The sequence below is a fragment of the Eumetopias jubatus genome, unplaced genomic scaffold (assembly GCF_037043125.1).
Source record: "Eumetopias jubatus isolate StellerSeaLion01/CBP00866 unplaced genomic scaffold, mEumJub1_p1.0 scaffold_4, whole genome shotgun sequence".
Taxonomy (NCBI): Eukaryota; Metazoa; Chordata; class Mammalia; order Carnivora; family Otariidae; genus Eumetopias; species Eumetopias jubatus.
The window spans coordinates 179,423,079-179,567,257 of NW_028274810.1; the positions used below are offsets into that span (position 1 = coordinate 179,423,079).

A 144,179-nucleotide genomic window follows, 5' to 3' on the forward strand; every position below is an offset into this window, starting at 1 on the left:
GGGAGCTAATAACTAAAGGATATAGTGTGCCTATCTGTGACCATACCAAAAACCACTGAATGGTACATTCTAATGGGTGACTTGCTTGGCATGTGAGTTCTAACTCAATAAAAGCTGTTAGAAAAAGAGAAAAAAGTCATGCGACCGAGTATTTCAGCTACCAAGAGATCGAGAGTCCCAAACATTGTCATTTCGAGTCCCCGTGGCCAGCAGAGCGGGGTAGTTCACGGGCAAGCATCCATTCCCTTGCGTGCAACATTAAAAACGCAGCGGTGCAGCGGGCGGCGAAGCGGGGAACGTTCGGCGTGTAGAGACAGACCGCAGGTTGGCCCCGGTCCTTCCCGGGTCCCCGGGGGCCGGAATGTCGGGCGCCTCGGGTCAGCGCGCGCCCCTCCTCCGGCCTGAGTCACGGCGCCGCCGGAGTCCCCACGCGATCATGCTCCGCTGAGCGCGGTCCGGACGCCGGGGGCCCTGGGGCGCAGCGTCGGGCGGTCGGGCTGTGGGGCTCCCAGCGCCGCCACTGCTCGCGAAGCCAGGCCCCGGGCGTGCTCCTCGCAGGCCGGCTCGCCGGGCCCGCCTCCCAGCCGCGTCCCTGACCCCTCGCGGACGACACAGCGGCGCCCGAGCCGTGCGTCCCCGCGCGCCCGCGCCCTGCCCTCCCTCCATGGCGTTTATCCGGAAGAAGCGGCGGGAGCAGCAGCTGCAGCTCTACTCCAAGGAGAGGTGAGCGCCTGCCCCGGCCCCGCGGGCGGCGGCGGGGAGGGCGGGAGCGGGGGGGTCGGAGGCCGGGGACCTGCTCGGGGGGCGGGAGCGGGGTTGCCGGCGGGGTTCCGAGAGCCAGGTCCCGGTGTGGGGGGCCCCGGCACAAAGGCCGAGGCCCGGGGCGTGCTGGGCGCTCGGCCGGGGGTCGCGGCCAGAGTCCGGGAACCGGGTCGGGGTCGGGGCCGGGTCCTGGTCCCGGTCCCACGGCGAGCCGAGCGCAGCGCAGGCGGAGCTACGCTGGTCCCGGCGGCTGCGGCCCGGCTCACCCGGAAGAGGCCGCGCGGGTCCCGGCGGGGTCTCCCTCGCGGGCGTCCGACCCCGAGCGCTAGCCCCGGCGTTCTCTGGAGGGGTGCGGCTGGGGGGGTGCGCGGGCCGGCGGCCTCCCTTGGTCCCCCGGTCGCCGGCGCGGGGTCCGGGCACTGCGTGGGGAGCCGCAGGGTTGTTCCGCCCAGGCAGCACCGTACGGGCGCCGACCACCCCGCCTGCACCGGGGCAGACGCGGATGCCTCGCTTCACTGCGCCCTTTGCTACCGACGTCTTCAGACGGAAGGCTCAGGCCTGCCCAGCGCCCTGCCCGGCTGGGCCGCGAGGTGGGCCGCAAGAATGGCCTTACTCTGAGAAAAGCCACGCGCCACCCCACAAACGTGTTCTACAAGCAATGGGCTTCATTCTATAGAAGTGTATTTGAAGGCTTTGCATTCGACCGCTCGGTGAGGCACAGCAGTCATTATCCCCAGATCCCAGGAAAGATTTGGGGGTCCCACGACAAGCAGAAGCTCAAATGATCTCAGAGCAGCCCCGTTTTAGTTTCTGATTCTCAGCCTCCAAAGGAAGTCGTTTGTTAAAAAAAAAACAAAAACAAAAAATAACTCACTTCTGCTCTAAGTGTATTTTGGTGAACGAAATAACTTGCTGATTTTCGGGTCTGTGGTCCCAGGTGCCAAAAGGAACTGGGAATGAGTCATTTTACAGTTATTTTGATTGTGAGAACAAGTTAGCCAGGAGTGCTGTTAGTCTGTCACTCTGTTGTGTGATTGATGGTGTAGGGAAGGAAAAAAATCTTCTTTACCCTTGAAGGTCTTCCAACTGGACTAAATGAAAGTTACATAAAATGGATTAACAGGAGAAAAAAAAATAGATTAACAGGAGGAGAAAACCAAAGTTTTATTACCTGTAAGCAGAGGTCTGATATTAAAATAGAGACCTAAAGAAATGACCAAGGCAGGTAGTTTTTATACATTTTAGACAAAGAGACCATACCTTTGTGAGGAATTGACAGAATAAAGAAAACAGGTGTTTGGGAGCTTTAATTAGAAGGGGATTCTAAGCAGAATTTAGTTTGAGGTAGTAGAATAGAAAAAAACAAGGTTTGTTTCTACAGCTCTCTTGGCTTCTAAGTCCCTATCTCTGGTGATAAAGATGTCTTTTTACTTCTTAGTACAGGGAGGATATTTCTCTTATGGGAGATCTGTTTCCTGCTTTCAGGAGGACAGAGGAGGGTCTGAGTGACCTTGGACTGGCTATTTCTTAAGTAACTTTTATTTAAAATAGTATGCCAAAGGGGCACATTTTGGGACAGCCTGCCCTTGGCCCCTACAGTAGACACCAACAAAGCAGATTATACATGGAAAAAAAGGTGTGAACTTTAAGGTTTGTGTGCTCTTGCAGCATCCACATTTATTTTATAGGTATTAACTTGACTCATTTCGTCCATACATTCATATCCTTTTCTAATCTCTAATGTTGGCCTGGCCAGGATATCCATAGTTTAAAATTTCATTCTCCGCTGTCGAGAAGAAGATAAGATGTATCAAAAAAGTGTATCTTAGATATGGCTTCTGAGAACGTTTTGGTTTTGTGATTAGGTTTTATCCAGAGAAAGACTTACCTTTTAATAATAAATAGTAACTGGACCCTGATAAAGTAACTCACACTTGTAGAGGCTCTTCTGACTTCATTTATAATGTTTGTTTCATGTGGAAGGAACTTGAGTAGAGTTTCTTTGTTCTGTACCAACAACATTAAGAATTGGGGGTATTCTGTATTAAGTAGATGGATGTGCAAATTTGCATTGTAAGAACTTAGAAACGCTTGAATTGCCATCATGTTGGGTGATCAAAGAGTCATTTGTAACAATTCTGTGGCGTCTCAGATAGAGAGGAAAACCTGTTTTCTCCTTAGATCTGCTGTTAATTCCATAGCTGTAATTTTTGTTTAATTTGGTTAGTTTATACAGCTCTGCAATGTCATGCAAATCTTAAAGTCTGCACTTGGGTTTCAGTGTATAATTTGCTTTGTTGGTATCTATTGATCAGACAATGTGACAGGCTAGCAGCACCGAGATAACTATAGCTCTCACAACCAAAACATTTATTCATCCATCAGGAGGCAGCCGCTAATCCTGAGCATCAGTAATCTGAAGACGTTGATGCCACCTATCTTCGATATATTTGAATCCTCCTTGCTGACTGCTCCAATTTTTTAATGCTTGGCTCCCTGGCTTTACAACCTTGGGCTGATAAGCAGACTTCGACCCAGAAGGTGTCAATAGAGTACTAGTTGGATGAAAGGAATCTGTCTCACAATTAGGTGTGGGCTAGAACCAAGCAGTCCCTATAAATCTTAGAATGCACTCTGAAAGACAAGAATGTTTTAAACCAACTTTATTTCTGCACAGATTTTTCCTGGCTCATCCCTTTGTGGCAATAAACACCAATTAGCACAATGACTGATATAGGTCATTGGCTCAGGTGTACCCAAGAAAACTGTTACTTTCCTTGGGACTGCTTCAGAGGTGACCCAACGAAAGGCCTCACTTCTTCAGAGTTGTGAGTTCATTGGCCCGCTGTCGTGCTGCTTTCGACATTTTAGATTTCTACGACGACCAAATAATGATCCCAGGAAAGGAGAAGCCTGAAGTTAGCTTTTATTTCTTTTAGTGTTAAACTGATGGTACTGCATTTAGAGTAAGTGATATTTCTACACAGGTAGAAGCAGAGAGACGGGTTGGGAATTTCTTGGATTGGTGGCTTAGACCAAAATGGGGGCAGAAGAAATGAAGAAAATTGGATGGGTGTTTGATGTTTTTAGTAGAATGGACAGGTCTTGGTATGATGGATTTCATATAGAAGGTAACAGAGGAAGAATCCCAGCTAGACTTGTCAGGTAAAATACAGGATGCCCAGTTAAATTTGAATTTCAGATGACTAGTGAAACATCTTTTAGTCTAAGTTAAAGTCCCATGCAACATTTGGTACATACTTATATTAAAATTTTTTGTAACTTACCTGAAATTCATATTTAACTAGGCATCCTGTATTTTTATTTGCTCAACATGGCAGTCCTCTCGGGTTTCTGGCTTGAACACCTGTATGGTGGTGCCACTTACTAATAATGTTTATAAAGAAATGCTTTGGTCATTTTCAGTATTAGAAAACAAAGAGATACTTGGTCATTAAAGTTAAGTACACTAGTATCCTGGTTAAGATATAGATGCCAGAAACGATATTGATTTTACTGGTTCTTAAAAATTATGTACTGTGTTGGGGCGCCTGGGTGGCTCAGTTGGTTAAACCGCTGCCTTCAGCTCAGGTCATGATCCCAGGGTCCTGGGATCGAGCCCCACATCGGGCTCCCTGCTCAGCGGGAAGCCTGCTTCTCCCTCTGCCTGCTGCTCCCCCTGCTTGGGTTCTCTCCCTGTCTCTCTCTCTCTCTCTCTCTCTCTCTCTCTCTCTCCCTCCCCCTCTCCCTCTCTCCCTCTCCCTCTCCCTCTCTCCCTCCCTCTTGCTATCTCTCTCTCTCTGTGTCAAATAAATAAATAAAATCTTTAAAAAAAAATAAAAAATAAAAAAATAAAAATTATGTACTGTGTAGGTGTTAATGAAGATAAATGGAAAAAATTTTAAAAGACGATTCACATATCTTTCTTTGGAGTTGTTGGAAATAACAAATGTGTACAGTGGGTTAGCAGATAAGGATATTTTACAGAGGCTGCTATTTAAGATATTTATATTTTAAGATTTAGGAGTAGGCTAATTGTTAAATATTTTTTATCTTCACATCTAGCAGTGGTGTCATGGAAGAATAGCTATTTTTTTCTTGGGTGATGAGAAATTTAGATAGTTGAGGCATGCTCCTACTTGGGGAAGAATCAAATTTATCTCTCTGTAATGTTGTACAACAAATTACTTCGGTGTAGCTTGTAAGCTGTCATCCCAGGGTAAAATATTAGTAATCATGAATTCTGTATTGAGCACACATATTTCCTTAACAGTTTTATAGGCACTTCTTAGAATTCAACTTTGCTTTCAAACATTCCATGTGTATGTGATTCTCTTGGTTATGCTGGTATTAAATTTCTTGGCTGATACTAAATATCTTTTGCTTAATAAGTTATTTTATCAATTGATTATTTATTATACTAAAAGTACTGGTTGATGGGGAAAAGTACTTTGCTGTACTCCTGTTTATTCTTTTATTTCTGAGACTGACCATCCTATTCTTGTAGTATCTCATTGGGATATGCCAGGTGTTGAAAATGGAAATAAACTGCAGAACCACAGTTAGTCAGGAATGCTGAAGGGTTGAAGGAAATCTACCTAACTGTGACTCAGAAATAGGGTTTATTTTTCTCACATAAAAAGAAAAACAAAACAAAAAATAGTAGGAAGAGAAATAAATGTTGCAGATATTTTGATTAACTTAGAATTTACATTGTTTTACCCGAACTGCATTACTGGTCCTTCACCTTATGCCCGTATTGCTGTCTGAAATTACCTTCTTCCAAAATGGCTGCCATTTAAGAAGACACAAGAAAATAACCATAAATTCTGAGTGGGTTTGCTCTGTGATTTTTATTAAAAAATTGTTTTTAATGTGATATAAAGTGGGTATGGCCATTTAATGAATTCATTGCTTGTTTTTTTTTCTAAATACCATTGCAATTTCATCTTTTACTTATCAGACATGTGCACTTGTGACTTAACATTTAAAATTCAAAGATTTTGAAAATTATCTCTTTGTTTTTTTATTTTATTAAGTAGGCTCCGCAGGCTCCACACCCAGCATGGGGCTTGAACCCGATTGGGACCCTGAGATCAAGATCGAGCTGAGATCAAGAGTCAGATGCTTAACCAACTGAGCCACTCAGGCGCCCCTGTTTTTTAATTTTTAATTTGTGTTTAGTGAATAAGTTCTGTATACTACTAATTCTTTGAAATTATTATGACTTAGATTGTAGTCATTTTTCACAAATTGATGTGAGGTTGAAAATAGATGTATATTAATGTTGGTATAATATCTATATATCTGTTACATTAAGCTTGTTAGTTGGGTTTAGATCTTTCATTTTTCTTAATGAATTTTTTTCTGATTTACTTATCAATTACTGGGAGATGCTTCATGATGCAAACTTTGACTTATATTTCTATCAAGTTTTGCTATACATATTTCAGGGGATGTTGGTAAGTCTTTGTAAGTTTAAAATTGCTATCTTCTTAGAAAATTGAATCTTTTATCAATATATAATGACCTCTTCTAAGAATGATTTTTTTTCTGTTTTGTCTGATATTAATATATCAGTTTTCTTTGGGGTATTTGCATTATATGGAATTTTTCATTTTTTTACTTCTCAACTTTTCTGTGTCCTTGGGTTTTAGGCATATTTCTTATTAATAGATTAATAGTTGGATATTTTAATAATTCATTTTCCAATAAGTTTTGTCTTGACAGGTTAATTTAGCCCATTTACATTTATTATATTATAGGTATATTTGGGTTTATTTTGATTTTTTTATTTTGTTCTTTAATTTTGTCTTATTTTTTCCTTCTTTTGTATTAATTAAGACCCCCTTACACTCTTTCATTTTTCCTGAAGAGTATGGTACTTGTTATATTTTCTGTTTCTGTTTTTCTAGAGCTTGCCTTGAAATTTTGACATTTATGTTTAGCTTAAGATCTGAAACTAATCATCCTCTTAACCCTTCTCCCTAACAATATAGGGACTTTGGAGTACTTCTGCTGTCCCATCTTAAATTATAGTCTCTATTGTCTAGTATTTTCAATCTAGATTTTAAAACCTACAAATTAGACATTACAATTGTCTGGTTAATGTTTATGTTTATATAGTTTTACATGCATATTTACCATTGTCTTGGTTCAGCATTCCTTCTTGCCTATCATATCTTCTCTATGGAATTGTTTTCTCTTTCCTGAAGAATATCATTTAGAAGTTCCCCTCATGGTAATAAACTGTTTTTGTCTGAACATGTGCTTATGTTCTTGTTTTGGAGATCAGCTTTGCTAGATGTATACTTTTGGCCCTTGAACAACACGGGGGTTAGTGGCACCAACCCCCTGCACAGTCAAAAATCTGTGTATAACTTTTAACTCCCCCAAAACTTAACTACTAGTAACCTGCTGTTTACTGGAAGCCTTCCAATAACAGTCAATTAACGTATGTTTTGTTGCTATATGTATTATATACTGTATTCTTAAAGTAAGCTAGAGAAAAGAAAATGTTATTAAGAAAATCATAAGGAAGACAAAATACATTTGTAGTACTGTAGTGTATTTATTGAAAAAAGAATCCACATATAAGTGGATCAGCACAGTTCAAACCCATGTTGTTCAAGGGTCAACTGTAATTTTCCCAGCATTTTGAAGATCGTGCAAATGAAGGCAGATAGCCGGGGAATATGCACCCAACTTGCTGGAGCAGTTTTTGGTGGGAGGCAATCCAACTCCAAACTCAGAGAAAAGGTCAATAACAGGTGTACTATGCCCCCATGATGCAGCTCTTAGCTACCTGACAGGGTCAGGCTTCAGACTCCAGGAAAAACGTGGATCCCATGGAGTGACCAGGAGCCAGGATGCAGTAGAGCTATGCTGTGATGGAACCTTGGCTAACCATGTGCAGCTCAGCATTTGTGGCTGTGTGTTGGCCTTGCCCCTTCTCTGGCCTGATTGGGGCTGTTAAGCCTTGCACTTGAGTCTGTATGATGTGGTTGGATAGGGGCAGAACTTGTTTTATCTGTGTTTGTGGTTAGGGAACCACCAGCACTTTCTCTGGCATAATTAAGACACTGGGGTCCAAGCCTTGCATTTGACTGGGACTGTTTGCCTTTGACCCAGGAGCATAGCAAGTTTCTGTGGAGCTTTGCAGGAGGCCACTTTCTATCCTGGGGGAGACCAGCCTGCAACAAACCCCTATCATTTAAGTCTAAGTGTTCTTCGTAAGGATTGTCTTTTCTCTGGCTCCTTTTAAGATCTCCTCTTTGTAGTGCTTTGCTTTTTGTCTATGTAGAAATTTCTTTTTATTCACCTGTCCTGATTGGTATTCCTAAAGCTGAAACAGTTTTAGAAAATTTGGAGCCAAGCCTTCAGCTCTTAGAATATTACTTTCATGTCTCATGAAGACTCTTTAACATTTATCTGTATTTTTCTGTGCTGCATTCTGCGTTATTTAAATCCATCTTAAAATTTACACATTTTTTTCTCTAGTTTCCGAATTTGCTGTCTATATCATTTGTGTGCTTTAATTTCAATTATATTTAAATTTCTAGTTCTATTCGGGTCATTTATAACTTCCTGATCAGTTTTGATAAAAGTCTCTTTCTTTGTTATACTTTTGATGTCCTTCTATTTCTTTAAATTCTATTGGAGTGATCAGATACAGAAAATAAATTATCTGTAGCTTTTACAGGTCCGATTGAGAAGTTTGTTGCTTATACTGACCCTCATCCGGTAATTTTGTTCCTCATTTGTTTTAGGATTTTGTATTGTGGCTTCTTGTTCTTTGGAAGCTTATCCTTGGGAATTATTGCAGGCCTGGGCTTCAGGTGGATTTTTCCAGAAAGTGTTTGCATTCATTTCTGCCTGGGGTGCTAGGAGAGACCACCCTGGTTAGTCTTGAGTTTTATTGGGCTAAATAAGTAGTGTGAGTTCTAGCCCCAAATGTGTGTCAAGGCAGGCTGGTGGTTTCATATTCTCAAGGGAGACTGACTTTGCCCCCAGCCCTGAGCCCAGGTCCTACCATCTCCCTCTAGGGAAGCGGGGTAGGTGGTTTTATTTCCATCCTCCAAGGGTGTTAACTTTAGGGATTCTAGCTTTTTCTGCCCCTACCCCCCCACCCACCCCCATTCTCTCAGGGCTCATGGCCCTATGAATGCAGGCTCTCTAGTACTCAGAGTTGGACAAAGCCTCCAGGGGAAAAGACTGCCCCAGTACCTGCTAACTTCTCTCTTCTGTGGCTTTCCCTCACTTTCCCATCACCTCAGCCAAGCATTTGAAAAAAAGACTGTAGTAATTTAGCCATTTTAGAGGCTCTGTGTATGTAGTGAGATTGTTGTTCTGGACATGTAATCTGCCAATAATGTCTGAAATGGGATTCCTGCAGATTTGTGTAAGCCTGGGTTTATTTAGTAAATCTATAAACCCACTGGTTAAGAGACTTTCGAGGTAATCTAATTTGTCTCCCTCCCCTCGATTTTATAGTTGAGGCCTAAATAGATAAACTGATAGGACTAAAAATCTAACAGCCAAGTCACAGCTGAGCTAAGGCTAGAACAAATGTTATCTGATCCAAGGCCATCCCTTGTGCCACCATAACGTGCTGCTTCTGTTTTAAATATGAGGCCAATGCTTATTTTTATGGTATCTCAGAAATTTAGAATGATTGAGGAATGATGGAAGAAGCCTGGTTTACGTGAATATGAGTTAGCACCTTATTATTCTCAGTGTAATCCATGGGCCGGCAGCCTCAGCGTTGCCTTGGAGCTTGTTAGAAAATGCACAATCTAGGGACACCTGGGTGGCTCAGTCTGTTAAGTGGCTGCCTTCGGCTCAGGTCATGATCCTGGGGTCCTGGGATTGAGTCCCGCATCGGGCTCCTTGCTCAGAGGGAACCTGCTTCTCCTTCTGCCTTCCGCGCCCCCAGCTTGTGCTCTGTCTCTCTGACAAAAAAAAAAAAAACAACACAATCTCAGGCTGCACCCCAGATGTGCTGCATCAGAATCTGCATTTTAGTGCAATCCCCACATGATCATACACACACACATTCATGTTTGAGAAGCACTTTCTAGATAACATTAATTAAGCATTCCTCTTTTTTTGTTTTTTTGTTTTTTTTGGTTCCTTTGAACTATGCTTCTCTGTTTATCTTCTCCATAGTTTAGAGAAGGCTCATGGAGCATCCTCCCTCGGGCTATGACCCTTGATGAGGAAATTGAAAGATTTTGAAAGCATACATGATATTTTTGCCATTTGTTCTCAGATATAATTGAGACTTGAAAGTAGAGATGACTGGCCTTATGGATGGTGTCAATGAAAGGCATTCTGGTATCTGAACCATTTTGTTCAGGAAGTAACTGCATCTCAGATAATCAGAGGAGAATGTAATTTCCTAGAGTCTGGCCAAATGGTAGAGTTTTAAACTTAGCCCCAAAGGAGAGGATCACAAGGCCAGATGAAATGGTGATGTTGATTACACTGGAGGACAGCAGGTAGGTGATGAAATGCTACTCCAGGGGAAGAGGAGGGCAGTAATTTACCTGAGAAAACCATCAGTTCCGGACCTAGAAATAACATTTAGTCACTCAGATGTCTATGCAAATGTGTAGAACATGAATAATATGAGTTAAATTTTATTACAGAAGATGAGTGTCTTAGGTGTTCCTGAAGCTTGTTAGGATGGGGACTCAAGATTGGAATCTAGTGGCGCCTGGGTGGCTCATTTGGTTAAGCTTTTGGCTCAGGTCATGATCCCGGGATCCTGGGATCGAGCCCCACATCAGGCTCCCTGCTCAGTGCGGAGTCTGCTTCTGTCTCTGCCTTTCCCCCCGTGCTCATGCACACACTCACTCGCTCTCTTTCTCCCTCAAAGATAAATAAATAAAATCTTTAAAAAAAAAGATTGGAATCTAGTGCTGGAAAGCTACAGACATGCTCAAAAGGAATGGCTTGAAAGGAGGTGAGGCAGTGGGCCCTAAATGTCAAGGAGTACAGCTGCGGGGAAATCGCAAATGGAGGGGGAGAAACCAAGGGAACTTATTGGAAAGAGGAACGGAGATAATTGCGTTCCTTTGTTACAGGCCACCTAACTGGGTAGAAAAAATGGCGAATATGTAACTGATGTAGATTGAAAACAGGAAATAGCCACACCGAAAATGACAGGAGAACTTAGTCAATGCTTAGTGAGATAGAATTACGGTTTCTTGAGTTCCCTTGTTGAAATTTTGATCTATTTTAAGGCAGAGAACTTGAGAACTTTACAAAATTCTGAATATTAAAGAAAAACTAAGTAGCAGTGCTGGAAACCTTCAGAAAAAGTAGTCCATATCAAGTTGTTTATCACTGAAGCCCAGGAGGGATCAAGAAGGATTCTGTCATAACATAGAAGTAGATTTTTTAGAAGGCAGATATTGAAAGTTTCAAGGAAAAAAAAAGATAGCTGTTATTACTGGACAGTTCTGGGATGGATATTGATCCAGAAAGTTTTGAAACTGTTGAAATTCAGAACATCCAAGCGAAATGGTCATCCAGAAAATCAGACAAGCAATTAAACATAGGATGGTTGTACAGGTAGTGTTCCTCTGGGCTTATAATTTTTTTAAAAGTGTAAATTAGGAAGGACAACAACCAGGGACAGATTAAGAGGATGCCACAGGCCTGCACAATTAGCATCAAGAAAGTTAAAGCCCCAACTGAGTGGTGGCTTTAAAAAATGCTACGGATTAAAAAAAAATCTTTTTTAAGTTTCCTAAAGTTGAATTTAAAAACAGGCTGCTGCCTAGGGCCCAGGCTGGTAGTGGAAGTTGATGTATAACAGAGGAAGTGTCTTGTGTACTCTGTTAATGATACTGACCTTCAGACTGGAAATGACAGGATCAGCGTTCCTAAGACGGATGAAGATGTGTGCTCCCTCCAGGCTGCCCGGAGAATTTGAGTTTGGCTCCACAGAATTGTTCAGTGATCTAAGAACTTGGAAAGGTGCAGAAAGAACATATGTGCGTAAGTCAGTTTAGTGCTCATTCTAGATCAGATTATTTATAAACCACTAGAAGAGGAAGTTGTTGCCACCAAGCTCCAGCATGAATCCACTGTAAAGTCACATCATGCTAATCTCTTTTGACGGAGTTCTGGCTGGTAGGTCAGGAAAAGGCATCGGAACTTTGTCAGAGAATAAGGGTAGTTTTTTTTTTTTTTTATGTCTTAATAGCGGAATTGAGAAAGGAAATAAATGTTAGTAGATAGGCGGGGTACTGTGTGTCTGAACAACTGTATTCAGAGGTTCCTGTCAAATGTATTACGGGGGGAACATTTTCATGGTGAGTCACAGGACTGTGTTCTTGCCCTTGTCTTCAGCATTTTTCTTAATGTCCCCATTTCAGAGCCATTTTAAGAAGCTCACAAAAAATGCCCAATTTAGTTATACCAACTCTCTAAGTGGTAGGGGCCATAGAGTCTAGTCTGACCTGAGGATAATGGTAGGGGATCCAGAGTAGAGATGGCAAATGCAAGGGCTCTTGGGCCTTTCCTGTGCCCGTCCATGTACACATCGCTACAGCATCGGGTACTTTCTCCGACTGAGCACATAACAGTTCTCCTCAACACAGTGAAACCTCTCCAATCTAGAAAAATGTTGGACCAGCCAAATCTTCTGGATCCATTATAAATACTGTTCATCAGTAGAGCGTTGAGGGGTGGTTGAGTGGGCATGGGTGCAAGGTTACTCTGAGGGCTGCCTTGTGTGAACTTATTTTATGTTTTGGTGGAGTGTTGAGTAGGATGTTTTAAAATTTAGGTGACATGAGGATGGGGCCGCATCTTTTTAGGAAAGTTAAGTTGCTGAATGAGTAAATTTATCAAAGAGAATCCAAAGAGCCCACCACAGCACTGTAAAGATGGATTAAGCTAAGGAATCCCCAGGGGCAAGGCCAAGAGTGTCCTAAAGAAAACATTTAAAATTATAAAAGTGATTTCACAGAACGTTTTCCTCCTGAGGATGTGGTTTGAAAATCGTTCAAAATACCATGAAACTTTATTGTAATGATTTGTACATACAAAAATTTTAAAGCAGGTGTAACTGAACACTTCAGTAGAAAGAAAATGCACACTCAGAAAAATTCCTTTCCTTAATCCTTTAACTTTAAATAATATGATTTGGTTCTGTCTGTTTACATTTCTTACAAAATATGCATCTTGGTAAATTAAGGAGGATGTAAGTTAACTTGCCAAAATAATGACTTCAGTTCTACAATAGTTGCTATTAGTTTTTTTAACTACGGTCAAAAACACATAACATAGGCTTACCATCTTAGCCACTTTTAGATGTATAATACAGTAGTGTTAAGGACTGTGGGTTGTGTGGTAGTTGTATTTTTAATTTTTGAAAGAACCTCTATACAGTTTTCCATGGCAGTTACACCATTTTACAGTCCTACCACCAGTGGGCAAGGGTCCCAATTTCTCCACATCCTCACCAACATTTGTTATTTTCAGGTTTGTTTTGTTTTGTTTTGTTTAATAGGGTGTGAGGTGATTGTTCATTTGTAGTTTTGGTTTGTGTTTTCCTGATGATTAGGGATATTGAGTATCTTTTCATATACTTTTTGGCCATTTGTATATCTTCTTTGGAGAAGTATCTATTCAAGTCTTTTTCCCATTTTTTAATTGGGTTATATTTTGTTTTTCTTGAACTGTAGAGTTCTTTATATATTCTGGGTAGTAACTCCTTATCAGATATGTGGTTTACAAATATTCTTTCCAGTTATTTAGGTTGCCTTCTCATTCTGTTGATTGTTTTCTTTGCCACACAGAAGTCTTTATGTTTGATGTGGTCACATTTGTTTATTTTTGCTTTTGTTGCCTAAGTTTTTGGTGTCCTATCCAAGAAATCATTGCCAAATACAATGTCATGGGGCTTTCTACCAAGTCTTCTTCTAGGAGTTTCATACTTTCAAGTCTTGCATTTAAGTCTTGAATCCATTTTGAGTTAATTTTTGTATGTGATGTTAATAAGGTCCCAATTTCATTCTTTTGCATGTGGAAATCCAGTTTTCCCAGCACCATTTGTTGAAGAGATTGTCCTTTTCTTCTTGTGTGGCCTTGGAACCCACATTTGAGCACATATGTGAGGGTTTATTTCTGAACTCTATTCTGTTCCATTGATTTATATGTCTGTCTGCTGATTTTGAATTTGTTTCAATTACTGTAGCTTTGTAATATGTTTTGAAATCAGGAACCGTGAGGCTGCCAGCTTTGTTTTTCTTTCTTGATCGTTTTGTCTATTCAATTCCATATGAATTTTAGGATTTTTTTTCTATTTCTTTAATAAATGCCATTGAGATTTTATTCCATTGAATCTGCAGATCACTTTGGGTAGTATGGACATTTAATAATAATATATTGTAATATTATATATCTGATATTTAATAGGAATATATTATTTTTCTTTTAAAATATATAATTAATATATAAATGAAATTATTAATATAGTTATATAATAGGGTTATATATTTTTTATTTTTCTTTTTTTTTGAAATGTACTTATTTTTAATTCAAGTATCATTAACATACAGCATTAGTTTCAGTGTTTAATGTAATAATTCAACAATCCTGTACATTACTCAGTGCTCATCACAAGTATACTCTTAAACCCCTTCACCTATTTCAGCCATCTCCCCACCCACTTCCCCTCTGGCAACCCACTAGTTTTCTATATATGAATCTGGTTTTTGGGGGGTTTTTTGTCTCTTTTTTCTTTACTCATTTGTTTCTTAAATTCCACATATGAGTGAAATCGTATGGTATTTTGTCTTTCTCTGATTTATTTCACTTAGCTTAATGCCCTGTAGATCCATTCATGCTATTGCAAGGAATAGGACTACCTTTTAATAGTTATATGGAAGAGCTGGTTGTCTATGAGGGCTACTTGTGTTTCATAGCAATAAAATTACGCCATTGTCTTAATAAAGATACTTATTTTATTTTACCCTCTCTCTAAGAGGAGGAGTGGGGAGATGAAGAGTGGGAAGATAGGGTTATATAGCTCCAGCCCAAGCAAAGGGTTTCAGGTCATTAAGGCACAAGCTAAAAATAAGGGGCAAGGTAGCTAATAAGTATCTCTCTGATTTAACCTTCATGGAAATTATCTGATGCATCAAAGGACTATTCTAGCAATCCTAACTTTTGTGATTGTACTGTAATCCAGAATAGGTATTAATAGTGAGCATTTTACTTTGAGCTCTGGCATTTTAGCCTATGATTAATTCTTATTCATGGATTTAAAGACACAAATAGGCTAATAAAAAGTTACCTATTAGGATGGTAAAGCTGGTTCCTGCTGTCATTATTCTTAATTTATGAGTTATTTTTCTTTTGGTTCAAATTTTCTTTGTAATGAGCAAAGTCCTGTTCCATGAATATAATTTCTTCTTTGTAAGTGAATTTATTATAGGCTTTTGACCTCCTGTTCTCTGTATTGTGTCTAGAACTCCAAGTTGTGTTCTTCTGCTTGTTTTGGTCTAGTTCTTTCATATTAGAAGCTGGTGATCTTGGGTTAGCCATTCCTGTTTAAGTGTGAAGCACGTAATTCTGTGTCACTGTGGGCGAGCCTTTTCTGTTGGGCTTCAGTATAGAAGATATTGTAAAGACCTGGCTCTTTCAGATATTCCTATCCATGGGTCTTTTCTCTACAGCTGTTTTGTTTTTTCTAAAAATAATCTACCAAGCTGTTACTTGGAATGGTTATGTCTTCCTACTTTTTTACGCCATAGCCCTGCTCTCCACTGTGCTTGATGTCTAGTTTGGAGACTCTTGCTCAGTTTTTGTCTAGAAAAACCAGAGTACGGTAGGATAGGCATCGGGAGAGGAATCTGGGCTACTGACTCACTCAGACTTCCCGCTATCCCCCGTACGTCCTTCCGGTCTTCTTTGTACCTGATACCTGCGATTTCAGGACTTTTTGGAAGTCCTCTGACTTGAGTTGGTTTTCTCCTGACTGGTACCTTCTACTGGAGGGTATGTGCTGTTCTCGTTTCTGACCACTGCTGATTCCTCCCATCTGCTTTCCATTTCTCTCAGATTTGTTGCTCTCATCTTCACTTGTGACTCTTCAGTTTTCTTTGCTGTGGTTTTACCATTTAAAAAATATTTTCGTTCACTCAGATTTTAGTGGTGCTTCCTGAGGGAGCAGAAAGAGACATACACATTCGATCAGCTATGTTTATTGGTGATACCTTCCTCCAACACACCCGAACTCCAGTCCCACGCTCCCCTGAGAGTTTTTCCTATAACTCTAGATGCCACTGATTGTTTCCTGAACGAAAAACACTTGTTTCCAGTTATTTGCCATGTATTTGTTTCTGTAGCCATACAACTGAATTAATATCTTTTCTTATTACCTTATTGTGTTTTTAAAAGTTTAAAACACTTGGGCGCCTGGGTGGCTGAGTTGGTTAAGTGTCTGCCTTCGGCTCAGGTCACTATTCTGTGGTCCTGGGATCGAGCCCCACAGCAGGGAGCCCTGCTTCTCCCTCTCCCTCTGCCTGCCGTTCCCCTTCCCTCTGCCTGCCGCTCCCCCTGCTTGTGCTCTCTCTCTGTCAAATAAGTAAATAAAATCTTTAAAAAGAAAAAAAAGTTTAAAACACTTAAAACTTTAAAAAGAACTATATTTTAATCCTATTCTGTTCAATTTATTCAACACCAAAGCATTAGACTGGTTATTACAGGGAAATATCTAGAGTCTGCCTCTCAGAGGCATATGATCTTGTGGAAGTAGTAGGATATATGCAACCAGCCATGAGGCAGAACACTCGAGCCAGAGGGGTGTGCAGTCTGGAAGGGGAGGGAGGGAAGCCTGGTGGTCAGCCAGCCGAAACAAAGGATGAAAACTCCATAGGTAGGAAAGCCCCACGTTTGGTTCAGGCAAGAATAAGTTTTAGTTCATGAAATTTGTGGTTTCTCCTAAAGGAATTTAAAAAAAAAAAAAATCCACCTATAAGTAAGTTTTATTTATCTTTGGCTCGGCTGGGCAAGTCTGTCTGTTGCTTTCTCCCACTGAATAGAGAAGAGCATTTTGTGTATAATATACACCTAATAGGTATTTGTTGATTTAATGAATGGATAATCACTTTGGGAACAGATGCTTTAAATACTCTGCTTTCTTTTGCCTAAAAAATAATAAACATGAGGTTTCGTTTTGTTCTGGTTTTTCCAAATTTAGATTTTCCTTGCTCCTACTTAACTTGGAGGAATACTACTTTGAACAACACACAGCTAATCATATTCAGAACAAGGGCGATCAGAATGAAAGGTAAGGAAGATTTTTGGATCTCTACAGAGATGGTCTTGTAGATTTGTCCCCCTTTTATACTGGGAAAGTAACGGGAAAGGAGGATTTTGAAGTTGCTGTCATAACTTCAGATATTTTCTAAAGCTGAGAAGCACTGTGTACGAATTCCTCTAATGTGGGTGTCTTAACTCAGCTGGACAGGACTGGTTCATTCCAGCTGCTTTTTCCTGTATCACTTTTGTACTTGCACTCTCAATTATTTGGTATGGTGTTATAAAGTAGTAATCGTAAAACACCAGAGTGGCATAAAAATCAGTACTTTCAAAATGAATAATTTGATTTGAACTGGAAGCAAAGTCAGTTTTCTCTATATTGTAATCATTACTGCTTATTGCTATGAAAACAGATTCGGTTTCTTTGGCCGTAACTTTTGAAACCTGTGTACAAAAATGTGCAATGAAGTGTTTTGTTTAAAATGCCAACTTGGAATTAAGATCAGAATTGTTCCGGCAAAATTGTATCTACTAATGATTTCCTTTGGGGATGTCCCTTAACTATAGGCCACAACTTGAACATGCTTTGATATTAAATAAACTCTTTAATTTTTAGTGTTCTTCAGGTTTTATCTTGAAAGGACCATCAAAGCCATGTGGTATTTGTTTAAATACAACCTAAAGTGAAAATTACTTAGCTTTTTGGGAGCTTATGACATGTCATTTCCTTAGCATTCAGATTAGACAGTTATTGTTCCTTGAAAGCAGCACCTTGTTTTCTTACTTCTGGAATTTTGCTCATATTCTTCTCCCTAATTCCATACCTTTGTTTTTCCTCCCTATACTCCTCTGCCTCATACCATAAAATGTCTTGCTTAAAATTAAGTGCATTTGTTTATTAAAACACAAATATAAGCTAGCAAACTGAAACCTGTTTTTGTAATCTTTAAGTTATTATTAGAGTTCAGTGGTACGACCCATGGAAGTGAATTCAGTGATATCTAGCAACATTTCATGTGTGTTAACCTATTGATCTAGCAAGGCTACTTCTAGGGAACTATCTCAGAGGTACCCTGGGAAATAAAGAAATGGACATATGTACAAGGTTATTTATCATAACACTACTTGTAATTGCAAAATACTGGAAACAATCCAGTGGGGAACTGATTGAATAACAATGGCATGTCCTCATAATGGAGTACTATGCAGCTGTAACAAAGGAATGAAGCAGCTCTGTATAGAGCTGTGGAGTGATCTCCGGCATATATTTAGTGCAAAAAGTAAGGGGCAGAATACTGTGTATTGTATGCCATCTTTCACGTAATTATGAAAGGAAAGGAATACTTTTTGTTTCTGTTTTTAAAAACTAAAAACATTTTAAATTATATGTTTAAAAAAACATAAACTAAAAGCTAATGAAAGCGATTATCTACACAGAAGAAGGATCGATGGGGAAATAATATAAAATGACAACTAGACTTCTCTGAATGTCCCTTATTTTATAACTTTACTTTTGGAACTGCAGAAATATTTTACATATATTTTAATATAGAATTAAATTTCAGAAGAAATAGTAAATCTTAACAATCTAAAAGAAAATGAAACAAGTAAACTGAACTATATGTAAGTTGGAAGGTTAACCACAGAGAAGAATTATTTTAATCAGCTTCACAACATAGTAATTTGTGTCTCTGGTGAGATATGACCTGAGTAGAAAAGGAATTGCAAAAAAGGTTGTAAATGTTTCAGTAGTATTATCATTGTTAGTAATTTGGGTATTATTAATTTGAAACTGGTTTATTCACATGTGCACATAGATTTATATAGTTAAATGAAGCAAATGAGTAATATGTTGATGCCAAGACTTTCAGGATGAACTATAAATCTAATAGTAAAGGAGTTAAGTTAAAAGCCTAATCTTACATTTGAATTGGAAATGTTTATATGGATTCATATACTTTTCTTTTAAAAGAAAATGTTTTCTAGCTCTCCCCTCGGGAAAGGCCTAGAAACAACCCCATAGCAATGAGATTGTGCTCTCTGAATACTGCTTCCCACGAAAAGGAATGAGGGCTCTTTGAGAAGTGGTTGAGTCTAAGTCTGAGGCAGGCAGTACGGGAGATGAGCCTGGCACATCTTGTCCTACTGGCAAGTAAGGGAGGTATCAGAAACTACTGTACATTGAATTAAAAGGACACAAGGGCCAACTTGAAGAACTGGGCAACAAACGGGACAAACTGAACATCCAAAAAGAACGATGCCTGCAGTGGTGGAAATGTATCAGAATCATTAAAATCCACAAGTTCATGAGCTCTTTAGATTGCCTGGCAGGGATCCCAGGACACCAACTCATTATTCCAAAACTTGATAAATAGAGGTAAAGAATCAAGCATTTTTTTCCTGCTTTCTTTGTACAAATTGTACTTCAAATCATAGAGAAAAACTGTACTCCAAATCATAAATAAATACTGTAAAGTTGTTCTTTATGGATGAATTCTAGATAATAAGAACAGAAGGAGTGATAAAAATTTCAGTCCCTAATGAATAATGGGATCAGGTTGGCAAACCATCGGCCTGGGGTCAATGTAATTAAAATTAGTTACATTGTTGTTCTTTCAGTTAATGCTTTAGTTATCTACTTTCTAGTTAAAATGTATTATGATTCTTTTGTGACTTTTGGTTTGTTCACTAATAATAATCCTTTATACTTTGATCCCTAGGAAAATCAGAGGCTCCTTAAAAATATGTTCAAAGTCAGTTATTTTTGAACCAGATGCAATATCCCAACCCATAATTAAGGTAAATGCATTTTAAATGTGAACAGAGACATTCCTACTTTTTGTGTATATTTTGTCCTTGCTTTTTTTTGTAATATTTCTCTCTCAATTTTATCCAGATTCCTTTGAGAGATTGTATAAAAATAGGCAAACATGGAGAAAATGGATCCAATAGACACTTTTCAAAGTATGTCATTGTCACTAACTGTTTAATTTTACTTCTACCTAAAAAAATTATATATATTTAATGACTTTTATCTGCATTGTAGGGCAAAATCTGGGGAGATTTCACTCATTTTCAGTCAGGTAAGAAGCACATAGTAAATATTTTCCTAACTTTAGTGAACACACACACACACACACACACACACACACACTTTTTTTTTTTTAGCATAGTGACATTATTTATAGAAATCTCAGATGAAGACTGTTGGAAAAGATGTTTACATGCTTTAAGGTTGAACCATTGAGGGGCGCCTGGGTGGTGCAGTTGGTTAGACGTCTACCTTTGGCTCAGGTCCTGATCCCAGGGTCCTGGGATTGAGTCCCACATCAGGCTCCCTGCTCAGTGGGGAGCCTGCTTCTCCCTTTGTGTGTGCCCTCTCATCTTTCTCTCACTCTCTCTCTCAAATAAATAAAATCTTAAAAAAAAAAGATTGAACCATTGAGAACTGTATTTTTTTAAAAGCTGTGATTCTCTCATAAGATCCTTAATTTTTTTTTTAAGATTTTATTTATTTATTAGAGAGAGAGAGAGAGCGCACACGAGCAGGGGGGAGGAGCAGAGGGAGAAACAGGCTCCCCACTGAGCAGGGAGCTGGATGCGGGGCGTGGTCCCAGGACCCTGGGACCATGACCTGAGCCGAAGGCAGATGCTTAACCGACTGAGCCACCCAGGTGCCCTGAGATTCTTCATGTTTATAAAGTTGTATGATGCCTGCAGGCTTGTGGTTTCATCCTCAGGAGTCCTGACAGCGTGTGGGGGTTGAGCTGGAAGCACTGTGGTCCCTCCTGTGGTCTCCGAGCCATTTAGAAGGTGGGAGGCCGGCAGCACAGCACCGAGGGGGATCTCAGGGTGACTCGTGGTGAAAACTAAGGCACCAACTCAGGATGTGCCGTCTCGTACAAATTACGAGGCTTGGGTCCTGACCTTTTTTTCATCCCAAATTTATTTGGCATACATATATGTTCCCAGTATCGTGCTCAATACCGGCAACACAGAAAAATTAAAACACGGTTTTTCTCCTATCATACACTTATATCATCTATAGACTTTTTTTTTTTTTCTTATAAAGGAGATGGGAGTAGAGGGCCTCTCCCACTTGCTTTTTGCTCTGGATTTTACCTTCTTCATCTCTAAAATGAGAGGGTTAGAGATCATGTTGCCCAAACTATGTGCAGGGCCCTGGTTCTGTGAAGTGTTCAAAGGCAATTCCCTCCGCAGTCAAGTAAGTGTAGGAGAAGCTGTGGGAAGCAAAGACACAGCTTTCTTTACTTCAAGACTTGGCTCAAAACCTCAGCAAACAGAGAGAGAGTCCAGAGGAAGTGTCATGAGGGTCTCAAGGAGGCAGATGGTTGGGAGTAGAGGGTGCTCCCAGCGGTTTTTGGACCTCTTACCACTTCTGTTCATGGAACACTTTTTAATGTATATTGAAAAGTATTTTATGAAAGCCGGGAGATATCAGATTAGGTGATTTTCTAGGTCTGCCTTGCATGAGTCACTGAATCTTAAGGAAGAAAACATTTCGCAGCCTATCTTTGACTTGATGTTGTTTTAACCAGCATGTTGGCAAGCAGCCGTAGCCATCTATTACTCCGGGTGGTGGTTGGGGGGCGACAGAACGCCATTATTAATAATTGTGACCTGCACCTGTGCTCTCATTATTTCTGAAGTATTCTTCTGCATCATGGCCTAATGCTAATAAATCCATATCTTGAAAGGAAGAGGTACTTTTTCAGTCAGAAGTGTGGTTTCCGTTATAAAAATTATCCATTTTAGTGTATTTACAAACTTATTAGAAGAGGTCTCGTGTCAGGCAAACTCAAAACCAGCTTCACATTAAGGGGTAATCAGTCAGAAGTTACTCTTTCTAGAATTACTTCAAGCTTCCTAGATTGAGTATACAGTAAAAACAAAACAGAACAAAAAAACCAACTTTTGTGGGTTTTGATTACCATAAATGGTCACACTGTTTCAGAAATATGTTATGGTCCTTTAGGCTTTAGAGAGTTTTGCTTCCAAATTTTCTTTTATAGAATAAAGAGGGGTGTATGTGTGTAAATAATAGTTTTTATTCAGGCATTTATATATTCAGTAAATATATTCAAGGTTATGAAGCTATAGGAAAGAACAAAATATCCAAAGCCCCTCTCCTCACGGCCTTGACGTTGAGATGGGGGCAAGCGACAGGAAGCAGGCACCTTCTGTAATGATGACAGTGCCGAAAGGATAGAGGGGGAGGAGCACGGGTGCCGCCGGAGAGAGAACGGCCAGGGGCACCAGCCAAGGACCTGCGGGTGAAGGCACAGCCCTCCGGAGGCCTGAGGGAATGAGCCAGCCAGTGTCTGGGGCGGTGGACGCCCTGGGAGGCGAATGTCCTGGCGGGTGGCAGGTGCAGTGAGGATGAGTGTGCCTGGTGGGGCAAGGCTCAGAGGGCAGCTGGGGAGAAGGGTTGGAGCAGTGGCCGGGGCTATGTCATGGAGAGCCTACGGGCCACAGTAAGGAGTCCGAATAAAGCACAAAAGCGAAAATCCTCTTCTCACGGAGAGCTGAGAAGAGGAGCGCCGTCTGCTTTGTATGTATTTGTACATGTCTTGGAGCCCCGGTAGAGAATATGCTGTGGGGGACACATGCCTTTAGGGGTGCTGAGAACCCAGAGGTTTTGGACCAGAATGGTAGCAACGGCAGGGTGGGAGATGGTCAGTGCCTGGATATATTCTGAAGGAAAATCCCACAGTTGTGCTGATGGGTTAGTTGCAAGGTACAAAGGAGAACAGTCAGGAATGACTCTAGCAGGGTGGATAGCCGTACCCTTTACTGCTGTAAAGAAGCCTGAAGAGCAGGCTTTGTTTAGAACGTGGCCTCTGAGAGGAACAGGCTGCTGGGCGTTTGGCAGTGGTGTGGGTCTCAGGGAGGAGGTGGAGATGAGAAGGAGAACCTGGGTAACGCCCTGGGGCTGGATGAGGCTTCCCAGGGGCTGAGTGTGCACAGAGCAGTCTGGTCTGAGGACGACGGCTCAGCAGCTCCGCCAGGGGGAGGTTGGGAAGACAGCGGGTCTGAAGGAAGACAGAGGAGCAGCAGATGAGGTCGGGGAGGGCCAGGAGCGGGGGCTCCCTGAACTGCTTCAGGAAGAGCCATCAGCTCTGTCGTGTGCTCTGAGAGACAGACTCGAGGAAGTCCTTAGAACAGACTCTTGGGTTTGGTGACATGGAATTCCTCTTCACCTTTTAGGACCTTCTCAGGACTGGATTCTGTAACGTGGTGCGGCTGAAAACCTGTCCTGAGCCCAAGAGAAAGTACAGTCAGCTCTTGCAAAGAGTTTTGCCACAAAAAGGAACGGAAATGGCAAAAGGAGGATATAAGACAAGGGAGGGTTTTTATCTATGGTTTGTTTCTAATGGGAGAGAGTGCAGCGAGCGTACTACCACAGAAGCAAACGTTTTGAACAGCTGACAGGTGGAGGGAGGTCTACATTCTGTGGCCTCGTCAAGTGAGTGGTTTTGAGGGGCCCAGGCACACCCTTCACCAAAACAGGAGGGAAGGCAGGGCTCAGGGTACAGGCTCCGTGTTGACGGCTCTGGGGGTGATGTTGCTTGTTGGACATGGTTACTGACATACAGTGTAGTATCAAACACCGTGTGCCCAGATCACCTCTAGAGAAGAGAAATTTCTTTATGTTAAGAAATGTATCTCATACCACAGTGACTCTGTTTTACCCATTTCGTAGAAAATTGGTACTTCGATTAGCTTCCTTCACCTGTCTACTTGGTTACTTGGTACAAGTACGGACATTCATAAACATCTTAAATATTTTATTTATCCAGTAATGGTTGCCGCCTTGTTGCCTTGATGAATCTCTTTTTAATTTCATATTTATTATTCCAACATCAGAACGTTAAAGCCATACTAAGATTAATGCACATGCTTTCAGAAATTGATATTATGTAACAATGATTTAAATTCAATTCATAATATCCTAATTTGTGGTAACTCATTACTCTGAAAATTTTTAGTTATTTTACAAGTATTGATTTGTCTTTCTCAGGTATATTTCATTAAAGAACACAACATTGTTGCCCCATATAAAATTGAAAGGGTAAGTAAAGCTTTTCATTTATTCTGAGCAATTTGTTATAGTGATTTTAAGCAATAAGATTTTGTGACTTTATTAACATCTTTAATCTAATATAATAATAATAATGAGTATTTAAAAGCTTGTTACCAGCAGTTATAACAAAATTACCCAAGGGAGCCACAGACTTTAGTCCAAGAGATTTCAACTAACTTTTTGACTTAAATGTGTCTAACAGGGGAGGAAAAAAGCTTAAATTACTAGATTAGAAACTGAAATCAGAATATGTATCATTTATAAGGTTATTTGCTGGATATTACTGAGAATGTATTTTTTTAAATGCTTGAGATTATTGATAGGTTATAAAATACTCTTATTTGGGAGCTCAGTCATAATTTATAAATTTTCTTAATTGGGAGAAACTATGAGTAGGCTTGAATACAATGTCTGGTTTTCCAGGACTTGTCAAGTAAGCGAAGATTTTACATTTAGCCATTCTGTGCTTTATTTAATTCTTTTGCTACAGCTTAATATATAGTAAAGGGATAGCTTTTACCAAAAGAGAGTCTTTATAGGACCTACATCAGGCTAGTGTTCTGTATAGGGCCACCTCTGTGAATGAGGAAAAGCCACCCTCTCTGAGCAGACAGCCCCGCAGGGTGAGTCTCTGTCTCTGCAGTTTCTCAGCCAGCACTTGTGGGACTCATGGACCACACGCCGTGGCCCTGGGGCTTTATGCATAAGAAACACGTGCATGTGCCAGTTAAGTCAGAAACTGTAAATACGAGATTTAATTACTCTCGGATGGGGTTGCTGGCATTTAGGGAAGGATAGTTCTTAATTGTGTGGGGCATCCCTTGCACTGCAGCCCGCTCCCAGGCTAAACTAAGCACACCTACTACACTGTCACCCCTGCTGTTGGGTAGTACCTCCATACATTGACCAAAGCCTCATGGGGGTGGTAGGATATATCCCCCCCCCCCCCCCCCCCCCCCCCCCCCCCGCCAAGCTGAGAACCACCGCCTGGGGGGCTCTCCCTCCTAAGGCTCTCCTGATACCCACTTGAAGTGCAAAGCAGTTCTGGGCCCTTTGAAAAGTTATGTAAAGGGAGATGAGGGAGGTTGTCTGAAGCAAAGAAAAGCTCTTTTGTTCCAGTGCAAATTAGAACACCTGAGGATTTCCAGATTTAAGAGGGGCATAGTGATACTGATGGTGACCCTGAGAGATGACAGAATAGGAAGTCCTTGTTCCTCTCATGGCGACCTGATTCAATCAATACACGGACCGATGCCTTTTGTGACAAACCTGGAAACCAATTAAGAGGCCCTTCACCCCAGGTTAGCATGAAATCAGCCTCACTGAGGCTGATGGGGATGTTTGTAACATCCTTTCAATGTAGGCCCTCCCCGGACCCAATACCATGTGATGGGAGGGATCTCTCAGCTCCCAACTTCTCCTGGGGAGGGAAAGACAAGACTGGACCATGTGTCCAGGTTTCTGACTGTTGGGGTGGCTGCCTGAGGGACTGGCTTCTGTCTTGCCTGTCTTGGAGCCGTGACAGGACATGGCATATGCCCTAGATGCCTGGGGCCGCTGAAAACAAGGAGGACCTGGACATCAGACTGCTGCTTCAAGGGACCTGTGGTCCAGCACACAGAGGACAGTGTAGCCCAGCGGACTCAGAGAAGAAGAGAGCATGTGACACATCACATTAATCTTCACAATATCTCGTCCCTCATTCTCCAAGCACCTAAGTATTTAAAGCAGACATTGACAGAACTGAAGGGAGAAATTGACAGCAGCCCAATAATAATAGGAGACCTCAGCGCCCCGCTTTCAGTAATGGGTAGAACATCCAGACAGAAGGTCATTTAGGAAACAGCAGATCTGAGCAACACTGTAGACCAGATGGACCTAAGGGACACATAGGGAACACTCTACCCAACAGCAGCAGAATTCACATTCTTCTTTAATGCACACGGAACGTTCTCTAGCATGCATCACATGTTAGGTCACAAAACGAATCAAAATAAATTCAAGATTGAAATCCTATCGAGTACCCCTTCTGCCCACCATGGAATAAAACTAGAAATACATAGCAGAAGGAACATTCACAAGTATGTGGAAGTTGAACAACACTCATGAACCACCGGTGGGTCAAAGAAGAAGTAAAAACGGAAGTTAAAAAATATCTTGAGACAAAATCAGAACCAGAACATGCCTAAATTTACAGGATGCAGCTAAAGCAGTACTAAGGGGGAAGTTCGTAGTGATACGTGCCAACATTAAGGAAAAGAAACATCAGCAGGGGGGTTGCAGATGTTCTTAAAGGAATATGGTTTGACATGCTTCTTCTCTTCCTTTGATTTGATTTGTTTCCCTTTTTTGTTAGGGCAAAATGGAGTATGTCTTTGAATTGGATGTTTCAGGGAAAGTGGAAGATGTTGTGGAGACCTTGCTTCAGGTAAGCCAGCGCCTCACTTGGGCATTCACCAGGCAGAGAATTCAAAGCAAATTTAGGCAGAAACTTAAAAAAAAAAAAAATCATATTCATACATCTCAGTAAAACCACAATTTCTTTTATAAATATAAAGCAGATTTACTTGAATATGTTGAATTTGAAAACTGTATATTAGAAAGAAGTCCTAGATATATCAGAAGTGATTTTAACCATTACTAAGCAACAGAATGATTGCTGTTTTTCATTGCTTTTAAGGAAATACCTTCATATTGTTTTAGAGAAAAAAATAAAATCCTGTATATTTGTAATATTGTAGCTTCACAGAGCGTCCCGCCTTGACAAACTAGGGGACCAAACTGCTATGGTAAGAATTTCTACAGTAAATTGTCTTTATTATGAATTAAATTATATTGAGATTTTACTCATACTTATTTTTAAATGGTTCTTTTTTCATAGATAACAGCTATTTTGCAGTCACGTTTGGCTAGGACGTCATTTGACAAAAACAGGTAAGTTAATGATTTCATTCCCTGATTCTTCCTTTTTTTTTTTTTTAATTTATTTGCGAGAGAGAGTGAGCGTTTGTGTGCGTGTGAGTAGGGGGAGGGGCAGAGAGAATCTTAAGTAGACTCCCTGCTGATCGTGGAGCCCGATCAGGACCTCGAGATCACGACCTGAGCCAAAATCAAGAGTTGGATGCTTAACCACCTCAGCCTGCCAGGCGCCCCTCATTCCCTGATTCTAAAAGGAGTGCACGTCTTCAACCTGTATGCCTCCTTCAGCTTGTCCCAAACTGCCCCTGTTACCATCTGCGGCCCCCAGACCTGCGCATGGTCGGGAATGGCCCTGGCCTCGGCTTCTCCATCCTGACTTTGGTCAGACAGCCAGGCCCGTTGACGGATGCTCCCTAAGATCTTCCTAGTCTGTCACCATCTTTTCCCATTGTTGTTGCTGAGCTCAGGCCACCGTCACCCTCACTTAGGACACTCTAACGGCTGTTAGCTTGTCCACCGGCCCCCAGTCCGCCCTTCTCCTGTCCTGGCTCCCCTACTGTCCCGAGTGTACTTTGAAAATGTGGTTTTTCTAAAGAACTTAATTATGTCACTTGTCTGTTTAAAACTCTTCAAGATTTCCCATTGCCCTCAGGGTGAAGTCTCAACCTTCCACGGCTTCTGATCTAGCCCTTGCGCACTACTCTGGTCGCTGGTGGCTTGTCTCGAATTCTGTGTGCTGGCTCTTTGCCTTTATGCAGATCCCGAGCCTTCCCCACACTCTCTTCCCTCTGAGCCTTTGGACGTATTGCCTGTGCTTAGAGTGCTCAGCCTCCTTCCTCTTTTGCACCTGGCTGACTCTTACTTACTCATCTGATTTCAGCTTAGATGTTGGTTGTTCTGGAAAGTCTTTCCTGACCCTTCGGGCTGTGATCAGTATCTTACTAAAGAGTCCTGCAGGGACCAGGAGACTGCATTCCTACTGGTCCAGTGTTTTTTTTTTCATTGATTTTCTTGGCTTTTCTAAGTATGAAGATATTTCCTGCAAATAATTATGCTTTTATATGAACCTGCTCTCATTTATTTCTTGCCTCATACTAAGTAGATTTGCGTCTCATCTGCAATACCGCTGTATCGGTCGCGTAACTTTACAATAACTCCTGGCATCTGCAGGTTCAGGGCCTCACACCTTGTTTTCCTTTTTAATTTATGTCTTCACTATTCTTGGCCTTATGCTGCACTTCCATATAAATTTAGAAACAGCTTGTCAAGTTCCATAAAAGAAAACTCCCTGAGATTTTGATTGTGCTTGCATTGAATCACTCATTTATTTAGCCTTCTTTAATGTCTTCCTTATGGTTTTTTCCATAAAGGTCGTTCCTCTCTTGTGCTAGATTTATTCCAAGTACGTCATATTTTTGATGGTGTTGTAAATAGTGTCCTAAAAAACTCATTTTCCATTTATTGTTGATATATAGAGTGCAGTGGATTTTTGTGTATTCATTTTGTTTTCAGCAACCCTGCTAAACTTTGCGATTAGCTCTGTTAACTTTATATGTAAACTCTTTAATGTGTACAAAATCTTATGTATAAATTATTGCAGGCCATCTTCACTAAGTATTTTTATTTTAGATTCTTATTTTAGAGTTCTGCTAAATCTGTGGATCACTACAGCTTAGGACAACAGAGAATGTACTGGTTGAATAAATTCATTTATGGATTATGATGTGTTAGGCTTTTGCTAGATGCTTATGTTTATAAATGAGAATAGTTTTTAATATTCTGTTCTATTGCTATATTTGTGAGATTTGTGACCCTCACACTACAACGTTAAAGTGTTGAAGAACTTGCCAGTGAAGTCATCTGGCCAATAATGTTTCTGTGTTTATATTTGTTTGCTTCTTTTTCTGTTTTACCTACATAGCATTAATTTCCTTCTATTTTAATACTTGCAGGATATATTATAGGTAAGTGGATTGCTGGGGGAAGAATAGCTTCCATTTTAGGAAGGGAAAGGAATAAGAGGAATTAGCTTCTTTTGACCTACTTAGAATGCATAATTCTTCTGAGTAGTGATTTTTTCAATCCTGGGCTTCAATGTGACATTAATTTAAAAAATGGCTCACTCTGGAAGTTTTAATTTAATCCAGTCTCTAAAACATTAGGCTGAAGAATTTGGGGAAGAAACTTTTGCAGAATAAAATAAGATACTCCAGTGTTATATACTTCCTCTCAAAGAAAAAAGTAAACTTTTGCCAAAATAAGCTTTCATCATGGTTATGAGGAAATACTTTCTTATTGAAGAAATGAAGGGTAACTATATTTATTTTTCTCTACTGTTCATTCTGAAAATTTCAAATCCTCACAAGTTGAAGGAGTAACATAATGAACACAGATACTCTACAGGTCACCGGGGTTAGTTTGTTAACATTTTGTCAGATTTGCTTTAGTTCGCGCATGCTCCATGAGTGCGTGTGTGTGCAGGTATATATGTTATGTGTGTATATACGTATAGGTAATGTGTACATGCCTGTATATATATTGTGTATAAAATACATGCCTTTTTCAGAATCACTTGAAATTACATTATAAGATGTCATGACACTTCACCCATAATTACTTCAACACGTGTCTCTTCAAAGGGTATTCTCTGGCCCTCCTCCATACTATTACAATACTCAAGTATCGATGATTCTCTAACTCCATGTAATTTATAGTTTCATCTTCAAGTTTCCCCCTTTTGCACCCCAAAACATACCCTTTAAAGTACTTTATGTGAGGCTAATGTTAGATCTAAAGAAAAGGTGTAAAGATAATAAAGATAACCCGCAGAGGTCTTTCACGCCTCACCCGCTTTTTCCCCCACTGTTTCATATGTTCAGTCTGTCAGTGTGGTCATATGTGGTTGGAAGAATTCCTAGGTTGAGGATTTTTGTGATGCTATTTAAATTTGATTTTTCCAGTTATTTGTTACTGGTATGTAGAAATACAGTGGGTTTTTTTTTTTCATTCACCTTGTATTCTGTGACATTTCCAGATTTACTCATTAGTCCTAATGGGTTTTTTATAGATTGCATAGAGTCTTCTCTATATATAATTGTTTAATCTATGAATAAGGACCGTTTCACAGGAATCCTTGTGGCTTTTATTTATGTGTCTTGCCTCATTGTACTGTTTAATTAATAAATGCGGTGGGAGCACATCCTTGCCCTGTTCTTGATCTTACGGGAAAAGGGTTTGTTTTACAACTAAAGAATGAGGCTAGCTGTAGGTTTTTCATGGATGCCCTTTAACAGAATGAAGAAGCTCCCTTTTATTCCTGGTTTGCCAAGAGTATTTTCAATAATAGGTTTAGAGTTTTGTCAAATATTTTTTTCTGCACTTACTGAAATGATCACTTTTTTTCTACTTTATTCTGTTAATGTTGTGAGTTACATTGATTTTTTTCAGTGTCAAGCCAGCCTTCTTCATGGGATAAATCCCGCTTGATCATGATGTATTCTTTTTATCATAAATGAATTAGGGGCAGCTGGGGGACTCAACTGGTTAAGCATCCGACTCCTGGTTTCAGCTCAGGTCATGATCTCAGGGTTGTGAGATCGAGTCCCACATTGGGCTCTGCACTGAGCGTGGAGTCTGCTTGAGATTCTCTCTCTCCCTCTCTCTCTGTCCTCCCCGCCTCCCCCCCGCCGCTGTGCTTGCTCTCACTCTAAAAAACTGAATGAATGAATTAAACATCCCCATTAAAAAGTAGAGGTTGTCAGACTGTATAAAAAGCAAGACTCAACTATATAAAGTATGTGTGTTTTCAGAAACAGAATGAGGACACAGGTTAAAAATAGAGGGATAGAAAAAGATATACCATGCAGTCATACCACATGAAAATCCTGGTATGACCAGATTAAAAGAAGACAAAGCAGACTTCAAGACAAATGGATAAGGAGGGATCCTTCATAATGATGAAGGGTTCAACACATCTGTTGTGTGTTGATGTATAATACACATCTAAATGTATATGAACCTAACTGTTAGCTTCACAATACACAAGGCATGAATTTGACAGAAATGGGAGGAATAATTCCACAATTACTGGCAATTTCAACACCCTTCTCTTAGTAATTGATAGAACAAAATTGACAAAACATCAACAAAGTATAGACGATCTGAACAACCCTCAACCAGGTGGACCTAAATGACATAGGTAATTATTGATGTAGTTGATTTTAAACCCACTGTCTTAGTGTTTGTTAGCATTCCATTTGTCCTTTGTTTTTCTGAACCTCCTTTCTTAGCCTGACTGGACTTCTCTGCTGTGTCTAGTCTGTTGTTCAGCTTGCTTAAGTAACTCTTCATTTCTCTAATCTGGACGTAGAGACCCAACTAAATGCCGTTTAACCTCCAGAAGTGGTCGTGCGCCCACCCCTTCTGTGTCCCCCTTCTTGTCCCCCGGGGGCTCTGACAGCGCGATCCATGACTGATCAGGGTGAAGGCTTCGTGGCAGCCATAGCTACGTTCCCCATCTCTGCTGCCTACGATTCTTTTTGGGGAGCAATCGAGACTTCCTTCCAGTGGGGCTCGGGACCTGAGCGCCTGAAGGACCGTGGAGATATCTTCGCACCTTTCGGCCGAGCCACCAGCCTTCTGAACGCTAGGAGATTTCCCCCTGCTCCCCACCCAGTGGCAGCATGTTGGCGCCTCTGCTCTTCAGTCCCGACTCTGCTTTTGGCTTCTTTCTAGACCTCTCTCCATCCCGCAGCCCTTCCCCTTCTATCTGTCACCACCCAAGGCCACCCAACCGTTGCTCTCTTCACTCAGGTTTCTTTGCATCTTAAGCTTCCTGACTGCTTTATAAAAAGGCTTGTGTAGCTCTTCTGGCCGGTGTGTGTGGTTAGGGTGACAGCTCCAAGGTCCCCTTCACTTCATACGGAAGTAGAAGTCTGTCCTGTGGGCTTTCGTCCCATTGTTACTTATAACAATGGGGAGATTTATTTCTAACCCAGTTATGTCACTAAGGAATTGCCTTCAGCTGTTGATGACTTGGTTGTTTCCCCTCTAATTTTTTTTTTTACTCATTAGTAAAGCACAAAGAAAATGGACTTTTTCGACTAGTTAAATAATTTAGGAGGGGTAGTGGAAAAATCACATTTGACTGGTTTTACTACAGCCACAAAGAACTTACCTTGGAACTGACGTTTAAGTAATTCTAACTATGGACTCATGGCCTTATAAAGTGCTGTGTGAAGTAAATGGCACCTGTGACTCTAAAAATAGGTCTTAGAGACACAACAATAGAAAAATATGTTAATATAGGAATATTTTCAAGGCCAGTTTATTTTGGGAGGAAAAACAGTTCAGCTATAAAGGGTTCTTTGCTATTACTTATTTGTCTTCTCTTCTGTGATAAACTCATCTGTTGTTGTTGTTCGGGTTCTCACTAGACCATCTGAAAGAATGTCAAGTTTTTTGTTTTGTTTTTTTTAAAGAATGTCAGTTTTATTTAAACCACCAATTTTTATAGTACCATTTTTCTTGTATTAAGTGTAGTGTTTAGACAGATGTCATACATAGTCACACTGTAGCTCCCTTTGAGAAAGTTAAACTTAGGAAGTAGATTGATTTGTGATTTTTCTTACTTCTGCTGAAAACTGTATTGTCAGATTCCAGAGTGTTTCTGAAAAGCTGCACATGGAATGCAAAGCAGAAATGGTGACTCCGCTGGTGACGAATCCTGGACATGTGTGCATCACCGACACAAACCTGTATTTTCAGCCTCTCAATGGGTACCCGGTAAGCAGAGACATAGGGTCAGATGGGGAGCTGCTTTAGCACTGGAATATTCATCTTTTCCGGGAACTTGACCTCACAGTTCCGGTGTTGTCATAGTTTGGCGAGGATCGAAATTCCGCCCCCTTCCCCTCCAGCAGCTGTGTGTTCAGCAGGCCTCCCTATGTCATCTTGATGCCCGCTCATCCAGATTCGAGCTCTTCCGATCTCTTTTCAGTAATTCTGGGGTCCCTTGCCCTCGCTGTGACAAGAAACCCTGCCTCCCCCCGCCTCCAATTTTAGTAAAGGGTTGTTAGAGGTTTATACCTTTCTCCTTGGAAGCACTTCTGGAAGAGACCAATGAAATATACTAAAGAGAAATGGGTATTTTCTGTATATCTGCTTATGTGCGCATATATGTGGGTATTACTTGTTTTTCTTTAATGAGGAGCAGAATCAGTAGATCTGAGTCTATCACAAGCAGTGTGGCGCGGTCCCCTGCCAGCCAGCACAGAGGGGCCGGTGGAGATTCTGTCTTCGAACAGCTGTGGTGCTTCTACCATGATGGTGGAAACAGTCTTCTCTTTCTCAGTGACTTTATAGTAAAGATAAACTCGGATTTCCACACTAAAATTTGTAAAAATATGTCGCTTTATCTAGATGTGAACACTTTTTGGAGTGGTTCATTAGAAGAACAGAAGTGCTAATACACTCTGATAGTGCGTTGGACCCTTTGGCAGGGCAGCTTGAAGAACGTGTTTTCTGTCATAGGAGGCTACGTCCTGGAAATTCTCCAGGCTGGTGGGTCAGTCATTCGGTCACTAAAACGTCTAATGCTTTTGTGCGAGAAATGGTGCTATGACAGGTCTGTCCACCAGGCGGCGGGGCACCCTCGCCAAGCCCTCCCACAGACGCTACACATCGCTGAAGGGCATGCTCTGCTGGTGTTAATAGTTGGCTTGACCGCTCCTATTACTATGACTTGAGTCAAAAACTTTTTGGGATTATATCTGAGTATGTGCTAGAGCTTCAGGATCCATAGTGTGAGCATGTATTCCCTCCCAAATCTCTGGGCTGTGATCCTTGACCAGTCTTGAGGAAGCTTCCACAGTTCCACATGTGGGCTTTTCCTCCCTCTCACTTGGGGAAAGGTGGATGTGTCACCATTTAGCCAAACTCAGTGGCTTTTCTAACCTCATTCTCCTCTTACTAGTGTTTTAAGCCTCTTGAGAAGCAAGAAAATTTTCCTCCTCATAAAGAAAGAAAAATTTAGAGGCCCTGCTTAATACTGTAGTTGTTTATGAGCCTTAATACAATGTAGTTTTTACAGAGATAAAATTTTAGATACATTCTAAAAGAAGATGTACTGTGTCAGTTCCAAGAAAACCATTGATCTATAAAAAGATAGCAAAATTCCTGAGAGGTTATCTGTGCCAGCACTTTAATATCCCTTATCATTCAGCAACCTTGCAGGACCCTGAAGGATAGATCAGTGCCTTATCATTTTGGGGGTCCTGAGCGAGGGTAGGGAGACTTGTCCAAGGTCATAAAGTTAGTGGAAAAGGGCAGACCAGGACGTAAAACCAGAAATGCCTTGTTCTAAGAGCTGCCTTTCTGATTGTTCACATGTAACACGTCAGGAAGTCAAGATTTGGCCACTTTTTCACCTTTCTGATACCAAAGGGCAGCTTCTAATTGTGTCCGAACGTTGATGTTTGAGATTGTCTTTCTACTTTTAAAGAAACCTGTGGTCCAGATAACACTCCAAGATGTCCGCCGCATTTACAAAAGGAGGCACGGCCTCATGCCTTTGGTGAGTTCCTGCGGAATGTCACTTCTCGGTGGATGATTGTCAGATCTTCAGTTTAGCCAATGGTTTATTGACTTGTAAACAATCATGGCATGTCTGAAAAGTGCAAGTATGTCGTATTGTAAGCACGTTGTCTCCAAGTCTTTCTTTTGGATGAACTGTGTGCATGCACGCATACACATACCATGCACATATTCATACAAACACACGCATATATGTGCATCGCTGAATCAAATCTATATGTGGAGAATGTAAATAGATAATATCTGCAGATAAAAAATACAGATCTTTATCTGAAAAGCTTTTGTACTTACGTAGCTTGTTTTGAGATGGCAAGGTAAACAGTGCTATTTATTTTACTGTTTTCTTTCTGAATTTATAGGGCTTGGAAGTGTTTTGCACAGAAGACGACCTCTGTTCTGACATCTACCTAAAGTTCTATGAACCTCAAGATAGAGATGACCTCTATTTTTATATTGCCACATATCTAGGTATGGTGCTCACCCTTCATTGTATCTATTCACCTGAGGGTGGTTCAACTCCTAAGTACCTGGGTTAGGAAATAGGAGAAGAGAAATGCTGTATCTAGAATCACCTCTCTGGGTCTCCTTATTCCTTCTCATCAGGAACTAGGGTTGGCAGAATGGCATTCTACAAACTAAATCATAATTTCATATAAATGAAATTGGGCGATAGTTCGCTCCAATTGTGTGTTTGAAAAACTCTTGATCAGTATATTTAAATGTTTTTTACATTTTAACAACCCCCAAGTTGAATGGATTATAAAGAATCCACCTAATTATTTTTCTCCTCAGTCTTGTCTATATTCGTTTTCAGAAACCAGGACTTGGTTTTTTAATTTGAAGCAGTGAGCTGTCCAGTCATGTGTTTGTAATCGTTAACTATGGTCTTAATCACAAAGCTGGAAAACGGCACAAAAGGAACACATGAGCCTTCTGTACTCCGTATCGTACCATGGGACTTGATTTGCTTTTAATTAATAATTCCTCAGTCTTCCATAAAAATGTGAAGTTTCCCACCTTTAATAGAAAGAACACCTGATTTTTCTTTTTAGGCATAAACATATGAAATTGTATGCTTGAATTATTCTTGTGTACAGAGTTGTTAGATGACTAGAATGGGTTGATTTTCAAAAATAGATGTTGGAATTTTATTACTGCCATCTTAACTTTGTTTGCTAGTCGTACTCCCTTAGAAATGGAATTTTCCCTCAGAAGAATAGTTTATTTGCAATAAGGAATATATTTTATTTTATAGTAGGCTTAGAATTCAAGTATTTTTCTTCTCACATTAAGCTGTTACATTTAATTTAATGCGTAAGTATAGCTCTGGTACAAGTTGACTGTTATTTCCTGCCTCCTGATTTTTTTTTCATTTTATTCCTCTAACTATGTAACAAGATTACAACAAAAAACTCAACTTTCATGGTGAGTCCTAAAAATCTCAAGTCATAACTCTTGCCATGACCTAAAAACCTGTCTCCTTAAAGCTTCCTTATTCCCTCTGATCTTATTCCTCAAGTTGGTCAGACTTTCTCTGAGGTGTGTGAGTATGGGAAATGAGAATAAGCATTTTGAGTTTTTAAGCTCTTTCCTTATAGCTGGTTAGAGAAGAAACTTGGTAAAAGTAAATAAGGATAAATATTGAATCAACAGATAAGTTAGATAAGTTGCTTGGTACAACCAACAAAACGTTGAAAGCAGAATTTTCCGAACGAATTAAAACAGTTGAGTCACTTTATGCTCTCCAAGAGGAAAGTTCTCCTTGGTGCCACATACTCTGTGATTCCATGTTTCCTGAGGGGGTGTGGGGGACTTTCTGGTTCTTCTCCTTTGAGAAATCATGTTTTCCCACCAGAGACCTTTTTCTCCTTCAGCGGGTTCTTTTCTTTGCCTCGCTCTTCACATGCCTTCATAATACGTAGGCATTGGCAAATCTGTGGTAGTAGACCTCTTCCTGATCTAAAAGAGAACTCAGATTGTTTTTGTTTTGATTTCATAAAATGGAGGAAATAAGCTTTTACAAATGGTCATGGCTTCTTAAAGGCATTAAAACTCAAGTACTTTGTATATATTGCAGGCCATATATGATATAGTAAATATTATGCATTACCATGTAATACCTCCATATTTGCTCCATACCTTCATATTTGTTTTATATCATATATTTAATATAGACCATATGTTTTAGATATGTAATAATATTCCCTCCTGGTGAATATCCTTGCAGATGTTCATATTTAATGCAACAGGTATTTGGTGAAAACCAACTACAGCCTACTTTTCATTTTCTTAAAACGTATTTTTCAAAAATGCATTAGAGGTTCTACATTTAAAACATCTAATTTTGGGGGCGCCTGGGCGGCTCAGTCGGTTAAGCATCCGCCTTCAGCTTGGGTCATGATCCCAGGGTCCTGGGATCGAGCCCCGTGTCAGGCTCCCTGCTCAGCCGGAAGCCTGCTTCTCCCTCTCCCTCTGCCTCTGCTCCTCCCCCTGTTTATGTGCGCTGTCTCTCTTTCTCTCTCTGTCAAGTAAATAAATAAAATATTAAAAAAAAAAAAACACCAACCATCTAGTTTTTACACGCTCAGTACAACTTAGCCGGCGTTCGCCAAGTTCAGTGGCGACCCGGTGGGCCCTGTCCCCCCTCAGAGCACCATGCGGCGGAGCGCACAGCGGAGAGCTACATGCTGCAGTGGCAGCGCGGGCACCTGTCCAACTACCAGTACCTCCTGCACCTCAACAACCTGGCGGACCGCAGCTGCAACGACCTCTCTCAGTACCCCGTGTTCCCGTGGGTCATCGGCGACTACTGCAGTGCCGAACTGGGTAAATGCTGGGTAAATGCCACAAAGCCGAGGGCTTAGAGGAAAGCCGGAGGTCCGACTGTGATCTGTGTAGGCAGATTTGAACCCATCTGGATTTCTGTACTAACGATTGCTGGTTTCCCTTCCGAGGTACCGGGTCGGTGGTCTCTAAGTTATATGGGCTTTACGTGTGTTTTCTCCACTATCGCTTAAATTCTTTTAATCCTAAAGAAAGGACTCACAGACTTCTTGAAAGACATGCCCAGAAAGTATGCGTATGTTTTTAAGCCATATCATTATTACATGTCATGACCACATTTGAAATGCTTGTTTTGCACTTTGAAAAATTGTTTCTCAGGTTGTCCTTTTGTTTTAGAATTCACACTCAAAAATGTGATTGCCAAAAGCCATAATTATTCATTTTAGAACATTTAGAAAGTGCTGAAATATTGAAAGAAGGAAATAAACCCATCATCAATAATTACATTAATGAGAGAGAACCATTTTAACCCTGTGGTATGTGTATTTCTCTCAACAAAAATGGGACTATATTATAATTTGATTTTGTAATATTCTAAATTATATATTATGAACAATAAATTCCTTTTAGACAGTTCACTAATCGAACCCTCACACTTGAAAGAAATAACAGACTTTCTGGGACTATGAGAATTTATTTCTGTGATAATATTCAGTCCGCAATTCTCAAATTATGTTATTATCACACAATAATAATATTCACTGTAATTCAAACTTCAGCAAATCTTGGTAGAAGAATGCTGACTTTTAAAATGTGCTTGTTTTTTGTTGTTGTTTTCCTTGGAATATATTTTTTTAAAACCAGTAGTTCTTTAAAAAAAAAAAAAATCGGGGCACCAGGGTGGCTCAGATGGTTAAGCATCTGCCTTCGGCTCAAGTCATTGATCTCCCCACATCGGGCTTCTGGCTCAGCAGGGAGTCTGCTTCTCCCTCTCCCTCTGCCTCTCCCCCTGCTTGTGCTCTGTCTGTCTCTCTCAAATGAATAAATAAAATCTTTAAAAACAAATGAATAATTGGGGCATTTTCAAATTAGAGATGCTACTCTTGAGTGACTTGCTGACTTAAAACTCAAGCCCTAACCTTTACAGTTATGTAAGTGACTATCAGAAATACTCTAATTCTAATGGGTTTGTCTCAATTTTTTTAAAAATTATTTGTGGAAATAAATCTGTGCATGTGTATCCATGGCGGGGGGTAAGGTTATTAAGTGTAAGTTTGCTAGCTTTATTTTAATTAATACATTTTTTAAATCTACAGATTTGTCAAATCCAGGAATATTCCGGGATCTTAGCAGGCCAGTAGGGGCTCTAAACAAGGAACGGCTGGAGAGACTCCTGGTACGTGGATTTGGGGATGCCCGGCTTCTAAGCAGCTCCCTGAGCCATGGCCTCTGTTTTTATAGTAAGGGAAACTCATTTCTCCAGGACTTAGGGGAGGCCTATTCCGAGTGACTAGAAGATCTAGATCATACTTTTTCTTACTCCCTCTCTGCCCTCTGCCTTCCCCCGTGAGTTTAGCTGCTCGCCCACACCCATTTGCATCTTCTGCCTGCAGTTCAGGAAGTAGGAGGCAGGCCGCCTCACAAGTTTACGGATTTAGTTGCGCAAAGGCGCTCTCTGGTGAACTGCACAAGAGCCGTGTAACGTCCGTTCTGTTCAGACCGGCCCAGCATTGTTCCCACTGAGCTAAGAAAAGCTAAATACTTGTCACGGGAATACTGTGTGTGTTCACAGTTGTTTTCCCCTCCTCTTCTCCCTTTCCTACTTAAGAGAGAAACTAAGGGATGTAATGTAGCCAGGCCACGATCTGAGGTTTGACTACTTGCGGCAGTCACTGTTTTCCTGGCCGACGCCTAGCAGGATCTTTCTCGGTCTGTTGCAGACCCGCTACCAGGAAATGCCAGAGCCAAAGTTCATGTACGGCAGTCACTACTCTTCCCCTGGCTACGTGCTCTTTTATCTTGTGAGGATCGGTAAGATTCCGTGTCAGTGCCCCCGATTCAGTGCTGTTTCTCATGTGTTCTTGGGGGTTCTGTTACCTCACTTAACTCTGATTTCCCCTCTAGCGCCCGAGTACATGCTGTGTCTGCAGAATGGAAGATTTGATAACGCAGATAGAATGTTCAACAGGTTTGACCCAATGCTTCACCTACCCGTTCGTAAACTCTCTAATTGTAAACGTACAATGTGTTTGCTTCAAAAAACCGGATACACAAATGTCAAGAAATGCCAAGAATCGCTGATTGGTACATCTGTCTGTTCCTTTGAGGCTTTTTCTAGTCCTGTGTGTGTGTGTGTGTGTGTGTGTGTGTGTGTGTGTGTGTGTGTAACTGTAAGAACATCTTTCAATTACAGCTTTTGTCCTGCCTGTTTGTAGCCTCGTCGTATTCAATATTGAAGTGTTACCCCTATATCAGATGTTCACAGTGACTTTGAAATTATTTTATCACATCCTAATGTATGCCATAATTTAAGTATTTTAACTATTCCTCTATTGTTGGACATTTAGACCGTTTCCAACATCTCCTTATTCTAAATAATTCTGCTGTGACTTGAATATAATCTCCTGTGAGTGTTTAAATATTTCCTTGCCAAAAAAAAAAAAAAAAAGCCAGAAAATATGGAGAAAACTAAGTTCGCCCAGCCTCCCACCACGCTGAGATAACATTCATTGTTAATCTTTTGGTCTGTGTCTCTCCAGTCTTTCCAAGCTGTGTCGAGTTTAATCCCTTTCTGAAATGAGCTATTAAAACAGCCATGCTAGGTGTTCCGTGTTTAAGCAGCAGCCTGTGTTGGCCCTTCGATGAGGCAGTGTGTGGTTGGAGGCTTACGGCGTGGGCTTGGAGATGCCCTGTCTGGGTCTGTGTCTTCACCCTGTGTCACTCCCTGCATGAACTCAGAGAAGGCGTCTCTTCTGTCAAAGGGGGATCCTCATACACATGTCAAGAATTATGAGTTAATGGGAGAAATGAATTAATACAGGTGAAGTGTAGGACAACACCTAGGTGCATAGACAGCCCTGTGGTTGCTATTTCCAGACCCAAGACTTAAGATCAGTTGATTTTTTTTTTTTTTTTTTTGTGTCTAGTATCGCAGAAACTTGGAAAAACTGTTTGGATGGCGCAACTGATTTTAAAGAGGTAAGCAGTTAACAAAGCTAATAATTCACTGGGCTTGTGGTTTCTAATGGCTTTAAAAAATGTTTGTTGCTGTTCTTTCCACCCCCTTACCCCCCCCCCCATTTCAGTTGATTCCAGAATTCTATGGTGATGATGTCAGCTTTTTAGTCAATAGTCTGAAGTTGGATCTGGGAAAGAGACAAGGTGGACAGATGGTTGATGATGTGGAACTCCCACCCTGGGCACGGAGTGAGTACCACCCTGGAAGTACCCAATTTCAGCAGTTCTTCAGCCAGGGGGGCCACTTCAGTATTGTGATTTAGTTGCCTGGGTTTTTTAAAAAATACCAGCATACTTCTCTATGTAAATGAGGCGCTATCTCAGTCCTCTTCCAAATCAGAACTAGTCTTGTGAGCCTGTGATGTAAAAACATCGATACGTGTTTGAAAGACCTAAATGTTGTGAAAGTGATCTTCGCCACTCCCCTCCCCCTCACCAGAATTGATATTTTATATGATGGGGGCAAAAAAAAACCTCATTAATAAATATGTACCTCGGGACCCCTGGGTGGCTCAGTGGGTTAAGGGTTTGCTTTCAGCTCAGGTCATGATCCCTGCAGTCCTAAGATTGAGCCCGCATCCCCTGCTCAGCGGGGAGCCTGCTCCTCCCTCTGCCTGCCCCTCCCCCTGTTTATGCTCGCGTGCTCTCTCTCTCTCTCTGACAAATAAATAAAATCTTTAAAAAACAAACAAATATGTACCTCTTGCCTCTCCTAGAAGCTTTATTTGCATATGGATAGACAAAAGAAATGGGAGAGAATAAATGAAGACAGTGATGTTTTGATCGAGTCTAATCTAATAGGTCCCGAGGACTTTCTCCAGAAGAGCAAAGACGCATTGGAAAGCAATTATGTGTCAGAGCACCTTCATGAGTGGATCGATCTCATATTCGGCTACAAGCAAAAAGGGAGTGATGCCGTTGGGGCCCATAACGGTACGTGAGTCTCAGAATTGTCACATAGCATTTGATGAAAACAAAAGCACAAAGGAAGAGGAGAAAACGCGGCCAGAGCAGTCAAGCTCATGTTGGGCAGCAGCATCTTCTGTCAGCAGACAGTGGCTCCCGGCTCCATGGCCCTGGGTCAGATACGGAGTAACAGAGGAGGAAGGACTTTGGCCTAAAGAACCCCAGCTTCACCCCGATCCCCAGAGGTGTTTTTCTAAAGTCTTCCAATTTTAGCATTACTCTCCATCCCACTCACTAATTAAAACTCAATCAGAATATGATAGAAGAGCACCCCCACCCCCCTGTTCCTCTGAAGGGCCCCCGGGCTTCTTATTAATGGAGGAAAAAGAAAACTGTGGCAGCCCCCCTCCCCAACCCCCGGGCTCCTTCTTACCTGCCTCCAGGCTGCCCGGTGGTGTCAGCTGGTGAAGAGAAGCTGGCAGGTCAGGCTGGACCTCACGCACGGCAGTGCAGGGTGATTGGCGCTTCCCCTGGGGGCAGATACCTGGAGATAAGAGGCTGTCTCACCTGCCAGTTGGATTTCTGCTCGGCGAAAGATAACTTGGGTTGATATTTATTGCCGTTGGTTTTTATTAGTCTTTTTTTGCAAAATGACCATCAGTTTCTTTGAATAGAAGTTTAAAGTTGTTGAGTGTTTAAGATTCTGTGCAGAGCATCAATCATAACCAAACAGTACCTCTTTCAAGAGGGTTTTTCATCTCTTTTTTTTTTTTTTTCAGTATTTCATCCCCTGACCTATGAAGGAGGCGTAGACTTGAACAGGTACCTATACGTCTAGAAGGAGCTTCTACTTAAGTTACGAAATACCTCTTTGTCTAAATGATGAATGCAGCTCTTTGATCATATGAAGGTGTGGAAATTTTACAGTGAATTATATCTTGCTTTCCCCATTAGGTAAGTCACCTAGCCTCAGAAAATTCTCTAAGCTCTGTGGTGAGGCTCGGACAGCCCTGGCACATAGTCGCTGTTACTATTTGAGGGTCAAACCTCTCTCCTGTTGAGCTGCATTATTTGACATTTGTGCTCTTGGGGAACTCGAACCTCGAGGGTCACTGCGTTATTTGTGTTCTGTCCTAAAGCATCGAGGACCCTGACGAGAAAGTAGCCATGCTGACCCAAATCTTGGAGTTTGGCCAGACGCCAAAACAGCTCTTTGTGACACCACATCCTCGACGGATCACCCCGAAGTTTAAGAATTTCTCCCAAACCTGCAGTCATAATGCTCCCATGGCAGATTCTCCAGGTAAGTTTTGTAAAGAGAGTAAATGTGAGCACGCTTCGTTTCTCTTTTCTGATTCGGATGTTCCTGAGGATTCTGCAGAGTAGGTGAGTCATGAACTGTCATGTGGCCTAGAGGTGGTTGTGTTTGGGCATCCGACTGCACTTCTCCTGAAAAACAACAACTCGACAAGCCTGTTTTTGTTGTTTCCTTTGTGTTTTAACTGCTGATTTTAAAGAAAATCAAGTTACTTTTATTTCCCGGTCGTGTTATTCCTTTTACATGAGACTTGGCAGTATTTTGTTGTTGTTCTGCCTCTCCTTTTCTGTGGTTTTCCAAGCCAGTGTTTGGTGCTTAGCCGGTCACCTTCACATTGGCCCGTCCTGGCTGCACCGCTCCCATGGTCACCCTTGGCCCCACTCTCCCCTGTTCTCTCCCAGACACAACTTCCTCCATCCCTCATTCTCCTCCTTCCCCACATACAGATCCTGAATTCAACGTGCTTTGTTTTCTTTATTTGATTCATTCTCTTCGTCAGTCATTCGACAAACATTTACAGAGTCTCTGTTGTTTCCCGGCCCCGTGCTCGGTGCTAAAATGAACTTGACCCTGTTGTCACACCTCGTATTTGGAGAAGGAGGAAAAAATACTCCCTGTCACCCAGTTATCCGTGTTTCACATTTCACATAGGACAGCCTGAAGCCCTCGGGCTCCCAGGAGGAGTCTGACACTATGTGGAACTTTGGGAGCAAAGTCCCATGATTCCTTATCATCCTTACTTCTATCTGTTCCAGGCACCCAGGGACGTCGTAGGTGCCCAGAGCAGAGTATCTCTCACGCCGGGAGGAATAGCTCTCAGGGGCCCGGGATCCAGGGCTAGCCAGGAGTTCTTCTCTCTAAGAGAGAATGCCTCACGGGGTTCAGTCATAAAGACCATAAGATGATCTTGTGATGTCTCTTTAAACCCATGCCCCGCTTAGTCACCAGGCTCATACCACTGTCTTGTGATTATACTAAGGAGCACTTGCCCCCCAGCCCTTCAGAAGACAGGAGGGACAGCTTCCCTCATCCTGGCCAGGGTGCTTATAGCTCGGAACACATCTGCTTTCTCCCCCTCAAAACCAAAATGAAACCTCAGCATTTGTAGGGAATGGTCAGGCTTTTGCAACCATTACTGACAAGGAAATGTTACTCAGTCTTGTGTTTCCTGAAGCTCCTAAGGCAGGGGCTGAGTGAAAACTTTGGGGACACTGATAAGAGTATAAAAAGACTTCAGTATTCAAAGATACTTTTTAATTTTTCTCCCAATATGTTATTTAGATTATACATTTTATCATTTTCCTTGACGAACATGGAGCTCCCAAGTACATTTCAGAGTAGTCATATTTCAGTGGGGCATTTTGTTTCCTTGGTCATTTGATTTTAATAGAAAATATTGTGACCCTGATGCTTGTTGTCTGTGGTGCTTGTTAATAATTCCGTTGACTCACTTGGCAACAATTCAATGTAGTCTCTCCAGGTGAAGAGTCTTTTGAAGACCTGACTGAAGAAAGCAAAAGCCTGGCTTGGAATAACATCACCAAACTGCAGTTACATGAGCAATATAAAATCCACAAAGAGTAAGAACACCTCTGTGCCGTCCTTGCAAAACTTGGGGTCTTGGCCTGGAGCGAAGCCACACTGTTTTAAGTGGAGTCAAGGGGGTGGAAATTCTCTTTCAATGTTGTCTTGATTGGTTTTTCTCCCCCCAAAATGTCTGTAGTGATGAGCCATGTGGGGTCAATGTGGCAAGGGAAAGTTCGGCACAAAATGGATTTCTGTCAGCCTTCCATGCTGTCATTTCTACCCCTGGTCTTTCTAGAGCCCACAACGGGGTCTGCGGCCAGCAGGTAGTTTTATGCCTCTCCAACTGGGGTACACAGCCCCTCGAGTCTTTGATGGGAGAAACATGGTGTATCTTCCCCAAGTGTTGGATTCACAGATATTGTAGGGGAAAATGTGTCCTTTTAAAAAATTATAACAAATATGTGTAGAGAGAGAGAGAGATCAAAAGGCTAAGTTCACAGGAGTTTTAAAAGTAATACCTGTACTTTCAAAAAAAGGGCTTGCTGTCAGACCCAGAGGGGTTATGAGTGTTCAGACTTCTGCCATTAAGGATGGTCACACCTTTTGGTAGGAAGGCTTGAGAAGCACTGACCTCCCCTGAGCCATCCTATTACGGATGGGAAAACCCAGGCTCAGAGACGAGCCCGTTGGCCTGCTCCATGGCCATAGACATCCTGTCTGACATGTTGATATCACAGACACCATGGGTCACGGGTGGGTCTGAATGTCCCAGTCTACTTCAGATCTATAGCTCCGGATCAGAGCAGAGCCACCTGCAAAGAAATATATAGTTCACCTTACTCATTATAACAGTGGCTTTTCGGGCGCCTGGGTGGCTCAGTTGGTTAAGCAACTGCCTTCGGCTCAGGTCATGATCCAGGAGTCCCCGGATTGAGTCCCACATCAGGCTCCCTGCTCGGCAGAGAGTCGGCTTCTCCCTCCGACCCTCCCCCGTCTCATGTGCTCTGTCTCTCTCATTCTCTCTCTCTCAAATAAATAAATAAAATCTTAAAAAAAAAATAACAGTGGCTTTTCTTTTCTCAACTTCTCTAAGTGATACATAGAAAGAGGCCTTATCATCCCGGGCAGTGTAGACATGAATGAACCTGTGAAAGGAAATGGTAGAACCAGACAATGGTATCATCACTGAACAGATGCTCGGTAAATTTGATTCAGCAGCGAAGCAAGTGAAGTAAAGAAGAGTTTCAGTAATTTGGGTGATAGTCAGAGAAGGTGAAACTGAAGGAGAAGCAGATTTCCAGTTGTCAGGGAAGGTGTTCGACTTTGAATATGGCAGCCAGGGAAGACGAGAGTGGGAATGGTTTCTGGCCACAGGTCTCACCAAAACAAAATTCGAAGCTCCCAAATGATTTGGTCGTGGCAGGTGTAATATGTGTGGGACAGATCCAGCAGACAGGCTGTGACGAAAAAAAAAATACAGAAACTTGGTAAAATGAAACCAAGGACTTGAAAGAGACAAGTGTCTCAGCACATGGTTGTTGGTAACGTATAAAACTCTGTCTTTAAACAGGGCAGTTACTGGAATAGCCGTCTCTTGCAACGGGTCTTCCGTCTTTACAACCTCACAAGGTATGTTTCCCGGCCTGAACAGTGGTTTACCTGAAACCACAAAGTATCCACGTTTCTTAACTCTCCGTCAAGGATTCCACTTGAGTGTGCCACCTCCACGTAAGGTGGACTTTGAGCAGTTTGTGGCATTTGACAGAAAATGTCATTGTAGTTTGCCAGAAACAATCACGAGAATGCCTTTCTGTTGCTGATGAGGCTTCCAGAAACTTCAGGGACAGGGCAGAAAGAGCTTATTCCCCGGCCCCGTGCTTGGCGGGAGGCGCGCACGCTCCTGCGGGTCCGCCCGAACCCAGAACGTGCCGGCGGCTGTGGGGTGCAGCTGGGGCGCCCCAGGGCACAGTGCGCTGGGGCATGAGCCAGTGCACGTTTGCTGTTAGGTGTTTCATTTGTGTCATGCGGTATATATGCCAGGGTGTTTGTTGTTGAATTTCGCTGGAAATCCAATGCATGCATTGTTAACGTTCTTCTACATTATCAGGTTGTATCTTAGTCATCCTGCTTATGTTTTAAGACAACTGGCTCTGACAGAGTGAGTAGCCAGCTGTTTTTGAGGGGACTTGTCTTTTAGCCTTCATCATAGGAAATCACATGTTTCATTGAGTCTGGAAATGGTGCCATCCAACTAAGCCCTTCCAGAGAAATCAGAGTTACTACTCTTGGGTTCTATGATGGTGGTTTGTTATCTGTAGCATGTCCTTCCTTGCTCTTTCAAGGACAACCTCAGGATGCATAAAGCAGAATTTTCCACAAAGCATAGATAATGGTTCTACGGTAGGCCAAAGGAAGTGGACGTGCAGGACGCACACTGGGCCCCGTTGGGGTCAGCAAGACGATGCTGACAGAGGGAAGCAGTCTGCGTTCTCCCAGGATCCTGCCCGCCGAATGTGCCAGCATCGTAACACCAGACCGAATGCTTTATCGTGAAAGCAGTTTATCTCTAAAGCTTTATCGTTAAGCAGAGCCTGTGTTCTTAGCTGGATTTTTCTGCCAGGGTTTAAGTCCCTCAGTCTCTTGTAATTGGATGACCTTGTAAACCATGAGTTTGGGGAGCCTCGAGGCTTTAAACCCCTGACGCTCATTAAGCATGGCATCCCTTCCTTGTAAATTTACCAAGTGAAGAGGAAAAAGGGTTCCTTTTTCTTTTTTTTTTTAAGGCAAAAGCCTTTGGTTTTTTTCTTTTTGTTTTTTCTGTCAATAACTTGTAGTACTGACTTATGCCTGTGCTGATCGTCACCCCAGGGTGGCCTGCCTTCCTCACATCCGCGGTCTTTGTTGGGCTGTGTGGGCACGTGGTGGGGGGCTCATCAGCTGCAAGCCTGGCTCGGGCGAGCTTTGGTCAGGCTCACCTCTAGCATGGGCACGGAATCTTCGGTTTTGAGAACAGCATCCTTATACCCTGGGCTGGTTTACAGCCTTCTGTAAGATGCCCCAAATTAATAAGCTGCAGTAAACTTCATGGTGACGACTCAGAAATGCCTGATCGGAATCAGAAATGCTGACTTCTTCGGAGTCAGCAGCATGGTGGCGAAGAGGCTCAGAGTTGAGAATGCCCCACAGGGTAAAGTTCTGGTCATATTGTGTTACTCTTCGGACTTTGTTTCCAAGCTGATGCTGGAGAGTGTTTCAGCTTGATAAAGTCTCAGGACTTGCCTGTGTTGGTGTTGCAAAAATGAGGTCGAAATGTTAAATCTTACTCTACAGAAGAAATTATTTCAAGCTCATTCTGACCTTTTCTTTATCATGTTGTGTGTTTACAAATTAGGAAATGTGTTATTTGTTTCAAATATGGGATGTTTGGAGCCCATTGTTATTTTAGCAATCCCAAGAGATTGTTTTGCTACACTTTTTTAAGCTTCTGTTAGGCGAGGAAATTTTAATCCCTACTTTATTATTCTTTAGGAAGTCAGCGGTTGCTTCATAAATGCTAATTCAAGACAGGTGTATCACACCATAATTGGGCTATTTGTTAAAAAAAAAAATATATTGCCATGATTTTTGTTGTCTTTTATTTAAAATTGCTATTTTATTCCTCTTTAACTTTTTTTTTTTAAAGATTTTCTTTATTTGAGAGAGCATGAGCGGGGGGGGGCGGGGGGGGGGACAGAGGCAGGGGGAGAAGCAGACTCCCCGCGGAGCAGGGAGCCTGATGCGGGGCTCAGTCCCAGGACCCTGGGATCATGACCTGAGCTGAAGGCAGATGCCTAACAACTGAGCCCCCCAGGCGCCCCTCCTCTTTAACTTTGAGCAGTGACTAGGCCTGCGCCGGGTTCAGTCATGCTGAGATGTGAGCAGTGTGCTGGGCCGGGACTGGGTACGCGTCGGTTTCCTTGTCGTGGGGTGACAGGTGACCAGATGGGGCCCCAGATCCTCTGGCCCCACCTACCGCCCGCTCCAGCTTCCTGCTCTCTCTAGGAAATCTTTCTCATGTTTTTGCCTTCTCATCATTAAATCAGATTCCACCTTGAAAATGTTCTCCAAGGAATCCAAAATGCTACAAAGAAGTATATCGTTTTCAAATATGGTGAGTTCATTTTAAACTAGTGGTATAATGGAAATTCATGTAGCAGTTTGTTTTATACACACACACGATGGCATTTCGTTTCTTCCCAAGCAACTGGGTTTATTCCTGTGAGGTGTCTACAGAATGCCTTGGTGACATTACTTCTAAATTCAGTTTAAAAATTTTTCAGGGTGCCTCTTTCTCAAAATACAGTGATTTTGTTTGGAGCCTAGAAAACTAGAAGTGCCACCCAGTAGAATTCCCCTTAATAAATCTTTCCTTTTCTGGAACTGTCAAAGTAAACGTTGTCTGTGTTTTTTAAATAATGTGTGCATTTCTGAGTGGATAGGACCCCAAATACTAGAAAACCAATTCTTCCGAAAAAACACATTATTCATGTAAACCATCTGAAAGGTTTTGGAAGTTCTCCCCACTCGTGGAAGCCCGTAATCCAGAGAGGCTCAGCCCAGCTTCCCCTCACGATTTACCCGTGTGAGGAGTTCCTCCAGCCCAGGGTCGTGAGGACCATCCAGAAACCCTCAGGCTAGATCCATGTGCCCTGGACATGCTTTGACTTTCTTTCTTACATATGGGAAGAAACTAAGCATCTGGAATTAGCCAGTTGAAAAAAAAAAAAAAAAACTTCCCAAATACCAGGAAGGCCAAAATAAATGGAATTTGAGCATTAATTTTGGGGGGAGCTTTACAAGATAGTTTTACCGTGTCAGGGATTTACTAATTATTGTAAATAATTAATGTCAAACCATTTGTATTTCAGGCTTTGTCATCTTGTTTACTTTTGCCAGGCGATGCCACTGTCATAAGTTCTTCATGGGATAATAATGTGTATGTATCTGAGCGTGCTCCTGGTGGAATTCCCCACGCGGCATAGCTGTCTTTGTGGGCAGAAGGCAGGAAAGGACAGGTCTTCTGTTGGCGGGACGCTGCGTTGTTTTCAGAGAGGAACGGATCTTAGATAAGGGTAGTCCTGGTGGCTTTGACTGTGATTATTTGAATCTAATAATTTCTCCCACCAGACTCTGTTTCTTCTCTCTCTAACCTGGGGTGAAAACACAAATGAGCCAGACCTAGAGATTTCTAGTTTCAAATTCAGATATTGAGTATTTTGGTTTAATAACATGAGAATAAGTACTCTGTAATTCTAGTGAGTCTTAGTACAGAATTAAACAACATAATACTCCTTGAATATGTGTTTAAGAGTCTCACAATTAGGCTGGGATGCTTTTTAATAGTTCTCATCCTCTTTTCTGTTAGCTATTTTTACTCCATAGCATTTGCAAGGCGCCAGGACACATTAATGGGCCACGACGACGCCGTCAGTAAGATCTGTTGGCGTGACAACCGACTGTATTCCGCGTCGTGGGACTCCACGGTGAAGGTCGGTAGAGAATTTCTAACCTCAAGTGTTTGGATACCGCAAGTATTGTAAACCATTCGACGCCTGTTGGTAATGTGCTCGGTCATTTCGCTCTTTTTCACAAAGTGTGTCGGTGATCTGTAAAGATACTGAGCGCTATCGCCTGTGGTTTTTCAACATGCGTACTTCTCAATAGGAAGTTTTCCCAGTTTTTGTACTGTGTGCTCACCTGAGGGTTGGAATGATGCGGAATTCATGAGACAGAGTTACGGAGAAATACAGGTGACCCTTGAACAACACAGGTCTGCACTGCGCAGGTCCACTTAGAGACATGGAGTTGTGTCAATAAATACAGTACTGTAAATTTATGATTTTCTTAACATTTTCTTTAGCTTACTTTATTAAGACTACAGTATAGGGCGCCTGGGTGGCTCAGTTGGTTAAGCGACTGCCTTCGGCTCAGGTCATGATCCCGGACTCCCGGGATCGAGTCCCGCATCGGGCTCCCTGCTCAGCAGGGAGTCTGCTTCTCCCTCTGACCCTCCCCCCTCTCATGCTCTCTCTCTCTCATTCTCTCTCTCAAATAAATAAATAAGTAAAATCTTAAAAAAAAAAAAAAAAGACTACAGTATATAGTACATGCAACACAAAATACATTAGTCAGCTGTTTATGTTACTTGTAAGACTTCCAGTCAACAGTAGGCTATTAGCACTGAAGTTTTGGGGAAGTCAAAGTTATACGTAGATTTTCAACTGCATGGAGTGGGGGGTCGGGGCCCTTCCTCCCCTCCCCCCGCATCGTTCAATAGCCAACTGTATACAGTAGCAGCCCCTCTTTATCTCACACAGTTGGAACTAGCAGAAAATGTCAAGTTAAAGTGGGGAATCATGAAAAGAGAATGCATTTTGTTTCAAGTTAGAATATGTAAATGCACTTTCATTCACCATTCTATTGATGTGGGGCCATCCTTGGCGTCTTCTTTGGGACCCTACACAACTGTCTTGCAAAGACCACACCAGTATTCATCCTCAGTTTCCAATTTGTATTTATGTAAAAAGAAAGCAAGAACCTAAAATTGTTAGAATTCCTTCAAGAGTTTTTCAGGATTTCCCCCCATTCTTAAAAATTTTCTTGCCTACACCAAAGTTTAGTAATTTTTTTGGTGACTTGCCTTTTTAGGTCTTCTCAAAACATTAATAGACACTACACTTTCGCACTCATGTTGCCTTAGTTCGCACAAACACCAAAGAATGCAACAGCAAGTGCTAAGGATAGAAACAGACACACAGGTGCCCCTGACACTCGGTGAGCGCCCGTGGCGGGAACAAAAGCACGGGTGCCAGAAGCATTCACAGCTTTCTTTTGTTGGCAAGTACGTTAACTGGCAGTGGTTGGTCCAGAGCATTTTTCTTGAATGTGTTAGAAATGCTTTCGTTCTAAATGTTTGCAAATACCTTCCGCAATATATTGCACCTTAGGTGTGGTCCGGTGTTGCTGCAGAAATGACATGCACCAGAAGACAGCGGTTTGACATGCTCGCTGAGCTGGAACACGATGTCAGTGTGAGTACTGGCGACAGCACTGCTCCAAAGCTGAGCCTGAGTCCAGGGGAGGGTGGGAGCGGTTGGTTTTAACCGTGTGGTTATTTTTTGTTTCATTTTATTTTGCTTACCGGAGGAGAGCATGTGCTCTCCATTCTTTTCTTTGACTCGACTCTTGGGGTTTGCAAGTCTGCCTTGTTTTTTTCCCCTCCAACTTGCCATTTCCCTGAGAATTACCTACCATCCATCAGACTTCCAAAATACCAGTTTCTGAGCATGACACTGAATATTTGGACACAAACTGTTCGGGGCATTGTCTTTCGTGTTTTCTGACACAGACAGTAGAAGGGACCGTCTGTCCAGCGTGCCGCCCTCCCGACAGTCTGGGTGGCCCGCGCAGGCACACCCGAGCGGGGCCGAGCCACAGCTGGCACCTCGTTTTCGTCCGTGCCGGCCCCACTGGGTCCCCTGCCACATCCCCCACTAGAGCTGACAGGACTGCCTGCTGGTGCCTGATTCGCCTGGTCGACAAGACGAGCTGAGGTTGAGAAATACTTATGCTAACTCCCAGGGCGCATGCAAACACAACCTTGAGAGCTCCCCGCCTTTTCCCAGCGCCCTCCAGTAATCATGGCTCAGCAGTGCTTCAGACCGTTTAGCACCGTGGTATGATTTAGAACTCATAGAGGAATCATTCGGAATCGTGCCAATTTCAGGCTGTTTTAAAACAGCAAATGGGGCACCTGGGTGGCTCAGTCAGTTAAGCCTCCACCTCCTGGCTCAGGTCGTGATCTCATGGGTTGTGGGATCAAGCCCCAAGCCCAGCTCCACGCTCAGCGGGGAGTCTGCTTGAAAATTCTCTCCCTCTGCCCCTCCCCCCACTCACTCTCGCACACGCTCTCTAAACATTAATCTTAAAAAAAAATCCAGCATTACATTTACTCTACCAGTACTTCATTTTATTCACTAGCATATGAAGAATTTCATTTTTATATAATTCAGTAGACAATGTTGAAACACATCTGCATTAGCCACATCAGTACACCGTGCTGCCGAGTTTAACCTTTATCGGGTCCCGGTCCCAACAGTGGAGTCAGCCTAGGGAAACCGCTAATGACCGAAATTCTAAGTGGAATACTTTGTGTTTTCTTCCTTAGGTAGATACAATTAGTTTAAATGCTGCAAGTACACTGTTGGTTTCAGGCACCAAAGAAGGCACAGTGACTATTTGGGACCTCACTACAGCCACTGTATTGCACCAGATCCCATGCCATTCAGGGACCGTATGTGATACTGCTTTTAGCCCAGGTAGTGTGATCCTTTTTAATACAGATGATAACTGGGGGAATCGGAATTATTACTTTAAAATAAACGAGAATGTAAAAAGGAAAACAGTCTGCCAATAAAAGAGTTGCCTATATCTGAGGCTGCCTCATGGCACAGTATGGTATCCTCGTGCCATTTGCACCCACAGAAAAGCTGTAGTGGACACTGTTCTTCATTTGTCCGCTCACCAGAGAAATTAAGTTGTAAGATGCAAATGAACTCACACCAAAGGGTCACCGGCCCAGTGTCTTAGAAGCATTGCAAGGAGAGGAGAATCCTCGGTTCAATACAAGTAGCTCGAGGAGCATGAAAGTGAACGTTATGCCAGAGATAAAATGTCAGAATAACCTACAACCAACTTCTGAAGCAGTTTCACCTCGTTACAGACAGTCGTCACGTCCTCAGCGCGGGGGAAGATGGCTGTCTAAACGTCATAGATGTGCAGACAGGAATGCTCATCTCTTCTATGACTTCAGACGAGCCCCAGAGGTATATTTTTTGAGTTACTAGTGGGGAAAGACATGTACCAGCAAGTTCAGGATCCTGTCGTTTGGGCTTCCTTTGGCCAGGGTAACACAGCCCCTCCTTCATGAGGACCGATCAGATGATTATTTCTAAATCATGCTTGCAGATGCTTTATCTGGGATGGAAATTCTGTTTTATCTGGAAGTCAGTCTGGTGAGCTGCTCGTTTGGGACCTGCTCGGAGGAAAAATCAGTGAGAGAATACAGGGCCATACAGGTAAGCAGTTAATGCAGTTGACTTCACCTTTCTTCCTAAAATGCTGAACTCAAACCTCCTTTTCCCATCAGGAAACATACTCTTCCCAGACAGAAAACGCACCATTTCCCTCCACACTGTCAATGTTCCCCTCCAGCATCTTGGTGGGCCAGGTGATCTGCATCTCTTGGGTCCTTCGGGACTGAGGTTGATGTTAACAGACATTTGGCTCCAAAAAGGAAGTTTGCACATTAATACTTTCATGTGGAGAATTAAAAACCATAGTGAAAGCCAGAATCATTGTTTTAAAAATACATGCACATAGTTTTAAAGAAACCCCCAAACAACACAAAAATAATGAATTACAATGAAAACGATCCTCCCACCACTGACCCCACCCCACCCCCGCTGTTCTCCTCCCTGGACTCTTTCCTCTGTGTCCTGGAGGTGTGCCCTCTTGTGATTGGGAGGGTAGGTTGTAGGCATATTAACTATTCTGCCCTTTTTTTTTTTCCACTTAGTATCTCGTGAACATTCACTGTATTTGCTTACATTTGCATGGTTGCCTCCTGATCATCTGGAAGATTTATGGTTTTTAATTCTTCTAGTATCTATGGTTATAATTACCTATTTTACACTGTGACCAGTAACTGCCCCCTTCATTCCCTTCCCTCTGTCGCTCAGTTATATGGTTATTTCTTAACATTATAAAGTGATCTGTTTAGGTCATCCTCAACTTACTGGCTTTAAGTAACATTTGACTCCTTCCAGTAGAAATGGAATTAGCCAACTTCCACCAGTTCCCTACCTTCTCCTCTCATCCGTGTCCTGACCACTAGCTGTAGGAATAGCTGTTTGCATCCCGTTATTCTAGCTTTACATTTAAGTGGTTTTATTCCTCACAAGTTCCTTGTACTAAGCAGTTGAATCTTTAATTTATACCGCAATTACAGGATGAGAGAAGACAACATGGTACTTGAGAGTACCTTTTGGGGGACCCCCTGGTCAACTTACTACCTAACCACCAGGTCTCTTTCTCCTAGGTGCTGTAACATGTATATGGATGAATGAACAGTGTAGCAGTATCATCACGGGAGGGGAAGACAGACAAATTATGTTCTGGAAATTGCAGTATTAAGTGCCTTTTCCTCTCTTGAATGTTAAATTGAACTCAGTGTATTTTTAAACCAGACTTTTAAATGAACTGGTGAATGTGCAATGATAGTAATGAGAAGTTTTACCACGAGACATTTGTGGTTTTAAACTTCCTAAATCATGGCGACTTCATTGAAAGCCATTAGTTGCCGTCCTCTAAGGCATACAAAGATATGGCAGCGTTAGGGAAAAAACATTGCATTTGTGAGGCAGATGGTCATCCCAGTATGCTGATGGTCAGAAGGCAGGTTCGGGTGGCAAAGTAGGTAAGAGATACTGAGATGGGAAAACTTTCAGAAAACACTGAACAATTTTGAATTTTCCAAGAAAACGTGCAGTATTCTCTACTACTTCTGAGTCACTCTATTTTGTCTTCCTAACCTACAGAAATGCTGCCCATTGGGTTTGGGGGTATGTGTTTTCTTGGAGTGGTTACTTTGTATAACCTACTGTCCTCAGATTCTAAGAACCTGGGGAAGATTAGCAATTCTTGTAACAGTAAGTTTACTGTGTATAGGAACAGTTTATTTCATTATAGCTATCAAATGCTCATCTTTTCTACATTAAAAATATTTTTCTGTAATGAAAGCAGTTTTCATTTTATTTAAATGATTACCAAGACTAGTACCTTTTAAGAACTTCAACTATTGATCCTTTTAGAAAACCACACTTAGTGATGTGAATCTCATTCATTCTTACATTTTTGGAACCATCCTTAGACCCAAATGTAGGTAACAAGGTAGGTAAAACCGGGAAACGTTGTTCGGTTTGCTTTTCCAAATTTCAACAAGGTAAGCTGTAAAGCCACACTACTGACTTCCTTTTATATTATGACAATGTTTTTAAAGACTGGGGGGGGGCGGTTATCTTGTAGGCTGTATGACATGGGGTAAAAACAACCCAGGGTAACAGTTTTCAAAGTCAGTTTTAAGCAACTTGTTCTCAGGTGTTGCAGGGAGCATCCGTGGCCTCCGTTTGAGTTCCTGTTGCTCATCCTGAAGTGTGCAGGGCAGATGGGCCATCTGTGGTTCACAGGTGGAAGCACTCTTCCTGACACGCCTACTCTCTCGGCACAGAGGGCTTTTCTCAGGGCCTCTGGGTGCCCGCTTACTTACTCCTCTGGGAGACAACTGCCGCAGGCCCAAGGTGTGAACTTCACCTGCCTGCTCTAAGTCATGAGCAAGTTTGGTGAAAGGCACGGACAGTTTCCAAATGATGCAACAGACTAAAAGTCCACTTTATTTATACATATTTAATTAAGATGGAATAGGCATAAACCAAAAAGAAAAAAAAATCAGGATAAAGTGTCACTGCCATTTTGTTTGCAGGGAGGGGTCAGGAAATGGAATTACCTGGGAAACATCCTAAGACCATCCCAAAGTAGCTAGATTACAGAATGTAAATGACAAAATTAGGTATTATTCCACTTAATCTACAAATGAATAAAGGGAGTCAAAAGTTTATCCTATTTAGTATAAGAATTTTTACCTTTAACATATACTGATTCATTTCTCAGAAAGTAATTCCGGTAACTTTTAGAAGAAATTTCCATTACACAATTGACTAGAAAATCTCAAATGCAACTAAGCAGCTATGCTATAGTTCAGTATGTACCATTAAATTGTTCTGGGCCAGTGTACATTTCAGTTTAACATAGAACTGCATTTTGGGTTTTAGAAAGGCAGCAATAGTTATATTTTGGCTTTTATTCTAGATGCTTAACAGTTAAGGCGACAGTTGAAGCATATTAAGTAAAGGCAGTTAAAATTAAACGATGATCAACACAATCTCTTGCAACCTACATACACTGTATAATGCTTACGTGGAATGAAACCAGTGTACGTGATTCGTGTTTTATAGGCGCGCACGCGCACACACACACAAACCATCAAAAGCAGTCATTCTACATGTACTATGGTAACACATTAAAAACCCAATTATACCACAGAACTAAAGTAATATGAACAGCAGTACTTGATGTAAGATAAAGGTGACTGGTTCTAACACAGAGCTAAGCCTGTATCAGTCATTCTAATCATAATGGCTTGTAAAAGCATCAGGTTTCTAGTAGAGAAACTACCCTATGAAAATCAGTAAATCTCTCCAGAGTTTCACATCTGTAAAACCAGGATAAGGCTACAATGATCTTGAAGTGTGAACAAGATATCCAATCAAAACAGTAAGATTCCCAGCCATAATGTAAGATAGAAAGGTCTTCATGCAGCATATGCTCTCTGGCTCCTAGAAAGCTTCATGTGCATAATATAAAGTTAAGTTGCCCAAGAAGTAAACTGGAGAAGTTTGGTGAAGTTTCCATTGTGCCATGACTTTCAAACCTCAGGAATGGTGTGATCCATCAGGCTTTTCATAATGCTTGGTGCCATCCTACAAGAGAGTCACTTTATTAAATAGTGCGGTTTGGGTTTCTTTTTTCAAAAAGGGCTATGCTAATCCAAGAAAACGCCCATTCAAACTTAGCACTTGTTAGCATCAAGTGGGCCTGGGGGGGAGAGGGAAGGTCTTTTTTTTTTTTTTTTTTTAAATGAGTTCAGGAGTCTCGGGAATCTAGTTATTTGCAAATATACCCAGTGTGAAATGCCATCTGTACCTTGGCTAGAGATACAAGTTAAGTCCTTGTGTATTAAAGCTGATGACTAAAAACAAGGAAAATGGCAACACTGTTGTGAACTGGGAGGAAAATGGAAAGGGGGAACCTATCACCGGTTTACGAGAACTCGAGAACAAGTAGTCTTGACTATAACAGTTCCCTTTTTTTTTTACCCATAAACTGAAAAATTTTATTAAGGTATTATGTTTTTAATCTCTTAAATCTTATTTCCACAGGCAAGATAGATTCTGAAAGAAGGATCTAAGTTGGCTTGGCAAAAACAGCTATGATAGAAGCCAGGATTTTAAAAGTTCTAGGGAAGGTAAAAACACTTGCTCCCCCTACTCAGCTGTCCAATCCTCATTTCCTGAGGCCCATCCTAGCACCACACCCCACACCCCTACACACCTCTACCTGCCTCCTCAGATGCTCTTAGAACAAAAACCATTACTCCTAACATCCCATAGGCAAGAATTCTCCATCATGAACCATCAGAATAGATTTCTTAGAAGCAGAGGAGCTTGTAGGCAGAGTGCAACTGCAGTCAATTTTACTGAAAGCTGAAATGAAAGCCTGCCCACTTCTGCTCATATACCTCTTTTCAACTAGAAAATGTCAACATTTCGGAAGTGTATGGTGAATTTGATTCAGTACTTGGGAAGTTGTGAGGGATTGTCCTTACCTACCAATTCCTCTAAATAAGTAACTTCAGATTCCTAGATAAATACGTCATCCCTTAGGTAAAAGAACCAAAGATTTGGGACTTAATATAAGCACTGTACTTTAACTCAGAGGGCCGTAAGCATCAAGTTGAAGTACTGTCTACTTACCGTTTAATAATATGTTCAAAGATAAAAGCAGGCATGATTGTAATAGTAACTGCAGTCTCAGATGTTGACAGTATGTCTGCAATTTGAGAATCCTGTTGAAAACAGGTAATGAAAATTAATACTAAGGCTTTATTTCATAAATATGAAACTATGTTATTCTTGGTAAATATGTATGTCCTCTTACGTTTCACTAAGACCTCTAAAAATCTGACCCTTGATATTTGTAATTTTTTCCAGTTTCTCTTACCAAGTTTAATTCTATAGAATCACAATTTTATAGATGGAAGCAAAATTGCTGAGTAAATATTTTAGCCAAAAAATCAACCTGTCATTATTTAAGATGAAATAATTTTCCTCATATACAGTACTACCCTCAGTTAACGGTACATTCTTAACCAAGTTTATGAAATGAACAGGTCTTAATGAAACCCTTTATACCTTAAAATAGCCATATTTAGGAATCTGCAGAGGAAAAAACCAAGGTACTAAGAGAAACTACTACTCATTTCCTACCATTCCTAAGTTGAAAAAGCTGAGCAATCATTCATTCAGAATGTCATCAAAATCTTCAATGCCCATGTCTCCACAGAATTCTAGTTCAAGGGACTGCTGAGATCAAAGACTCAAGCCCTTTGCTATAGGAATGTTAATTCCAAATAGCCCAAGTAATTCCTTTGGCCTGAGAGCAGAGCCCAGATCCCACATCACCCATCTCCCCACTGAGTTTCTATTTATTTTGGAGGTCAATGTGAAAATACAACCAAAACAAGACAAATGGAAAAGACATTTGCTAAAATAAAACTGCAGCACAAGACATGAGTTCTATTCCTTACCTTCAGCCCAATGACATTCTGCCCGTTGACTTCACAGATGTTATGTTCTGTGAGAAGACCATTTCTGGCTGCAGAACTATCTTTCACTATGGATGTTATCTTTCCATTTTTAAAGATAAAGCCAACATGTCCAGTACTATCCTTATGCATGGTAACTGTCCGTTCAAAGGGCCTGTAAACATAATGGATTAAATTTTTTATTCTTCCTATTGGTCCTAGTTACTCTTTGAAAGTTTCCTTAGATATAAAGTAAATTTGGTGTTCATCTATGAAATGTTTACTAAAAATACCTACCATGTGTGAGAAACTGGAAACAAGGTTAGATAAAACTAAGTTTAACTGAGAAGAGTAAAAATCCAAAAGCTAACTGTAACAATGTGATACAGGTTCATCCACCCATAACACTTATTAAGGGGCAAGAAAAAACAGAGGCCCTTATTTCATGTGCCTAAATGTTTAGGTTATAAACTGACAGCTAAATAAAATATTCTGTCTTCCCACCTGACAACTATAGAGTCATAACCACCCAAAAAGGCCACATTTGGTTTTTAGAACTCCTGCTCCACTTGGACCCTGGCACTGTGTCCATCCTATGCTGGATGTCTAAGCAGCAAACTGGGAAGTAAGGCCAGAGATGCCATACGGCTTACTTTTCCAACATTCATTTTTTTATAATCTAGAGAGACAGGAAAGTAACATCTTAGAGGATAAATTTCATAAGCTTTGAAATAAGATGCATACAAAACCAGAATGCTATTAAAAAGAAAACTAAGAAGAATCTGCAACACACAAAATTGCCAGAGTATAAGGCTGATCAATAACGTGATAATCTTCTGCAACACAGTATTTTATCCACAGACTCTTAAAAGCCCAAGAAAATGGAAAACTAGTCTTAAATTTCCATCTGAACTGGACAGTCAACTTACCTGTCACGAACAGTCATAGTAATCTTCTCTCCAAAAGCCTGTTTGAGCACCTTGTGTGCTTTATCAGAGCTCCAGCCTGCACAGTTTTCCCCATTGATCTGGAGTACCTGGTCCCCAAATCTCAGACCAACCAATGAGGCTGGAGAATTTGCCTGGACCAGCTGAACAAATATACCCTAGAGAATAATAAAATAACTTTGGTCATTCACCACTGTTATGATTTAAAAATGCTGGAAAAGTAGGAACCAACTGTTCAGGTTAGGAATCTACCCTAGTAAAAAAAAAAGAGCGAGGGAGACAGAGAAACTACATGAATATATATGTCATTACTCCCAAAAAGGAAACTGAAAATTTTATCAAGGCAATGAGATCTCACTAGTAATTTCTACCTCAAATCATGACCCACCACCCACCTGACCAACCTCAATCATCCCCTCCGTCTTGGAATAAAAAGTCTAAGGAAAATAAAGTAGGGTTTCCATAATAAATGTAAGCTCCTATGAGTCTGGTAGAATACAAAATAGGTACTGGCACATGGTTTTTGTTAACAGGGAAAGCGAGTCGACTGTTAGAAATTTCATGATTTTAGTTTTAAAAATGATAGTTTAGTGTAAGGTCCTTACACTAAACCTTCTCCTTACAGCTGAAGGACTCCTTAACCCATCTGCTAAATTATAGATAAGTAAGATTAGGGTTTATTTAACATCCTAAAAAGGTGGGTACATTTAATACCACTCCAGTTCTTAGAAGGAGTCCACTATGAAATTCAGAAAACTCAAGTTCAGTTGATAAAGAACTAAACCCACATGGATATTTTTATTTCTATAAACTCCCAATCTCAGATGTTGGAGAAAATGTGAACAAGTATAAAAGAAGAGTAAAGTTGATAAAATATGAAAGCATCAAAAAAATATATGAAAGCATCTACAAAGTTGGACCCCTTCTATCCTCTTAGGCTGGGTCAGACATAACTTCTGTCCTGTGTCTTACAGTTTTACTTTAGGGCAATACTGGAAACTAGATGGCACCCTGTAAAATGGTCAGAGCAATGAGTTTTGGCCAAATGGAGAAATCCACTGCAGGGATAACTGCATTGGAGATAGGGGCCTATGAAGAGTGTCTTCTCTTTTGAGAGAGGAAGGAGCAGAGAAGAAATCCTGGCAGATGGGTAGCGTGTACTATTCAAAAGGAAGGGAGAGCAGAGAAGTCAGGGCTTCCGGAAGAAGCATGCTGATATGTCCCGAATAAGTTTATGTGTGTACAGTCACTGATGCCCTCAGCCCTCTGGGTAGGCAGCCAGGGTTGGGGCTTCCTGCCAAGATCAGACCTAGCCATTTACCACAGTGTGGGACACTCATTATCATTTTCTTTGTGAACAAGTTGGACACACTGAACTAACAAGACTTAAGACTTATAATAAGGAATCCAAGAAGTAATGCCTAAAACCACATATCGGGATAAAGACTCAGCATGTCTTTAACAATCCTAAATACCTCCTCAGAGAGTAACACTGTTTAATTTCCAGTAATTATAAAGGTAAAGGAATGGCTGCCCTAATTAGAAAATCACTTTTACTCAAAAAATGACCTATTAAATTCAAAATGAAGGGTGGAAATAATAAACCTGCAAACCCACTTCACAAGTTAAATGATCATTATTTAATTTAAAAATACACACCACAAAGGCCACCAATTCTCACTGGTCAGTCTCTTAACATCACATATGATGCCCTATTTGAATGCCATAATTTTATTTGTATAAACTATGTTATAATATATGAAGACCAGTGAACTTTATTCCAGAAAGAAGACTCAAAAAAAAATTCACTTAAGGTAATGAAGTACCAACTCTGCCTCTTCAGAATAAGGCATCTCCAAGTGGAAAAACTTAAGTTAGCAGATTTAAAATGATTTTGATTATAAATGCAATCTTATAATTAATTAAAACACTGTAAATTATTCTAATAGTGATCACTTAATATCTCAAGCTATTTGGACAAACTGAAATAGAATTAAAAATACTTACATTATCTATTGATTTAAGCCTGAGCCCAATTTTTCCATCTTGATCCTTACACAAAATGACTTCACGAATCCCTTGCTTAATTTCTGCTCTACGAATTCCAACATCATTACCAGTTACAGGTGCCACCATATAGTTCATACTGGAAGGTCTTGTTACCAACTGCTAATAAAAACACACACGATGTGTCAATACTTAGAAACATTCTCCATGAAAAAAAAATTATAATAATTAACTTGAATATACTCAGTTGTGGTTTCCCAAAAAGTAATTTGCATACTGTTTCCTTAGATAAAGTTTGATTTATGCAAAAGGACCCTAGTTTTTATTTACCAATTATTAAGGAAATTTATCATCTCCAATAGAGTTAATGACTTACCTTCTGAATTCACTGGTATTTGTTTCATGTATACTTTGGCTTGTCTCCACTCAAATGTATTATCCTCAAGCTTAAAGGTCATATCATACTTCTGAAACTCACACATTTTCCAGAGGGTTCTTTTATATGTGATCTGATCTTTATTAGCCATCTGCTGACCCTTTCAGCGTTTCTATAAGAGGGGGCACCTTCTTACCTCACAGTGCCACTGTGAGAATTAAAACTGCATGTTTACATGAGAGCTGGCACACACACAAGACAGGATAATATATTTCTTGTTCTCTATAATGAACATTTATGCATTAACCAACTGTATATGCACAAACCAGACTGACCAAGAACAGCTATACAAGGGAAGCTTGGCAGGTACCGTGTTCCTAGTTTTTCTATTTTCTCAAGTTTTCTTCACCAAAACTGGTTTCTTATTTTAAGTGAACCCTTTTCTCAACCAAAGACAGTGAGGTTACTCAAAGGCTGCTTCTTTGCAATCTGTCAAAAAAACCCTCTGACCTACCTAACAACTGTGATGCTGCTAAGAACTCAGAGCAGCAACAATAGGGAAAGAGGAATCTCAACTACAAAATCACCACAGATGGCCAATTTTTTGTTCAGAATTCATGGTAATTATGATAGCATATTCTAAAGCTGATAGTCTAACAAGAGTAATGTACACACACAATTACACTAGAAATCAGAATGCAGTGCCAGAAAATATTACTTGTGAGATTACAAAGGTTCAAAAGAGAAATGACTACAGCTATAAGAGACACAGGAAAATCAGGTAATGGGATAAAACAAAAAACTTAAGCAAATAAATTACTTAGTTTAGCTGGAATACAGAACAAAGGGTTGAGGGCGCTTTGGAGTGAGTTTTACTTTTGGAAAATATTTTTTCCAGCAATATTTTTAAGTACTTGACTTACTAGGTGTTCTTACTTATTATGACCAACACCACATTGACCACTGTCCCCTTCCCCCATTGTAAGTAAGCAACCATTTCTGGCAAGGGCTACTATAATAACCTTCTAGATCACCTTCCTGATTCTCTACAGAGCAAGCACAGAAATCTTTAAAAAAAAAAAAAAAGGGAAAAGAAATCCTATTAGACCACTCCCACAACTCTGATCCCAAGCCCTTACACCATGGTTTACAAGGCCACAGAGCACCTGGTCCCTACCACCCCTCCATCCAAAGCCATCTGCTGCCCTGTCCTGCCTTGCTTCCTCTGCTCATCACACAAGTCTTGTCTCTCAAGTCCACTAAGTTCATTTCTGCCTGAAAACCTTCAAGTTCTGTCTATACTGTACGGACTGTTCTCCCACTGGGTATTCACATGCCTTACCCTCATTTCACTTAGTTCTCTACTCATATGTCAACCCCTCAGAATATATATGCCCACTCTATCAAAATACAGCCCTAGCACTTTATTCACTTACTCTTCTTCCATTTGGCTCATGTCATAAGCACTGGTTTATTTGTCTACAATGTGAGCTTCACTAGTCTGTGTCATGGGGAAGGGGGCATTGCTGTGGTTCACTATTGTATCTACTGCACCTGGCACAGTGCCTGGAATGTGTGGGTTCTTAAGCTACTGATTCTCATCTCTACTCATTTAAGATGCCAGTGAGAGACAACACACTGAAAGGTGTTCTACCTTAAAGGATACAATATATGCTTTGAATGAGCAACGAAATACATGATGCGGTTTCTTCCAAGGCCCAAATAAAAGGTCTGGAAACCAAGGTGTGGCCATGGGAATGGTTCCTCTCACTGTTATATCTAAACACACACAGAACTTTTGTATCCTGTTCCCACATCTTGAGCTCAACGGTGTGAAGGTCTTATTTAGGAGGGAGGAATGCCTCCACTGGGGAACACAACAATGTTCCCCTGAATCAGATCACCACCTGACTGCAGTTTCGGACTTCATATGCCGCTGAAACAAAAGCAAGAAGAGATTACAGAAGTGGCTAGTGTGATTAATCCTAGTTACCGAGAAGAAATTGGGTTGCTGCTAGATAATGGCGTCTAGACTATGTTTGGAATCCAAGAGGTCCTCTGAGGTGCCTTTTAGGTCCTCCATGTCCAATAGTAAAATTAATAAAAAAACAAACAAACAAAAAGACTTCTGCTTGTAGTCAAATGGAGCCAGGCTTACCCTCCTGCCATAAATAACTAAAAATTAGGAAAAATAGGAGGCAACAATTTTTGAACACTGGGCATTAGGCAATGTAGGGCGGCAATCCCTGACAGAAAGGAAACAATGTGAGGTGAGCTCCTTCGTCACCTGGCTTTCTACCCAGACTACTATCTACTACGCAGAAGTACAAATCCCAAGCAAAGCACTGTGCTCTTGTAAGTTAAGGAGACAAAAATCAGGAAGGCTGAAGCAGCTAGTAAAACAGCAAGAATTTTCAGGGCTGAGTCACAAAGAGGACGGAGCTACACAGAGAAAAAGCTCCAGAAATCTATATACAGGTCTCCTTGAACCGTTTGCTAAATACTAATCTCAGTATCTGTGAGGTAAAGCTCCAGAGGCCAGGCAAAGTACATGAAGGAAGCTGTAAGCTGAGCCTTCCTGCAGATCACACAGGGTTGGGAGACATCCCAGGTCCTACCAGCAAAAGTGGTGTGCTCACCCAGGGCCTTCAGCAGAGAACCCGAGGGGACATACATCATGAGTAATGGGGCTACGATAACCCTACAATAAAGGCTGCTTCAGACCTACCCTAACAACGTGTAAAATCAAGCCTCGGAAGGACCAAGCTGATGCATATGTAACTTAATTGCCTGCCAGAACAAGGGCTGACACTTTTTAAAGAAGACAGACATAATCCAGCACCTAAAAATGTAAAATTCACAATGTCTTGTTCTGATTTAAAAAAAAAAAAAATAGGTGGGATGTGAACAAGCAGGAAAACGTAATCTATAATCAGGAGAAAAATCAGTTAATAGATATTCAGAAATAATAGATCAGAATATTAGCAAACTGGGATTTTAAAATAGCTACTATAAATTTGCTCAGTATGCTCAAGGACTTAAAGCCAGATGGAACATCTAACGAAGAAAAATACGGTATGCAAAATGAAAATTCACTAGATGGAAATAGTTAATAAAAATCTCCAGCAACAAAATAAAAATGAAAGAAAAAGCAAGATTCTTAAGGAGATTCTGACACTTCAAAATGGTTTAGGTCACTCCAGTAGATATTAAGAAAAGACCAACTCAAGGGCAAACGGGGTATAGAATGTGTAGTAGACAAAGGGAGTCATAATACTAACTACAGCTTCATGATCAGTCACCAAAATAAGAATCGCAGTAGCCATGACTACCTTCTTTGATTTACCTGTAAATTTTCCGTAAATATAACAATCCTTTTGTTCCTCCATACCTTAAATACGTGATTTTTTTTTTTTAAAGATTTTATTTATCTGACAGAGACACAACGAGAGAGGGAACACAAACAGGAGGAGTGGGGGAGGGAGAAGCAGGCTTCCCACAGAGCAGCAAGCCCGATGAGGAGCTCCATCCCAGGACCCTGGGATTTTGACCAGAGCCAAAGGCAGACCCTTAACGACTGAGCCACCCAGGCGCCCCAACATGAATTTTTTATAGCAATGAACTTTATACTTTTGTCTTTACATCAAAAATATTCAGCTGAGGGCGCCTGGGTGGCTCAGTTGGTTAAGTGACTGCCTTTGGCTCAGGTCATGATCCTGGAGTCCCGGGATCGACTCCCACATCGGGCTCCCTGCTCAGCAGGGAGTCTGCTTCTCCCTCTGACCCTCTTCCCTCTCGTGCTCTCTCTCATTCTTTCTCTCTCTCAAATAAATAAAATCTTTAAAAAAAATTCAGCTGAGAATGTGAATACTAAGGGGTAATTAATATTGCACAGTAACTGATACCACAGGCCGCTACCCAGAGATGGCTATGATAACTGGCACTGCCCCATCTTGGGGTAAGGGTAGGAGTACCTCATTATATCAGAGGTAATTTGCTTGGTTTTGTACACCCCTGGATTAAAAATTACTTTTGTATTTCTAAAAGGTTAGCAAACCAAAAAAAACAAGAATAATACGCAACAGAAACCATGTGTGGCCAGCAAATCTTAAAAGTGCTTACCATAGAGTCCCCCTTAACAGAAAGTGGGCTGAACCTCAATTTTACCAAGAACTGCATCTTTTAAAGGGAAACTATGCACTTATTGCTGTCATTCGAAGTTAAAAACTGTGTGGATATACAAGAGTTTTCAAAGGAGTAGGCATTAATGGGTATTAAGCTACTGTTTGTCAGCTCCAAACCCACCTAGACTATACGTGGCGATGATGGAGCTTGAACTGTGCAAATTACATATTCCTCTGTCAGCAGATTTCTGGTTAGCATCCACCACAGGAGGCTGGAAGGCCGGAGGAGGACAAACGCCTTATTCCTTCCTCTTTGTTTCCAGCTATCAGCTCTGCCTGGGCCTCGCCCTTAACCCTGGTGGAAGCAGTTGATTCCATTCTCCAGCTTTTACTGCCACCCTCCCAGAATCAGCCTTGCTTGCAACCTCTCAGACGTGTTAGTACTGACAGCAGTGTCTGCTCCTCCAAGGTGTGTTGAGGCCCAGTTCCAAGGGGCCCTTCCCCCAAGCTTCTAGGTTCTGAAAACTCCAACTCTTCCTGTGTCACTCCAGTCCTAGAAGGAGCAGCAACCTTCTGCAATTACATCTGTTCCATGCCTGCGTTTTTCAATTCTTCAACCTTTCTGCCTAATTCCTTCTTTCTGTTGACATAGCAGTCTAACCAAATGGGCCCTGTTTTCAATAAATATTTGATAAATAAATGCCAGGTACTGTATTAAGCACTGGGGTTATGGCAACAAGATAGCTATCGACCCTGTCCTTCATAATTTAACCGTAATTATAAGTACTATAAAGTGCTATGGCCTTGCAGCAAGGACCTTAATAAGAGGCTACGAGACACATTATATTTGAAAGCCTAGAATTTGGGGTCTTTTATAGGAAGCTTTAGACTTCCGAATGTTAAAAGATTATGACCAAAAGAAATGAGAGACCTGTACTTCAGAAAGATTAACCTAGCAGCAGCTTAGTACTGTTTGATACAAGAAGTTACTAGAGAAAATTTAAGAGATGACTGTGATAATCTAGGCTGGAAGTACAGAAACCCTGAAAAGGGTTATAGTAGGACTGGAATGGATAAAGTGAATACAAGAAACATGGGGAGGACAGAATCACTGGGTCTTAGTAATGACTAAATACAGAAGACTAAGGAGAATGAACTAGTCAAAGGCATCTGGATCTTTAACTCCTAATAAATTAGACAAGCAGTAAAAGGCTAGATCATTTAAGAAGTGATATCCAGAAGTCAGTCTAAAATTAGAGAAGAGAGGTCAACGCTAAAGTTATAAATCTGTGAGTTGGCCATGAAGAGGAGAGCTTTTGTCTATGTCTAAAATATGATTTTATTCAATTCAAAATTAAGTACAGTATACGTACCCCCTGAACTGATGCTCCAGGGACCAAGGCCATATTTGCACGGATTTCTTCTTCATTTAAACTCAGGCCCATGTACTGGGAGAGCTCCGGATACAATTTAGGATAGAGATCTAACATGAATGAATGAATAAAAAAAATTAGAATATTTAAAATGAAAACTGCTGTTATTATGGGCTTCTACTTGTGTTAAAAAAATTAGGTGTATTTTATAAAATCTAGAATGAATCTAAATTAGCAATTTGGAAAATCATCTCCTTATCTCTATAATGATAATTAGAAATGGGAAATATAGAAAAAGTTTAAACAGTCTAGAAATAATTTTTCCAAATAAACTATCTTGCCTTTCTTTTTTCTTAAAATAAACCTATTTGATTAGGAATTTCATAAGCATACCATTGATTCTCCACCTCAGAACTGACTAAAATGTTTATTGTCAAACCAGCTACTTTACAACTCATTTAATAAACACTGCTATGAAATGATTCTTCTGAACTACAATAAAAAAAAAATCGAAGCTTATAAAAGTGTATTTAGTATCTTACCATTTAAAAAAAAAGTTAAACCACCTTCCAATGAAATCTTAGAAACAATATATTTAAATATTAACAGTACTTAACTTAGTAGCAGAGTTAGGTACTATTTCCAAATGTTCTTTTTTATATGATTTGTGACTTCAAATGAATTTTCTAAAAGAATGTTACCAATAGTTATGTCTGGCTACAAAAACCTACTTAATACTCTTTTTATCTTAAGTTATATTATTTAGGGGCACTGTCCTAAAGCCCTATAAACTTAGAAGGAAAAGGAACCAAAGAGAAGTATATGGAGACCTAAAAAAGATTTCAGAATTTGGGAAGTTCCCCCAAAAGGAGGTGGTTGGAAATTTTAAACCCCACCCTCACCCCACAAAGATGGAGGATAGTTCAGAAGTTCAAGAGCAGTAGCATGCGGCACAGTTCACATACACATTTTCTTCATAAATCAATCAGTCATAAGTTAGGGATTTATGAGGGCTGAGATTTAACTTAATTCACTTAATTTTGACTAAGTTATAAAACCTATCTTCATATTCATAGTTCACTTTCTTGATTAAAGGGTTTTTTTTGAAGTAAACATTTTTTCTTACTATGACTAGAACTTTAACAACATATTTTACACTGCAGATTAAAAAAATCTTGGATTCCCTATTTCAGTAAAAGAAGACTTAAACATATTTCAGTTCAAGAAGAATGAACCCGAAGTATAAACCTACTTCCATCTTGAGAGATGGGGGCAGAAGCTTCAGACAAAATTGCTGGGTTGGCAGGGTTTGCAGAAAAGGCAGTTTGAGCCTGAAAAAGAAAAGAAGAAAATTCTAACAATGCTATATATACCCTTACTTAAAATTCTTATATAATTTACAAGTTAAATTTAGTACTTCCAAAAAGGAACTAAAACACTGAAATCTTATTCAATAAAGTTTAATTTTGGGGTGCCTGGGTGGCTCAGTTGGTTGAGCATCTGACTCCTGATTTCAGCTCAGGTCATATCTCAGGGTCTGAGATCAAGCCCTGCATCTGCTCCAGGCTCAGGGCAGAGTCTGCTTGAGGTTCTCTTTCTCCCTCTTCCTCTGCTTCTTCCCCCATTGCTTGCACTCGTTCTTTCTCTAAAAGAAATAAAATCTTTTTAAAAAAATTTAAATAGTTTAATTTTAAACACTTCAACATGTTTTTCAAAGAAAATCTCCAAATCTAAAACACATTTCATATTCTAAATATTTTAACACTATGGATATAAAATTTGACTACCATATGGCCAATATTTCACAGTGCTGTTGCAAATTAATAAATCAGTATTTTCAAAATGCATTATAAAATGCATGGCTACACATTTTACATTTTCATTCTTTCTTTTTTTTTACTAACTAGCCTAATGATATTTTATTTGCATAAGGAAAAAGCTCACCATATTCATACAAGTCACATATCAAAAAAACCCTAAAAATTTAAATACTAAGTTGCTAATATTTTGCCATTCTGGCATATCCTACTGAAATAATCTTCATTTTAGCAACTATAAGAAGGTGATAACACTATATTAATTACAAAAAAAAACTACAAAATATCACTGCCATAAAAGATGATTAAAATAATGTATTAGTAACTTTTAAACAAACTTGTCAAAATCGTTTTGCAATGTATCTCTTTATCAAAATGCTACTCATGTTCAAGTGTGCCAGGAACTCTTCTCAGGCTGCCTTCATAGCCCATGACACATTAAGTATTCCAAGACGAAATCCTTTTTCTTATACAGATAGATCTGACTTTCTAAAACAGCCATGTATCATTTAGAGACAAGATTGGTTGTATGGCCAATCTCTAATATCACTTTTTATTTAACTGGAAATATGTGGATTACATAATAAAGTTTATACCTATACCTTAACCTGGCCCTGAAATGAATGACAAGAGTAGTCCCAAAGATGCTTGGAGTGATGGATGCTTAATTTAAATAAGTATAGCCTCTAAAAGCACTGGAGCCTACTTCACTCATTTGGATTGTAAATGTTCTGATATGCTTGTACTTTAGTATTTATTGTTTTACAATTTGTCACATTCTAAACTGAAATAAAATGCAATGAAAATCTCTATAATTTTAAATAACAGTCCACAAACTCAAAGTATATTGAATTTTCAAAGTTCTTTCACCAGCTATCAGCTAAAAGGAGCTAGGAGCCAGTGGATTACTTCTTGGATAATCTCTAAGGAAAAAAAAAAACAACAACACTGTTCACTCAAAGGAAATGAACTTCCAAGCCACGAAAAGACATGGAGGAAACTTCAATGCGTATTTTTATTAAGTGAAACAAACCAATCTGAAAAGCCTGGATACAGTAGGATTCCAACTGTCTGACATTTTGGAAAAGGCAAACTACAGAGACAGTAAAAAGATCAGCAGTTGCCAGAGATGAGTGGGGAAGGAGGGAAGAATAGACAAGAATTTTTAGGGCAGTGTTCTGTAATACAGACTTCTATATGATTATAGATTCTATACAATACTACAATGGTGCCTATATGTCATTACACATTTGTCAAAACAACACCAAGTGTGAACCCTAATGTAAACTATGGACTTTGAGTGGTAATAACAAGTCACAGTATGTTCATCAGTTGTAACAAATGTACCACTTAGGTGAGAATATTAATACTGGGGGAGGATGTGCTACGTGTATGTGTTGGGGGAGGGGCAATTAAGATGGAATTTGTACCTTCCATTCAATTTTGCTGTGAATCTAAAACTGCTTTAAAAATAGAATGTACTGGGACACCTGGGTGACGCAGTCGGTTAAGTGCCTGACTTGGTTTCATCTCAGGCTGTGCATGACCTCAGGGTCATGAGATGGAGCCCCAAGTCGGGCTCTGCGCTCAGTGTGTAGTCTGCTTAAGATTCTCTCTCCCTCTCCCCTGGTCACTCTCCTCTCTAAAATAAAAAATAATAATAAAATAAAATTGTTCCTTTTTACATTGGTTATTATTTTCTGTTCTTTTACTCATTGCTTTTATTCTTATCCAAGGAATACATTATATAGAGAGATCTAATAGTTATGTATTTATTATGTAATCTGTAGTAAAAATAAAACAGAAGAAAGATGGTACATCAAGGGCTTAAAGACTGTATGTCATTAAATGAGGCAAATTATTTCAGACTTATGTGAAATCTCAAACTATTAAAAAAAGGGGGGGGAATGAGGTCCCCCAAGGAGCACCACAGTTACCGCTAGAGCATGAGTGTGGAGCCATGTTCACTGTCTTAGGAGTGGTAAGCATTGGGTCTCTGTTACATCACTATTTCTTAAAAGCTTACTTTATATAGGTGTAACAACAGACTCCTGTTAAGGATTCATAATGGACAGAGATTCAGGGATTTTATGATGCTAAAAGCAACAGTCTAATGGGTTTTGTAAAATAGTTTACAAAATATCAACTGCCAGTTCACTGCTGCAATTTAGTTTTACTGTGGTGTAACAAGGTCAGATGATTAGAAAATAAATGCTACCTATGCAGGGACATCTCAAGAACAAAAATAAACCTAAGTACCTCTATCAGAGAAAAGGAAACAACAACAAGAATAACCAGCCCAAGACTATAGTGGCTAAGGCAGGAATATTTTCAAATACAGAAAGAATAAAAACTCATGTTTCCTCCTCCTTACTCATGGTTACATGTCTAGGCAGCTAACTTCCTGCTCAGAACATAAAAGGTCTTCTAATGGAAATACCCATATAATTTGCTTCTCCTTAAAGAGGTCAGTGTGATGTGGTTGTAGACCCATTTTCCAATCAAACATCTGTCAATATCAACTTTCCTTTTTCTGTTTCAAAACCAAAAACCTCTGCTCAAAGTCAACCACGGTTAGAGTTCAATGCTTTTTTTTTAAAGATTTTATTTACTTGAGAGAGAGGGAGAGAGCGCACGCGCGAGCGAGCACGAGTGGGGGGAGGGGCAGAGGGAGAGTGAGAAGCAGACTCCTTGCTCAACAGGGAGCCTGATATGGGGCTCAATCCCAGGACCCTGAGATCATGACCTGAGCCGAAGGCAGATGCTTAACAGTTCAATTCTATAAAAACTAACAAAAAAGAATGAAAAGAGATTAGTCATTCTTTCACATCCATCTGCAAAATCCTTATCATTTACTGCTCTGATGTCATATTAATGGCCTGTTTTATTGAAGGCTACATATTACAGATAAACGCTTTTTAAAAACAAAGTATGCTTGCTCAGATGAACTTTGCAGAAATAAAAACCCCATGAGATAAATACTGACAAAATACCGAACAAAGAAATAGAGCATTTAAGGTAACTAAACAAACCTCTTAACACTGAATCATCATCAAAGCCTCTATTTAGCAGCTGAACAGATTTCAGAAATTTTACAAACCACATTTTAATATCCTCAGTGGATTTATGATGGAAAATATGTGTTCATGATCTCCCACCATATTTACCCAATCACTGCTACAGGTAACAATTCCAGCCATAAAAATGCCACTATTACTGTTAGGGGTTTTCACCCTAGAAAGGCCAACATTTTGCCTAAAAGACACTTTTATACTAGATGTTGCTTAAGACTTATCACAAGTTTGTAATAAATTTTTCTGCCCATTAAATAATTATTAAGAAGTAAATATTAGAGTAAACTGGGGTCAAGACCCCAAGTAAAAGGATTCTCAGGGTAAGAAGCTTTGAAGTACTACAAATTATCCCCAGCCAAACAGAATAAAAACTTACAAAACAGCAAGATTTAACCCCTATCCCCAAACTTTCTTAAGCAGAGGCATCTATCTTCAAAGCTAATACTTACTTGAAGGACTACAAAAAGTTTTTGACTTCATAAAATTAGAAATACTATAATATCTAACATTTAGACATTTAGAGGATCAGTACATGAAATCTCTGCCACTTATATCTAAAAGGAAATAAATGACTTCTCTTTCATTGTGCTCTTACACTACTTTAAATAGCATTCACCATTTCTGTAATTTTTAACTTTAAAGTAAAGACAAAGAACTATTTCTAAAGATCAGTCTATCTGAAGATCCAAAGAACGTACTGATTTTAAACAAAACTATCACCATCTAGAGAGTCGAAGTGCATCTTACCAACTTAAGTATATGGTATTTAATTTAAATTTTAGTCTTAAAATCATCAAGCTATCTTGAAAGAGTTTAAGTACAGTTTTAAAGAAATAATATCCTATGTCCATTATCTCACAGTGAAATGAAAAAGAATTGGTAGCTTTTCTGTAACTTTTTAGTCTGCAATCAATAAACTGAAAAATGTTTAAGTGTAAAAATGAGTACATCTGCTATTTAAGTTGTTTCACTTCACCTACAAGTAGAATCTATGACACTGTATATATTAAAGAAAAGTACATAAACAACTTGAACATACCTGAATAACTTTGTCTACCTTCAGGTCTTCAAGAGATGGGTACAGAGACATTTTTGCAGGATTTTTCTAAAGAAAAAACAAAAAAAATTCTGTAATTCAAATTTCATTGAAATTTATTATTTTTTTAAGATTTTATTTATTTGTCAGAGAGAGAGAGAGGGCACACAAGCAGGGAGAGCTGCAGGCAGAGGGAGAAGCAGGCTCCCTGCTGAGCAAGGAGCCGGATGCAGGACTCGATCCCAGAACCCTGGGATCATGACTTGAGCCGAAGGCAGATGCTTAACCGAATGAGCCACCCAGGCATCCCTGAAATTTAAATAGTATGTATAAACCAGCAATACATATAAACATTTGTAAATTTTTAACACAATAAGAAACATTTAAATTGCAAAACACATGGAAAAATACGAACATCTAGCCTATACTAAAAACTGATTACTGGTTACCAAACTGGTTCTCCCTCCCTTACTACTATTATCAAACCATATCCACTGCAGATCTTAAATTTCCCTTCAAGGAAAAGTCCTTTCATTTCAAAAGTTTAAAAACTCAAATAGAATGGTTATGTGACTTACCCAGCTTACACAAGTGCTTGGCAAATAAGTAAGGATTATATCCGAACAAAAACCTAAAAGAGTATTTATGAAATCTCTATCGCTAAGAGAAAAACATACATACGTATATATACGCCGCCCACATATATTCTTATATACGTACTTAGGAAAAAAATATATACACCAATTGTTAACGATAATCTTTTCTTTAGGAGACATAAATGATACAGATATTAAAGGACTGAGGAATAAGATGGAAATTATTACATTTTAAACATTTCTATGCTGTTCAATGTTTTTTAATGACCATTGCTTTTTTTATGTTAATCACTATACATTACATCATTAGTTTTTGATGTAGTGTTCCATAATTCATTGTTTGCGTGTAACACCCAGTGCTCCATTCAATATGTGCCCTCTTTAATACTCATCACCAGGCTAACCCATCCCCCCAACTCCTCCCCTCCAGAACCCTGTTTGTTTCTCAGAGTCCATAGTCTCTCATGATTCCCCCCCTTCATTTTTCCCTTCCTACTATCTTCTTTCTTTTTTTTAAACATATAATGTATTATTTGTTTCAGAGATACAGGTCTGTGATTCATCAGTCTTACACAATTCACAGCACTCACCAAAGCACATACCCTCCCCAATGTCCATCACCCAGCCAACCCATCCCTCCCATGCCCCACCACTCCAGCAACCCTCAATTTGTTTCCTGAGATTAAGAATTCCTCATATCAGTGAGATCATATGATACATGAATGACCATTGCTTTTTGTAATAATGTAATAATTTAAAACAAAGTTCTCTAAAAGTATCACAAGGATAGGTACTTGAAAATTTTATTTTTGAGATGAATATCTGGTACTCTCTTTAAACCCAGCAAAACAGAATATATCCCAAATTGGCATAGGGTGGGTATGTCAGAGGTTCTTGAGCTGGTTATCAATTACCTCCCATCTCCAAATCTACGCATTAGGGGGCTCTGCAAATGGAGCTGGGCCCTTTAAATACTGGTCTGTGGCCACCTAGCGTGAGGTTGAGCTTTGTCAGTGCAGGGAACTGGAGATACACTAGAGGAGAAAAGGTTTTTCATTCCAGGTTCCAGTATACCACTCCAGCCAGGCTCCTGCAGTACCTGCTTCTCTAGCATCTTGCTCCTGGCAGGGAGCAGCTTAAGCACCCAACTCCTTCAGTGCACAAAACCAACACTGACCCCAGCACTCTTGTTCAGCAGCTTCCCAGCATGGTGCCACCTGCAAGGCATCTCCCCATGAGTAGCTTTCCCTAATTCCCCTCAGGTGCAGCAAGTTCCAAGTTACAGCACCTTCCTGTAGCTGGCCTCCACCAGCACTCCACAGGGAGAATTTCCAGTAAGTCTGGTTTTGAGAAACCAACTTCACTATGCACTGAGCAACAACTGCAGTCTCCAACAAGGCCTGGGCTGTCAGGCACAGGAAGAGGGCAGCCTCTTCTTGGGGAACTCTAACTCAGCCCTGGGGTTGGAAATGTGCTCTTCCTGTATTCATTAAAGTTCTCTTTACTCTTTACTACTTTACTTTTTACAATTCTTTTCCTTTAATCATGTTATAATTAATAATTCCGTACATTAAATTTTCACTGTTCAAATTACTATATGGTTTCTGTCTCTGGGCTGGATGCCGAATAACTGTACTTTTAAAAAAATGTATGTACTCTGGGGCACCTGAGTGGTACAGTCAGTTAAACTTCCATGGTTTTGGCTCAGGTCATGATCTCAGGGTCCTGAGATGGAGCCCTGCATCAGGCTCTCCGCTCAGTGCAGTCTGCTTGAGATTCTCTCTCCCACTCCCTCTGCCCCTCCCACCTATGCGCTCCCTCTCTCTAAAATAAATAAAAGAAAAAAATTTATAGGGATGCCTGGGTGGCTCAGTCATTAAGCATCTGCCTTCGGCTCAGGTCATGGTCCCAGGGTCCTGGGATCGAGTTCCACATCAGGCTCCCTGCTTGGCGGGAAGCGTGCTTCTCTCTCTCCCACTCCCCCTGCTTGTGTTCCCTCTCTCGCTGTCTCTGTCAAATAAATAAAATCTGAAATAAGTAAATAAATAAAAATTTGAAAAAATGTATATACTTTGCACACCATAAAATTCACTTTTTTAAAGTATACAATTCTACAGTTTTAATATATCTACAGTTGTGCAGCCATCCCTACCACTTATATTAGAACATTTCCATCACCCCCCAAAAAACTCCATGCCTATCCATTCTCCCCTCCCTCCAGCTCCGGGCAACTAAAAATCTACTTTCTGCTTCTTGATTTCCCTATTCTGGACATTTAAACAAGAATCACAGAATATGTGGACTTTTGTGTTTGTTTCTCTTTCATTTAGTATAATGCCTTCAAAGTTCATCCATGCTATAGCACGTACCAGTACTTCATTCCTTTTAAAGACTCGAAAACATTCCACACTATGGACATGCTACATTTTGGGTTTTTACACTTTTTGACTATTAAGAATAATGCTATTAATGATGCTAATGAACATTTACATCCAAGTGTTTATGTAAATATATATATGTTTAATTCTCTTGGTATACAGCTAAGGGTAGAATTACTGGGTCTTGTGGTTAACTCTGTTTCACTTTTTGAGGAACTGCCAAACTGGTTTCCAAAGTAACTGTACCATTTTACATTACCACCAGCAACATGTAAGGGAGAGTTCCAATTTCTCCATATCTTTGCCAATTCTTGCTATTGTCTTTTTTATCACAGCCATCCTAGTAGATGTGCAGTAGCATCCCACTGTAGTTTTATATTTCTCTAATAACCAATGATGTTCAGCATCTTTTCATCTGCTTATTGGCCATTTATAGATCTCTGGAAAAATGTCAATTCAAATCCACTGAGTTACTACATTCTTTTCTTTTTTTTTGCCTAATTTTCCTGGGCTAGAACCTCTAATAAAATGCCAAATGAAAATGGCCCGACAGAGGGGTGCCTGGGTGGCTCAGTTGATTAATCATCTGCCTTCCACTCAGGTCGTGATCTCAGGGTCCTGGGATTGGCCCCATATCAGGCCTGAGTCTGCTTCTCCCTCACTCCCTCCCCTCCCTGCTCATGCTCTTCCCCTCTCTCTCAAATAACTAAAATCTTCAAAAAAAAAAAAAAAAAGGCCCGATACAGTTTTTAAGGGGAAAATAGAGCTTGTATCTGTAAATAAAATGCAAATTCATGAGAAAGCACAAGAAATGGTTTAATTCTATTAATCCAAGGAAATAAAATGGAGTGCCTTTTCTGTGTCTCAAAAAATCATTAAGGTTCCCTCTTAAACACATTTTATTTAAATTTCCAACCATTTTATGAACATCATAAAATCATTTCAAATTCACTGGAACAAATGTTGACTTTTAATCTAGTACTATTACTATTTTTGGTTTCTACTTCTAGTTCTGCCACTGGCCACCTAACAAGATCCCCTTTTTCTCATGAAAAATGAACTGGATGAGTGGTAAATTTCAAAAATCAGTGAGCAGTTTTCTCAAACATTTTCCTCATAGAAGCTTTTCCTTAAACAAATATTAACCTAAGTTGTATGAACTCTTAGGTCACTCATTCCCCAGAAGTTACTTCATACTCACAAATACTCAAACTCAATCCCAGAAAAGAAATGGGCTTTTCAGACCTTCTTTAAATAACAAATATCACCCCACCTTATGGTCTTTTAAAAATTTAGTTTCAGGTTTGCTCTAAGTATGTGAGTTAATCAACTCATCATTCTTCTAAAATATAAAGGATTCCTCAATGATTTTACTTCACAAACTATTTTCGTAGCTTCATTTCACATAATTTCTTTCTAAGCATTACAACATTCTAGCCGCAAACTACTTGATATTTCCCACCCTGGTTGAGTTCTTCTGTGCCCCGTATCTTTGCAAAAGCTGCTTCCTCTTCCGGGAATGTCCTTCCAGGACTTCTCTATCAAAATCCCAGTCAAGAGCCACTGCTGTGAGGATACTTTTGATGACCTCAGTGTAACATTGTTTCTCTCACTTCAGAAGTTTCACTCTGCCTTATGTTTTATATAGTTAATGTTTCTCTCTGCTCTTGAGGTCAAGGCCTTTAATTTCTTATTTATTAGGCATGATTCCTTATCCTAAAAAAAGAAGTCAAATGTTTATTCAACTTTGACCAATATTGTCAAAATAGCAGTAAACAAGATATTTTCAAACATTCATTGAAAAGTTCAAATTTTCTTATCTTTCAAGTCTACATCTTTGAACACAAACTGTTCAAAGCTTTCAGGGAGAATAATAAATTATTGTATTATTTTTCTGAAGGGCTCCATTAACTTGTATGCGTTACTCTTTGATCTAACGTCAGAAATAATTAGCACTTTTTGAAGAACTACCAAGCTACCTTTGAAAAATCCTTTCAAGTATGGCTGGAATTTCAGAATGACCAATAAAGAGATTTAAGGGGATTGTGAAAATAATTCTATTACGTCAGTATGTGAATTCTCATTTTACTTTCACTTAAAACTCCTCTCACATGCTATTGTTGTACTGACCACAGAATTTTGTTTCTAGCCTCTCCTTCAGCTGACTGAGAATCAATCACAAAGTATAGATCCCAGTGACCCTGAGATGAGTAGGCAAAACATCTTGCCATCTACTCTACAGAGTTTAAGCACAACATTCCTACCAGCTTTGTTTCACTGGTCTAATTCCTGGGAAGAACTGGTCTCTCCACTTACCCCTAGACCAGGTTTGGCCCACTCTAAACTCTTTGCAACCTCAAAGACTCTCAACTCTCTCCATGCATAATGAAAGGCCTCGGCACCCAGTGCATCCCTAGGCCTTAGAAAATAACCCCCAAGTTAGTTTCTACAAAGAGGTTTCTCAGAGCTTGGAATAGTTACAGGGTTTCTTTAGAACATCTAAAAATAAAAAATACCTGACTATTCTGCCTCAGTATCAACTTTCCCATTTGACTCTCCATCTCCTCAAGGTAATGTCAGGGTAGCTTTCTCAGAGTCTTTATGTATGTACAGACTAAAGATCTCCGTAACTCAAATACCGTATGTAATATCTTGTAACATCTAGTTAATTTGCTTTCTAGATGAAATACTCTGGTTCATGAGGTAGGAAACATACTAGTAAAGTTTTCCAGATAATATCACCTGGAATGGCAATACATATCATTTTCTGAGTTGTTGACCTCACTCCCTCAATCAAACCAACTGCTACAACTGATCTGCATTTTTAAAAATGAGTGATTAAATTAAAATGGTATTTGTTTATTTAATCTCAGCTGTTAAAAAAAAAAATCATACGATGATGAAAATTCTGGACTGTAGAATCGGTGATCTTAAACTGCAATTACCACACATCTGGTACTCTAGCTTTTATAGCTGCTACCCAGAAGATACTCCTTGATTGCCTGGCTCTGGTGGCCAGCAAGGCATAAATTCATCAATCCCATAAAACTGTAACAAACAGAAACAGTTGTTAACAGGCTATCTTCCCGAGGGCACAAAACAGTCAGCCGAGGGCACAAAACAGAGTCAGCCTAGGGCACAAGACAGAGTCAGCCGACTGAAATAACCCCCCCCCCCCAGTCTTTCTATGAAAGAAGTCAATTAGCTTATCTTCATAGCTGTGGCCTGAGGAATAGGCTTCTAATTAAACACACATCTAAGAGCTGACTACAATTCTCTCCAGAGACTGGGGAGGCCAGTGGGTGACATCTTTGCACTCTCCCTCTGCCCCATACCAGGTCTCTGGTGTCTCCAAAAAAAGAAGCTAGTGTACCGGACTGGCACACAGGCTGCTGCCCATAGGGCACACCCCTGGACAAACAGGCTACAGTAGCCAGAAAGCCTGTATTCACAGGTTCAACAGGATTATAACAACAACAACAACAAAAAAAGTGAACTGGCTATCACCCTAGGGCACAACACAGAATGAGCAGACATAAAACTTCCCCTGAAAGAGGTATTTTGCATACTTTAAAAGCTGCTGCCTGAAGGTCTAGCTTCCAATCAGCCTGAATCTAGGTGCCGACTGAAATCCTCCCTTTTGCAATACTGACAGATCCTGGCACACCCTCAACTACTGGGAGCAACTAAGAATAAAGCAGGCTGCTTGGACAATTAAAAAAAGTTATGAGAGACAACCTGAAAACTGAGTTAAATGATGAGGTCCATCTCTTAAGTAAGGTGTGTCACTCAAGACTAAGAGAGATGATTTTTTAATCTAATCATTGCAACAGAAAGTCAAAGAAAAGAGAGAAACAAAAGAATATTACAAGTAAGAGAACAAGATAAAACCTCAGTAAAAAACCTTAATGAAATGGAGATAAACGATTCACCTGACAGAGTTCAAAACAACAGTCATATGTGCTCACCTAGCTCAGGAGACCAACGGGTGAAAAAATTGAAAATTTCAAAAGGATATATATGAAAGTACCAAGTGGAAGTCACAAAGCTGAAAAATACAATAATGTAACTGAAAATACAACAGAGGGGTTCAACAACAGATTAAATGAAGTAGAACATAGAATCAGTGAACTCAAAAACTGAGTAGTAGAACTAATCCAATCAAAGCAACAAAAAAAGGGTGGTGGTGGGGAGTAAAGATAGCTTAACAGACTAACAGGACATCAAGCAAACCAGCATTCCCATTATAAGGGCCCCAGAAGATGACAGAAAGGGGCAGAAGAAAACTTACTTGAAAAAAATAATGGCTAAAAACTTCCCTAACCTGGGAAAGGAAACAGATATACAGATCCAGGGAGTCCAAAAAGTTCCAAATAACATGAACCCCAAGAGACCCACATCAAAACACATTATAATTAAATGTCAAAAATGTTTAAAAAGAAAGAATCTTAAAAGCAGTGGAGAAAAACAACAGCTTATGTACAAGGGAGCCTCCGTAAGACACTAAGGATACTTTTCAGCAGAAACTCTGCAGGCCAGAAGAGGTGCCATAATATAAAGAAAAAAACTACCACCAAACCACCAAACATATTCTACTCAGTAAAACTGTCCTTCAGAATTGAAGGAAAAATAACAAGTTTTACAGACAAGCAAAAGCTAATGGAATTCATCACCACTAGAAGTGTCTTACAAAAAACCAAAGGGAGCTAATCACAGGAAAATATAAGAAAGTATAAATCTCACTGGTAAAAATAAATATATTGTAAAATTCACGATAATCTAGTGTCAAAAAGATGCAATCACTTGCAAAGCTAGTATGAATGCTAAAAAACAAAAGTAAAAAAATAAGTACAATAATTTGCTCAGGAATATACAAGAGAAAAATAAGTAAATTATGACATCAAAAACATAAAAGGGGGAGAAATGTAGAGATGAGGATGCTCACTCTTGCCAATTTTACTCAATACAGTATTAGAAATCCTAGCCAGAGCAATTAGGTAAGAAAAAAAGGCATCAAAACTGGAAAGGAAGAAGTTGAAACTGTCTCTATGTGTGGGTGATATATTATGTAGAGAAAGTCTAAAGACTCCACCACAAACTGAACTAATAAACAAGTTCAGTAGAGTTGTAGGATAAAAAAAATCAATATACAAAAATCATCTGCTTCTATACAATAAGCTAAAAGAGAAATTAAGAAAACAATTCCATTTACAAATGCATAAAAAAAAAGACATTTAGAAATAAATTTAATCAAAAAGACTAAAGACCTGTAAACTGAAACCATAAGACAAGGATGAAAAAAACTGAAGACAATACAAATAAATGAAAAGATATTCTGTGCTCATGGACTGGAGTAATTAATATTGTTAAAATATATATATTTCCCAAAGCAATCTACAGATTTAATACAATCTCTATAAAAATTCCAATAGCATTTTCAAAGAACTAGAATAAAAAATCCTAAAATCTGTATGGAACCACAAAAGACTCCAAACAGCCAAAGCAATCTTGAAAGAAGAACAGGCTAAAGGCGGCACACTTCCAGATTTCAAATTACCTTATAAAGCTATAGTAATCAAAAGGGTATGCTATTGGCATAAAAACAGACACACACATCCACGGAAGGGAAAAGAGAGCCCAGAAATAAACCCACACGTGTGTGGTCAATTAACTTATGACAAAGAAGCCAGGAATATACAATGAAAAAAAGACAGTCCCTTTAATGAATGGTGCTAGGAAAACTGGACATAAACATGCAAAACAATGAAACTGACCCAGTATCTTATACCATACACAAAATCAACTCAAAATGGATTAAGGACTTGAACCTAAGGCCTAAAAACCTCTAGAAAAAAAGATACAGATGATAAGCTCCTTGACATTGGTCTTAGTGATGATTTTTTTTTTTTGGATTTAAGACCAAAAGAAAATGCAACAAAAGAAAAATAAACAAGTGGAGACTATGTCAAACTACCTCTGCAGAGCAAAGGTAACAATCAATAAACGAAAAGGCAACCTACAAAACAGGAGAAAATATTTCCAAGTCATATATTTGATAAGGAGTTAATATCCAAAATAAAGAACTCCTACAACTCAAGAGCAAAAAATTAAAAAATAAATCTGATCCAAAATTGGACAGAGGATCCAAATAGACATTTTCCCAAAGACATACAGATGGCAAACAAGTACACGAAAAGGTGCTCAATTCAACATCATTAATCATTAGGGAAATGCAAATCAAAACAAGAATGAGACAGCATCTCCACCTGTTAGAATGGCTATTATCAAAATGACAAGAAATAAGTGTTGGTGAAGATACGGAGAAAAAGGAACCCTTGTACACCACTGGTGGGAATGTAAATTGGTGCAACCACTGTGGAAAACAGCAGAGAGGTTCCTCCAAAAATTAAAAATAGAACCACCATATGAACCAGCAATTCCACCTTCAGGTATTTATATGAAGGAAAAAACACTAAATTAAAGATATCTGCATCTCCATGTTCCAGGCAGCACCATTTACAATAACCAAGACATGGAAGCAAGCTGTGTCCACAAATGGATGAATAGGTTAAAAAAAAAATGTGGTATATATACACAATGGGATATTTTTCAGCCTTGACAGAAGAGGAAATCTTGCCATTCATCTATGGATGAGACTACACAAACACACACAATGAAGTTTTAAGCCATAAAAAAAAATAGGGTATCTTGCTATTTGTGACAATATGAACAGACCTTAAGGACATAATGCTATGTGAAATAAGTCAAAGACAATAACCAAATGACCTCATTTATATGTAGATTCTAAACAACAAAAAAAAACCTCATTGATACGGAGAACAGATTGGTGGTTCCCAGAGATGGGAGGGAGGTAGGAAAGGAATGGGCAAAATGGGTGAAGGGGGTCAAAAGGCACAAACTTCCACTTATAAAATAAGTAAGTCCTGAAATTATAATGTACAGGATGATGACTAGAGTTAATAATGCTGTCCCGTATATTTGAAAGTTGCTAAAAGAGTAAATCCTAAAAGTTCTCACCACAAGAAAAAAAACTATGGTGACGGATGTTAACTAGACTTACTGTGATCATTTCATATTATACACAAATATACAATCATTATGTTATACACCTAAAACTAATATAATGTTATAGCTGTATTACACCTAAATTTTTAAAAATTTAAAAAATTAAAAAATATAGTGGGGAAAAAAAAAGCCAAGCCTTAGTCTCAGCTCTGCCACCAACTTAATGTATGATACAGTAAACCAACAAAGAATCTTTTCTGTAAGGCAAAAAACTTAGAACACATTTTTCTTTAAGTATCTGCCACTACATGCTATGTTCCTGGAACTCTTCAATAGCAAAGGGCTTGAACGTTCTAGTCCCATAAATTCTTCTCATAGGAAGGCAGCCTATCAAACTATTCCTTTATTTAAACATATAAGTAGCCTAATTAGCTTCAGTAATACAGTACAAAACTTTAACTAACACAAGAAACAACAAATGCACATCAGGAAAGTAACCTAAAGTACCCCCTTAATCCAAAAGGGACACATTCCAAGACCTTTAGTGGGTATCTGAAATTAGGTACAGTACTGAACCTATATATACTATGCTTTTTCCTATACATATACAACTGTGATAAAGTTTAAATTACAACTAGGCACAGTAAGAAATTAGTAACAATAAAACAACATACTGCAAGTTATATGAATGTGCTCTCTCTCTCTAAAGATCTTACTGTACTGTACCTGCCCTTCTTGTGATGTTAGATGATAAAATGATGAGATGAAGTGAGGCGAATGACAAAGGCATTGTGACCTAGTGTTAGGCTACTACTGACCTGATGATGATACATCAGAAGGAGAATCATCTGCTTCCAGACCACAGTTGACCATGCAGATAAGGAGGGACTACTAGACTACCATATGATAGCAAATTAAAAACCATCTTAAGGCCCTAAAACAGCATTTCTTCAAATTTAAAGTCCATAAAGATAAACCAAATATGTTAATAAAGATTCTAGAGTCCTAGCCCAGAAACTGAAACAGTTAAGTCTAGACTAGGGTTCAGAAATCTGCCCTCAACCCTTTCTATTCCATCAGGGTCCAATGGACTCAATCTTAATTTTTGAGTTCCTTTTCTCAGCAGTTCTATTTAGTGATTTTTATTCTTTGAGATCTTTCAAAGAAAAAAGACAAAGAAAAATCTTTAAATGTAGTAAAATCACTCTATCTTTTAAATATCATAAGGGTTCAACTGAACTTTTTTAGAAATCTAAGTCTATTATGGGAATTTAGTGAACTTGTTTCCCTCTATCTTGAAACACCTTTCTATTTCATCAATCCAGAAATTATTACATCAGAATTCATCAGATCACCTAGATTGATGGAGTACTGAAATGATCACATTTCTTTCATCCTTCAGTTTGTATTGCCCAAAGTACTGCATCCTCTTTCAAGAACACATAAACTCTGAAGACACTAAATCTGTAGCTTGCTTTCTAAAAAAGTGCTCCTTGAACACTAGGAATTTTTCATTTTTCACCCATGATGGCAGAGAAAAGAAACTGGAGGAAAACGGTTATTAGACAAATCAGAAGACATGCAGCTGTACCCTAGACTCTTATGATAATGAGGAAATTGATTAAATAAGCAAATCACAGACCATGAATTTTCAGACCACCATGATATCCTAATTGAAATTTTCAAATTTAAGAATAAGTAAATATACTTGTAATTAATAAAAGAAATTAAACTTTTCAGTCATTCAAAAGGAAGAACTTTATCATGCAATATTTTGAAACAAGTCCCTTGATCCTGTTTTACTAATATATTATCATCTTTTACTTTTATATTTGTAGACCAAAATTTACTGTATATGTATGGCTTTTAAATGGCCAAATGAAGGTTGGCCTTTAAACAAATATGACTGGAAAGAAACAGTAATATAGTGAAATTTTCTAAAACTCATCACATTGATTATTCTAATTGGTGTTTATAATATGAAGTATAAATGAAAATTCTCTGCAAATACAAAACAAAAAAGATGGTCATCCTCTCAATAAAATCATGAGCCATTAGGGGGCGCCTGGGTGGCTCAGTCTGTTAAGGGGCAGCCTTTGGCTCAGGTCATGATCCCAGGATCCTGGGATGGAGCCCCACGTCAGGCTCCCTGCTCAGTGGAGAGCCTGCTTCTCCCTCTCTGCCTGCCACTCTGCTTACATGTGCTCTCTATCTCTCTGTCAAACAAATAAATAAAATCTTAAAAATAAAAAAAAGTCATGAGGCATTTGCAAAAGTACTGCATTTTGACAATGCAAGTACAAAAATTACCAGATGGTAACAACAGAATTAGAGATATATTTGAGATCTAGAATCAGTATTGTATTTTGACAACCAAGTTCATGAAGAAGAACCATAAATAATGATAAGCTATAACAGAGACATTTGAAACCTGGAAACAATATAAGATGGACATGTGCTAATTTCATGCATGACAACTGATGAGCAATTAGTTGTACTCAAAAAGATGCTGCCCATTTCAGCTATATATACTTTCAAATCCAGGAAAATTTAGAATAAAAACATGGGTTTCTTGGCACACTGGGGTAGCTCAGTCTGTTAAACATCCAATTCTTGATTTCAGCTCAGTTCATGACCTCAGGGTCGTGGTATCGAGCCCCACATCAGGCTCTGTGCTCAGCGCAGAGTGTGGTTTGAGATGTTCTCTCCCGCTCCCTCCTCCTCTCCCTCTACCCCTCCCCCTGCTTGTGCTCTCTAAAATAAATTTAATAAAAAAAGAGAGAAAACTACAAAACACTGCTGAAAGAAATGAAAGCGAATATAAATAAAATGAAGCACAACCCACGTTCATGGATTGGTAGACTTAATACTGTTAAAATGTCGGTATCATCCAAAGTGATCTCAAGATTCAATGCAATCCTTATCAGAATCACAATGACTTTTTTCAGGAATAGAAAACTCATCCTAAAATCCATATAAAATCTCAAAGGAGTCAAACATACAAAACAATCTTGAAAAAGAACAAAAGTGGAAGACTCATACTTCCTCATTTCAAAATGTACTATAAAGCTACACTAATCAAAATAAGGTATTAGCACAATGGCATATAGATCAATGGAAAAGAACAGAAAGCCTAGAAATAAACCCTCACATATATGTTAAATGATTTTTGACAAGAGTGCCAAGACCACTCAATGAGTACAAGTCTTTTCAACAAATGGTGCTGAGAAAATTGGACATCCATGTGCAAAAGCATGAAGGTGGACCCTTATCTAACACTACTTACAAAAATTAACTCAAAATGGGTAAAGGACCTAAACTTAAGACCTAAAACAATAAAAACTCTTAGAAGAAAACATAGGACAAAAGATTCATGACTTTGGATTTACCAGTGATTTATTTGGACATGATACCAAAAGCACAGGTAACAAAAGAAAATCTAGACACACTGGACTTCATGAAAATTTTAAATTTTTGTACATGAAAAGATAGCATCAAGGCAAAAAAAAGCAACCACAGAAAGGGAGAAAATATTTGCAAATCATATATCCAACAAGGGATTAATACCTATAATATTTAGAGTACTAAAACTCAACAAGAAAAAAAAAACTAGCAAAGGACTTGAATAGACATTTGTCAAAAAAAGATACAAGAATGGCCATAAACACATGAAAATATGCTCAACATCATTAATCATTACAAAAATGCAAATCAAAACTAGGAGATACCAGCTCATACCCATTAGAATGGCTACTATTAAAAAAAACAAAAAACAGGTATTGAAGGAAAATTGGTCAGATACATGCAAAAGAATGAAACTGGACCACTTTCTCACACCATACACAAAAAATAAACTCAAAATGGATTAAAGACCTAAATGTGAAACCTGAAATCGTAAAAATCCTAGAAGAGAGCACAGGCAGTAACGGTTCTAACATGGGCTATAGCAACATTTTTCTAGGTTAAGTCTCCTAAGGCAAGAAAACCAAAAGCAAAAATAAACTATTGGGACTACCTCAAAATAAAAGGTTTCTGCACAGCAAAAAGAAACAATCAACAAAACTAAAAGGCAACCTACAGAATGGAAGAAGATATTTGCAAATGACACCTGATAATGAGTTAGTATCCAAAATATATAAAGAATTTATACAACTCAAAGCCCAAAGAACAAATAATCCAATTTAAAAATGGACAGAAGACATGAACAGACATTTCTCTAAAAAACACATCCAGATGGCCAAGACACATGAATAGATGTTCAACATCACTCATAATCAGGGAAATGCAAATCAAAACCACAATGAGATATCACTTCACACCTACCAGAATGGCTAAAATCAAAAACACAAGAAAAAAACAAGTGTTGGCCTCGATGTGAGAAAAAGGAACCCTCTTGCACTGTTGGTGGGAATGCAAACTGGTGCAGCCACTCTGGAAAACAGTATGGAACTTCCTCAAAAAATTAAAAATAGAACTACCCTACAATCCAGTAACTGCACTACTGGGTATTTACCCAAAAAATTCAAAAACACGAATTCAGGGGCACCTGGGTGGCTCAGTCGGTTAAGCGGCTGCCTTCGGCTCAGGTCATGATCCCAGGGTCCTGAGATCGAGCCCCACGTCAGGCTCCCTGCTCAGTGGGGAATCTGCTTCTCCCCTTCTCTCTGCCTGCCTCTCTGCCTACTTGTGCTTTCTGTCAAATAAATAAATAAAAATCTTAAAAAAAAAACAAAACACAAATTCAAAGGGATACATGCACCCCTGTGTTTACTGCAGCATTATTTACAATAGCCAAACTATGGAAGCTGCCCAAGTGTCCATCAATAGATGAATGAAGATGATGTGGGATGTACACACAAACACACACGCAATATTATTCAGCCATAAAAAAAGAATGACTTCTTGCCATTTGGAAATGAATAAGCTAGGGAGTATGCTAAGCAAAATAAGACAGAAAAAGACAAATACCATATGATTTCACTCATATGTGGAATTTAAGAAACAAATGAGCAAAGGGGAGAAAAAGAGGCAAACCAAAAAACAGACTCTTAACTATAGAGAACAAACTGATGGTTACCAGAAGGGAAGTGGCTGCAGGGATCAGTGAAATTGGTGATGGGGATTAAGGAATGTATTTGTCCTAATGAGCACTGGGTGATATATGGTATTGCTGAATCACTATATTGTACACCTGAAACTAAATAACACTGTAAGTTGACTATATTGGAATTAAAAAAAAGAAAGGATCAATTAGAGGCGATGTGGAAAAATTGGAACCCTTGTGCACTGCTGATGGGAATATAAAATGGTAGAGCCACTAGAAAACAGTATGGTGGTTCCACAAAAAAAAAAATAATTAATTACCATATGATCCATCATTCCACTTCTGGGTATACATCCAAGACTTAAATTCTATGTCTAAAGAGATATTTGTACACCCATGTTCACAGCAGCAAAATCCACAAAAGCTCAAACATGGAAGTAATGCAAGTGTCCATCTATAAATGAACGGACAAGCAAAATGTGGTATACACATACAGTGAAACATTATTCAGCTTTAAAATGGAAGGAATTTCTGCGACATGCTGGATGAATCTTGAAGACATTACATTAAGTGAAAAACACCAATCACAAAAGACAAAGACTGTATGATCCCACTTATATGAGGTACTTAGTCAAAAATCATAAAGGTATAATGGTGGTTACCAAGGAGAGAATGTAAGTAAGTATGTAACAGTAAGTCCCCACTTACTGTTTAATGGGTATAGAGTTTCCATTTTACAAGATGACGAGTTTTTTAAGGATGGATGGTGGTAATGGTTGTATAACATTGTCAGTGCATTTAAAAACCTCTGAACTAAACCTCTGAACTGCACACTTAAAAATGGTTGAGATGGTAAATTCTGTTATGTGTATTTTACCACAATAAAAAAGAAAAGAGGAAGGGGGAGAATATATGTTTGTTTGTATAGGTATTAAATATCCCTGGACGGATACCTAAGAAACATAAAACAGTTGCCTCCTATAGGAAGGAAATGTGGTTGGCTGGGGACCTTTAGAAGGAAGGAGACTACACTGAGAACCTTTTTATTGCTTACATTTCGAGCCATGTTACTGTTTATCACCTCAAAAGTTAAATAAATGTACAAATAATGTTGGCAGCACTTGGAAAGAAATTAATAAATGCTAATATAACTATTACTAGATTTTTTGAAGTTGTTCAGAGGAATTTTTTTTTTAGAAAATCTTGGCATTTACTACCTAAAAAAAGTACCTAAATCTGGCAAAAAGAGGAAAAAAATAGTTGAGTTATGTTTAAGAAATGGTTTTATTGAAGAGTACATTCAACTGTCAACTATTTGTAAATTCATCCTCTTCTGGTAAAGATTTTTATATGCTTATAATACTCAAAATTAAAAGTTAATGTTGTCAACGTTAAATCTGGATTATAATGGACTATTTCCTGAACATTTTAAAAGACACTCCACTTCCTTATTTTCATTCTGTGGCACAAACCACTTGATCTAAAATATTTCCGTACCATTTAAAAGACAAAAGTTTATAGAACTAAATTGGTAATAGAAAACATGAAAAAAAATTTTTTTAACCGTTTGCCCTCAACCTCAAATAGAAAAGGTAAAGATTGGAAAATCTGAATTTTAATCACTTAAATACATTGAAGATAAAGCTAACAGCCTGCAGCTGTTTTCAACGTAATTTCCCTTTTTGTTTTCTTTCAAACACGTAGATGTTAAGAGTTTGGTAAACCAAATGTACTTATGAAGTAATCTACTTACATAAAGGAAAAAAGAAATCACAGTAAATGCGTATGCAGATAATATATACAGACTAGATAACCTAGAAATTCCTTTCAAAAACTGGCACATTGGAAGACTCCATGATTAAATAATTCCACTTTGGTGAAAAGGTAAACTTTCCACATCCATATGCCTTCACTTTCCCCTTATTACAAGGAAATCGTGAAATGAAAACTGTGAGTCATTACTTCTCAAGGGATATTTCCTTCTGCACACACCCTGCTGGAACGTTTCTCCCTTTCCTCCAACTTCTCCAGGAATAGGCGCGCAGCGAACAACCCCTCCCCACCCCCTTCCAGAAAGTCAAGGCTTGGCCCACTCAACAGACACCTCCTTCCTCCTTCCAAATCCAGGGCGGTCCGATTAAGCCACCCAGGAAGGTGACTGGGTACAGTCCAAGGAACGCAGAGCACCGTGACGAGCCACAGCCAGCCGCTCTTCCTTCCACCGGTCCCCAGGGATCTCAGCCAAGAGGAACAAAAAACGGTCGAGACGGACCAGAAAGAGGAGTCCGAGCTGAGGCGGCAGCTGACGGCGTCGCCGCGGGCCGGGCCTCAGGGCTGTCCCTAACCCCGCCGACCCCCCGGCGTCCCCCCACGGCCCCCTCGCCCCTCGCTCCTCGCCCCAGTGCGGGGCGAGACCACGAAACCCACCGGGTAGCAGGCAGAGCGTGCCGCTCGCGCAAACTTTCGCCCCGGGCCCCGCAGGGCGCGAAGAGGGGCGCGGAGACCACTGAGGAGAGGGCGTCGCCGCTGCTTCCCGAAAACCTCTGAGACCCAGACGCTCTCCGCTAAGTGACCCGTGGCTCCATCGCCTCCGCCCCTAGTCCCCAAACCCAGGACGCGGCCTGAGCGCCCCTCTCTCCCCACACCGCTGCTCACCTAGGCCACAAGGACCCGCTCACCGCCGTTGCCGCCGCCGCCTCCGGTAACTGGCACGGACTTCCGAGACCCGAAGACAGAAGAGCCGCTCGCGCCCGAGGACCGCCCGCGAGGCGCGTCACGGTGCCGCCCCCGCTTTCCGCCCGCGCAGGCGCGCGGCTCCCGGTCAGGTGACCCAGTCCCTATGGTAACAGGGCAGCGGCGGTGGGGGGGGATGACGGGGGCGGGGCGTGGGCCGTTCCTGCTCGCTCTAGGGTTGGGGGAGGTAAAGCCGCCTATCGCTGCTTGGGTTTATGCTCCCCACCTTCTCCACCCTCCCCAGGGGTAGTGCGGAGGGTCAGTGCTACCTGCCTTCTGCTGTGTTCATCAGTCCTCAGGGTCATTTGGTTCCCATCACCTCCAATACAAAGAAAGTCCCGAGAACCTATCCTTTGGAGATTTCCTTGCCAGCCTTGGACTTCCACCACTTTACTCCTACTCATCTTGACCCTCTCACTTTACCTCTCCACTCACAGCCTCAGAAACATTGCTTCCACTAACCCTTCGCAACTCCTGCCCTCTTTGTTACAACTTTTTTCTTTGGCTTTTATTACTCTTTGTCCGTCCGAGCGAAAAGTTCATTGGCTGTTCAAGGTTATGTGTAGTACTGCGCAAAATCAATAACCCATTTCCTAATGCAAACACTAAAAATCTGTATTTCTTGAGGGCTGACTGTGTTCCAGGTACTGTCCTAAGAACTTGATGTAGATGGACTTTAGTCCTTACACCAATCTATAACGTAGATACAACATCCCTGTTAGCACACAGAGAAACTGAGGCACTAAATTAGCCAAGTTTACCATAGTTACCATAGAGTAACATAGAGTACTTGACAAAATACCATTAACTTAGAAGCATTTAATTACTAGCTAAGTTATTTAGTGCCACAACAATTTAATGTGGTCAAACTAATAAAAATCTGAGCATAAAAGAGATGACAAGTAAACAAGATGAAAACTCACCCTCAGAGAGTTTATGGTCTAGCTGATAAAATAGACATTACAAATAATTAGACAATAGGCTGGTAAGGAAGAAATATACCTGTTTTTTAATAATAAACATGTGACACGATCATGTACAAAATCCCAAAAAATTAACCCCCCAAAAAAACCCTAAAAATAATAAGCAATTACAGCAAAGTTGTAAGATACAAGGTTAACATATACAAAGCTACTTGTTTATATTTTCCAGGAATGAACAATTGGAATTTGAAATTAAAGACACAATACCACTTACATTAGCACAAAAAAAATGAAATAAGTATAAATCTAACACAATGTGTATAAAATCTATATGAGGAGAACTATAAAATTTGGATGAAAGAAATCAAAGAAGATCCAAATAAATGGAAAGATATTCCACGTTTATGAGTGGGAAGATTGAATATTGTCAAGGTGCCAGTTCTGGGTGCCTGGGTGGCTCAGTCTAAGCAACTGCCTTCAGTCCAGGTCATGATCCTAGGGTCCCAGGATCGAGTCTCCCATCAGGCTCCCTGTTCAGCAGGGAGTCTGCTTCTCCCTCTGACCCTGCCCCCTCTCATGCTCTCTCTCTCTCTCATTCTCTCTCTCTCAAATAAATACAATCTTAAAAGAAAAAAGATGTCAGTTCTTCCCAACTTGATAGATTTGACACAATCTCAAAATCTCAGCAAGTTATTTTTTGGACATCAACAAGCTAATCCTAAAGTCTTTATGGAAAGACAAAAGTCCCAGGAAAGCCAACCAATACTGAAGAAGAGGAACAAAGTCACAGGCCTGACAGTGCCCAATATTAAAACTTGCTATAAAGCTACAGTATTCAAAACAGTGTGGTATTGGCAAAAGACTAGAAAAATAGATCAGTGGAAAGAATACAGAGCCCAGAAATAGACTCACACAAATACATTCAATGAGTCTTTGACAAATGTGTTAATTGGATAGTTTTTTCAAAAAATGGTGCTGAAACAACTGAACATCCACATGTAAAAAAAAAAAAAAGGTGTAAACATAGACTTTACACCTTTTGCAAAACTTAATTTGAAATGGATCATTGGGGCACCTGGGTGGCTCAGTCAGTTAAGCATCTACCTTCCGCTCAGGTCTTGATCCCAGGGTCCTGGGATAGGACCTCTAAAGGGAGCCTGCTTCTCATTCTCTGCCCCTCCTCCCTGCTTGTGTTCTCTCTCTCTGAAATAAATAAATACAATCTTAAAAAAATAAAATGAAATGGATCATTGACTTAAATTTAAAATGCAAAACTAAACTTCTGAAAGACAACATTGGAGAAAATCTAGGTGACCTTGGGTTTGGTCATAAGTTTTTAGAAGCAACAAAAACACAATCCACGAAAGAAAAAATTTACAAGTTAAACTTCACTAAAATTTAAAACTTCTGCTCTGTGAAAGACACTGTTTAGAGAAGGAAAAGACAAGCCACAAACTAGGAGAAAATATATGCAAAATACATATCTGATAAAGGGCTTGTATTCAAAATATGCAAAGAACACCAAAACCTCAACAATAGGAAAACAACCCAATTTAAAACCGGGCAAAAGATCTGAACAGACACCTCACCAAATAAGATATAGAAATGAAAAGTGAGTGTATGAAAGGAGACTCAACAGCATATGACATTAGAGAAATGCAAATTAAAACCACAATGAGATGCCACGGCATGCCTATGAGCAAGGCTAAAATCCAAAATACTGACAACACCAAATGCCAGTGAGGGTATGGAGCAACCAGAATGCTTGTTCATTGCTGGTAGGAATGTAAATGGTACAGCCACTTTGGATGGTAATTTGGAAGTTCTTAATACAGATCAACATACTCTTGCCGTATGAACCAGTTACCATGCTCGTGAATATTTGCTCACATGAGTAGAAAACTTGTGTTCACACAAAACTCTGCACGTGGGGGTGCCTGGATGGCACAGTTGGTTCAGCTTCCGACTCTTGGTTTCGGCTCAGGTCATGATCTTGGGGTCTTGATATGGAGCCCCATGGCGGGCTCCACGCTCTGTGTGGAGTTTGCTTGAGATTCTTTCTGCCTCTCCCTCTGCCTCTCCTGCCTGTGCTCTCTCTCTCTCAAGTAAATAGATAACTCTTTAAAAACAAACAAACAAAAAACCTCTGCATTTATGGCTGCTTTATTCGTAATTGCCCCAAACTGGAAGCAAACATGGTATCATTCAATAGGTGAATGGATAAACTGTGGTACATCCATACTATGGAATATTATTCAGCAAGAAAAAGAAATGAGCTGTCAAGTCAAGCAAGAACATGGAGGAAACTTGAATGCATATTTCTATGTGAAAGCAGACAGTCTAAAAAGGCCACATACTATATGATTCTAACTATATGACATTATGGAAAAAGTCAAACTATAGAGGCAGTAAAAAATAGTTAGCACAAGTGTGGGGAACAAGGAGAAGGATAAGTAGGTGAAACCCAGGGTGGTGAATCTACTTTGTATGATATCATAACGGTAGACAACGACATTAGCTTTTGTCAAAAGCCATAGGACAGTATGAGGTGTGCATACATATACTTAGTCTTTGTCTCCAGTTCCTGGATCAGAACTTCAGAAACACTTTGAGTTTCAAGAGTGAGAGGTGTGTCCTTATTATGTTAACGAGGTGGCTAATGGCTGGAGGGTGTAGGAGCCCTGGATAGCTCCATGCTGGAGGCTGGTTGTCAGGAAGACCAAGAGTTTGATTAGAGACAGGGCCCCTGGGTGGCTCAGTTGGTTAAGTGTCTGGATTTGGCTGTGGTCATGATCCCAGGGTCCTGGGATTGAGTCCCACATTGGGCTTACTGATCCGTGGGGAGCCTGCTTCTCCCTCTGCCTGCCACTTCCCCTGTTTGTGCTCTCTCTCTCTGTCAAATAAATTAAAGTCTTAAAAAAATTTTTTTTTATTAGAGAGTTGGTACTTTCAGCCTCGGTTCCCCACCCTTAAGGAGGAGAGGGCACTGGAGACTGAGTTCATGCACAGGTTCCCAGGTAGAAGAAACAGGTCCTGTGCTCATGACTGAGAATCAGAATGGATTGGACTTCTCAATAGAAATGCCTGAAGCCATTAGACAATGGACCAATGCCTTCAAAATTATAAGGGAAAATGATTTCTAACCTAGGGGTCTACACTGAGGCAGATGAGATCATTCAAGTGTGATACATGAAGACATTTTTATAAACAATACAAAGAATCATAAAGTTTATCTCTCATGCTCTCTTTGTCAGAAAGTAAATGACAACCCAAATGTGCATTTGCTGCACAAAAATAAGAATACAACAAGGAAAAAGAAAAGGGGGTGAGGAGGTTCCCACAACACAGAGGCTTCAGCCTCAAGCGAACATTGTTGAAGAACATGAAGGAAGATCCTCAAATGACAGCTCTACAAGAGGCCCAGAAGGGAGCAGTCCCATTTGAAACTGGATGATAGAAGGCTCTAGGGGGAGTGTCTCCAAGAAAAGTAACATATTTGAACAGAACAAGAGATTACTGTTTCTCAGAGAGAGGAGATGAATTAATAAGAAATTAGAGTACAGAGCAGTCGGGGGGGGGGGGGAATGAGGCAAACTGACCAAGAAAAAAATGTAATCATATCACTTTACATGACTTTGAACAATATCTATGTAGACATAGTAAGATCAACATATTATTTATTAGTTTAGACCCAAAACATGATCACAGGTTAGCTATAGATGCTAATATTATTTTCCAGAACATCCAACCATATTTTTATTACCTGTGAAAGTTTTGGCTCATGACTGTGATAGAATGTTTAGTGCTGATGACCACTTCACTATGGCAAAATAATGTCTGATCAAGGAATTTTAAAAATACCTTTGTAAAAGAATACAAGAACACCAATTCAAAGGGATACATGCACCCCTATGTTTATAGCAGCATTATACACAATGGCTAAGATATGGAAGCAGCCCTAGTGTGCATCGACTGAGGAATGGGTAAAGAAGATGTGGTATATACATACAATGGAATATTATTCAGCCATAAAAAAGAATGAAATCTTGCCACTTGCAATGACGTGGATAGAGCTAACGTATGATGCTTAGTGAAAACAAGTCAGTCAGACTTGGACTTTGAGTGGTCTGATACAAAAACAGACCCACAAATATGAATATACTCTAACAATTATTAAGGTAGGTATGCCTAACCAAAGATATTACTACATATTAAAATCTCTGTATATTCCATGCTATGCCTAAAGTACAGTATTCTTATTTTCAAAAAAAATGCCTCTTAGACCTCTTCCTGTTATAATGTTGCCTATGGGTAGGAGTAAATATAAGAATGATTATAATACATTTTTATTCAATTTTCAGAACTGAGAACTTTGTCATTTTAAGGTCCTTGAAATACTAATAATGAATAGTACTACCGTAATTAGCATTGTTGCTATTTTTTTTTAAGATTTTATTTATTTATTTGACAGAAAGAGACACAGTGAGAGAGGGAACACAAGCAGGGGGTGAGTGGGAGAGGGAGAAGCAGGCTTCCCGCGGAGCAGGGAGCCCAATGTGGGATTCGATCCCAGGACCCTGGGACCATGACCTGAGCAGAAGGCAGATGCTTAATGACTGAGCCACCTAGGCGCCCCGCATTGTTGCTATTTCTTAATATTTAATTTTACCATAAAAAGTCGATCACTTGCAGGTCTCTTGCTCTACTGAATTATGCAACTTCCTCTTCCTTTTTGAAATTCCGGCCACATGACAAACCAGAGTGCACTAAACTCTTTATAATGTGTGCTTCCATTCCGGAACACATTTCCTTCCTCAGGGTTTTACATCAACAAGATTACAAACAATGTTTTATTGAACAGTGAAACCACCACTTAAAACACTCCTCAGCTGACTTTCCTGGAACAAGTTTGTTTATGTACATTCTAGAGGATCTCACTTAAAAGAGAATATCTTTCTGAAAAACAAATATGTAAATTATATTTTGTTAATTCAGTCACTTTTTTTAAAAAGATTTTATTTATTTGAGAGAGAGAGAGAATGAGAGATAGAGAGCACGAGAGGGAAGAGGGTCAGAGGGAGAAGCAGACTCCCTGCTGAGCAGGGAGCCCTATGAGGGACTCGATCCCAGGACTCCAGGATCATGACCTGAGCCGAAGGCAGTCGCTTAACCAACTAAGCCACCCAGGCACCCCAAGTCAGTCACTTTTTAAATGCCTGAGGCATGCTCCCTATTGAAAAAGAACATGGAAATAAATATAAAGACACTTGTGAAAAGTGAGTAATTGTTTCTTAGTAAATATTACTTTTTAAGTTTGGATTTAGTGTAAACTGGTTATTTTATAATAGAACATTCATGTGTAAATATGAATAGTCTCTGCTGTTAAATTACCATTTTCCCAGGTATTTACAATTTTACAAAGTTACTTTTTTTAAAGTTTTTCATTTTAATTCCAGTCATTTCATTTTAATTCCATTTTAATTTAGTCAACTTACAGTGTTAGTTTCAGGTGAACAATATAGTAATTCAACACTTCCATATATCACGCTGTGTTCATCTCAACAAGTACACTCCTTCATCCCCATCTCCTATTTCACCCGGGTCCCCAACCATCGGTTGTTCTGTATAATAAGAGTCTGTTTCTTGATTTGACTCTCTCTTGCGCTTATTTTTTCCCTTTGCTTATTTGCTTTCTTTTGTTTCTTAAAATTCCACATATGTGTGAAAGCGTATGGTATTTGTCTTTCTCTGACTGACTTGTTTCACTAAGCATAGTGAAGCATACCTATTTCACAGGTAATAAAAATACGGTTGGATGACATACCAGTAAGGTAAACATAACTTGTAAATATATAGTTAAATTAATTTACTGTATGGTATTTGACTCTCCTTTCAAAGATGTGTGTTGAATTCTGCTTCCATAAAAAAATTTAAATTTTACCACATTTAGAAAGTCCTCCCCTCCACAAAATAGAAATATTTTAGGGGGCTGCTGAAAAATCTTCAAGCAAAACTAAAGTGAAATGTGACTTAAAAAGGAAGGAGTTTCAATTGTCAATTGGGTCATTTGCTTTATTTCAAGGTTCTATTTTTTTTAATTTTTTAAAAAAGATTTTATTTATTTATTTATTGGAGAGAGAGAGAGAGAATGAGCAATAGGAAGGAGCAGAGGGAGAGGGAGAAGCAGGCTCCCTGCTGAGCAGGGAGCCCTTTGCAGGGCTTGATCCCAGGATCCTGGGATCATGACCTGAGCCGAAGGCAGACACTTAACCGACTGAGCCACCCAGGCGTCCCTGTTTTTCTAATTTTTTAAAAAAGATTTTATTTATTTATTGGAAAGAGAGAGCACGAGCAGGGGGAGTGGCAGAAGGAGAGAGAAAAGCAAACTCCCTGCTGAGCAGGGAACCTGAGGCGGGACTCATCCCAGGACCCCAGGATCATGACCTGAGCTGAAGGCAGACGTTTAGCAGACACTTAACAGACTGAGCCACCCAGGAGCCCCACAGTACAGCCATTTGAAGAGTTCTGCTCATTGGCTTCTGACACAGGTGTCCATCTGTGCACCCACCACCCCAGCCCTCGGGCATCGCGTTGCTGTCATTCTGGAAGGTTCTGTCCCAGGTGTGCTTTCCCCATCGCCACCCCTGCCAGGTGACCGCCGATGGCTTTCCTCCACTCAGCGTTAGGTGTTCTCCTTCCTTTCAAATCGTGGTAAAATACAGAAAACAAAATCTCGCATCTTAACCATTTCTAAGCGTTCGGTTCAGTACATTTTCGGTGTCCAGCAGCTGTCGCCACCCTCCCCCTCCAGAACGTTTCCATCGTCCCACACCAGAACTCCGTCCCCAGCAGCTCCCCGGCCCAGCTGCTCCGTCGGATCGCTGCAGGATGTTCTGTGAGTGGATCCTACAGGACTTGTCCTTTTGTGACTGGCCTCCTGGCGGATCATAACGTCCTCGGGGGTCACCCGTGTCCTGGCGCGCCGGGGCTTCATTCCCTAAAGGTTAAAGAACAGCGGGTCGTATGTCCCTGCCTCCGTGACGCACAGCTGGGCGGCGTCGACGCTCCGGATGCTGTGGGTCATGCTGCTGCGAGCCTGCGCGCATGCATTTGTGGTCCAGGCTGCGCTCCTGTGTGTCTCCTTGGGTCGGGGGTGGGAGGTTGCCGCTGGCTCGGGGAGCTCGTATACATGGAGCCTCTTGCCCTTCTGTTTGGCCGCCTCTGCTCCACCTGCCGTCCGAGATGTTTGTCCGGGTTGCCATGTGTGCCTATAGTTTGTTCTGTTGGTTGCTCCCTGATGTTCCTCTGCGCATTCAGCACAGGGGCGGACTGTTCTTTTGCCGATGGACAGATGCTCGGGGCTGTTCTGGGAGTGAGGAGTCAAGAGGTGCTGTGTCTGTTTCTCAGAGCTGATGTGTGCACAGCCCGCCCTTCTGCGCAGCTCAAGGTTCTGTTTTCTATATTCTTTCACTGACCACGATGAATAATTCTTACAAGGAGCAAAATTTAAATATATTTTAGTGCACTTGATACATAATTCTTATACAGAAAATAGAAAGAAATGATCAATACTATACAAGAATTTACGAGAGCACATTTGAAATAGCCATGTTGATAAAAGGACACGGCTCTTTTTCTACATCAGTGTCTGAAAAAATCATTAAAGGAACACTATAATATTTTGAGTCCACTTCTATTCGAGTTAATTTTTAATAATATCTGGAATATTTAAGAGCATATGGGTTCCACTAAGAAAGCAAAATCATTGAAGTCTCTAAATGCATCCTCACTCCACAGGAGATGGGCCACATTGACATTTGGGTTACCCTGGGCTCCATCATTTATTAGCTGGGTGTTCCTCTACCACACAGGATAGTACTCTTTCAGCATATTAAAAATTGTACTTGCTTTTAACTGTGGAATTATAGCAGGGATTCCTCCCTAAATTGTGGAAGGACACACCCTTAAAAAGGATGCCAAATGCTTTGTTCCAAGTTCGACATGGCCAAAAGTGTTCCAGATATTCAGAATCAATCATTTGGTTGCATTTACATGGCCAGGAAAATGCATAATTTCTGAACTGTATTCATAAGGAAAATTACTATAGTTTCAAACATTTAGTCTCTTGTGTGTGGATAATGAGACAATTGTATTAATTTGACCTTTGGATGGCACCCTCATCCTTCAGCTCTTGCCATAGTCCCTGCCATGTAATTTTACATATCATCAGAGGTGGTCTTGTCTTAGCCTGTCTTCCCAGTTGTTTTTTCTGTGTAATCATTACTTCATCTTATAGAAACTTCCTGAGGGCTGGGGCGATGCTTGAAATGGTCTTTGATGCCTGGCGTAATGCCTGAGGAACAGAAATTTTTCTATAATTCTAGAGTTACTAGATTTTTCTCTTCCTAGAATCCAAATTGGTTTTCACATTTTAACGAGTCAGAGCTTAAGATTTCTGTAATAATCAATGTCAACAGAATATTTCACCTGCCAGGCCAAAGAGTAAGTTGAGACATTTTTTCGGCCTCCTCATGTAGCCATGCCCAGAAGTACCCCTTGAACACTTTGTCACCTAGTTGCATTATTTGCATTCTTACCACTCCAGCTGTTAAATTTTTAACATAAGTCTGGATTCCTTGTTGTCACCAAAAATGCCTTCAAAAAAGGTTACACAGTGAAGTAACTAAAAACCACAAGATAAGGAGCAGATTGCCTGTGCAATTAAAGGCAACTTGGGGCACCTGGGTGGCTCAGTTGGTTGAGGGTTCGACTCAATTTCCTCTCAGGTCGTGATCTCAGGGTTGTGGGATCCAGCCCCGAGACCAGCTCTGCACTGAGCATGGAGTCTGCTTAAAATTCTCTCTCTCCTTCCCCTTCTGCTCCTCCCCCCCACCCTTATGTGTGCTTGCATGCATGCACGCTCTCTCTCTAAAAAATAAAATTAAAAAATAAATAAAAGCAACAAACAAGGCCAGAAAGACGATTTAATTATCTCACCTACATGTATATTTTTAATTATTTTATTATTTTTTTCATCGTGATAAGTGTACCCTTTAATCCCCATCACCTATTTCACCCATCCCCCCCACCCACCTCCCCTCTGGTAACCACCAGTTTGTTCTCTATAGTTGAGAGTCTGTTTCTTGGTTTCTCTTTCTTCTTTTTTTTTCTTTGTTCTTTTGTTTTGTTTCTTAAATTCCACATATGAGTGAAATCATATGGTATTTGTCTTTTTCAGTCTAACTTATTTTACTTAGCATTATACTCTCTAGCTCTATCCATGTCATTGAAAATGGCAAGATTTTTTAATAATATTTATAAATATTTGTAATATTTTATATTATACATATATTATATATATAACATATATATATATAAAAGATATCACATCTTCTTCATCCATTCATCAATTGATGGACACTTGGACTGCTTCCATAGTTTGGCTATTGTAAATAATGCTGCAATAAACATAGGGGTGCATGTATCTCTTTGAATTCGTGTTTTTGTATTTTTTGGGCAAATGCCTAGTACTGCGGTTACTGGATCATAGGGTAGTTCTATTTTTAATTTTTTGAGAAACTTCCATACTGTTCTCCAGAGTGGTTGTACCAGTTTGCATTCCCACCATCAGTGCATGAGAGTTCCTATTTCTTCACATCGTAACACTTGTTTCTTGTGTTTTTGATTTTAGCCATTCTGGTATGTGTGAAGTGGTATGTGATTGTGGTTTTGATTTGCATTTCCCTGATGATAAGTGATGTTGAACATCTTTCTATGTGTCTGTTGGCCAACTGGAAGTCTTCTCTGGAGAAATGTCTGTTCATGTCTTCTGCCCATTTTTAAACTGGGCTGTTTGTTTTTTGGATTTGAGTTGTATAAGTTCTTTATATATTTTGGATACTAACCCTTTATTGGATAAGTTATTTGCAAATATCTTCTTCCATTCAGTAGGTTGCCTTTTAGTTTTGTTTCTTTTGCTGTGTGGAAACTTTTTATTTTGATGTGGTCCCAATAGTTCACTTTTGCTTTCATTTCCCTTGCCTCAGGAGACATATCTAGAAAAATGTTGCTATAGCCGATGTCAGAGCCATTACTGCCTGTGCTGTCTTCTAGGATTTTTATGGTTTCAGGTCTCACATTTAAGTTTTTAATCCATTTTGAGTTTATTTTTGTGTACGGTGAAAGAAAGTGGGCCAGTTTCATTCTTTTGCATGTAACTCTTCAGTTTTCCCAACACCATTTGTTGAAGAGATTTTTTTTTTCCCTTTGTATACTCATTTTTCCTTTGTGGAAGATTAATTGACAATATAATCACGGGTTTATTTCTGGGTTTTCTCTTCTCTTCTATTGTACTATGTGTCTATTTTAATGCCAGTGTCATATTGTTTTAATGTGTATTTTTGTATTTGTATTATACCACTTTGTATTATAACTTGAAGACTGGAATTATAATGCCTCCAGTTGTTTTTGTTTTTCAAAATTACTTTGGCTATTTAGGGTCTTTTGTGATTCCATATAAATTTTAGGATTTTTCTGGTTCTGTGAAAAATGCTGGTGGTATTTCGATAGGGATTGCCTTAAATGTGTAGATTGCTTTGGTAGTATAGCTATTTTAACAATATTTGTTCTTCCAATCCATGAGCATGGAATGTCTTGCCATTTCATTGCATTGTCTTGAATTTCTTTCAAGAGGTGTTTTATAGTTTTCAGAATACAGGTGTTTAACCTCTTTGGTTAAGTTTATTCCTAGATATGTTACTGTTTTTGGTGTAATTGTAAATGGGATTGTTTTCTTACTTTCACTTTCTGCTGCTTTATTATTAATGTATAGGAATGCAACAGATTTCTGTACAATGACTGAGACTTTACTGAATTCATTTATCAATTCTAGTAGTTTTTTGGTGAAGTCTTTAGGATTTTACATACATAGTATCATGTCATCTGCAAATAGTGAGAATTTTACTTTTTCCTTATCAATTTGAGTGCCTTTTATTTCTTTATGTTGTATAATAGCTATGGCTAGGACTTTTAGTACTATGTTGAATAAAAGTGGTGAGAATTCCAAGACTGAAACAATCCTGTTTATAGGAGGCCTTCAATTTTCCACTCTTCTTTCCTGTGTTTGGTACAAATATGGTATCAAGAGTCAGCTCCAACCCTTCAGCCAACTTATTCTCCAAAGAGATTTCTGTTCCAAGAGTATTGTTTGTGTTTCATTTCTGGGTGAAGGTAAGTCCATAGTTACAGACCTTATATTTGGTCTCTATGTTGCCTGACGCTTTCCCTGTATCAGTGTAAGCATGACCAGAAGTAGAAAATTCCACTCCACTACAACATTTGGTTCTCAGATCTATTTTGACCATGCTGAATCCATATCCTTTATTGAAGACATCTTTGGTGGCCTTTCCTAGGTCACAGTAAGTCAGTGTGTTACACATATCTCCGACCAGAGGGCCTGTCTCCCCTCTACCAGGACGATGCTGAAGGTTTATATAGATTTTTCTGGACCAACCATCTATGGCTGGGCTGTGTTAGCCTTTGAAGGTTGGCTTACTGGCTATCAGGTGAGTTTTGACACAGCCAAATCCAAACTGTCACAGAATAATTTCGCCCTGGGTTACAAGGCTGTAGACTTCCAGCTGCACGCTCATGTGACTGACTGCACTGAATTTGAAGGGTCTATCTACCAGAAGGTTAACGAGAAGACTGAAACGTCAATAAACCTTGCCTGGACGGCCGGCAGTAACAATACCCATTTTGGCATTGCTGCTAAACACAAGCTGGACTGTAGAACTTCTCTATCTGCTCACATAAATAACGCCAGCCTGATTGGACTGGGTTTGTACTCAGACTCTTCGACCAGGCATCAGACTGACCCTATCAGCTTTAATTGAAGGAAAGAACTTCAATGCAAGGGTGGGTTGGAATTTGAACTAGAAGCTTAATGTGGTTTTAAGTAAAGCATCTGATTTGTCCCTGGAGGTGAAGAGAACCATTATGTTTTGGCCTTAAAATTCTTCTGTCAGTCCCGGGGAGGTTTTCTGGGGACCTTCCATCACTATCGCCCTAGACCTTACCCCACTGCTCTCCTGCCCTGAGCCCCTGACTCCTGCATCCCAGCACTCAGGCTCTCATTCTGGAAGCGTATATCCCCTCGTAGCCTCCTGAGTAAAGGGGCATGAATGGTAAAATGTTTAAGGCTTGGCATTTTTCTAGATTTTTTTTCTAGATGCTATAAGAAGATGAAATTATGGAAGGTAGCCTGTTGGAAAGCCAACTGTGACTGAAGAATTGGTGCTGAGATGTGAAGGAGGAATATTGTATCAGTTACAGTTTGCTCTAGAGCTATTCTTATTGTTTTCCTAGTACAGCTAGTTTTTTAAAAAATGAAATCATGTATGCATTCATTTAAAGCTTTGCATTCTACAGAAGCATGTGCTAAAAAAAGGGCATATGGGATAAATAGGGTTAGGGGCAGACCACACTGTCTAACTTCATAAAAGGAGTGCTAACAAAAACTATAAATATGTATGATTTATTTACTTTTTTAAAGATGTTATTTATTTATTCGACAGAGAGAGACACAGCGAGAGAGGGAACACAAGCAGGGGGCGTGGGAGAGGGAGAAGCAGGCTTCCTGCGGAGCAGAGAGCCTGAGGCAGGGCTCCATCCCAGGACCCCGGGATCATGACCTGAGCTGAAGGCAGATGCTTAACGACTGAGCCACCCAGGTGCACCTACATATGTATTTTTTAAAAAATATTTTATTCATCTATTTAGAGAAAGAGAGAGAGCCCGTACGTGTGAGCATGGGGAGGGACAAAGGAAGAGGGAGAGAGAGAACCTCAAGCAGACTCTGCACTGAGGACAGAGTCCTGTGTGAGGCTCGATCTCGCAACCCTGAGACCATGACCTGAGCAGAAACCGAGAGTCAGATGCTTAACCAACTGATCCACCCGGGGGCTCCTATTTTTCTTTTTTTAATGGCTCGGTTGGTCTCCACTAGCAGCTTGCCCTGTGTAACATTGGAATTTAGGGACTTACACTTTCTTCCTTGAAATACAGGGCTATTTGCTTCCAAGAGGCCAGGTTTACCAAAATTAAAAATCTGATTCAGGAGGATTCATCATTTTTTTTAAATACAGAAGGGGTCACCTGGGTAGCTCAGTTGGTTAAGCGTCTGCCTTTGGCTCAGGTCATGATTTTGGGGTCCTGGGATCAAGCCCCGCATCGGATTCCCTGCTCAGCAGGGAGTCTGCTTCTCCCTGTCCCTCTGCCTCTACCCCCCACTCGCGCGCTCTCTCTCTCTTGCTCTCTCTCCCTCTCAAATAAAGTCTTTAAAAAAGGATTTAAGGGCCCCTGGGTGGCTCAGTCAGTTAAACATCTGCCTTCAGTTCAGGTCATGATCTCAGGGTCCTGGGATCGAGCCCCACGTCGGGCTCCCTGCTCCGTGGGAAGCCTGCTTCTCCCTCTCCCACTCCCCCTGCTTGTGTTGCCTCTCTCGCTGTGTCTCTCTCTGTCAAATAAATAAATAAAATCTTTAAAAAAATAAAAAATATAACTAAAAAAAGATTTAAAACACAGAAGGAAATATTGTTGCAACTTCCTTATCTGTCTTCACAGCTTCAACAAATAGCTTAATGTAGGAAAATGTGTAGCAGTTGTTGAAACCACTAACCCAGGCTTTGCTTTCACTAAAGGAAGGTACCTCTGTAGGATTTCTTAAAGCATTCATATATTGTCGCTAAAGCTTGCTCTTTAATTGTGGAGGAAGTTTGCTCTGGATTTCTTGGAAAGCACATGCTGGGAAAAATTGTTTACAAACCAAACTGACTTCAGCATTATTACACTGATATCATTTCTCTACTTACCAATTGTCTGTGAGCTCATTTGTGTCGCCAAAACACACATGATAGCAGAATAGATCGGACGTTTTGTTCTTTGAAAGACTTGAGGGAATACACCACCCCTAGAATCTTAACACTGTTTTGTTTTGTTTTGTCTCTTTCCTGTTTCCTCAATTTTCTATCCATGTTTCTTTTCTTCTGTTCTCTACAAACAAGGAAAAATATGCTTGCTTTAGTTGGGATTATGTTTGGCTGCATACAGAAATCTAAAACCATATGGACATTAATTTTTCTCGCAGAAAAATAATCCAGAGGAAAATGATGCAAAATTCCTGCTCTGCTCTAGCCACTGCATTTACATTCCAAACACAGGAAAGAGGAAGAGCAGATGAGCTAAAGGGGGCCCCCTCCTTTTGTGGAGCCTTCTTAGAAGCCTCAGAGTGTACTTAACATTCTATCTCACCGGCCACATCTAATTGCGAAAAGGTCTAAGAAATATCATCTTACAGCTAAGCATACTTCCCAGGGTTCTGTTATTAAAGAAGAGGGGAGAAGGGTTATTGTAAGGCAATCAGCATTCTTTGTTCAGCAATACTTCAAAATAATTCATATGTAATGAGCATTTTCAATATGCCAGACACCGTGCCACTTGATTTCTACCATTAAAGATACATGACAGTATGATAGGCAGAGTTAGTCATAAGGATTCATGGTCAGTCAGAGAACAAGGATCCAAGCCCAATCACGGGAGGGTGCCTTACCAAAGAGTACACCACCCAAACGTACATTTGTTTAACTGTTCTTTTTGTAATTGCCACTCGCTTCATGGTCAGCCCAAGACAGAAAAATCACTTTGAAGCAGATTTTTCTGATGTGGGGAGGGGCAAGAAGAGGTTAAGGAATTCAGAGATTTTTTGGAGGAAAGGAAGCTGTATTCTTTTTTTTTTTTAAGATTTATTTATTTTGGGGGAGGGGGACGCCTGGGTGGCTCAGTCAGTTAAGCGTCTGCCTTCGGCTCATGATCCCGAGGTCCTGGGTTGGAGTCCCTCATTGGGCTCCTTGCTCAGAGAGGAGCTGCTTTTCCTTCTCCCTGACACTCCCCCTCCTTGTGCCCCCTCTCTTTCTCTCTCTCTCTCTCTGACACATAAATAAAATCTTTTAAAAAAAAGATTTATTTATTTTTGAGAGAGCGAGCGAGCTTGAGCGGAGGAGGGGCAGAGGAAAAGGGAGGGAAATCCTCAGACTCCCTCCTGATTACAGAGCCCTACACAGGGCTGGATCCCAGGACCTGAGCCAAAATCAAGAGTTGGATGCTTAACCAACGGAGCCACCCAAGCGCCCCAAGGAAGATCTATTCTAATTCTTATTCTCTAAGGTTTGAAGTTACGGGCGTCCTCCAGAATCAACCAAGCTAAGATTGGAGAATGGGGCCCCTGAAATAGTTATTGTAAAAGTGAGGATGAGCCAGCTCTGACACTGAAACAGAGACAGAAGTGAAGGGATGACACATCTGGGTCTTGGGAGGCTGGGGCCAGGGACTGGACCTGACCCAGCATCCAGAGGTCACCTGGTGCCTCTGAAGCACCTACACATCTGTCAGAGCAGGTTGCTTCTAGATGTAAGTGTTGGGGTGCAGAACTGTCAGGACATAATCTGGAGATTTCCTTCCCCTGTGGACTCACAGTCAGGAGTTCCTGGGGAAGCAGCCAGAGCAGAGAACCTAGCCAGGAGGACCATGGCTTCCATGCAGCTCTCAGGAGGGTTCATCAGGGCAGAGGGCCTTTCTTTTGCTTGCTTCTTCTTCCCCGCATCCCTGGACAAGATTTCACCTTTCACTAGTCTCAATGACATTCCTGGGCTGTTTTGCCATTATAGTAGCCAACATGGCCTGATAGCATAGTTCCCCTGAAGTGCAAACCTCCGCGAATTCCCATTTGTGAGGTAACTGGCACCTGTCCATTCTCTTGACTCCAGGGCAGGGAAGAAGAAACAGGTTTCTCTGAAGAGCTGTTTGGCTGGGACCACCCTACGTTGAAGAAAGCATGGGGAATAGGGAGCCCCCCCCCAAATTGCTATTGCTGGGGAAAGATACCACTTATATTAGTTTCCATCTGCAGCTATAACAAAGTATAACAAACTTAGGGCCTAAAGACAGCACAAATATCTTACCTTATACTTCTGGAGGTCAGAAGTCAGAAATGGGTTTTATGGGCTCAACTCAAGGTGTTGGCAGAATTGTGTCCCTTCTGGAGGCTCTCATGGAGAATTCATTTCTTTGCTTTTCTAGAATCTGCCTGCATTCCTTGGCTCACGTCCCTTCCTCCATCTTCAAAGTTCATCTCTCCAACTTAGCTTCTGTGACACATCTACTTTTCTGACTGTAACCCTTTCCCTTCTCTCATGATTACATTGAGCCCCCTTGTTAATACTGTACAGAATATTCTTCCCAATTTCATGTGCTCCTTAATCACAATTGCAAAGTCCCTTTTGCCATGTAAGGGAGCCCTTCCCCGAGTTCTGGGCATGAGTACAAGGACATCCTGAGAAGGTCATCACTCTGTCTACTATACCACCCTTGCACGTATGGCCGCTAAGAAAACAAGAGACTTCTTAGCTTCTCTGCTTTGGACACAGCTCACCAGAGCCGGAGGTGGATGTGACTCATGCAGGCCACTCTGCTCCTGTGAGCACAGCGAGGCAGATCCTAGTTACACACACTCTCACTCTGGGACACTCAGAAACACCTAAGTAATGGGTCAAGGTGCTGCGGTGGCTTCTTCCCTCACCAGAAAATAGTACTGAAGGAAACTGTAGCCCAAAAGACCTGCAGAAGAGCTTTGGTTTGAAGGCACGAATATCTTACAGCAACTCCAAGCTCAAGTAAGAAAATACAAGAAGCAGGAAAGTCGTTGGAATAGTTGTCAGAATTATCCATGGGTAGCTGGATACAGAGCAGGTACACTTACCCTTCTCCCTCTCCTTCCCATGGGGACAAAGGGCAGTGGTGGTCACCTCACAGGTAGAATATTGAGTGTGGAAACTGGAGCAGATAAGCCAGACATTGCTTCAGGTAAGTGATCCCAGGAAAAACTGGAGAGCCCTCATAGATAAGCAAGCTAAGGGCATAGCCACACATTCTTCCTGAAAGGATTGTTTGAGGATATATTCTAGTAAATTAAACAGTGACTCTAAAAATGAGGAATGGGAGGGGAGGGGGATGGAGGGATGGGGTAGCGGGGTGATGGACACGAAGGAGGGCACGTGATGTAATGAGCACTGGGTGTTATATAAGACTGAGGAATCAAGGACCTGTACCTTTGAAACCAATTATACATTATATTAACATTATATGTTAATAAAAAAAAAAAATGGGGGGAGCCTCTCTGAGAGGTACCTGGCTGGTTCAGTCTGTAAAGCACATGACTCTTGATCTTGAGGTCGTGAGTTCAAGCCCCATGCTGGGCCTACAGCTTACTTAAAATAAATAAACAAATAAAAAAAAGAAGAAAACTGCTTTTAAGTACAAAAATAAAACAAAATAAAAACGAGGGATATATATATGGGATGTGAAAAATAGTGGTAATACCAGCAAAACATATAAAGTCTAATTATTGGTGTATAATGTGAAAAGAGCCAAAGTGTTAAAAGAACAAAATGGAACTTATTGAAAATTATCTCCACATAGGAGATTCTGGGACATTAGAAGGAGGGAAATCCAATCATGTTCAACTTTTCTTATGTTTGAGAACATAAAAAGACCCTGAATAGGTCTAGATGTTACTAGAAGAATGCAAATTAAATACATGTATTAAAATATGAGTATAAGCACTATTAATATTGAAATTATATATGTATATATATTAGATGTTAGGAAGATATATGATATGTATCCATATGTATTAATTGGTAGATATAGCTATCTGCCTATATATATATGGCAGAAGAGAGAATCAAAATTAAGTAGAAAGAGAAAAAAAACCTCACTCCAACAAAGGTAGGAAGGGGATAAGGAATAAGAAAGAGTGATAATTGGCAAATAAAAAGTAGGATAAGAAGATATGAGAAAGAAAAAAAAAAACATGAAATAATTTAATTCCATGAAAGATAGAAGCTTTCCTGTGTGCCTGGCTGGCTCTGTCAGCAGAGCGTGTGACCCTTGATCTCAGGGCTGTGAGTTTGAGCCCCATGTTGGGCATGGTGACTACTTAAAAAAAAAAAAGGCAGAAGCTCTTATACTGTGGGGGATAAAAACAAATTCTATATTTGATATTAACTCTGATATTAAACTCTGATATTAAAAAATCATACATTGAAAAGTGACCAGAAAGAATGAGAAAGGTATACAAGGCAAACACTAATATAAAGAAGATAAATGTAGCAATATAAAAATAAAAATAACTAGACTATATGACAAAAATCTTTATTAGTGAGAAAGTCATTCCTTAATCATGAACTTCTAATGTACCTATTAATATACCTTCAAATATATGGCAAGCAAAACTTGACAGAATGACAAGGAGAAAATGAGAAATCCCTACTCTGGAGTAGGAAAGTTAAGTATAACTCATAAATAAAAATATCAAACTGGGAATAGTAAAAAATTTTAATGGAATTAACAATTCTTATTAATAAAAGGATAGAGAGCCCTACACTTAAAACATAAAAATATACACTTCTTTGTGAAATCCACATTGAATACTTACCAAAACGGAAGATACATTAGGCCACACTGAAAAATTTTAGAGTCCCCAGATCGGAATTCACATTAAGACCACATTCTCAACCATAATGCAGAAAATGTGGAAATGCACAACACAATAATAAAAAATCAAAACAAAATATATTCCTTCCATTTGGAAATTTATAATCACCCTTTTAAATTACTCTTGGACAGGGTTGGCTGGGTGGCTCAGTGGGTGAAGTGTCTGACTCTTGATTTCAGCTCAGATCACGATCTTAGGGTCACGAGACTGAGCCCCACATTAGGCTCCACACTGAGTGTGAAGTCTGCTTGAGATTCTCTCTCCCTCTCTCTGTGCCTCTCCCACCACTTGTGCTCTCTCTCTCAATAAATAAATAAATAAATAAATAAATGATAAATACAATCTATAAATTATTCTGAGGCAAAGAAAAAATAGAAATAAGGGTTCTAAATTAGCTATCTTAAGATATTATTTTTCTATTTCAATTAAATATTAAAAATGAAACACATACCAATATTGACAGTTACTAACCATTTTTAACAAAATTGATAGACTTGATTTTAATCATTTACTATTTGGATTAGAATCAAACTTTACTTGTTTGCTTAGTCTTTATAAATTCTTATTTACATAAATTGGGGAAACAATTTGATAATAATCTACCGAACAAACCAGAATAAGGATTCACAACTTTATTAATGTAACAAAAGATTTAGGTAAAAAAGGAATATTAACTTTCTCCAAATGAACTATCTGGGAGCTAAGCCACAAAGTGGAGAGTCAACGGTCAAGTAATGCTGACAAAAGGACATGTGCTAAATACAATATAACCTAAGGTCCATCAGTCTTTGAAGTTGATCCTTTAATTTTATTCTCCTTTTCCAGTACATTTTCCTTAATCCTGTTGCTCTTGATGATAGCAGCTACTCTTCAGAGCTGGAGTTCCTTGCACATATAATATCTAAAATAAGTGACTTTTCCCTCTACTGATAAGTGGCATGACTTAAAACTATCTGATAAACCCTTATATTTAGGGAAGACTGAATATGTACCAGTGTCCTCTTGCAGAGTGGCCTCTATTCGGAGAACCAGGCAAGGACTTCAAAGATTAAAAATGCCTAGGACTTCAAAGATTAAAAATGCCTAGGGCGCCTGGGTGGCTCAGTTGGTTAAGCGACTGCCTTCCGCTCAGGTCATGATCCTGGAGTCCCAGGATCAAGTCCCGCATCGGGCTCCCTGCTCGGCAGGGAGTCTGCTTCTCCCTCTGACCCTCCCTCCTCTCATGTGCTCTCTCTCTCTCAAATAAATAAATAAAATCTTAAAAAAAAATGCCTAGTAATATGTTTGGGAGGTATCTGTGGGAAGAGGCTGAGCTAATGGGAGCAAACCAAACTATAGAGAAGTGATCAAGCTCTTCTTTGAAGTAATTGATAAGAGTAATCAGTGTATTGAAACAAATAATAATAATTAGCGTCTACACATCAGACTTTAAAACAATGCCTGGATGACTGTGGATGGAGTGAGAAAGTATACCAGAATACACCCAACAATATTCGAGTATTGCCTTATCTACAAGGCAAAATACTCACTAGGAGCTCGCTGATACTACTTCAAGTGATAGAATCTGACTTTTTATTTTTATTTATTTTTAAAGATTTTATTTATTTATTTGACAGAGAGAGAGAGAGAGAGAGAGCACGAGAGCAGGAACACAAGTAGGGGGAGTGGAAGAGGGAGAAGCAGGCTTTCTGCCGAGCAGGGAGCCCGATATGGGACTCGATCCCAGGACCCTGGGATCATGACCTGAGCTGAAGGCAGACGCTTAATGACTGAGCCACCCAGGCACCCGACATTCTGATGTTTTAAACTTTATATTTGTGCAATGTAAGAGGAATACCATGTGGAGGGATTTCATTGCCTCCAACAGTTAAAAGCTCTGTGGACTAGAGAAACATGCAGACTGGCAAAAGAAAGCACAGAAAATCATGAACTCTGATCTGCCTGTAGGACCAGATGCGAAAGAGGAGAGGGGCAGGGATCCAGGTAGAGTGGAGGGAGGAGATGTGGGTGGGGCCAGTGGGGGGCGGTAGGGACTGTGGGAATTTGAGGGCAGGGTTGCAGCTCACAATGCATGTGTGGGAGCCCTCAGTATTTAGCTATCCTTAGGGGTTATCTGACACAACACTTGGGCTCAACCAAAAGACATTGTGAACCAGGTACAGACAACCAGTGACATGATGGAACATATTCAGATAAATTGGGAAGTAATGTTTTATAATGAGTCATGATATGCTAAATATGTATGTCATCCAGGAAGCAGATTTGATAAGAGCAAGATAATTAATAAGAGATAAAAAGTATGCCTCGGTTCTTGGTTATGTTATCAGAGTCCCATGGTATGCAAAGATGTAAGTTCTGCCCAGAAGTTTCACATCTACAAAAGTACCAGTTTTCTATTTTTCTTCTAACCAAATGTCAATCTTTAACTTATTCCAGTGATTCACAGCCTCTCTCTCTACAGTGCTAATCCTACAGGAGATTTCACTGGCTCGGTTTGGGAATCTTGGTTTCTGTCACTGCAGCTTCTGAAAAATATCTGCCTTTGTTCTTAGCCTAAGGGACAATGGGCACCATATCCTACTGCTACTCCTTGGGAAAATACTAGGCAGTTCTTATATTGGTTCAAGGGACAATGAATGTGGATTTGATGAAAGCAATTGATGTCATGATCATTACTGCTTGAAGGCCAGAGCTTGTGAGGCTATGGAAAGTATCTCCTCATTAACTGAAGGAAAATAGAGTACCGCAAGAGGAGAATTTGATGTTTGGATTAAAATTTATGAGAGCCTGAAATAACATCATTGGGTCCACTAGCTTAAAACTTAGATTATCTTTATGAGTTTAAAGCCAAAATAAAACACTGTTATCTAACACTGTATAAAAAGGAAATGCAATATAAAGAGGCCATAAAGGTATTCATTAAACACACCTAACAACAGGGTAAACATATTGTCAAATTAGGAACCAGTTTAGAACTCATAATTGGTGATATCTAAGCAGCTGGGTGAAGCTTCTGGTGCGTGACAGCCCCACCTCTGTATGCCATTATTTCCTGGTTTGATCTTACAGCCGAGTCAGACAGCAGCTATCTTCACTTTGTCTTGGATAATGGCCAGATACAAGGATTTACCATACCCCAAATTGGCACCCATTGATTTCCAATCAGTAAGTACAGAAGGGCATACTACAAGGCAGTGCTCTACCTTGTACAAGTCAAAGAAATTCCATTTCCCCTTCACCATTTTGATTTTCCATTCTTACTTTGTTTTCCCCTGAATATTTCCTCTCCTTTCACTTTTTTAAAAAGATTTTATTTATTTATTTATTTATTTATTTGAGAGAGAGAGAGAGAGAGTACAAGAGCAGGGGGAGGGAGAAGCAGACTCCCTGCTGAGCCGGGACCCCCGATGCAGACCTAGGAGCATGACCTGAGCCAAAGGCAGATGCCTAACCGACTGAGCCATCCACACACCACTCCTTTTACTCTTTGAACAAATGTCGCCTGCCTTTTTTGTGCCAACACTCTTTCAGACATTGGAATATAGTAGTAATTAAAACAGACAAAAATCAACTGCCCAAAATAGAAACACTTTCGGAAGAAAATATAAAGGATATATTATCTATATCTATAGATATGCCTTTATGACATTAGGATAGGACAGATTCATTTAATCAAGATGCAAATAGCACAACATATTTTTTAAAAGACTGAAAAATTTGACTACATTAAAATAAAAGTCATGTATATTTATATATTCTATTAGTTCTATTTCTCTAGAGAACCCTAATACAGATGTTACAGAATTTCTTTTCCTTCAGTGCCCGCAGTTCTTGATCACGCCACTGCAGAGAATGAAGAGGTAGACCGGACGAAGGGTGGTGGGCAGCAAAGCAAGGTTTGAGCGATAGCAAAGTGATAGGTACAAAGCTCCTGAAGAGGGAGGGGACAAGAGAGGGTTGCCACCAGAATTTCTAAGTCTAGGGGTTTTTATGAGCTGGTTGGAGGGCTGTTTTAATCTGATTAACTTGTGTCTGTCATCCAATCAGGTTTTTGTCATCTGTCTATTACATGGGAAAGAGTGTGTGGGGGGGGTCTCCTTCCAGGGTGGTGTAAAGTCCTTTTAAGGGTGGTTTCCTCTTAGGGCAGAGGGCCTCTTGTCTCTGCCTGCCTTTCTTCCAACTATCCTTCATCACAGAAGTACTACAGTTTGTTTATTCCTTCACTCATTGAAGGATATCTTGGTTGTTTCTAATTTTTGACAATTATGAATAAAGCTGCTATAAACATTTGTGTGCAGGTTTCTGTGTGGACATAAGTTTTCAGCTTGTTTGGGAAAACACCTGGGAGTGTGATTACTGGATTGTATGGTAGCTTATATTTTGTAATCGATTGCCAAATGGTCTTCCAAAATGACTGTACCATGTTGCATTGCACCAGCAATGAATGAGAGTTCCTGTTACTCTACATCGCTGTCAGCATTTGGTGTTGTTAGTAGAAGCCAGTTTTTAATAGTGCCATAATGGGTGGCAACAGTATTTTAAAACTAGAATCTACTGGTGAACAGATGGGATTTCATACTTGTCTGTCTTTGCGGTGTTTGGGAACAAGACTGATCCTTTTGGATTAAGGGGGTCCTTTGGGTTCTTGCATCTTCTTGATGAGAAGAGCTTACAAGAGGGTATTAGATGTCCTAATTTAGACAGGTGGGTACTTAAGCGATTAGTTGGAGACATGAAAGTGTTATTGGCATAATTGTACCTCGAGCTAGGGAAGGGGGTAATGTGTTATAAAGCACCGGTATGTACTTGGAAAGATATTGTATCTAATTTATGTAAAGTCTTCTTTAAGAATCTAACTAAAACCTGAAGTCTTAGTCAGCTGCCTTAATCAACTGCCAAGTGAAACCCTGATTATCTTTCTTTTGCCTTCTGGCTCTCCACTTCCCACCTTTCTCTACCACTGTGAGACAGAAAGAAGTATAAATGTTTTATGTGACTCCAATTCTTAGCTGCTTATGACTATTTATAAATACAGGTTCACTCGAGACCTTGGTGTTTTAGCTTAACGTTTTACAAGAATTTTAAACTGGGATTTCAAACTCCCTTTCCCATTTATTCAAAAAAACAAGAGGAGAAAATTACCTTAGCAATGGTCAGTACTTTCAGATAAATAACGTTTCCAATAAATTGAGTAAATTAATGATGACATTTGAATTTCAATTTAAGAATAGTCAAGTTTGGGTGGTAGGATAATGGGTATGCAGTGTTTCTTCATTGTTCTTAACATTTCTACATATAATCTGTGTTTCTCCAGGTACACTTGCCTAGGGATTCAGCAGGCAAATGATAACAATAATAAAACAGTATGTTCTTGGTTCACATTTCACCCTGTGAATTATGGGTTTTCCCATTCCATTCTGCAACACCATGCACCTCAGCTGCACACACACACACGTCAGATTTCTCCCAGGTCTACCAACTGCGTTCTAGGCACTAAACTGAACCATTGGAAGAAACATTGATTATGTATCTGGAAATGAAAAGTAGAACATGTCCCGGGTGCAATGATTTACAAGTCCCAAGGGATAGGGGTACTGCTTGTCATTTGCCCTTAGCGCTTGCCCTGCTCCCATCTGGCCTTGTAAACATTTGGTTTCCAGACTGCCCCATATGGAAGAGTGTAAGTTAGTCTGGCTTTCTGTCTGGGACCAAAAAGTCCGAAGATCTGTAGTCCCAGAGTCTAAGGAGGAGAGCTGATGATTTAAGTTCCAGTCTGGGTCCTAAGGCAAATAAAGACCGATGTCCCAGCTTGAGGACCCTCAGGCAAAGTGAGTGGCTCAGCCTTTTGTTGTTATGTTCTGGCATTCAGTGGATTGGATGAGGCCTGCGCACATTGGGGAAGGCCATCTGCTTTCTCAGTCTGTTGATTCAAATGTTAATCTCACCCAGAAACACCCTCACTGACATACCCAGAATAATATTTAACCTAACATCTGCCTCCCCCCGCCCCCGCCCCGGCCTCCCTCCATGGCCCAGTCAAATTGGTACATACAATTAACTATCACAACATCCATACAATGGAATATCATTCAGCAATATAGAGACATGAGCTATCAGGCCATGCAAAGACACAGAGGAATCTTAAATATATATTGTAAGTGAAAGAAGCCAATTTTAAAAGGCTACATACTACCTGATTCCAACTCTATGACATTCTGGAAAAGACAAAGCTGTAGAGGCAGTAAAAAGATCTGTCGTGAGGGGTTTGTCAGGGAGGAAGTAACAAATGAATCGGTGGAGCCATGAAACTATTCTATATGATGTTGTAATGGTGGCTATGTGACATTATGCATTCATCAAAACTCATAGAACTGTATAGCACAAGGGGTGAGTCCCAATGTAAACCAAGGACTTTAGTTAATAATAATGTACCAATATTGGTTCATCAATTATAACAAATATACCACATCAATGCAAGATAATAATAGGGGAAACTGGGAGGGGGTATATGTGAACTCTGCTTTCTGCTCAGTTTTTTTGGTAAATCTAAACCTGTTTTAAAAATTGAAATCTATTAGTTAAAACACAAACAAGCAAACAACTTTGTTCCACAGGGCGGGGTGGATCCCTGCTATGATGTTGCTACTTATCTGAATCCCTGTGCAGGCTTCAGGGTGTCTTAGGCTTCATATTTTATTTGGCAGCATTTAGAATTTTTATATTCACACACTTAGTTATTTTTGCCAACCCTGGCTGCCTTATGTGGAGGTCTGGTTTCAGAGGCCCTTTCTGCCTCAGTCATATATTCTACCAGACTCAGCTCTTGACCAGAAACATCCAGTTGGATCAGAGTTCCCAGTACGAAGTTCCCCTTCTCTCATGGTGAGTTTCTATTTCCGGTTAGCTAACATAGATGAATTTAAAGCTCATCACGGTAACTTCTACCAAAGTAAGAAAAAATCAATCCACCTTCAAGGAATAAAGAATTCAACAGATCCAGACTCAGAGATGATCAAGATGTTGGAATTGACAGGGTATCTAAAAGAATTATGACTAAAATGTTAAAAGATCTAATGGAACAAATGGACAATGGGCATTAACAGATAGGTATTGTATTAGAAAGACAAAAACTATAAAACAGTCAAATGGAAATGCTCGAAATTAAGAAAAAAAAAAAAAAAAACGAGACCAGAGAGGAAGAATCTCTTCAATAAGCTCACCAACAGCCTAGAAACCACAGAAGAATCAGTGTAGTTGAAAATAAGTCAATTAGAATCATACAACTGAAACGCAAAGAGGAAGAAGGAGGAGGAGCCGGAGGAGGAGGGGACGACTGTGGGATAATGAATCAACACACATGTAATTAGAGTCCCAGAGGAAGAGAGTGAGAGAGTGGTAAAAGCGTATTTGAAGAGACAATGGTCAAGAATTTTCCAAAGTCTGAAAGAATACAAGCCAAAAATTTATTAAAGAAAAAAAAAAACACACACCTTAAAAACATCATTGTCAGGGCGCCTGGCCTGGGTGGCTCAGTCGTTACGCGTCTGCCTTCGGCTCATGTCATGATCCCAGGGTCCTGGGATCGAGCCCCGCATCGGGCTCCCTGCTCAGTAGGGAGCCTGCTTCTCCTTCTCCCTCTCCCACTCCCCCTGCTTGTGTTCCTGCTCTCGCTGTCTCTGTCTCTGTCAAATAAATAAATAAAATCTTTAAAAAAAAATCATTGTCAAACTCCTAAGAACCAAAGTCAAAGAAATCTTTTTTTTTAAATTCACATATAATGTATTATTTGTTTTGGGGAAAAGCTAAAGAAATCTTAAAGGCAATCAGGGAAGGAAAAGCATTATATATAGACCCAGTACCATAGCCTGGCAAAACAACCATTTGGTCAGTATGAGTCAAGTGGAAGTTGTGACCTGCTACCTGACCCACTGCTGGGTTTCTCTTCTTTGTCTACATGTTTGAAAACAGGAAAACTCAAATGGACTTATCCTAGGCTCTCTGGGTTTGGAGCTTCTCCAGGGTCCTGCTGTCACCAGCTAAACCCCAAGACCTGACCTTTACTGCCCACTTGCTTGTACTCACTAACCTTTGTCCTAGGTTTTTTTAAGCTCTTCTTTCTAGCTTATCTCTTGAAAGCAAAATCACCCCTCAGGTGATAGCAACTGCCCTGACAAGACCTCCAGGCCAGACCAGCCAGACCAGTTTGAGCTAAACCCCTGACTTGTGCCTCCACAGAGGGACCGTGGAGCAACCTCTGGAATGACCGACAATTACCTTTACCTCATTATAATACTAAGATCTCCACCCAAGAAAGAGCACCGGGCTTCATTTACATAACATAAAATGTATGTATAGGCATGTTTCCTTTAAGGCACGTGCATGACCTTCTGCTCACTTCTACATATGACGACAAGACTTCCCTATCTAAATATTCATCCTCGGGGTGCCTGCGTGGCTCAGTCAGTTAGGCTTCTGACTTTTGGTTTCAGCTCAGGTCATGAACTCAGGGTCAGGATCAAGTTCCACATTGGACTTGTGCTGAGCATGGAGCCTGCTTAGGATTCTCTCTCCCTTTCCCTCTGCACCCCCACCCTTGGCTCTTGCACATTCACACTTGCATGTGTGCTCCTTCTCTCAAAAAAATTAATTAAGTAAAAATAAATATTTATCCTAAACCAAAACAAAAGGAATCCATCTATCCTCGCTTAGAGAGTCACGGTTTTGGAAGTTATTCCCCGTGATCTCCTTATTTGCTGCAAATAAATTTTCCTTTGTGGGACAACTCACATGGTATAGCTTCTGTGACTCACGAAGGACTAACTCACCTTGTTTTGGTTACACTGCCCCTTAGTGGTCTTACTGTTTTCTTTTGTAAATCCCAGGGCCTTGGCTTATAACAACAAAATGGAGGCTTCCTCAAGTCCAGGTTTTGCTGGCTCCAAAATAGGAGGTGGGAGACTGGCTCTGTTTCTATGGGTTGGATTTATATAGTACTTCCTACCATGCTAGTCCCTGGTTCCATCAGTGAGAGTTATGGGTGCTTCCTCTGGTTTTCTTCCCTACAGAGAAGTGTCAGTTTATGTGGTTGTCCACTAGAGAGCGATATGAACATTAACTTCTTTAAACATGACACTGAGCCAGATTTCTAGCACAAATGTATTTGTACAGTGGGGGGAAAATAATGAACTCTAAAACAACCAATATTTAAATTATTTGCATATTTCCTTCTGGTTTGTGCTATGGTTGGAACAGGTTTAATATTTTCAAAAGATGCACATTAATAGGAGAAAAATCAAGCAAATGTAAGAGAAAATTATTGTTAGAGACATTCTAGAATGATAAAAGGGTCGATTCATCAAGAAATTATAACAATTATAAATATATATGCACCGGGGACGCCTGGGTGGCTCAGTCAGTTAAGCGTCTGCCTTTAGCTCAGCTCATGATCCCAGAGTCCTGGGATCCAGTCTCGCATCAGGCTCCTTGCTCAGGGGGCATGTCTGTTTCTCCCTCTGCCTGCCACACCCCCTGCTTGTGCTCTCTCTCTCTCTCTCTCTGACAAATAAATAAAATCCTTTTTTCTTTTTTAAGATTTCTTTTATTTATTTGACAGAGAGAGAGAGAGAGATCACAAGTAGGCAGACAGGCAGGCAGAGGGAGAGGGAAAAGCAGGCTCCCTGCTGAGCATGGAGCCCAATGCGGGGCTTGATCCCAGGATGCTGGGATCATGACCTGAGCCGAAGGCAGACGCTTAAACGACTGAGCCACCCAGGTGCCCCAAATAAATAAAATCCTTAAAAAATTAAAAAAATATATATATATATGCACCTAACAATAGAGTTGTAAAATACATGAAGTGAAACTGACAGAATTTAAGGGAGAAATAGGCAATTCAACAATACTAGAGGTTTCAATAATAACTTCCAATAATAAATAGATAAGAGGCCAAAAGGCAACTAGAAGACTTGAACAACATTATAAACAAACTAGAGTCAATAAATGTATACAGAACACCCACACAACAAGAGCAGACTACAAAGTCTTAAATACATGTGGAACATTGTCTGGACAGGTATGTGTTAGACCATAAAATAAGTCCTAATAAATTTAAAAGATTGAAATCATGCAATGTATATTCTCTAATCATGATGGAATGAAATTAGAATTCAATAACAGAAAGAAATTTGGGGGCTTGGCAAATGTGTAGAAATTAAATAATATACTTCTAAATAACCAGTGGATCAAAGAAGAAAACACAAAGGAAAGAGAAAATACCTCGAAATGAATGAGTTTTTTTTTTTAAACATTTTATTTATTTATTTGACACAGAGAGAGACAGCACAGCAGGGGGAGTGGCAGGCAGAGGGAGAGGGAGAAGCAGACTCCCTGCTGAGCAGGGAGCCCGATGTGGGACTCTATCCCAGGACCCTGGGATCATGACCTGAGCCGAAGGCAGACGCTTAACCATCTGAGCCACCCAGGCGCCCCTCGAAACGAATGAAATTAAAAACACAATATGCCAAAAATTAATGCACTGAGTAGTGCTTAGAAAATTATAACTTCCTAAATTTAAAAAAAATAAAGATCTCAAATTAATAACCTAAACTTCCACCTTAACAACCTAGAAAAGTAACAGCAAGATAAACATAAAGCAAGCAGCAGGAAAGAAATAATAAAAATCAGAGCAGAAATACATGAAATAGAGAATGGAAAAACAATAGATACAATCAACAAAACCAAAAGTTAGTTCTTTGAAAAGATTAATGAAATTGACAAAATTTTAGCCAGCCTAACAAAAAAACAAACAGGAGACTCAAATTACTAAAATGAAGAATACATGAGGGGACATTACTACCAATATTACAGGAATAAAAAGGGGGACCAAAACAAGGGAATGCTAAGAGCAATTATATATAGACAAATTAAATAACCCAAATGAAATGGAGGCATTCCAGAAAAACACAGATTATCACAGGTAACTCAAGAAGAAATAAAAAATCTAAATAGACCTATAGCAAGAAAAAAGACTGACATTAAAAATTTTTTGAATTCCTACAAAGAAAAACCCCAAAACCAGACAGCTTCACTGGTGAATTCTACCAAACATTTAAAGAAGAAATAATACAAACGCTTCACAAATTCTCCAAAAATTAGAAGAGGAGGGATCACTTCCCAATTCATTCTATGAATCCAGTGTTACCTGATCCCAACATCAGATAAAGATATTACAGGTAAAATAAACTACAGACCAGCATTCTTTAAAAATATGGATGCAAAAGTCCTTAACAAAATACTAGCAAACTGAATACAGCAACATATAAAAAGCATATACACCATTAACAAATGTGATTTATCCTAGGAATGCAAGGATTGTTCAACATATGAAAATTAATCAATGAAATACACAATATTAATGCAATAAAGACAAAAATGACATGATTATCTCAATAGATGCAGAAAAGATATTTAACAAAGTGTAACACCCTTTCATGATAAAATCATTTTTAAAAACCTAGAAATAGGACACTGTCTCAACACAATAAAAAGTATATGAAAAACCACACCTAACATCATACTTAATGGTGAAAAGCTAAAAGTTTTTCCTCAAAGATAAGGAACAAGACAAGGGCATCTGCTCTTGCCACTTCTATTCAACACTCTATAGGAAATTACATCCAGGGTACTTGGGCAAGAAAAAGAAATAAAAGACATACATATTTGAAAGGAAAACTACCTCTGTTTTCAGAAAACATGATCTTCTATATTGAAAAATCCTAAAGAATCGATAAAAACATTTCTTAAAGCTAATAAACAATTTCAGCAAAGTTATAGAATGCAAAATCAACATTCCCAAATTAGCTTATTTCTATACACTAGCAATGAACAATCTGTAAATGAAATTAAGAAAACAACCTCCTGTACAATAGCACCAATAAGAGCAAAATAACAAGAATAAATTTAACAACAACAGAAACGTGTGAGATTTGTATACTAAACTACAAAACATCATCAAAAAAAATTAAGGACCTAAATAATTGGGAAGACATCCTATGTTCTTGGATCAAAAGACTTAATATTGTTAAGATGACAATACTCTCCAAATTGATCTACAGAGTGAATGCAATCCCTATCAAAATCCCAGCTACATTTTTTTTCCAGAAATTTACAACCCAATTCTAAAATTCATATGAAAATGTAAGAGATCCAGAATATCCAAAACAAATATGAGCAAAGGATTTGAATTCTCCAAGGAAGATTCATAAAGGCCAATAATCACATCAGAAGATGCTCAACATCATTAGTTACGAAGGAAATGCAAATCAAAACCATAATGAGATATTACTTCATACCCACTAGGATGGCTATACTCAAAAAAGATAACAGTAAGTGTTGACCAAGACATGGAAATATTGGAATTCTCAGACATTCCTGCTGGGAATGTAAAATGGTGCAGCCATTTTGGAAGCCATTTTGGTAGTTCAAAAAGTTAAATATGGAGCTACCATATGACCCAGCAAATCCAATCGTAGCTATATACCCAGGAAATTTCAAACATAAGTTCACACAAAAGTTTGAACATGAATGTTCATAGTAGTACTATTCATAACAAGTAAAAAGTGGGGGAAAAAGTGGAAAAAGCCTCAGCTCCCTCCCTCTCCTCTGGCTGCACTCTCCTCTCCCTTACCCTCCTGGCTAGGTTAGTTGGGCCCAATGAGTCCAGTGAACCATTGCTTTTCTTCTTTCACTGTCAAGCTGAGCTTTCTGGACTAAGCTCCAGAAAGTTCTGATTAAGGTGAGACCCATGAAAAAAAAGCAAGGCAGCCACTTAGCCTTCTTTGATTCTAGATCCTCAGGCCTGCCTTTAACTTAAGAAAAAAAGACTTCTCTCTGTGATACAGTGCAGCAGAGCAGGGGTTTCATGGGGGTGTGGGGACAGAGCTTCACAGCATCAAGTCATCTACAAAGGGAGACAACAGTGTCCATCTCATAATCCTGGCAAGTGGATCAAATGAGGCAAGCCTGTGAAAATCTTGGCACAAAACACTAATGTATTGCCTTACCTTCTCTGGTAATGGAAACAATGCTTTCTTTATCAGAAATAAAACATTGGCTTTGTTCTCCTATTGATTGGCCGTGTCCCCTTGAGGCCAGAGACTTTGCCTGTCTTATCTACCTCTGTTATCTTCAGCACCTAACAGGTGCCTTGCACAAAGTAGGTGCTAAGTTAATTTGAATGAATGCATGAAATAACTATTTGCTAAATAATCTGTTCATCTCTCCCTCCTTACTTAATAGCACCTTCTACATACTCAGTGAACGAAACATGTTTGATGAGTCAACTTTATGTCTGAATATGTAGATGGCGCACTTACTCTTTCCTAAATGTGTAGTCAGGTGCCCTCTGGTTGCATTGAACTTCTTGTGAGGTTCTGAGCTGTAAGGGAGGAATGCTGAGCTTCAGTTCTGAAGAATCTGGGCTTGTCCTGGATTTGCCACTTAATAATTATAACAAACATTTTGGGGCACAAACTGTGTCAAGCTCTGGGCTAAACATTTTATGCACATTGCCTTATTTCACCTTGACACCTATATTATGAATCATGCATTATAATCATGCCTATTTTACAGATAAAAAAACAAAGTCTTGGAGAGGAGAGCACCTTGTTCAACGGTATATACTTAGTCAGTGGCAGAGTCAGAATGCAAACCTAGATTTAATTCCAGCTTCCACACCAATATTTGAACTATTTCGAGCTATGCAACATTAGCCACTAAACCCTCGCCCCCTCTATTTCCTCGTTTTGTTTTTTTAATGATTTATTTGCTTATTTAAGAGAGAGAGAGAGCAAGCATGTGTGAACGTGCTCGCTTGGGGGGAAGGGCTGAGGGAGAGGGAAAGAGACTCTCAAGCAGACTCTCTGCTGAGCACGGAGCCCTTCACGGGGCTCGATCTCATGACCCTGAGATCATGACATAAGCTGAAATCAAGAGTCAGATGCTTAACCAACTGAGCCACCCAGGCGCCCCTTTCCTCATCTTTATTTTTAATATTTTTATTTTTTTAAAGATCCATTCATTTATTTGAGAGAGAGAGAGAGCACAGGGAGAGTGGGGGAGAGGCAGAGGGAGAGAGAGAATCCAGGGGCCCAGGGGCCCCTTTCCTCATCTTTAAAATAGTTAAAATACCTGCCTTGCCCAACTGAGCTGATTATTCAAGTAGGAAAGTATATATCAGAAGCTTTTAAAAAGTAAAAACTTCAAAACTAATGTAAAAATGATTGTGATTCTCTGAGATAGGACTTATCAACACCTTCTTATTCTCTAGTCTTATGAAATTGTATTTGTTCAATGGACACATGAGTATGTACTAGGCATTTACAACCTCAACACCATGTGTTTAAGCTTCAAAACCATATTTGAGAATCAGATACTCTGTATCTGCCATAACATAATTGGGCTTTTTATTTTCTAAAAAAAATAATTTTTTTTAGATGTGGGTCAAATGTGAATAGACATATTTTCTAAATGCTTATTGTAAAAGCCCCAAATTAATCATAACAAAATTTCACCAGCTCATTCCACTTTGGTCTCCCACTGACTTGCCAGTGAATTCGGAACCTGATGTGCATTCTTAGTCCATGGGAACTGCGATGCTCTTGAAAAAATGCAAAGCATTGCATTAATTCAGGCAATCTGGTCTGACTTATAAATTCTGGAAAACAACTTGTGCGACTCAATTGTTTGGTCACATTCACAGTTCTTTTTATTTAAAGCAATCATACTGATGTGCAAGTTTTATGTAAACGATGTTTACTGCATTTCTTCATGGAAACCACTTAAATGTGTCATCAGTTTACAGAAGCTGATAGCTCTAGTTATTCTTTATTACTTTCTTTTGGTCTAGTTTGAGTATCCTTGTTTTGTATACATGTGTTCGTGGCAAAGGGGTCTTGGATTCGGGCCCTTTATTCCCCGAGGCTCAGAACAAGGGTTTCCTCTGCACATCAGGAAGCATGTGCTCTTCACTCCTCTCTACAAAAAAAGAGGAAATTGACAGGCAATGGAGGGATTAGAGAGTTTAGATAAACTCAGTTACCGTGCTGGGCCTTCTGGCAACTAGAACACCCTTCTTTGTGGATCGGGGCACTTACTCTTTCCCCCACTGCAGTCGGAACCCCGCAGGGTAAGGGCTCACGGCTGCCTCCTGTACCACTGTGTCGCCAGTGTTGACGCAGTGCCTGACACAAGGAGTAGGTGCTCAGTGTGAGTGTGGGTGTGTATGAGTGTGTGTGTATGCGTGTGTAAGTGAGTGTGAGCGTGTGAGTGTGGCGAGAGAGAGAAGGGGAGCAGGAGAAAACAAAACTTCACATTTGGCACGTAGTGGAGAATAAAAAAGCAAGAAAGGGACTTTCCAACTCAGCTAGCATTTATTTAATGCCTGATACTCCAAGCACCATGCTGAACACACTGAGATGTTCCAAAATCCATGCATGAAATCTTACACCTTTGTCTCATCAGGAAATCTTTTAGGTATTTCCACAAAGCCTACTAATAGTTTGGACAACTGTAACAAGCATCTACATTCCCACTCATCAGATTCGAAGCAGCATATTAGGGGTGTAATGGATGCCCTTTGTGGCCACGTGACAGCAGCAGGAAGTGACATCCTCAAAAGGAACACGTAAACCATATACAATAAGAAAAAAATAGGAATATTGATATTCAAGCCATAGCTTTCCCTCAGCCAACTGGAGGAAACTGTGTGTGTGTTTCCTGGGCTTTTGTTGTATAGAAGAGGGATAGTAAGAAGGAGTTAAAGGAAGAGATCAGGGTAAGGAAAATAGAGATAAATACTAACCAGGCTGCATTTGAAAGGAGTTTGTACGGTTCTGAGACAAAACCTAAGGAAGTTTTCCCAGGGTTGTGAACGTATTTCCCCTGCGCTATTTGAAAATCTTTAACTTTGACATAATTATAAATTGACAGGAAGTTGCAAGATGATACTTAGAGGTCCCATGCCCCCTTTCCTGTGGGTGTTTTGTTTGTTTTCATTTGTTTGTTTGAGAGGTGACTCGAAAGGGTTAAATTGTTCAGATATTAGGTTGGTGCTTTCTCTGTCATATCCTGACTGTAAAGGTTTAGTTTTCAGAGTCATAGAGAAAAAACAGAGTAATTGAAAAAGGCACCTCACTCTAAATACATTTAATGTGCAGAAAGCCCTAAAAAAAACCTAAGTCGACTGAGAAATCTATGTACTGCCATACAATGATTGATATCAATAATTATGATCATAAATCACAAAACACAAAAAGATTTGTGGTCTCTGCTTAAGGAGGCAAAAAAGCATGAGATTATTCTATGGATTCTATGGCCCAAATCTAGAAACAAACAAAATGTCCATCAGTAGGGAATCAGTTAACTGATTTAGTCAATAGAAGACTATACACACATTAAAAGTGAAGAGACATATATATATATATATATATATATATGTAAAAAATCTCTCTCTCCCTCTCTCTCACAGGAAATGTCCATAATGTGGCATTCATTTTTTAATGCTATAGAACAAAAAAAAGTATCCAATATAACCCATCTCTATGTGTTTATGTGTGACTCACCAACGATATCCATGTTGTCAAAGCCAAGGTTTCTTTGTCATCTTTCTTGACCTCAAAGTAGCATGTGATACAGTTCATCACTCATCTTCAAGTGCATTCTCCTCTTGCTTCTTGTGACATCATATTCTCTTGGTTTTCTTCCTGGTTCTTCCTTACCTATCTCCTCTTTTCCCACTCTCTGACTGACATCAATAAATGGAGTGCTTTGTGGCCTGGTGTTGGGCTCTATTGTTTTCCTGGGCTTTATTGTTTCCCTTGTTGATCTTACAAGGTCTGTCCCCTCCTCAGAGAGCCCTTCCCCGAATACCACATCTAAAGCTGCTCTCATCCCCAATACTTTCTATACCATGTTTTATTTTATTAACACTTATATTTTAAATATCTGTCTCTCTATTGAAATAGAGTCCCCGTTAGAGTAGGAAATCTGTCCATTTTGTTAACACCTGTAACCAGAAAATCTTTGAAGATTTCTTGGCACAGAATAGGTGCTCAAGTTATGTATATGTGTACACTGAAATAAAATTTAGAAGGATACATACCATACAGTTAACAGTCGTTGCCTCTGAGTGGGGAGTAGTAAGGGAGGTTAATTATAAATTGACTTTCCCTTTTTACCAAGATATGTTTCAGTTAGTCCTAAATGATTCAAAATGAAATTGTATTACTTTAACAATTAGAAAAATTAATAAACATTTTAAATTAGCAAAGATGGTTGATAAAATTGTGATGTTTAAATTGTTTAATTGGAAGATGAACTTATGTGGGATGCTTTCTTGAGAATGGTAGATAAGTAACGTGTTACTATATATAGTACATTATCTATGACTTGGTAAAAGCACTGAAACATGAAGCAGCAGAATCATTTCACTCAGTTCTCTTTCTTTTGAACTTGACCACCATATCTCTTGTTAATCATTTAAATTGATTTCTTCTTCAAAAGGTAACAAGATCCAACCACTAGCTTAATGATAACATATACTTATTTTTCTTGAAATTATTATATTTTACATTACTATTTGATATGTTCATCTTGAACACGTTTATGTTTTGTCCTTTTATAAGCATACTAAACTTGCAACCCTGGTAACTGTTGTTACCAGGTCTGAATGTTAAGTCAGCATCTGTTTGAAAGACCTTCAACTTATCAACTATTGCAGGTCTCTGATTGTTTTGGAACCTCTTCTGATACCTGTGGACTTAGTTCAAGGCCAGGTATTTTTTTTTTCTAATAGGTTGAACAAATGGTTAATTGTTTGCTTTGGTCACTCAAGTGTAGGATCTTACCTTATATAAAAGTCTAGCTGGAGTCTCTGTTCAGTGACATCCTTACCTTTCTAATCAGAGACTCTCCTCTTCAGAAGTTTTGCATTAGATTTGCAAAATGATGACCATATCTTTGATCTGGGGGATTGTTGTAGCAGTGTGCTGTTGTTTATGGCTTATTCTTGGAATGAGGAGAAGGTAAGGAAAGTTTTATCTTTAAGCTGCGTTTTAGTTCATTCATTTAAAGTTCTTTTACCTTCGTTGTTATGTAATAAATTTGGTGTTCTGTACTTAGACTCACTAGCATTTTCTTCCTTTTTTTAACCAAAAAACTTTAAATTTAAGATATAATTTACAAATTTGAAGTGGTATCATATTACATCTAATAAAAGATTGAATGACAGTCTTTCCCTTTTAGTATTGACATACCCATGGTCATGCAAAAATGTACAAACTTGTTAAACATAAGTGACAAAAAGTTTATAAGGTCTCTGTGTATGTTTCTGGGTACATATAAAGATGAAGTCTGGATTAGTAAGGATACAAGTGGTAAGTGGGGTCTGTATTGGAAAAGGTTTCTTTCTAGCATGAGGATTAAATAGATCCTCTGACTAAATGAATGTTCTCTTCTCAGCTAGTTCTTGTGTACTGGATAGACTCAGCCTAGGTCTGGACAAGAGCACAGAGCCTGCATTGGTCATTCTATTATCTTCTTCTCATTAATGATAATAAACCATGGTAAATCGGGCAACTGCTAAATTTAGGTAACATCACTTTTATTTATGTGTCATTTATTTATAATGGGTTCAAGAAGACAAGAAATACAAATAGGGTCACATACATAGCCATTTTTATTTACCTTCTGATTGGTTCAAGGAGTATTTGGGGGAGGGCTATGTAAGTATTCTGTTATGTCAATCTCCGAAAGCTAGAATTACCCACAGCATATCTTCAGCTATGTAGATTGCTATGTGTTGTCTCGTTTACAAGTTGTTGTTGTGTGTGTGTGTGTGTGTGTGTGTGTGTGTGTGTGTGTGTGCATGTGTGTATGCTTTAAGGTATTTTAATTCAGGTCCGATAATTTCTAGTTTTAGTTGTTAACCTTACTTATCTTTGAACTCATAAAATGAACATTAATTATTTTATGCTAAGTAGTTCTGTCAAGAGGGATAGGAGTTTATGTTGGAAAATTAATGTTTATATTATTTAATAAAAACATTTAAAATAGCATGAAAGAGGGGCGCCTGGGCGGCTCAGTCGGTTAAGTATCTGCATTTGGCTCAGGTCAAGAACCCCTGCTCATCAGGAAGCCTGCTTCTCCCTCTCCCTCTGCCCCTCCTCCCTGCTTGTGTTCTCTCTCTCTCTCCAATAAATAAATAAAATCTTAAAAAAAAATAAATAGCATGAAAGACTGTGTGTTAACTATACTTCAATAAAAAAGAGACAACAAATAGCATGAAACAGTGTTGAATCACAATTGGTGATCCTATCAATACTTACCTTAGTTAATTTCATTTTATAATAAGCTAATTTCTCAAATGAGATTCTTATCTTCAACAATCATTATAGAATAATAATGTCTTTAAACTCTGAAGATTTTGAAAACTTCAATTTTGCCATCTTCTCTGCAATTCAGTATTTTATATCTTTAAAGAAAACAATCATATAAAACATTTTGAGAGACTCAGGCAAATGATGTTTAGGAAAAATATAAACACTAGAGTGTAGTTTTTTCTGTACTGAGAGGAAGAATCTTGTTGGCTTTGTTGACCCTTTTATCCTCATCATTGGAAAAAGTGTCTATCACATAGTAGACATTCAATAAGTGTTTGTGGGATGGATGGATGGATGGATGGATGAATTTAGCAATCATTTTTACCAACATATCATGTTACTAGGTTAATAAAACCCATTATTTTAGTAAAAGAGCAGGTCCCCTTCAACAAAGGAACTATCTATAACTGTAGAGTTTTGAAATTTGAAGTCAGTAGTAAAAGTTTAAATCAGGTGTAAATAAAAACAATGTGTAATTTCCCACACTTATCATATGTTTGTGTCTTACAGACAAATGGGTGAACCACCTCTGGAGAATGGGTTGATTCCATACCTGGGATGTGCTCTGAAATTTGGTGCCAATCCTCTTGAGTTCCTGAGAGCAAATCAAAGGAAACATGGTCACGTTTTCACCTGCAGATTGATGGGAAACTATGTCCACTTCATCACAAATCCCTTGTCATACCAGAAGGTGTTGTGCCATGGAAAATACCTGGATTGGAAAAAGTTTCACTTCACTACTTCTGCAAAGGTAACCAGTTTCCCATTTATACAGCATTCAGCTTTTTTCTACTTTTTAGTATGTCAGTCTACTTAAGCCTTTTGATGTACTTAGACTTAAAAATGGAGATATTGAAGAGAGCTATCCTTCCATGGAGATTCTTAGAAATATAATGAATCCAATTAGACAGAACCTCTTGGTAGTAATTGTTTCAAAAGTCAAAATAGGTATAGATTTATCATTTCTTAACCACCTAGAGTGAAATAAAAATGAAATATTTTACTGAGACAGGTGGCACTGTATCAAGAAGACAGGTACAAACTCCTTCATGTCAACCGCATCGACGGAACTCCCAGAGCACACGTGGCAGAAACTTAGCACTAAACAATTGTTTTACCACACTTTTGCCACACAACTTTTAAATTTTGTCAAGCAACTGATCAGATATTTGGGCGTCGCTTAGGAATAATCTGAGAGGTTCTTTGAGAGAGACGGCAACTAGCCAATATTTAGTGAGTCTCTGCAAGGAAATATTAGACACGGTCTCAGCTCTAAGTAGACTAAAGTCTGGTTAAAGTACCTCTACAATAAATGTAGCAGAGAATTGATGACTAAGACAAATACGGATTAATACCAAATTAACATGCCAATAGATTTAGTAGCATAAGGAAAGTAAGAAATTGACAACTTTCATGGTTGCCAGAAGTTTCACTGAAGGGCTGGAATTTCAACTTGGCCTTCCAGAGAGGGTAGGATTTTACCATTTATTTGGAAAGTGCTATGAAATTGTATGTACAAAGGCCAATTTCCCTCCTGCCCTGTTTTTAACAAGGAGAGAATTATGGAAGTCTCTAATCTGTTTTTCCGCCATTTTCTAGCACTGCATCAGGTTTAATCTCTTTTTTCACACATTTCATTTATCGGCAGGCATTTGGGCACAGAAGCATTGACCCGAGTGATGGAAATACCACTGATAATATAAGTAAAACTTTCATCAAAACCCTGCAGGGCGATGCCTTGAATTCCCTCACAGAAGCCATGATGGAGAACCTCCAATTTGTCATGAGACGTCCGCTGGTATCTAAATCAAAGACGCCTATCTGGGTGACGGAAGGGATGTATTCCTTCTGCTACCGAGTGATGTTTGAAGCTGGGTATTTAACCCTCTTTGGCAAAGATCTTACAGGGCAAGATGCACAAAAAGGACTCATTCTGAATAACCTTGACCACTTCAAGGAATTTGACAAAATCTTTCCGGCTCTGGTAGCAGGCCTCCCCATTCATGTGTTCAAGACCGCACACCATGCTAGGGAAAAACTGGCAGAGGGCTTGAGGCATGAGAACCTTGGAAAGAGAGACCGCATCTCGGAACTGGTCAGGTTTCTGAATGACATGCTTTCCACCTTAGATGACATGGATAAGGCTAAGACACACCTTGCTATCCTCTGGGCGTCACAAGCAAACACCATCCCAGCGACTTTCTGGAGCTTATTTCAAATGATTAGGTAACTAGCAATTTATCCATTTATTTCTTTACTTTAATTGAAAGCAGAAAAGCTACTGCTTTAACTAAAAAAAAAAAAATCATGGTAATTTCTCATGCTATCAATCAAGAATGTGACATTTACTTTATAAGTGTTTAACATGTATCAGTTCATCCAATCCTCACAAAACCATAAGCAGCCGTGCCTGGCACACTCATTTTGTGGAAGCAGAGACCTTTCCAGGGGGAAGAATGCACTGCATAGGGTCAGTTCAGGCCATCTGGGCCCAGAACCCTTGCTTTCAACCCCAGGCTGTTCCTCATGATGCCTCCTTAAGTTGATGAATTCTGTCTTCATGATCATAAAAATGTACTTAATGATTCGGACTTGTGGACAGTGAAAGGGCAGTGCCTATGCCTTAGTCCTCTGTGTATTAACAGTTTGTTTCCACCCCATTAGTAATTTCTGTCTTACTGTTTATTTGACCAACTATGATAGCTATGGATCAATTCTACTAATTATTATTGATGGGCTTTGGCGAGATTTTGCCTTTTAAAAGTATGTAACAAAAACATTGTATGTAACATACTTTACATAACATGACTGTGTTCCAAAGTGTTAGTCTTTTAGAAATTTGACATTCAAATGGTTTATTGGATTATTCTGGTTAAATTGGGTGTTTAGTGTCACATGGACACAAAATTACTATACCATAGCATTTGGAATGCCAAATTTCCACTGATGGCTGACAATTTTATGTATTTAATATAAAAAATATTTAGCAGCACTAGGGTGGCTTATTCGGTTAAGTGTCTGACTCTAGATTTCAGTTCAGGTCATGATCTCAGGGTTGTGAGATCACGTCAGGCTTTGCCCTGCGCATGAAGCCTGCTCAAGATTCTTCCTCTGCCCCACCCTCCCACGCACGCATGTGTGCGCTCTCTCTCTCTCTCTCAAAAAAAAAAAAAAATTAGAAACAATTTCAGATATAAAAACCCCATACTAATCTGTCTCAAATGTTAAATGTCTTCCCAAGTTTTTACTTAAGAGATCTCCATCCAGAGTAAGTTCATATATTTTCAGTAAGGTTACAACATCAATGTAATATCATAAGGGTAATAGTAGCCATTTTATGACAGTCACACATATACTTATCAGTCAAACATTTCTGAGACTCATTTACTGCAATAGTGTTATATAGATCCCTCCCATGGCACAAAGGATCCAGTAAATGTCCATGCACTAAAACGCACTACCATTCATTTTACAAGTTAAAGTGCTAGAACGATACAAGAATGGAAAAGCTGTTGTTCTACCTGAAATCGTGGTATGGGTTTTCAGGGTAAATTTTGACATCCATTTGCAATTTAGCTAATACTTTATAATTGTTAATCTTACACGCAATATTCCTTCTCAATTGTTATGTATATGACTAATCTGACCATTTAATCTTTATTAGAATCATTTATCTATAAAAGCATGGCCAAAGTTTTACTTTTGTGTTGCAAGGCCTTTTAAGGCAACAATTCTGGCTAATATCCAAGGATTCAGACACAATTACAAAATGGAGTAAAAAGTAATTGGGAAATGTCCCTTTCCTACTTTCTCTGGTATCCTGACCACCTAGTAAAAAGAAGGGGAAAACTCCTGTTTGCAGATCTTTTGGTATAGAAAACATTTATTTTCTGTACATCTCTTCTTTTCTCCACTTTTGCTAGGAGCCCTGAAGCAATGAAAGCAGCTGCTGAAGAAGTGAATAAAACACTAGAGAATGCTGGCCAAAAATTCAGCTTTGACGGCAGTCCTATTTGTTTGAATCAAATGCAACTGAATGACATGCCAGTGTTAGGTATGCTTACTGTGTTACATTTCATCTACTGTGTCCCACAAACAGTGATCGCCAGTATCTATTATGCACTTACCTGTAGGCATTAAGCGAAGTATTTCATATGTGTGATCCTGTTCGATCCTCACTGCAATCCTATGACTGGTGACTAATTTCTATAGAACAGATCAAGAAACTGACACGGAGAGGTTAAGTTCGTACCTGGGATGGAATGGTGGAACCAGATACAGTGTTAATGTGAGACTCCTGACCCTACCTTCTCAACAGCTTCTCTGCCCTGCCCTACTCTGTCTCCTTTATTATTATTACCCTTATCACTGATGTTATGATTAATGGGAGCATATTACTCATTTTCATGAAATAAAGGAGGAAAAAGTACCATCGAGACATTACAATTAGCTGCATGGGTTGAGTGATGGGATTGAAGGTTATTCTGTGTTTCTTATTTTTGCTTCTCTGTGGTTGGCAGAAATACAAAAATACTCTATGTTTATAGTGATAAAGAGTTTTCTTTTTGTTTTTGTTATTTTTCTCTTGAGGAAAGAACCCAGTGCATGTTGTTAGGGGTAGCAGGTCTTAGTGCAAGGGACATGAGGCAAGAAGCATAGGTTCTATGTTGCGTTCTGCCAACCATGGATGACCCCAGACATGTCATTGCATTTTGGGGGGACTTGCTTTTCTCATTTGAAAAAGAAAGGGCTGACAGGTTATGATTTTACACACAATCATATGATGACCACCTAAAACATGACCGCTAAAAGGATAGAGGCTGGAAGGTCACGCTAGACCTTCTCATTGGATCTGCATATTTTAGCTATTTGCAGGGTGGTTCTTTTTGTCCCTTTATATCTTTACCAGACAGTAAGGCACCATCACACACCATCGGGTAGTGTAATCATAAAAATGGGGTCTTGGAAACACTGAACTGAAGCAGCATTAAACATCTGGAAAAATATTTCTATATGAAAATGATATCAGTATATTAAATCTCAGAAGTAATAAACTTTGAATAATTCACATAAAAGTGAGTTACTGATTTTTCCAATTGTATTAGATGTCTAGTGTCATGTGGAAATAAGATTATTTTTCCATAAAATTATAAAATCTAGTTGCCATTGATAACCAAGAAGATTATATCCTTACAAAATGATTATCATAAACTCAGATTATCAGGTAAAAATGACATTCAGACACAACTGAATCATTGATTACAGCATAGTGGCAACAGAAAAAAAAAATTGGGTAAGTTTTATCTGGCCAGCTTCCCCTAGTTTGTTCAGGTTGTGTTATAATCTGCTAGCAGTATTTCAGACTCCATATTATGAGGCCTTTAAATCGTGATTTGTTCTTGCTTTCCTCCTTCTCCTCGTTTCTTCCTTTAAAAATATTTAGATAGCATCATCAAGGAGTCTCTGAGGCTTTCCAGTGCCTCCCTGAACATCCGGACTGCTAAAGAGGATTTCACTTTGCACCTCCAGGACAGTTCCTATAACATCCGCAAAGATGACATCATAGCTCTTTACCCGCAGTTAATGCATTTTGATCCAGAAATCTACCCAGACCCTTTGGTAAGTGACTGTTCATCAAAATTCAATATCCAGGTGATGTCTACCCAGATGGAAATAAAGAGGAAATTTGCCAGGGCGCATGGTTGGCTCCATCGGTTAAACGTTGGACTCAGGTCATGGTCTCATGGGTCATGAGATCGAGCCCCATGTGTTGGGCTCTGTGCTTGGCGAGGAGTCTGCTTAAGATTATGTCTCTCCCTCTCCCTCTGCCCCCCCCAAAAGGTGCTCTATCTCTCTCTTTTTAATAAATAAATAAATCTTTAAAAAATAAGAGGACATTTGCCATTGCAGAATTGACTTAACCATTGAAGCCATAGGCATTGTCTTCTTAATTATGTCCAATATTCAGATATTTTGGAAAACCTGGATGATGGCCTGAATTTTAAAATTCCTGATACTTGTCATCACATCATCTCTGCTAGATTATGTTTGCAATCATCATCATAAAGCTGCTGCCTTTCTTTTTCCTTAACAATTGCTGCTCCCAAATCCAGAAAATGAGAGGCTAATATACTGGTTCTTCTAGTTTCTAATCTGAACTCTTCCTTCTTGTTCTGCCTAATGGAGGAACTAGTCACCCAGGCAGGATGAAAGGTATTATAAAGCTTTTTCTGTTCCTATCAGTTCTTGTTAAACTCCTATTCCTTATTAATTTCTGAGTCAAGGTGGGGAATTTGCTAAATTACCAATAGATTGGATTAAAAAAGAAAACTATTCTCTGGAGCGTCCAGGTCAAGAAACCGATAAATTCCTTTAAAACTATCTTACAGTTCTGTTTTCTTTGTATTTTTATTGCAGACCTTTAAATATGATCGATATCTTGATGAAAATGGGAAGACAAAGACCACCTTCTATAGTAATGGAATCAAGCTAAAGTATTACTACATGCCCTTTGGGTCAGGAGCGACAATATGTCCGGGAAGAATATTTGCTGTCCAGGAAATCAAGCAGTTTTTGATTCTGATGCTTTCCTATTTTGAACTGGAGCTTGTGGAGAGCCAGGTTAAATGTCCCCCTTTGGACCAGTCCCGTGCAGGCTTGGGCATTTTACCACCATTAAATGATATTGAATTTAAATATAAATTCAAACATTTGTGAACGTATGGTTGGAAGCAGAGGACATGAGATGATGTTACCAGCCTGCAGACCGCCATTATGTATCTGTCCCTTTGGACGGTCACCGTTGGTGGTAGTGGCACTAAGTCAGCGGGGTCCAACTCTGTACACAGATGCTTGCTTCTGAATCTTAACATTTTGATGACAGTTTCCAGATGCTATCTCAGACCGTGCTAGTGAAAAAAAACCTCATCTCTAGAGGCACAATAATTTGTTTTCATTTGAATAAGTCAGTGAATTTTCATCTAGCCAGGCACTGAAGTTCATTATTTTCAGAGGAAAAAGTCTTTTTTTTTTTTTCCCAGAATGAAGATATTCTGATTGGCAAAAGTTTTTTCCCCCTTAAGGAAACAGCTTTATTTTTATAAAAGCCACCCGATAATTATGAAAAAAGGTACAAATTCACGTTTTAGTGAAACCACATGATTCTTTGACTAGATATGGGATATCTTTTTTTCTTTTTTATAACATAACCCTTTTATTGTCCAGCCCCTGTGATGGTTTCATGTGTCTCTAAAGAAGGCAAGAAGTTTAGAGCATTATTAGCCCTTTTAAAGGAAAAGGAGTGGGTAGGCCCAGCCAGAAGTCTGTGACTATCTTCCCACATGGGAATGTGCTGTCAGTACAACCACACCCGGACATGCTCCCCAGCACAGTCAAATGTAGATGCATATTATAAAAGACATGTTAAATGATTTTATCATGCTCTTTAATCAAAAGAAAATGTTTTTCAGCTTTCCCTATAGGCATCATTTAGGGCTTTTAAAATGATGGCCTTGATGTCCTGAATATACAAAAGATGGTTTTACTATTTTCTCTTTATGCTTTAATGTATTTTTGCTGGAAACTCTAATGTCTACGTCAGGTTTCAACGATCTTTCCTATATTTTCATTAGATTCCATATTAAAGAGGGGATTTTTTTCAGAGAAGGCAGTTTTTCTGGTACTACTAACCATGCATCAATGAAGAAAATGTAGCTCTCCCGCAATATCTTTTAAAATGAAAACGATGAAAATGACCATTTAAAAGCACATGAAACATACAAAGAGTTCGTTAAACGCAGCTAGACATTGTGTTTTATTTAAATACTTTTTACCTTTAAATGGCTTGTAGTTGAAGGAAAAATAATGGAAGGCTAGATAGTAGTGTTTAACTACGGTACACAACAGTGCTTTGGTAAAATATTTTACACATTGGCGTTATCAGCTATAGTATTTTTATTGATATTTCTGTATGTATATATTCTTTTGAGAGAGAGAGAGCACGAGCATGCATGGGGAGTGGGGAGGAGGGGCAGAGGAGAGGGCCCAAGCAGACTCCACACCCGGCTCGGAGCCTGATGCGGGGCTTGATCTCACGACCCTGAGATCATGACCTGAGCCGAAATCAAGAGTCCGACTGTTGACTGAGCCACCCAAGCGCCCCTTATGTATGTATTTATATGTAAATTATATTTCCCTTTTTTCTTGTATACAAATACTAAGAAAATATTGTAACATTTGATAATTTTGAAAGGATTCACCTTTCAGAAATAAAAGTGTGAATGTGTGTAATTCTAAGTTCTTAAGTCTTCAGAATGTTTAAAACATTCACCTAGTGACAAGCTGCAACAATTTTGTCCATTATTCATCTCTTAGAAAAAGTAAAATATTCATTCACTTAAAAATCTCGTCCATACTTCATACAGGTCATTGAAGATTTTTAATCTTGCTATTTAATATTACCGTGGCATTATCTCTTACATAGGTTATTTTATATATTAAGAAAATTAAACTTATTTAGATAAGGTACCAGATGAAACAAAATTCTGTTTTATTTTTTTATTTTTATTTTTTAAGATTCTATTTCTTTAATTGAAAGAGGATGAGAGAGAGAGAGAGCACATGAGAAGGGGGAGGGTCAGAGGGAGAAGCAGAATCCCTGCTGAGCTGGGAGCCCGATGTGGGACTCCATCCCGGGACTCCAGGATCATGACCTGAGCCGAAGGCAGTCGCTTAACCAACTGAGCCACACAGGTGTCCCCAAAATTCTGTTTTATAGCAAATTGTTTTCAACTAGATTTCTAATTGCGGTTCCCTAACATATTTTACAACGTGGTGGACGGGTCTATACATTTTTCCGCATCTTTATTCTTGTAGAGCCGGGGTGGGTGATTGATATGACTGTGTGCCAAAAGTGCCTCTCCACCTGGGTTTTTTTATGGATTGAAAGCTAAGAATGTTTTTCACATCTTTAAAGGGTTGCGAGAAAATCAAAAGAATATTTCATGACACACGAAAATGACCTGAAATTCAGATTTCCACAGCCACGAGTGAAGCTTTATGGGGACACGAGCCAGCGCATTTGTGTTTGCGTCTCCGGCTGTTCTTGCAAAGTCGTTGCAGGGCTGAGTAGTTGCAACAGAGACCACGTGATTGTAAAGCTTCAAATACGTATTAGGTTGTAAAGCCTAAAAGAGATATGTTATTGGCTAAATGTATTCAGGGTTACTGCGGTCCAGGTCCAAGCTTGGACACTTCCCTTGCACGATGTCATTTGATCCTCCTAAGAGTCCTGTGGGGTCCTTGTTCCTATCACCCCTATCTTACAGAGGAGAGAGAGGGAACTCCAGAAAGGTTAAGTCACTGACCCGAGGTTATAGGGCTGGCAAATGGCAGAGTAATTGGAATCCAAGCTGTTCCTGCTCCAGAGCCAGCATTTTTTTTTCACTTTGTGGCAAGTCCAAGTGACAGGCTGTCTTTTTAAATTCAGGTCATTGAGGGTAGGCCACAGTAAACAAACTCCATGATATCATTTCTGTCCTAAAATCACCACTGTTTGGGAGCATCATCTGGCCATGCTCAGCTGGTCCAGGGTTGCCAGGATGCTGGGGACCCCACCTTGCAGTGACTCCAGCTATGAGCCCATGAGGACCGACTATGTAATCACATTCAATGTCACTGTGTTAAACTATGCTGCCCTCCACACTGGAAGGCATTCCTTTGCCTTGCCAAGTGCTTGGACTTGTTCACTGTGGAGTCTCAGGCAGTTCCTCCCAGGATCAGTGTTAGACATTTTTGAGGTGGTTGGGATTAAGGCTTCAGCCTTCATCTCATTAATAGGTAATTGAATGCCAGTATCGTGCTCACCAGCCCCTTCTCCACATCACCTTGACTGATCCCAATTCAGAGGCTTGGACATAGAAAGTGACACCAAGACAACAGCATTGATGTTTCACAGAGCATCACAGACGACTCAGATTCTTCTAGTCTAAGCTCTCATTTTAGTTAGAAACTGGCATCCGGTGAAAGCAAAGTGATTTTGTTAAAAAGGCTACACAGCAAGGAATAGGGCAGGCCCGGGTCTGGAAATCTCCTGTTTGCACAGCAAATACTGTAGTCACTGAATTAACCAGTATACATTGAACATTAAGGACCTCACTCTCCAAGCTAGAGGCATTAGATTTCATAGACTCCATGAAGTCCATTTATTTATAGAGAGATACATGAAAAAAAAAAATAGAAAAATTTAAAACATTCATAAACTTTAACATTACTATATTTTTACAAAATTCCCACTCTTGTTTGAAAAAAAGTTTGCAGTGGGGCGCCTGGGTGGCTCAGTCGGTTAAGCATCTGCCTTCGGCTCAGGTCATGATCCCAGGGTCCAGGGATCGAGCCCCACATCGGGCTCCCTGCTCAGCGAGTAGCCTGCTTCTCCCTCTGCCTACCACTCCCCCTGCTCCCCCTGTTCTCTCTCTCTCAAATAAATAAATAAAATCTTAAAAAAAAAAAAAAGAAAAAAAAGCATACAATGTCTGGTACCTTCAACCCCATTTGCTAAGGAACCACTTTATCCAGCAATCTGCTGTCAAGTTAATTGGAAGATAGATGCACCACTTGGCAGTTCTAGAACCAATTTATTCTGGATTAAAAGAATGACAGTTTTAAGAATGATGAGTTTGTATGAGAGAGTTTCTGAGAGACTGGAGAACTTACAGGAGAAAGGATTATCACCTCCCTGACGTGCTATTTTGCAAACTTTCAAATGCTGAGAAACAGGTTAGAGCGACACAGGGACCACCCTCCACTTTCATCCAGACCCACCAATTGTTCACACTTTGCCACATTTGCTTTTTACCGAGAAAGCTGGCTTCAAAAGTGGTTTTAGTTTAGGGTTTTCATTTATAATTATTTCCTCTTTTAAAAGATTTTATTTATTTTTTTGAGAGAGAGAGAGAGAGAGAGAGAGAGAGCAGGCTCCCCGCTGAGCAGGGAGCTGGATGTGGGACTCGATCCCAGGACCCTGGGATCATGACCTGAGCCAAAGGCAGATGCTTAATGACTGAGCCACCCAGGCATCCCTACAATTATTTTCCTTTCTAAGTTCCCAATTTGGCGATCGGTCTCTGGTTCCTCTAAACCTTTGGGGAGGAGAAAGGGATGAGGGAACTAGGCGATCACTGACAGGTATTTGTTCTCTTTCCCCCTAGTGCCACATCTGTATATAATCTTGTTTTCCTTTTCTGGCAGGAAAAATAGTGAAATTCACTTAAATTCCCCTGGAAACAGAAATTGCTTTTTTAAACGTAAAAATATATACACATGGGGAAATCTGTACAGGAAAACTATTTTTCTTCAGAAGTTTACTTAGAGTGTGTCGGTGAGAATATGGTCAGGGAGAAGGTCTGGGTGCTCCAAGTAACGTGCATCTGTCAAGGGCTGTCCCTGAAGAGTGAGGGCAGGTGTTCTGGGGGGACGGGGGGTCTCTGGCATGGACACAGGACAATCAGGCAAACTCAGCAGTCAGTTTCTCAGAAATATGGACCTTAGTGCCTTTACTTCATCACTTCTTTGGAGAGATTCTGGGGCATGCCATTTCCCCAGGAGGGTAACTCTATTTTCTACCCCCCACCCCATAGCTCACCAAAGCTCCTGACTGGTGTCTTGCACATAGTAGGAGCTCAAATGTTTGAAGCCAGTGGTGAAGGGAATGAATGAGGTAAATGTGTGTGGAGGCACTTTGCTCTCAGTGGGGGGCGGGGGACGGTCCCTGTTTTTCTTAGTCCAGGCTCCACAAGCTGCAAATGGTTTATTTAGCTGCTTTGCTAAGCAGACATTTTTGCTTGTCTCTATTGATTATTCACTCTATTAAAATATTGGGAAAGAGTTACACACAGAATTGAGAACACACCTGGCCCGAGCTCAGGCCCAAATTGCGTGATAAGGCAGGTTCACTATTTGTTAAGATAAAGTGGAGGTGGAGAGGGTCTCAGCCCTGCGCACAGCTGAGCTGTCTGCCCCCGGATCTCAGAGACAGAATGGTGGCCTGGTAAGCCTGGGAAGGAAATGAAGCACAGGCTGCTACTCTTCGGTATTCGTTAATGTACCGTATACCTTATATTTATACTCTATTTTGTTATGCATTGAAGTTTCAGAAATTCTCACCCTGCTGAGAGTCTAGGCCAATTTTTAGTTATAATCAGGCCTTTGCCTGTGGCACAATGAAATAACCCATTCATTGTATAATTTTCTAGCGCTGGAGGATGGAGCTGTAATGCCCACCACCTCTTAAGATTTCTGCTCATATTGGGGCATCTGGGTGGCTCAGTTGTTAGGCATCTGCCTTCGGCTCAGGTCATGCTCCCAGGGTCCTGGGATGGAGCCCCGCATCGGGCTCCCTGCTCCACGGGAAGCCTGCTTCTCCCTCTCCCACTCCCCCTGCTTGTGTTCCCTCTCTCACCGTGTCTCTCTCTGTCAAATAAATAAATAAAATCTTTAAAAAAAAAAGATTTCTGCTCATATTATAATTAGGTCAGGCTGTTTGTCTCTTAATAATTAAAGCATATTGCCAAAGAAATAGCATTGAGATATAGGACTTCTTTCAATGCAACCCTGTTTGGGTAGTCCCGATTCACAAATAGTATGTTCCAAAGATGCACTGTGAATAGAATATTTGGGACTCAGAACATATTTTATTGAAAAAACTATGTTATAAATGGGATTTAAATTCTCAGAGAAACAAACAAAAGCTAATTTCATCCATAACAGCACCTGGGTCATTCTGTTTTGAATAATTTTGCAATGCAAAAGGAAAGAGAGGGGAAATGCTGTTGAAATGTGAATATTTTAAATTGAAAACAGATGTCTTAGCAGAGGATGAGAGATGGAATATGAAGAATCTGAAGAGGTCATCTGGGTACTTTTGAAGGAGGCGCTTTTCCAGGAGATGGTTTGGAATCACAGTCTCCAAGTTATGGACACTCACTTATTTTATAGCTGAGGAAAACAAGAGACGGAAAGTTTATTTCTAATTTTACCTCAAAGCTTATCTATTTTATTTACTTCTCTTCAGCTGTGTCACTAGTGGTGCGAAGGCGGTGGGAGCAGGCTAATGGCATGTCAAGAGGAATTTGAGAAAATGTGATAGGTCGGTGTATTCGTTCTCAAGGACTCCCATAGCAAAATACCACAGACTGGGGGCTTAACCAGTTCTGGAGGCTGGAAGTCAGAGATCGAGGTGCTAGCAGGTGTGGTTTCTCCTCAGGCCTCCCTCCCTGGCTTGCAGATGGCCATCCTTGTCCTGAGTCCTCACACGGTCTTTCTTCTGGGCATGGGCATCCCTGGTGTCTCTGCCGCTTTTTATAAGGAACCAGTCATATTGGATTAGGGCTCCACCCGTATGACCTCTTTTAACCTTAATTATCCCCTTAAACTCCCATCTCCACATACAGTCACCTTCTGAGGACTGGGGGTGAGGGCTTCAAGATACAAATTTTGGGGAGGGGGGAGGACACAGTTCAGTCCATACCAGCATGGAAAGTGAGAGAAAGCAAGAAATAAGTTAAAGAGTTGTGTGCAGCCAATGTGACCAGTGAACAAGGCAGGGCATGCAGAGCAATGGTTGGGAAGAAGATGGCTGGGAGCTTTGGCATGGGGACATGGAGTAGGGGACGGGGCTCCTGAATCAGCCTGACCTGGCCTTCTGTGCAAATGTGTGTGTGTGTGTTGG

The 144,179-nt window shown here is 39.9% G+C and overlaps 3 protein-coding genes and 1 pseudogene across 4 annotated transcripts; 3 read left to right on the forward strand and 1 right to left on the reverse strand.

The window, feature by feature from the left end:
- Positions 1-328: 328 nt before the first annotated feature.
- Positions 329-55,273, forward strand: NSMAF (neutral sphingomyelinase activation associated factor). The gene is made up of 31 exons (XM_028108860.2): positions 329-723; positions 16,985-17,074; positions 19,767-19,845; positions 19,943-20,010; positions 20,093-20,129; positions 24,089-24,139; positions 26,508-26,579; positions 26,893-26,940; positions 27,033-27,085; positions 32,725-32,854; positions 34,572-34,643; positions 35,023-35,131; positions 37,313-37,489; positions 38,764-38,843; positions 39,388-39,478; positions 39,572-39,635; positions 40,594-40,645; positions 40,753-40,873; positions 41,486-41,617; positions 42,370-42,412; positions 42,730-42,893; positions 44,380-44,488; positions 46,006-46,064; positions 48,518-48,585; positions 49,343-49,410; positions 49,840-49,963; positions 51,422-51,505; positions 52,642-52,792; positions 53,197-53,299; positions 53,442-53,551; positions 54,574-55,273. The coding sequence occupies exons 1-31, from the start codon at positions 665-667 to the stop codon at positions 54,666-54,668; spliced, it is 2,763 nt and encodes a 920-aa protein (XP_027964661.1). The 5' UTR covers positions 329-664; the 3' UTR covers positions 54,669-55,273.
- Positions 55,274-55,922: 649 nt separating this feature from the next.
- Positions 55,923-91,513, reverse strand: SDCBP (syndecan binding protein). 2 transcript variants are annotated; one of them, XM_028108880.2, is made up of 9 exons: positions 91,407-91,513; positions 73,711-73,776; positions 69,033-69,111; positions 67,781-67,890; positions 61,908-62,066; positions 59,883-60,058; positions 58,957-59,128; positions 58,124-58,215; positions 55,923-57,070 (listed from the first exon to the last, which is right to left on the reverse strand). In XM_028108880.2, the coding sequence occupies exons 2-9, from the start codon at positions 73,759-73,761 to the stop codon at positions 57,016-57,018; spliced, it is 894 nt and encodes a 297-aa protein (XP_027964681.1). In that variant the 5' UTR covers positions 73,762-73,776; positions 91,407-91,513; the 3' UTR covers positions 55,923-57,015. The 2 variants fall into 2 exon arrangements, with proteins under 2 accessions (XP_027964681.1, XP_027964671.1); XM_028108870.2 differs by having other exon boundaries at positions 61,908-62,069.
- A 12,371-nt stretch (positions 91,514-103,884) lies between these two features.
- Positions 103,885-104,301, forward strand: LOC114213878 (non-selective voltage-gated ion channel VDAC3 pseudogene; annotated as a pseudogene).
- A 24,716-nt stretch (positions 104,302-129,017) lies between these two features.
- On the forward strand, positions 129,018-137,170 carry CYP7A1 (cytochrome P450 family 7 subfamily A member 1). Its single transcript, XM_028112940.2, has 6 exons — positions 129,018-129,097; positions 130,964-131,204; positions 132,102-132,679; positions 134,377-134,507; positions 135,897-136,072; positions 136,871-137,170. The coding sequence occupies exons 1-6, from the start codon at positions 129,018-129,020 to the stop codon at positions 137,168-137,170; spliced, it is 1,506 nt and encodes a 501-aa protein (XP_027968741.1).
- Positions 137,171-144,179: the final 7,009 nt, after the last annotated feature.

What these genes read in the sequence shown, in the direction of transcription:
- SDCBP (XM_028108870.2), bottom strand. Translation starts at nt 73,761, where the DNA reads ATGTCTCTGTACCCATCTCTTGAAGACCTGAAGGTAGACAAAGTTATT. An exon ending in ACTATGACTGTTCGTGACAG is followed by an intron (nt 59,129 to 59,882) that starts GTAAGTTGACTG and finishes TTATGTTTACAG; the next exon opens with GCCCTTTGAACGGACAGTTA. An exon ending in TTTGAACATATTATTAAACG is followed by an intron (nt 57,071 to 58,123) that starts GTAAGTAGACAG and finishes ACTCTCTTGTAG; the next exon opens with GATGGCACCAAGCATTATGA.
- CYP7A1 (XM_028112940.2), top strand. Translation starts at nt 129,018, where the DNA reads ATGATGACCATATCTTTGATCTGGGGGATTGTTGTAGCAGTGTGCTGT. An exon ending in GAATGACATGCCAGTGTTAG is followed by an intron (nt 134,508 to 135,896) that starts GTATGCTTACTG and finishes AAAAATATTTAG; the next exon opens with ATAGCATCATCAAGGAGTCT. An exon ending in AAATCTACCCAGACCCTTTG is followed by an intron (nt 136,073 to 136,870) that starts GTAAGTGACTGT and finishes TTTTTATTGCAG; the next exon opens with ACCTTTAAATATGATCGATA.
- NSMAF (XM_028108860.2), top strand. Translation starts at nt 665, where the DNA reads ATGGCGTTTATCCGGAAGAAGCGGCGGGAGCAGCAGCTGCAGCTCTAC. An exon ending in TTGTGGAGACCTTGCTTCAG is followed by an intron (nt 26,580 to 26,892) that starts GTAAGCCAGCGC and finishes GTAATATTGTAG; the next exon opens with CTTCACAGAGCGTCCCGCCT. An exon ending in GGAGGCGTAGACTTGAACAG is followed by an intron (nt 42,413 to 42,729) that starts GTACCTATACGT and finishes TCTGTCCTAAAG; the next exon opens with CATCGAGGACCCTGACGAGA.